The 144179-nt window shown below is 38.9% G+C and overlaps 2 protein-coding genes across 3 annotated transcripts; both read left to right on the plus strand.

Moving 5' to 3' along the window:
• Positions 1-29458: 29458 nt before the first annotated feature.
• Positions 29459-60691, plus strand: YAF2 (YY1 associated factor 2). Its single transcript, XM_058804813.1, has 4 exons — positions 29459-29704; positions 29841-29966; positions 49101-49253; positions 51826-60691. The coding sequence occupies exons 1-4, from the start codon at positions 29679-29681 to the stop codon at positions 52061-52063; spliced, it is 543 nt and encodes a 180-aa protein (XP_058660796.1). The 5' UTR covers positions 29459-29678; the 3' UTR covers positions 52064-60691.
• Positions 60692-69248: 8557 nt separating this feature from the next.
• Positions 69249-97882, plus strand: GXYLT1 (glucoside xylosyltransferase 1). 2 transcript variants are annotated; one of them, XM_058805420.1, is made up of 8 exons: positions 69249-69451; positions 77028-77120; positions 85731-85905; positions 86837-86962; positions 87766-88017; positions 93303-93426; positions 93742-93914; positions 95987-97882. In XM_058805420.1, the coding sequence occupies exons 1-8, from the start codon at positions 69249-69251 to the stop codon at positions 96146-96148; spliced, it is 1308 nt and encodes a 435-aa protein (XP_058661403.1). In that variant the 3' UTR covers positions 96149-97882. The 2 variants fall into 2 exon arrangements, with proteins under 2 accessions (XP_058661403.1, XP_058661404.1); XM_058805421.1 differs by lacking the exon at positions 77028-77120.
• Positions 97883-144179: the final 46297 nt, after the last annotated feature.

Raw genomic sequence — 144179 nt, forward strand, 5'->3', positions numbered from 1 at the left:
GAGGGTGCAATTAGTGTGCAAAGCTCAAGCAAGCAGTAGTGCTTTTGTCAGTTTGGTATCATAAAGCAGAAACAGCTGTTGGTGGCTCTGGGCCAGACAGGTGAGATTGGGTAGCCTTGTTATCAAAAGAGAGAAGAATAGAAAATGCCTCGTAGAACAGTTTCCTGTTATTGTTAGACAAACCGCAGAGTTTTCTTCTGAGAGGTTTATGTTCAAGCTGTATGTTGGTTTGGGGCTATTTTTTATACTTGGAGGCCCTACCTTAGGCTTGCAATCTGAATTCTGGTTTTAGAGTATAAATAATATGTCCCTGATTGTAGAGAAATTTATGCTAAGTGGGAGAGTTTTGGGGTTTTTTTAAATAATGTCAAAATCTCATGTCTCTCTGCAAATATCTACTTACTAGATTTTGTCTTTTGTATTTTCAAAACAGCTTGAAAATTGTCCAAATATGTTCTGGGTCATAGGATCTCTCATCTATTGAAATGGCTAACACAGTAGTGTCTACAAAATCACTAGGAGATGCCTTTTATCTGTCCTTGGGGAGGAAGGGATATGGAAGTGGGATAAGGATGATTAGCTTAATTGATTATAAATGGTATTACTCATACTGTGCCTGTGCAGCACTTGTTAAAACCACTGCAGCTGTGAGACACAGGAGTAATTTTAGTCCATGTTTAGTAGGCTCCCACTATGTTTCTGGCACATTCAGGTTACTACTCTCAGTAGAGCAATAGAAAGGACTGTAAATATCAAGTACTAAATGTACCTAAATAGGTGATCTCTGGAAGAAATTGTAAACAATTATTAAACAGAAGCCAATTTATCTTTGGCTTCTGGGTCATTGTGTTTTCTGGGATAGCCCTTCTTTAATATGCAGAGATGACTGACTGTAGCATAGGAAGGTGAGCTGTGCAGGCTGTTTAAAATTTTAAAATATAGCTTTTCTAAGCTATTTAATAAGTGGTACTATGAATGTTTCTATTTTATTTTGTATCTGCAGTGTCAATGTGATTATATATTCCATCACTCTTCTGCTATTGCTCTTCTATAAAAATATTTCAATAATATTCTTCCAAATGTACTATCTTAAAATAACTGGCATTTGATAACTGATTGCTTTTTAGTATAGATTACAAAACCATTTTTTAGGTGTCCTTAAAATGCTCATCCTCAGCAGCTTTATTTATCTTACAGATCTTAACAGGGTGAGGGTTGTTTCCTGTAGCTGTTGAAGGCAATTAAAAAAAATTACTACACTGCTCCTTCTTTACAGAAAAACGTGTAAAGTGGAGGATTTAATCACTTTTAACGTAGATGACCTTATTTCTGGTATCTGTGCTGGTATCTGTAAAACATATCCTAGAAGGAATAAGCTGAGGAAATAGTCCTTGTAAAGAAAGCAACATTTTTTAGGTTGAAGAATTGTACAGGTTTGAGAAACAGCATTCCATCACTGTCAGGCTAACCCTGACCCTGCTGTGCATTCAAACAGAGGAAATGTGTGCTTATGCATGCATTTAATGGATGTGACAGGTAATGCAGCAAGTAAAGAGTTGCAGAAATTGTGGCAGTAGAATGTGATAAAAGTGTGTGAAACATTTAACCAACCCAGTTAGGGAATGTGGGTCACAGTGGCTTGAAGAAATACCACAGTTACTAATATGAGAAGTTTCCTGTCTGATGAATAGGATGCTTCAGAGAATCAAAAGCAACTCTGAGGTTTTAAATTCATGAAAGGCAGTGGCTATGAACCTACATCAAGATGAGCGGATCCATTAAAATTCAGTTTTATCAATATCCAGTTAAAGAGAATTAGAAGGCATCCAAATTTGGATACTGCATCAAGCTCAGTGCAGTGCAGCAAAAACTGTCACTTGGTTGCAGGAGTAAAAATGCATTATTTTAACTACTTGTGTGGAGGCAGAGGATGTAGATGTGGTCTGTTCAAAGAACAGATGTGGCTTTGGAAGAAGGAGGGTCCCAAAATAGAACCAAAAGGCATATTAAAGACTCTGTGGGTATACTGTGAAGTTCCAAAGCACTAAATTGTATTTGTAGAGTGGGCTAGAACTGCTTGTACCATGTTTGCTTAATTGAAGAATTGGTGGTTTATATTTGAAAATTATCAACCTTTTGGTAGTACAAGTTTATACTGATGTTCAAATGCTCAAGTAAGGAAGAGAAAATAAAGGAGGATACAGTTCTACAAAAGACCTCACTTGAGATGTATTTGATGTGTGAATTTGATTAGGTGGCAAAGAGCCATCTGCCCACGAAGCCTAGAGCCATGAGGGTGCATATAAAATGAAACGACTGAGCAGCATATGGCAGTTAGGAGAGATGAGAACATGCAGTACTTGGATGTGCTGCTTTTGAGTTCATGAACCATGTATCTGGAATGAATGATTGTAGTCCTTGAAATTATGTTCTTTCCAAGAAAGTTTTTGAAAATTTGTCAGCTAGGTTTATTTTCATCTGCTGCAGCATAACACTCTAAAGAGTTTTTTTACTGTAGGAGGCTTTCACAGGAAAAGCTTAACTGAGGAAACTTGGTTAATTAAAATCTGGAACACAGTTCTGTTCAAGGGTGGATTCTCTGCGAGTTCCAAGCCTGGGGCATCCCAGAGAATGCAGGGCCCCAGGGCCTTGTTCATATCTAATTTAGCTGAAGCTGCTGGAGAATGTCCAGAGTTCTCCTCATTCACTGCAAAATTTAGGTCAAGCCCATGATTAAGTACTTGAGTTCAGGGTAAAGTAGCCCTTGAAAAACTTTCACCTTTTTTTACTCTGGTGTTATTTGTGCCAGGATGGTGGATTTTGTACTGTATTGCACACCTTTGAAATGGCAAACTGGTTGACAGGATGGTACTCAGCTCTCTTGATCTGACTGTGGTAGGAGCACTGCACACAGATTACTTTGCACCTTTAATAAAGGGGCAAGGCATAATTATTATAACAGCATTGTCTGGATGTAATTTCACTGCTTCCAGGGGCTGGGAGCCAGTGGAGAAGGGAAGAAGGCAGGCAGGGCAAAGAATGAGTAAGCAAAATATCTGTCCAGAATAAGTGTGTATCAATGTTATGCTAAACATTTTCAGGTTTCCTTCTACATATTCTCCTCTTCACTGTACATTAGTTCAGAGTTTATGTGGATTTAATTTACAGGGTTGCCTGGACTATGTACATGTAATACGTCTAACTGCACAGACTTCATTTCAGTCACATAGAAGTATGACATGGATTATATTAACGCAAATGAGGTTCACTGCATCTTCATGTTGTCTTCATGCTTTAACTGGCTTTTCTTGGGGCACAATTGTACCTGTCTGTTAGAAGAACTATTTTTTGTACACTTTCTACATAGGTAGATTCTGACATGAGAAACTTGAATGTAAACAGCACAGTGGATTTGTGGATATTAAGAGAATCTGTTCTGGGTAGGAAAGGATGGAGAGCTTCAGATGTGAGACAAAAACAAATACGGGAAATGGCAGGTGAGACTGAGCATTTTGGTATCATAGAGTTCAGCATCAGAATAAGGGACAAAAGGGAGCAAAACAGGTTGATGAAAAAAACACACACAGGAGCACATATGCCTGTAGCATTAATTCCCCTCCATTTAAAGAAGGCTTTTATAGGAAGTGAGTGATTCTGCATATTGCAGTGAAGGTTTGTTTTTCACATTCAATTCTGCACTCACTTATCTGGTTTTTCTCAGGTGCTAGACTTCACAGCAAGATGGTTAACATGGATGCAACTCAGCATTTTTTTGAAAAATAAGGTAACAAATGACTTCTCAGTCTATCCTTTGTTACCAGTTATTGCTCAAGAGGGCTTCAGCCAATAACTAACTTAAAAGATCTAATGATGTATCTGAAAGCTGGTGTCTCTTAAACTCCCTTCACTGATGTCCTGTCCCTCCTTCCCCCATGGGACTGTACTGTTCAGAGCTTTCTCCAGTTTTTCAAGCTGTTGGGGTGGCAAAGTCCTCCTGTCTGTCTTCACTTCACCAGTGATATGATTTATGTTGAGGGTTCTTTCCCTTTTTCATAACTTGCTATTGGTTCTTCTGCCAATAATGAACACTTCCTGCTTAGATTTCTGACTCTCAGATGTATAGGTTTCCATTCTGTGCATTTTTTTGTGTGATATCCAGTCTGCAGACCAGCTTCAGGATGTCTCATTGTAACTATACCTTACCTGCAAGATGCTTTTTTTAAAAAACAACCTTGCTTTCCAGCTATGCTCTTCATTTAGTTATTCTGTGCAATTACTTTTCCACTTGTATTGTCATTGACTAAATTTAGTGTTTAAATAATGGCCTAGGTTTCCAGCTGAAGGAGACTTTACTTGGTCATGTTTTTCCTTCAGTAAGCTGCTAGTATTGTGGGTTGTTCTGTTATCTTCTGTCTTACTTAGCTCATCTATTTTTAATTAATCAAAAAATATAAAATGTTTCAAAATGGAAACAACCCTAGCAAGCTCAAGTGAACAACTAATAAAATGTTCATCTTATGTTTTGCTCTAAAATTACTTGGATTAATAATGAATAAGGAATTTAATTCCAAAATCGGTTGACTGGGAACTTTACTGACATATCTGTTTCTCTCTGTTCCTGCAATGTATTTGGTATAGTTCCTTCACATAATATGAATGAGTTAAATTAAATTCACTAAGATTATAAAAATATACGTGGTCATTATTAATGAATTGTAGCAAAGCCAGCAATGAATTGGACAGGCTAATGTTTGCTGCCATGTTTGTTGACAGATATACCATACTTGGGCTTCAGCTGATGAGAGAGGCCAAGAAACTACGTTTCAAATGTCTAGACATATTCCTTTGGAGAGTACTCAAGTATAAGTTTCACACATGTCTCCAGTCTAAGTGATAAATGTATTATTCATTCATAAGTAGTTTTAAAATGTGTATTTTGTGCCACAGTATAATGGTAGGCAGTATTCTTTATGTTGCTATCTTAAAAGGCTTTTTAGATGTTCCACTGCTTTTTTCTTTCTTTTTTCCCTCCTCCTTTTCAAGGGTTTCAGAGATCATTGCAGGAATCTGCTGATGTTTAGCAGAAGACATTTAGAATCATATATTCAGTTCTAAAATAGAAAGTACTGTGATGAGGAATCTCTGTAATATTTGTACATGACTTCAAAGATACTGTCTTAAGCTTATGCATTTCATTTATTGTACTGCAATTCACATAGAAACAAAAACAAGCTCAATGGCCCTTTTAGTAAAAACAAGCTAACCAGCAGATGGTAATTCCATATTTGGATTTATATTTCTATAGATCTGTAGTAAGGCTGCTTCCCAAAAGGTTCATATTTCTTACTAGCACTTCTACTGCTGAATAATGGTTTAGGGAAATTGCATTTCAACTTAAATTTCAGTTACAGGAGGGAACTGAGAGACTGGGAGGAGACATAGTAGATTGTTATCATTTACATGGCATTTACATAGTTTGTTAAGAAACAGGAAAGCAAAGAAGTCACCTGGCTGAGGAAAATGCCAGATAACTGGGTCATTCACTAATACTGGTTTCCCGGCCTACTTGTCTCATCCAGAGACAGTAACTCGTGTCACTTAGTAAAATTGTCATTGATATCATTGATTTTCAAATAGAGTCACAGGAAAACTGAAGCAGTGAGAAATGAGAAGTTGGAGCTCATGGGAAGTGGTCAAGAGCAAAACACTTCCTCAAAAAAGCAGTGATAAAGGCATTATTGCCAACTACTTCGAAGTGGAATAAAATTAGGAGTGAGCTAAGAGCCCAATTTAAGAAAACTTCAAAGATGGTTAAAAAAAGAGGGGTGGAACCTTGACGAGCTTGCTAATTAGCACAAGACTACAGATGCAAAATCTAAAGATCAGCCAATCAATCAAGAAACAATGATGTGTGTTGTATAAAGATTGAAGAATAAGGACTATGTTAATAAGGTAAAACTAGGGAGCAAATTGATCCATCCCGTAACAGGTCTTGAGTGCCGCAGTTGGAAAACTGAGGTGTTTCATCCTTGGCAGAAGGGGCCCTCACTGTCAAAGCCAACTGCAATGCTAGTAAAAACCCATGAGAGTGAAAGCTACAGCTGGGGAAGAAAGGGGTAGGGAATGCTTCAGTTGGTTAGATGTTGTTAAAGAGGTTGGGCCTCCATAGAGAACCTAGGCAATTTTAGGAGCTGTCTGCAAGAATTTACATTTACACTCAGATTCTGGTTTCAGAAAGTGGGAGCTGAGGAATTTCAGACCTGTGGTTTAAAAAAGATCTAGGAACAAAATTAGCAAGCAAAGATGTGAGCTGTAAAACAAAGTTAATATAGGCTCAAATCAATCTAATGTCTTTCTGTAGGAGCTTGTCACTCTTACATGAGAAAGAGAGGTGGTAGATGTCATTTATCTTGACTTCAAGATTTGTGCTATTGTGACACAGTAACAATATAAATGCTACTACTGCAACCCAAGTGAAGATTTGGGGGAAAACTGCTTTTAGCACTTTGCAGACAATGTGATGTGATGTACTGAGTGGGGTTCTGCAGAGATCTGTCATGAATGAGATACTGTTTTATAGTCTCTTTAAAACCTTGGATGGTGGAATGGAAAATATGCTTGTGAAAACTTGAGAATAATGAGCATCATAGGACACCAGCTGTCTTGGCTTTTCATCTGATACTACTGAATATTGAATGGGCATAAGAATAGCTCTTCCTTTCCTGATTGCTCCTGAGCTAATCTGTTACCTCCAATGACCTCTGCAAGTACCTTCTTTTAATAAAGGTTTTCCAGATAAAAATGAGACTGAAACTCCTAAATCTGGTTTTACACACCTGACCATTTTTGCCTGTGTGATCTAAGTGTTCAGGAGATTCTGTATCTCTGTCCCAGAGAATGATAGAACTGATGTTTGGTTAATGAACACTGGAACATTTCAGAAAGTGAGCCTTTAAACCTGGGTGAGCTAAGTTGTTTTGGTTTGTGAAGGGGGGCTAGTTGGTTGGGGGGGAATGTTTTGTTTGTCAGGTTTTTTTATCTTCAAAGCTCCTGGCTAGGAAAACAATACTCTCTTTTCCTTGGAGGCAAGTTATAAGTTCTTCAGAGGTCATAATTGTCCTCTGTCTTTCAAGGCTATGTTAAAGCCTGGGGCCATAGACTCTATTTCCCACAACCCCCACAAAGTTCCATTATGCCTGTAGCTGTGATGCTCCTCTAAGTATCAATAACCTGCCATCACTATAAACACCACATTTATAAAACACTTCAGTGTTCTTCCATTGAGGACAGCCCTCTCTTTGCCTGGGTTTATACTCCCTTACAGCAGGCCACTGGTGCTCTGGTGAAATGTTTGGGGAAGATATCTGGTGCCCATGTAGTAAATGCCAAAGCTGAAACCCATACTTTCAGGGCTTGTTTGTGTTCAGCCCCTTCAGTCTGTCAACATGAGGCTTATCAGCATGTGGGGGAAAGAAAAGATGAAAAAAAAAACCCGCTTGAGCACAAATAATGCCAAAACTGGGGGGAAAAAGACTCTTTAAGTATGTTCTGACATTTAAAAACTTCTCTTTAGTTGGAAAGAGTGTTGTGTGGGATCATCATTTAAAGAGGAGGCAACTACAAGCAATTTCCATTAGATACCAAGAGACAGTAAACCTGGGTGAAGTGTTGGACATGTTCATTACATTTCTTATCTAATTGTGTGATGCTATCGAGCGCTGCTCGCTGGCAACCCAGACACTCTCATTATGTACAGAACCATGGTGCTAAATAACAATGTGCTAAGATGAGAAGAGTCAATGCTTTAACTGTTTTGCAGCCCTCCACATGTGTCTGCAGGAAAATAAGATGAAAATTTCCAGGTCCTGCTTTGATAGACCACAGCTTATAATTATAGTCACGTTGCACGGGAACGTGGGCACACTGCTGGCTAGATTAGAGAAAGAGGCAGACAAGAGCGAAGCATCCCTGTTACAGTTTCTCCCTAAGTGTGCTAACTTGCGACTATTTTAGAAATTTGGATGAGAATGTGTTTATGCTTTTTCTCATTTCCTCATTTTTGTAGCTCTGAAAGTACCGGTGGTTATGCTTTGTTTTGCTTCTAGTAAATCCTTCCTTTGATTGTCATTTATTTATTTCCACAGGGATCCTTTTACTGCGCTGTGTCCCTTTTCTCCCTCTGCCTCCTTGCGAGCTCCGCGCCCCTTCAGCGCTGTCTCCACCTCCGTGCCTGGAGGCAGCGCCTGTCATTGTCACCTCTCCTTCCCTAACGCGGGCGGTGACACACAGTTTCCTGCTTAGAAGCAGGCTGCTCACCGCCAGCTTTTATTTATTTAATAGCCCTCTTTGACAACAGTGCTCTATAGCTTATAGTTGAAGAGGCAGGGAGGAAACTCAAAGCGTGAGGGGCAGAGCCGTGGGTCGGCCGCGGGCTCCTGGCCATGGCGCTGGGGCCTGCAGGGCCGCGGGCAAAGCACAGGGCCCGGCTCTGCAACGCCTTGCTCCCCACAGAATATTGTAGCTCTACACCTACACACCACACCACACGGATGGGCTATACAGTCCCTCCATTTTGGTGAGGTGTTCCCAAAAGGGGTGAAGTGCTTGCTGATGGGACTTGTGGGATAAGCCTAGCTGCCCATTTTTCCAGCGTTCAATGATCACTTATAGTTGAGTTCAGTGATACTAGAAATTAAGTAACTGTTTTGGAGTAGAAACTACGCATAGTGAGGCACCTTCGTGGCCAAGATGTTTTCTTGAGAATTAAATCGTTTTGTTACATGTTTAATTTGACCCAGAACATAGTTTAGTTACCCAATAGATTTTACTTAGTTGGGTGTAGGCATGATTGTTGACTCAATGCACAGTTTACTCCTTACAGAGCTACTGAGCTCCTTAGAGAGGTACCAGTTCATTTTAATTTCACAGTAGAACACATTTTCTTTCCCAAATGTTGAACTCAGTTTGGAATCTGCCAGGCCTCCTGCACCTAACAATGCAGATAACAGCAATTACTCACAAAAAGACCAGCTAAAATGCTGCCTCCCATGCAGTATTGCTTCTATCCCTAACCTCCTCAGAGAGAGAGTGAGAAAGATTAAAACATACTGCAATTTCACCCAGGTGTCCTACTCCATACTGATATTACCCAAGACAACAAGAATAAAAGGGGAAAATGCTGAATATGCACTTCTGAGTGATGAATGCCCTGGAGCAACAGAAACACAAGGCAGGTCCCCCAGGAGAGGAGTAGGATTAATGATCTTGATTGTTTTATAATGATCTCTGGTATGCTTTTCCTGTCATAAGGGGGAAAAAAAGTTATTTGCTACAAAAAAAATACTGTACAGCCTACCTCATGCTAAAAGGCAAGGGCATGAAGTATAAATAACTCATGGAGAGAATAAGTACAGAAAGAGTCCTCCATAGTTTCACTCAGGAATGTGTTTGTGACAGTTTAAGAAAAAATGAAAAAAAAAATCTCACCAAAACAAATTTGCATTGAATTTGAAGGAATCCTCACATGAATTTCATTTCACAAGTGCATAGACTGTGTCTCCAGCTGAGAAATGAAAAGTAAACTAAAGTACTCAAAAAGAGTAGGAAGTAGCTTATGCTACATTATAAAAATATATTTTCTTTCAGTAGAAAAATTGTGGTCAACACATTCTTCTCCAGGAATGGTTCATGCTGCTCTTAGTCTTGTACAAAGGTGGGTTGCTACCAAAGACAGCAGCATTTCTGTCTTCATGTCCCTCTCCCATGTTTGTCCCTGTTCTTTTCCCTGCCTCACATCAAGGGATTATGCAACTTCAGGGTGAATCAGCTTCCCTGATCCAACAGAAAATAAATAGGATTTTAGTGGGGTGGTTAGCTTTGGGGTTGCCTAAGAGATCTGAGCTGGAGATCAGTGGGGAGAGTGGGGAAGAAACTGGTGGGTGTGTGGGGGTGGCCTCATTGCTTCCATCAGCTTTAGCTGGAGCAGCATTTTTGACTCCACGCTTAGGCAGCTTCAAAACTGGAAAAGCACACAAGGAGAGTTGTTCTTTATCAATATGCTGCTCTCTATCAATATGCTGCTGGACCAGCAGTAAAGATTTGGGGGAGGAGGAGGTGACAATAAATTTGATGGAAGAGGCAGAATTCTGAAAGGTTTGAATGCGAAAGCATATGGGATATTTGGAGAATGGGAAACCTCCAGCTCAGCTCTTTTAGAAGAACAGAAGGAACCAGGCGCATGCATCTTCCATTATCTAGTGACTGATGAGAGTTTTTAGTGAAAAATTAAAATCTCATTCAGGTTCAACCAAAAATACTGTTTTCTCAGTTGCTTCTGTTTGGATATTTGCTACTGATCACAATCTGGTGCATGATGTGCTATGAAAGGTGGAGGCAGCATAAAATACCATGCTGAATAATTGATCACCACCCCTCCAGGCTATGCCTATGGATGAATGCATGTGCTGGTTAGGATGTCCCTAGTTAATGCTTTTAATTGACAAACACCTGATCTGAATTAAAATAGTATTTTTAAAGATATCTTATTTATGTCAGAAGGTCTTTCTTATTTTACAGTGTTTCTCTTTTGTGTGTGTCTTTCTGATTAAATACAGGCACCTTTTGGCCCTTTAATTGTAGAGACATTTAGAAATTAATTATGTATTTTTTTAAAAGAGTAGTGTAAATCTTGATCACACCAAATCAGTGGAAAACCTCCTGTTCACCTTCCTACTGTACTTTGTCCAGTATCTGTTGCTACCAAGTAGTGATAATTCCCTCATCTTCTTACCAGGAATTAGGGGACAGAAAATTCAATATATCAAGTCCCTGCATCTCATTCACAAAGGCAAAATAAAACAGTAGAGAGGCTAGACAAGAGTGTTGCTGAACTCCATATGTAGCAGAGATTTCCCACTATTAAGTCCGTTCTAGAAATTTCTTGGCCTTTCACAAGAATCACAGTAGGATAAGACATTTTATCTGAAAATAGCTGTGAGTCTTAAACAATTAAAAATTTTAATGCAACTGATATTATGCACATGGTGCCTTCTGAAATTTACTTCAGACTCTGGAAGAAGAGAAAAAAAATCAAAGGAAAATTTTAAAACCAAACAAAGAAAACAACAACAACAACAAACCCTGAAGGAGTTAAGAGAGTTGGAAAAAGGGCAGAATTAATACCAAAAGATGCCATTGAATGTGAGCTCTCCTCTCAGCTTTTTGCATCATCTCAGCTTTCTCAGTGTTGCATCTTCTGGAGTGCAGAAGTGGCACTTAGGCCATTCTCTTACCTGTTCACCTTTGGGACAATAATGGATATTTGAAGGCAGCTGCCTAGATTTTCTCTCCATGTGACTGTTCACATAGTCATGTCCAAGCTTGGTTAGGTTTGTTTAATATTTGCTATGATAAGTTGATGTACTGTTTTCTATATAAATTGTTTAACATGACCTTGAAAGTCTAGAGTTAACATGAATTAGAGAAAGGTCAATTTCATAATTAATAAAGTCAAATTTCATCATTAATTTTTTTTTCTGTCTTTTTCAAGACATTTTTACTTTTCTTTCAGGTAAGGACTTTCTCCAAATATACACGTATGTCCACACATCATGCATGTACTGCAGGTTACCCTCTGCATTACAGGAATATTAATAAGGATATAAGGGCCAAGGTGAAGCTTTTGAATGTTAGAAAGTAGCAAGTTTAGGATCCCCTTGTTAATCTTTTTTCATCTATACGCTGCACTGAAGCAGATGGAGATCCCATGGAGGAACAATACGTGCTGATCCTGCATAATGCACTTTGCACAGGGGACTGAGTCAAGGTCGTGTAGTCACCTGGCATCTCATGATTTTTGGGTGGCTGACTTTGCTGTCCACATAACAGACTTTCTGAGTAGGTTTCTTGCTTCTTAAAAAAAAAAAAAAAAAAAAAAAAAAAAAAAACCCAAAAAACAACAACAAACATTTTAAAGAAGGTACAACCATATATGTGTGTCCCACATTATGGACAGGTGTGTACTTTTCCAGATCCAGCTGTGCTGGGGTGAAGAGTTATTCTCCCTGCAGTTCATAGTCACCCACTCCTTCCCCAGGAAATGTTTGGCTGAGCCTGCTGTCCACCTCCAAAGTTGGAATGAAATCGTTCCATGTTAGATAGGGTGAGCAGGAGGCCTCATTCATCTGCTTCTTTCAGGTTGAAATGGTTAGAGGAAAGTAAGGCTTTCCAGGAGGTTCATAACTCTCTCATCAGACCCTGAGAAATGCTTCCCATGAACGGATTCCTCCTGACAGAGGAGGATAAAATTGTGCCAGTGTGCTGTTTGCAGAGAGGCATTTCCAGAGTGCTCTTCTGCCAACACCGTAGCAGCCCAAACAGAAGGAACAGTGGACATTTTACTCTCTCCCGAAAGCTATATTAGATGCTCTTGTGACAGAGAAAAGGCCTTTTCCTAGAAAATGCAACAAACTTTATATAAATTGTGCATATTCTCAAATAAAGAGAATGATTTTTGAGGGCAAGAAAGAACAAAAACTTAAACCAATCTGAATTCTCTGATTTGATCAAGAGATTGGACCAGAGACCTCTTGAGATCCTTCTAACCTGAATTATCCTGTGATTTTTAATTTTTTTAAGTAAAAAATAATTAGCTATTGCTGGTCACTAATGCTATCAATTGAGTGCAAATAATTAGGGCTTTGGGGAGACTTTGGGGAGTGTTCTCATTAGAGCTGAGACAATAGGATGCCTAGTTGTTCACAGAAGGATGGTTTCCACTCTCTCAGTCTCTCTGGTTCTTCTAACTGCTCACATGATCCCAAAATTTTTGGGATCTGCTGGCTGAGCTGGTAGAAAACTACCTCGTGAGCTGACCTGGCTCATCCATGGATCAGACATTGAAAAAAATGGGAAAAGGTGGGGCCACCCAGCCAAAAAGAAAAACCTCCAAAAGCAGGGCCTTAGCTTCTAGCATTAGCAAGCTGTGAGTACAGTTTTATTCTTTTAAGTTAATGTGGATCCACTGTCTGGGTCAGTTCTCCCATTATCATGTTTAATTATTTAATACAGCATCTGATCCTTTAGGACCCCGTGATGTCAGCTGGTCTCTGTGCCTTTGTCTTGCAGTGTACAGGCTGAGAGCTTAGGTTGTGAGTGCCAGGAATCAAGTCATGTCTCTGTGAAGTACCACTTATGTCTCTGCTATTAAATAAGTGATAAACTACAAAGAGCTTTTCACTTCCCAGTAAGTTGCTTGTTTGGAGACTTTTCTGTCTTTTGATCATAGGTCTGATTCATCCTTTTTGTTGTTGGAACAATTTGAGCTTTTTGCCTGATTTTCAGTGCAACCTCCAATGCTATCCTTTTGCTGAGGTTACCTGTATTTATGTTGCTGACTTGTGTGCAATGAAGCCTAGAAAGAACAGGGCATCTCTCTCCTCCCTGCCTCTGGTTGCAAGCTCCTGCTGTTTCCAATCAAGCAGCTGTGGGCTGAGCTCAGAGCCCACAGCTCTCACAGATCAGAGCAGAGAAAATGAACTCTGCAGCAAACCCTGCAGAGGGTTTACAGTCAGCCTGGCAAGGTGATCCTGCTCCCCATGCCCTGCCCTGTCCCTAAGGCAGCCAATGCATGAGGGGGACAGGAACAGACCACTGGGCAGGGAAAGGGAATGCTCCCTTGGGCAGCAGCCTACAATTAGCTTGCAAAAAGGGCTTGTGAAAGGGCAGGATTAGTTACCCTCTGCTCTTCAGAAGCACTTGCATTAAAATTTTTCTTTGGGTGATTTTGCACATAAAAAATTCTATGAGAAATTTCCTGTGAAGCTGCAGAGCCGGTAAGACACTCTATCATATCTTCTTCATCCAACAAATGTAACAGGAAAGAATAATTACTTTAAAATGTTATTTCCTTTGGCAGAGAACAAAAGCAAGCCAGAGAATATTTTATACTTCATCAGTTAAATATTTACAATAGTAGAGTGAAGTGGTGATTTTCTTTTTAGCTTTCGGCAACCAGTGCAATGATTAGCTACACATGAAGCCAGTGTGAATGAATAACAGTATTTTTAAGAAGCTGTCAGAGGCTTATCTCACAGCTGGCATCTATTAATACAGTGAGTGATTTCTAACATAGATAGACTCCAAATGTAACACTGTCCATTAAGGAAGACTGTGGAGTGCTATAATTATGTCAGAATACTTTGCCTATCAATAAACAAGTCACTCTTAATGTATGTATTCATATCCATTAACACAGGTTTCCAAACAGAGAAGCTGTAAATTTGGGGGGGTTTTGATACAACTTAGTCTATACATCATTTAATATAATCAAAAAAAAACCCAATTTGCCTATTATTTCCACATCAGCAATTTTTGTGGAAACTGACCAGTTTGATGTGACTCTTTTTTCTAGCAAAGTTTTCATGTTAATATGTGCTTTCCCCATGACTCCTTAGGCTTCTCAGAAGTGGAACAGTTATTCCAGACTCAGCAGCAATTAATTCCAAATTATCCTCTAGCTTGTTTTTGCACACCCACAGAAAACAAATTCCCTGCGGTTATTCCCAGAAGACTTGAGATTCCATCTGCTTGCTTTATTTCAGGTGGAAAGGGAAACCCAAAGAAGATAAAACTGACAAGTCTGCACCCATTTAAATCTCTTCAAAATCCAGAGTGAATGCTTGGTTTTAAGCAGTCACTGAAGATTTACAGTGGCAGGCAGACAAGAACTCCGAGAACTCCAGGACTGAGTTAGGAACACATGTAAACAGCCTCAAAACAAGTTTAAAGACTGAACTTGTGCCCACTGTTTATTTCAGTGTAAACACAAAATGCTATCTTGAAATACAGTCTGTGAATCAATTCAGGCAGTAAATTTGGCCCTGTCAGCTACCAAAAGGAGGGTTCTCAGCTGGCTCACTGAGGGAATATAGCAGACTTAAGGTCCAGTGATCAGCTCCTAGGTGAGTGTCAAACCAGGCTGGGTGATTCTGAGAATTTATGTGTTGCAAGGACAGCTACAAAAAATTCAAACAACCTAGTGTGTTACTACTTTTACAGCTGTGCTGATTCTTACACCTCCATTTAATTTTAAACACAAAGAATGACTCTAATCACATCTGCCTGTATAAAATATTTCATGTGCAACAGGAAAAAAGATTCACTTGCTACCTTCTGTATAATATTCTTTGTTTGTTTTTTTTTTAAAGTATCTATCTACTAAAGGAACTTAGAAGCTGGTACTTTTTTTCCAAGAAAACTAAACTGATATACTTTGTACATAAAATATCTTGGATTATGGAAGACTCATGTAATCCCTAAATGTGTAGGAGGTCTGAAACTGAAGTTTCCAGTACTATAGGAGGCTGAGATTACAAACATGTGAAGTAAGCAGTGTTGGCACAGTGCTGGGCTCTCCTTGATATGCCTTTTCTATTCCCACTGTCCCTGGAAGGAACATGAACCTATAACTCTAAACCTAAGGGAGACTTGGGGTTGAAACTGAGGTCCCAGCACCATGGGTGGCTGACATAAGAAAGATGTCCAGAGACCAATGTTAGTGCATTGCTGTGTTCCCCTTGTATGCCTTTTAGAGCCCCAGTGTCCACAGAGCTGTAAACACTGAGTGTCTCTGAACCCAGACCCTACCCCTTGACCCTAATGATGGGTTTTGGTATAGGCTGAGACCCCATGTTCCATGGATGACTGAGTTAAGAAATGTGTAGGAAGTGTCAATGTTGGTGCTGTCCTGTGCTCTCCTTGGCATGCCTTTTCAAGCCTCGGTGCCCCTGTTGTGGTAGGCTTTGTGGTTCTCTGAACCCTTATCCTACCTCTAATCGTGGCTTTTGGTTGAGACTGAGGTCTCAGGTGCCATGGCTGGCCCAGACCAGAAAGATACAGAGAGAGCAATGTTGGTGCAGTTTGTGTTCTCCTTGCCTCGCCTATTTCAGACCTGGAATCCCTGGGACTGTTTTCTTTGCAGTTCTCTGAACCCTACCCTACCCTTTTACCCTAAAGGCAGCTTGGGGTTGAGGCCAGTGTACCAGGTGCTATGAGTGGCCCAGATTAGAAAATGTGGAAGGAGCAGTCTTGGTGCAGTGTCTTGGTATCCCTTTTCAAGCTCCAGTGTCTGTGGAGATGTATGCCTGCTGGTTGCCTAAACCACAACCCTAAAAAACCTAATTGTTTAGGTTAAATCTTGGAGTTTAGGATGAAGGTTCCAAGTTCCATGGCTGGCCCAAGTAAGAATGATTCCTTCCGGAAGAAGGAATATTGCTGTAATGCTGTGTTCTCCTTGGCATGCCTTTTCCAGACTCAATGTCCCTGGAACTATAGGCTCTGGGTCTTTCTGAACCTTCTTCATTGCTAATTAAAAATGAAACATACCACACATTAAAAGTAAAGTTTCACCCAGACCATCTTGTAGAACGTATTGTGTCTCTTGCTTTTAATTCTGTGGCTTTCCCACTGTCCAGGTACAGCTGTGACATGCTCATATGATCACTGATGTTCCTGCTGTTCATCTTTATATGGATAACATTAGCTTTACAATACTTCCCATCTTTGATAACACTGGAAACAGACATTTTAAGGTTGCTTCTGAACTCAGAGATTTTGTATAGCAACACCATTCATCAGCACATCTAAGACTCTGTGATTCAACTGGCCAGAAATAATTCTTCCAAGCTCTTTACTGAGGACTTCATACTGAAATGGCAGCATGCTGTTAGAGATCATCCTAACTATGCCTACTATGACAACCCTTTCTTACAACTTTTGAACATCAGAGAAAGCTTATATAATCTGTAAAATCATCACCACAGGTGAATTTTTTTTCTCCCAGTTCCAGACTTTCAATGTACTATAAGGAACATAAAGTACTGGTGTGATTCTAGTATGTGTCTTCATATAGAGATCTGAGAGAATGATTCAAAACTTCTTTGCTTTGTACATATCAAAGTTCAAGATCCTTTTGTAAGGATTGTGGGATGCATCACCAAGGATGTGTCATAGGCTGCATCACCTATGCTTCAAGTACAGCACTGTTTCTGACAATTTACTGACAAAATGTTTTAACTAATTTTTAACTTAATATAGAAAGCAAAAAACCTAAACCAGTTACTTCAGAAATTTGTCATTTGCCAGTCTTTTATCCCACATCTCTGCTAGAATCATACAACCATTAGGGTTGGAAAAGACGTCCAAGATCATCAAGTCCAACCACCACCTAGCACCAAAACAAATAGACCACCAACCCATGTCCTCAAGAGCTGTATCCATATGGGTTTTTTGAAAATTTTTAGGATAAGGATCCTACCAGTTTCCTGAGCAGGCTGCTCCAATGCTTGGCAACAACTTCTATGAAGAAATTTCTCCAAATATCTATTCTAAACCTTCCCCATTACATGGGAGAAGAGGCTGAGCCCCTCCATATCACCACAGCCTCCTTTCAGCTAGCTGTAGAGAGCCATAAGGTTTTCCCTGAGCTTCCTTTTCTTCTGGATAAACACCCCCAGCTCTCACAGCTGCTCCTCATTAGAGCTGAGTTCCAGATTCTTCACCAGCTCCATGGACATGCTCCAGCCCCTCAATGTCCTTGGTCTAGTGAGGGACCCAGAACTGGACACAGTGCTCAAGGGGGGGACTTCACCAGTGCCAGGTACAAGGGGACAATCACTGCCCTGCTCCTGCTGGCCACACTATTCCTCATACAGACCAGGTGCCATTGGCCTTCTTGGCCACCTGGGCACACACTGGCTCATGTTCAGCTGCTGTTGACCAGCACTCCCAGGTCCTTTTCCATTGAGCAGCTTTTCCCCCACTCTTCCCTCAGCTTGCAACACTGCATGAGGTTGTTGTGACCCAAGTGCAGGACCAAGCACTTTGCCTTGTTGAGTCTTATCCAGCTTGCCTTGGTCTGTTGATCCAGCCTGTCCTGATCCCTTGGCAGGGCCTTCTTACCCTCCAGTAGATCAACACTCCCACCAAGTTTTGTGTCATCTGCAAACCAACAGAGAATGCATTTGATTCCTGTGTCCAGATCATCAACGAAGATATTAAACAGGACTGGCCAGTACTGAGCCCTGGGGAACCCCACTGGTGACTGGCCAACAGCTGGGTGTAACTCCACTCACCACCACTCTGGGCCCAGCCATCCAGCCAGTTTTTTTACCCAACCCCTATCCACACATGGGAAGCCAGTTTCTTCAGGAGAATGCAGTGGAAAATGGTGTCAAATGCTTTACTAAAAGTTAAGGTAGACAACATCTGCAGCCCAAGACCTGGCTGCATGTTTTTGTAGAGCTGTGTTTGGGTTGCCACGTCCTTTCTGGTGCATTTTGTTCAATAATCTGAAAACATAGGAGCATTCAAACTTTCCTTAGTGTTAAATCTCCTGAAATATCACATGTAGGCTTCATATGAAGGACATACATTGATGGTATGGTATTAACAACTGCTATGGAAGCTGCTGTAAGCAATAAGCAGGTGCAGATCTATACCTTAGTGTATATATGCATCTCTATATAGATGTATCTATACACCTACACCTGGAGATAACAGTCAAGTGTCATGCTTCCTCACTCACTGATTTGCATGATCAGCTCAGCTGGGCAAAGGCAACTGGGGACACTGGCCTCATCTGTTAATAGCTCTTCCTGACAATACATGTGATTACCATCTGGTCCCCATTGCCACTCTTGTAAGCACGTCTGTGCCTGCCTGCTGGTCAACTGATCATCTGTCTCTTTGACTGGTGTTCACCTAGTAATGCAAAGCAGCTGATCAGTAGACCTAGCCTAACTTCTCAAGGCCCTTTGCCTTGATATGTAGGAGCACAAAGCAGCCAGCGCCCAGTGATGAATCAAAACTTCAAGTGTTTTACAGCTGAGCCTAGATTCTGCATTTATATCTTTGGGTTTTGTGAGATACACCTTTATCATGTCTTACTGGGTTTCCTCACAGGCTTTCTGGTTAAATATTTGCATGTAGAATTCTCAGACAAAAATCAGTGTTAAATTTGAGGCAATATTAAGAACGTGTATCACTAATTTAACTGAAAGTAATCCTGGAAAACATACTAGCTGCAGCTACTCTTATCGAAATCTATGATTTTGATAGCTACTCTTATCAAAATCAGGCTCCAAATTTTCCCAGATTTGGTCATATCTGCAACCAATGAACTGAATATCAGGTCCTCAATGAACACTACCAATTTACAAGTAAATCCATATTCTTGCACTGCAGTCTGTTAGATATTTTATTTTTTTGTGAGTTGATATCTCAAATGTAAAAATGCTTTGAATTGTAAACTGAATAGTCTGTTTTGTTTCTATACTATCCTTTAATTGATGGATTACAAAATTGTTAAGATATACAAATCTACAAACCTCTTAGATTGAATTTGTCTTTTTTATTGGTCTTAATAAAGCAGGCAGTTTGTTGGCAATTAGAAACTGTTTATTTTAACTAAGCTTATATTCAGTCATGCATATCAAGGTAATCTGATGATTGAAGACTTCTGTATGTCCATCCCTTGTCCCAGTCATGCCAACTGAAAAATCCCAGTGCTTTGTCCATTACCAGCATACTAAATTGAACTTCAGCCTATGTCATACTACTCTTTGAAGCTATATCACCCTTTGATTACTACAGTGTCTAAAATAAAAATTGTAAGGATGATACTTACTGTGGAACCCAACCAATTCCATAGCTTCAAAGATTATAGATTATGTAGATTTGGTTTGGAAGATTGGCTTATCAGTAATGTTAGCATTAATGAAAATAATACCCTTCTGCCTTATAATGGGCTTTCTTCCATGTTGAGTCTGCTGTTCTTCTTCCTCATACCAAAGAAAAAGTCTCCAAACATCAAGAATTCGACATTCCAAATTCTATTTAAATAACTTCTTATCAATGCTATTTTGAATGCTTGTTTTTGAAGCATTCCACATTTTCTCTGCCTTGAGTGTTACAGTGCTCTTTATTCTTTAAGACTAGTCCAAAGAGCTCACTCAATATACTTAAGTTCTCTGCTCTGTCAGAATGATATCTCATCCTGGCAAATATGCAGCTGATATTTCATTTAAATTTACACAGCAGAAACCATTATGATTTGAACACCCTTCACTCAGTTCTCACCACACAAACCCACGTTTGTACCCCAGTGCCAATACACAACCTTCTCACAACACTGCTTGAAATTAAGGGATAGTTAGCTTCAGGACATGCCATCAAACTGTAATCCGTCTTAAAGCTACAACTTGAATAAAGCTCAGAGAGATTATGATTCATGCTTTAATTTTATCTGTCAGGTGCTGTTGCGGTGCTATTCTGGCTTGTGTCCCAGGCGGACTCCTAAGAAGACAGAACAAACAGCTCTTAGAATACACACAATTTTTAGACTTTGAAGCTTCACAACTTCTCTTGTACTTGACCTCCTGAAGTTACCAAATGAAGACAAAATCAATCCATTTTTTCCTGACACTTTCTCATGGAACTGCTTCTTTCCTGTGTCTGCTATACAGTTAGTTATCTTCTAGTTACACAGAGACAGTCTTACCTGGAGTTACCTACAGTATGAATTGCTCACATAAAGGTGTGATGGTTAACCCAAGCACAGTATCTACTGCATTCTACTGCACACACGTGGCTGAAGAGTTTCAGATACATGTCTCTCTTCTTAACCATGCAATAGCTTTTTTACAACAAATAAATCCAATTATAGGATTTTTTTTTCTTTCAAACAATTCCACTACATCTAAAATGCCTGAACTTGTTTAAAATCTTCTTACATGTGCAGCTAACAAATATTCTGTTGTTAATAGATGAGCTGGTATCTCACATTATTAATTACTTTTTCTACTTAAGTACTTTCTCAAGGATAAGGGAAGTGCCTTTACTATATATTCTACTGATATGATAAAAAGGACATTCAACTCCTCATTCTTAACAGTATTTATCAAGGCTTATAAGAAAATGGTAGTTGCTATATAGATTTGGTGAGAACAAATTTGGACATTGGAGTTGTCTGGAATACTACAGAATTTGCAATTAATTAAAAATAGAAGATTCTACATAGTCTTTTCATAAATCCAATCTTCAGGAAAGAGCAGTTCTTCTCTGAAATATATAATTTAATAGATTATGCATGAAGAATTTATTCTGGAAGAGAAGGCTATGAATGCCCTTATTTATTTTGCAAGTGGTAATGAACAAACTGAGACAGAGATCTGGTTGGTATGTTTGAAAATATAAATCAGAAACTGTCACTCAAAGCTGACTTAAACTTGTGCTAACACTGCCTTGATCTCAGGGTTTCTTTGAAGATTTCTTTGTAGGGCTGTAAAAGAGCATTCTGAGGGTTAGTCAAGTGTGTGCAACAGCTACAGAAGATGATAACTCTGATGCAGAATTAATCATCAAATATGAGGGTTTGTAAGGGACCCATCAGGATGATTGAGTCCAACTCCTGGCCCAGCACAGGACACCCCAAGAATCACACTAGGTGTCTGAGAATGTTCCCAAACACTTCTTGCACTCTGTCAGGCTGGTGCTGTGACCACGTCCCTGGGGAACCTGTTCCAGTGCATGACCACCCTCTGGGTGAGAAACCTTTTCCTGATGTCCAACCTAAACCTCCCCTGATTCAGCCATTCCCTGGGGTTCTGTCACTGGTCATGAGAATGAAGAGATCGGTGCCTGCCCCTCCTCTTCCTCTCATGAGGAAGCTGTAATTGCAGTGAGGTCTCCCCTCAGTCTCCTCTTCTCCAGGCTGAATCACTCAGCCACTCCACAAAAGGCTTCCCCTCAAGCCCCTTTGCCATCTTTGTTGCCCTCCTTTGGACACTCTCAGATAGCTTTATATTTTTCTCACATTGTGACATGCAAAACTGCCCCCAGAACTCAAGGTGAGGCCTCCCCAGTACAGAGCAGAGTGGGATAATCCCCTCCTTTGTCCTGACTGGTGGTGCTGCATCTCAGAACATTGTTGGCCCTCCTGGCTGCCAGGGTCCACTGTTGACTCATACTCAACTTGTAACAAAATTTGTCATTTTTCAAACTCCATTTTGTGTAATTATGTGACTTTGGTTTTTTTTTTTTTTTTTTTTTAATCATAGCCAGAGGGCAGCAGTGTAGTTTGGGTGCACAGCTTTTGCATAAATGATGTGCCTTTGCATCATTAGTCATGCAACCTCAGAGTTATTTGCTGGCCTGACAGCCCTCATCAAACCCCGTGGAGCAGGGGTTTGTGAAGAAGTCATCTCATCTCAATATTCCACTTCCAGTGATGGTGATCTGTGATGATCATCTTGATAATTGCAGTATTTTTTTCCATGGCATTTTTAAATGTTTGAGTCATCTTAAAAATAGCAGCACTGCAAGGTTCAATAGTCTTTTATTTTGATAAGTTTTTCTTGAATTCTGAACAATAGGAGAATCTTCTATTTGAGCAGTTAGCTAACAGGAGGAATCAACACTGATCCGTGTCAACTGACAGGTTCCTCTGGGAGATTTCTGCATCTTTCAGCCCTGGATCACCTGTCAGTGCAGTAGGCTCGCTGTAAACAGTGCTCTAAACCTACAGGAAAAGCCTGAGGACACACTCCACATTAATTAAAGAACTTAATTTTTCTTTCTTTCTCTCACTAATATACTCATTTTGAAATTAATATTTCAAAGTTATTTTGAAAAGGAAGCTCTGTAAAACACTTTTATGCAATATTGAGTCTACACAGTCCAGCCCTGCACATGGCAACAGTACAAATCCAAGCAAAAGGATGGGAAGAGAGGCCAAAGGATAGGAAGAGGGACAAAGGAGTAGTAAGATACAGTGCATGGTTAATTAGGGATATTGGCATTGTAATAACCTTAGCACAGTGGCAAGGAAATTGTCTTCTCCTCAGGGAAAAGGCTTCTCCACCTGGCCTTGATTTTTAAGGCCACACAGATATCTTCTATTGGCTGGATCTGATCCCTGTTCTTTTTTATTGTTTTCCTTTTTTTTTTTTTTTTTATTCTGTATTTTGTATTCAATGTAATTAAAAGTTGGAGAAAAAAACAACAAAAAATGGAAATGTAACACTGGAGCTGGAGGGGTATAGATTATGTCACAAAGGGGATAAACTTTGGCAAACTGAGACCAAGCAAATAATTCCAAGCCAAAAAAGAAAAGTGAGATCTCTTACTAGCACTCCTGCATATTGCTCCTGATGACATTCATCATTATCTCCTTACCTAGAATAATATGGTAATTGGGAAAAAAGGGACTCATGAGGTTTCTCATGGAGATCTCTTACCTCAGAATATTTCATAATGAAAATGTAGTGAGCTGATATGGAATACCTTTCAAGAACAATTTGCAATTCTTTTGAATGTTTAAGTACCCATGTCTCTTTGTTTGTATGTGTGTATACATAATTATTAGCAGTGAAATATGCTTTTTATTACACACAGAAAAGGTATTCTTCTCAAGGACTAATCATCTTTGTGTGTTTTTTTTCTGACAGAAGGTTGGTTTATTCATTCATTACTTCAATTGCTTCTGAAAAAATCAGTACATCTGCAATATCTTTTCTTCCTACTGATCCCACAATGCAGACACATTCACCCTTTCCCTCTTATTAGTCAAAGATAAGGCCTATAAGTCAAATTCTGATCTCAGGGTAAATCTGACGGAATTCATAAAAGAGATTTACAGTGAGAAAGATTGAACAGCACATTTGATCCAAAGGAAGTTTATGGCACTTGTGAATCCAGCCATTGCAGTAAGTGTTTGTCTATTATCTTGAAACAATGTTGGAGCACTGAACTAAGCATGGAACTTGCTTAGAGGCTTTAGTTCCAGTATTTCATTTTTTTCTCTGACAGCCTTTAAAAAATGCTATGTAGGACCAAGAAGCTATGTGACTTTCAGCCATATTCCCTAATCAGATTCAGAATGCTTTAAATATTGCTGTAAACTGTGAAATCTCCTTTGGGCTGCTGTTCTTCCTTTAGCACTAATTCTGTGGGAAGCCTGCCACCTGTGTGACACAAAAATAGGAAAGTCAACCTCCTGTCAAATTTTTACACTTTAGAAGGACTTCTAAAAGGGAGAGCATCAGTGAAACTGAAAATAAAGCAAGAGAAGAGTGAGGCATGACAGAAAAGGAACCTGAAGGATGGAGCAGGCAGAATTAGTAATACAGAAGACCAGGTAGAAGGACAAATCTCAGACATAAAGACAAAGAGGAAAAGAAAACAGGAAAGAGAATGAAGGAATACATAAAGAGGAGGAGAAAAAACACAACCAGGAAGATGACAAATAGCAGAAAAGGAATGAGGGAGCAGATTAAGAGGGATCAAGGCACGTGATGAAATCAAGGAGCAGACATGAGCAGATAGCATTGAGAGTGGGATTTTTTCTCTCCTGTAGCCCCAAGGGAGCTTGGCTTGCTAATTGAGCTATCTGTGTGTTCACCCCTGTAACCAGCTAGATCTTATGCTGATGTCAGCAAGAAGTGGCAGCAGAGATTTTTTCTGTTTAAAGGAGCCTCAGCAATACATACCTCCTCAGGAAACTGGCTTTGCCCAAATAAATCCCCCCTTGGCAAGGGTGTACCCGACACTATCTCAGTTCACTTTGATGGGAGCAGATAGGGAAAGATTCAGCCGCTAATTTAAATAGTTGATAAGGGCAGCTTCACTTGCTATTCTTTAACCCTGGAGATCCAAATTCACAGATGCTAGTGAGCCTTGTCTCCCTCTGCTTCCTTTATAGATGGTTCAGAGCAAAATTTGGCTTTGCCACTGTGAATGATTTGCCCTGGAGGACCCATTCTTTTACCATTTGCTGGGTTGAAAATTTCCGCTGGTTCCTCAAGTCCAGACAAAGGGTGTGAACACCTTTCCAGTGTCTGAAGCAATCACCTGGCATGTCTTCAATTTAGCATTCACAGGCAGTTTTAGCAAATCCCTTCTGTATAAAGTATGATAGAATTAAGCAACAGCGTTATTTATTAATGATCTGACCTATCCAAAATAAAGTTTCTTCAGTCTAAAATACTGCCATATGTGCCACCAAATTCCAGCAAAAGGACCAGAAATATTTAGTGAATGTTGAGAATGTTCTTTCATTCTCACCAGTGATCCTTCACATCTTGGATTACCTCAGGGAGGGAGGGGCTAAATGGAAAAAGTAGGGAAACTTCTACTATAAGAGTTTTCTGTGATAAAGCAGAGGATTTAAAGAAACTATAAAGCTGAACAACTTTAAAACTAACAACAAAATCTGAAAGGATAAAGGCTGGGCCCAAACTAGGATGGTGAATGACAAGTAGGCAGTTACTGAAATAATTACTTGATATTACCAAGTACCTGAAAGTTAGTGGTTTGATAATTTTATTCCAGTTCACAGAGGACAAACATAAAAAAGAAACCATTGTGATCAGATTTTTATTGATCTTACACATGCAGCTACTGCTGCTGTGCTGTAACCTGCAAGAATTCTGGGTACAATCCTCTGTTTTATGAATTTGGAGCCAAATTTGCATGAGCATACAGTCAAATTATGACCCTAGAAAGACTCCTGGACTTAATTACCACCATGTCACTCAAGGTTCATAACAGCATGTCCCTGCTGATGTCAGGGCCACTCTGTGTGAAACCTGAAGTATATGCTGATGAATCAACTCTCATAAGTGCTACAGTTCCCTAAAGAATATACAATATATTTACCTCAGACTTGTACATGCAAGGAAGTGAAAACTCTTTTAAAACAGCTTTTAGGCTCTCTGATGTTATGAAGTATTCTAGGCGTGGTCCCTCTCTGTTCTGGCCTTTTCTAAAGCAGAATTTCACTCTCCTGCCTTCACACAATAGTTAGAGGAGCATGAGTACTCAGTGAGCTGCTCCCGAGGCTGAGCAAATATAGGCTGGAGGGGCAGTGCTTGCTGTCACCAATCTTATGGTCTTTATTATAGAGTCTGCAAGCAGCTTTCACTTTTCACTATCTCTGATTTTGAATTTTTCCCCACCCCAGTATTACATAGAAACCCAGCCATGATTCAGGTCTTATTATATGTAATATGTCAAAAAAAAAACCCTTGCCAGTCAAATTGCCATTAATTGATTCAATTGTATTAATTTTATTGTACCAGTGCAACCCAAAAAAACCAGATACATCATGCTGGAATAACATGCATTTATTCTAGTACAATTTTATACTTATGTAATATTCCTTTTCATAATAGGGATAAAAATGTGGTTTATCTACAACATAATGATAATCATCTTTATGGAGAGTTTTTTAAGCTCAAGCAGTGACAAAGTGATTACTTAATTGCTCAAGATGCTGATAATGCAGCAACTGGCATAGGTTTGGTGTGCACAGTGATGGTTCAAGTATTGACTAAATGGCAAGTCTTTGTATGGATTTACACAGCACCAGCTTGTTCTTAATAACCTTTTATGTGAACACCTTTTTTTGGGAATAACTGTAATTTTCTCTGCAGTAAGAATTTTCACACAATAGATGCTTAAAAATTGCTACCATGCTCTTTCACATCCTCTTTATTATGAATAAACTTTTACCAGAGAAGTCATGAATGCCAGAACATTTATACCATACATTGAAATGTGTAACTTTCACAAAGCTATCAGCATATATAATTTTCAATATCATAATCATAGTATGAGCATTTCCTTTGTACAATGCTACAAAAAAATGCCAATCTTAAGATAATAAGAGACCAAACACTAGCTAGAAAGTGATGCCTGATGTAAAACGATACAATTATATTGCCCATACTTTCTGTCTCAAATATGAGTCTACTTTAGCTCAGCTGAATTAAAATGGAGGCAAATAATTGCTCTGGAACAACTGTACTAGACAAAGTCAAAATTTAAGAGTATGCAGAATGATGGTTCATTAATCCCTTTTCTTTCCCAGAAACATTTTTTAAAAGAGTGCTAATACTGATGCCATCATTTGTCATTCAAGCTTTCTAGATCTTGTGCCATACAAATATTTAGCAAAGACAGATGAGTTTTCTGGCTTCACATGAATACCACAAAATATCTGAGTATGGAATTCTTGACTTTTTCAGTTTATCAAAGTGCCTCTGGATCTCTTCAGTATCTGACTATTACATACACCTCTTACATGTGCTTTCCAGCATTGCTGCTAAATAATGCCTTCCATCACTGTTTCAGTTGCAGAGATGACATGGGATGGCTTGAGGCTTTCAGTGGTCTCCTCTGGTGTTCTTATTTGAGGACAGAACAAGGATGCAAGGAAAATAGTCTTTCTTTCCTTTTCAGGATTACTGAAGCATAAGATTTGCACTTGCACAGACCCATGGCCTCTCTGAGTTGCACCATGACCCATACACCTGAACTTTTGAATGTACCATCCAAACCCCATTTCAGCTCCCAAAATAAGGGCTAGTTAGAGCTCAGGGGAAAGAGGCCCAATGCTGTTGAGAAAACATGATAATTTTTAGGCATGGTCATTTGGGTGATGACCTTGAAGCAGAAGGTCTGGAATGCAACAGCCAGAAAGATTACTCTTCTGTTAGGGATAACATTTATGGCTGGTGGTTGCATTTCATCCTCCTGATTAGAAATGGTCCTCTCCAAGAATGGTTCCTGAGGGATTACAACATATCTCAGTGCTTTGTAACCATCAGTGGAAGTTCTGTTTCCCACAATCAGTAAGGAGAAAGTAGGCTGTAACAGAGGAAAGGTCAAGAGAAAGCAGTAGTTTCAAAAGAATTACTTTCCAAAAGTGGAGAAATAATGTTTGTTTCTACAGTAGAAAGAGCATGCACACTCTTTCTCATCTTCATATGACTGCAAAATCCAGAAAAGGGCACAAGGAGACAGATTTCTCCACTGCTTCCCATCAAGAGATTTCTACATAATGTCAGGTTCAAGCACAGGTGGGACACCTCATATAATTCTGTAATTTTAAACAGCCACTTCTGAACTACTGGTGCAAAGCACTCTTTATAGCCAATGGAAAGAAATAGTCTCCGTAACTGAGAGAATTGTCTTCCTGTCTTAGCATCAGATCAATCACCTTCAGCATGAGCTTGTTTCTCCTACTGAGAGCTGGGTCTGGTCTCCTAGTCCATGTAGATGTCTAACTCAGTGCAAATGAGCCCAGGCCGGCTGTCTGTGTGTGGCATGCCTCACCCTCAGATGTGCAATCCATACATTTTATTTATAATTTACAGAAGACTGCATGGGAAGCATAAAGAGATAAGGAAGAAAGAAATTGCAATAGAGAAAGACAGGGAAAGGTGAGGAAAATACAGAAAGAGAACCATAAGGTGATGAAAATGGCAATAGTGGAAGCTGAATGTGAATGCAGAAGGAATTCAGGATAAAAGGCCAGACACAAGTAAATCCTACACAGGTTTCCAATTGCTGACACACAGCATTCCTAGAGAGACAGAAAAAACTGTGAGTCTTGTAAAAGTGTTAGTTCTTTTGTATAAATGCTACATCCCAATTAAGGGGTCTTTAATTGCTTCCCTAATATGTCAAGTCCTTTACCTACATTTTCCCTCTCTATCCCAGTATTTCTAGCTGAAATTTGTCTTGACAACTTTGCCTTCAGAAAGTTTCTCTGTTGTCCACTTGCTTAATTTTCAAGCACGTCTATGTTTTCACACACTTCAGTAAAACTCCCCTTGGGCATATTTTGTTCTCGAAATCTCATGATTTCTTGGCAATACGTCAGTAATAGCTTTGGCCACTGAGATGCTGACCGGTATAATTTCATTGTCTGCTTGCATTCTGCTCTCTACCTGTGTCTAACTGCTGTCTTTGTTATGTTCTTAGGACATGTGCTCTTTGTTCTGTTTGCACAGCATCCTGCAAAATGGCATCCTCGTCTGTGAGTGGGCTCTGGTGCACCCTGATAATAGAGGTGATAAACACCCGTGTCCTGTCTGAGGTTGCTGTGATGCACGAGAACCACGCTGTACTTGCAAGCTTTTAAGTGCAAAAGTAGCACCGCGCACACAGGGACAAGGCAACACCTGGTTTTGTATTGGTACCCATGGCGACCTCCCTTGGCCTCAGGCCAACGTGATGCTTTAGAGCAACACTTCTAAGCAGAAGTTCGTATTCAGTTTATTCCCGTTTGTTTCTTACTGTAAATCACGACCCGGAGCAATCTCTGTGGGAAGAAGCACAAGACAATCTAGAGGCTAACGCGAGCAACCTTGGGCGATAACAAGGGCGGCTTTAAGGGAAGAGCCTGCAGGCCGGCCGCAGCCGCTCACGCCGCCGCTCTCCCCGGGCCGCCCAGCGCCGCCTCCCCGCCGGGGCCGCCCCCCGGCGCCGGTACCGCCCCCGCTCCGCCCGCCGCCCCCAGCAGCCCCCGCGTTGCCCCGGCCCCGCCGCCGCTCGCAGCGCCCGAGCCGCCGGCGGAGCGAAGGTGCCGCCGTGCGCGGCCCGCCGGGCGCCGCGGCCTGCGGGCGCCGCTGGTTGGCGGCGGCGGGACACGTGAGCGGGGAGGCGGCGGCGGCGGCAGCAGCAGCAGCGGGAGTTTCCCCGACAGCTGGAGGTTGCGGCGGCGGCTCCTCCTCCCCGGGTCTCCGCTAGAGGCCAGAGACCCCCCGCGCTCCTCCTTATTGACAAACGCACAAAGGGCCGCGCCGGGGCCGGGCCGGGACGCGTCTGGAGCCGGCATGGGAGACAAGAAGAGCCCGACCAGGTAGGGGCAGCGGCGGCGCTTTCTCGTTCCCCCGGGCCCTCCGGGGGCGCGGGGCCGGCGGTGGCGGCGGGGGCGCCCCGGGGGCGGCGGGCGCGTCGCGGCCGGTGCTGCCCCTGGCGCGCGTGTGTCTCCGCAGGCCGAAGCGGCAGCCGAAACCCTCCTCGGACGAGGGGTACTGGGACTGCAGCGTCTGCACCTTCCGCAACAGCGCCGAGGCCTTCAAGTGCTTGATGTGCGACGTGAGAAAGGGCACCTCCACACGGTGGGTCGCCGGCGGAGGGGGAGCGGGGGCGGCGGGGGAGCGGCTGCGCGGCCGTGACAGGAATTGGGGCCGGGGAGCCGCGGTGCATCCCCGGGGCGGGAGGGAGAGCGGCGTGACAGGAATCGGGTCTCGTTTATCAGGGGTGGGGGCGGGAACACGCAGCCTCCCCCGGCCGGGGCTCCTCGGTGAACCTGACCCAGCGCTGCGCCGGCGTGTGTGTAGAAACAGAAATAATAAATACCAGGAAGGGCATAATTGCCTGCACAACGTAACCCTGGAGAGCTTGTACCCTCTCACGAAAAAGAACTGTGCCCTAGGGTGTGCCTGCTAAGACACTCACCCTTTAAATTATTTTAAAATTTATTTAAAATTCTTTTTCTATGAGTTAAACTTTGCCTCATACATAACCCCTTTGTTTGATTATTATTGGCAGTATTAGTATTATTTTAATTCGATTTTCATCACAGAGCATCACCATGGAGGTTTCTGAGGGCAATAGGGGGTGGATTATAACCCTTCAGTGTTTAGGGAGAAATTGTTAGCTGAATTGTGCTCTATGGAATTGTCTCCCTGTGTAACCATGACTTGCCAGGAGGACCTTTTCTCTATACACCAGTCACAAAGCTGGCGGTGGATTAGCTGGTTCCTGTGCCTGCCGGTGGCCTGAACATGTGTGCTTGGGGAATGGAGGCTTTTTACAAACCTGAGTGCACTTGTAGCCATACATGCTAATGGAAGAGAAGGTTGCTCAGGAATCCTTTCTTACCATTACCATGCCTATGGGTTAATCCCGTCAGCAAGAGAAGTTTAAATGGCAATCAAGTTGCAATCCTATCAAAAGCCACAATTACATTGTAGATATTGGTCAAAGCAGTGCTGAGTATGACTTGCAATAAATGTTACATGTTTGAAACTGTAAGTGCAGGGTTGGGTCCAATTACTTGACAAAAATGATTATTCTTTATTTCAGGAGCTAGTTTCCCTGACTTCTGAAAAACAGAATAAATATTGGAAGGACTTCTCATAACTTCAGTTGTGAACATTAGTTGAATGCTGTGGTTTGTTTTTTAACAAAGGAAATCAGTAAGGTAAATGTGACAAGAGGGAATTGCATCTGTCACATATATTATGGTTTCCAGTTATAACAATGGCATTATATTTATATCACAGAGAGATGTCTACAGATCAGTATTGTTCAGCAAAATAAAACTGATGAATTAATGCAATGACTTTAAAAACATAATGAAAGAAGCCTCTTTAACATCCAGTCAGTTTGATAAGAAAAGTCCGTTTAAAATTATGTTTTATTGCTTTGGAAACTCGGCTGGATAAAAGCATCGAAACTTAACAAACAAACAAAAAATGTAGCTCCTGAGAAACAAATATTTTCATTGTCTTCTAGTTTCCCTACTTGAATATTTCCTCTTTTAAATAATTTTGCAACAAAGTGTCTTTTTTCTTTCTTTGGTTTCCACTTTCTCCCTGACAGTGACCTGGTATGCAAGCTGTAGTTGATAGGTTGATTTTTTTTTTTTTCTCTACTTAAACTCTGTAACAATGTGTCCCTGAGAAGGTTCATGGGACTCTTTTTTTTCCCCCTAAGGTTTAGATGAGTTGCATCTTCATATGACTGCAAAATCCAGGTTTTACACATGACATGAGGTAGATAAAAGTTGAAGTTTTAGGCCAGGCAGCTTTTGTCTGCAGTTCTGATATATGATTTGAGCCAGTAAGTAGACCTTTGTGTCCATGAAGGGAATCATTAGGGTGCCAGAGAAACACAAAAGGCCAGCTGGGTGTTTGTTGTGTTTTTTTTTTTTTTTCCTAAGGATCTGGAGTCCAAGTGACCAAATTATTACCTTGGTAAAGTATTTGTTGCCTATAGGACAAAATGGTTTTCATCAACATGGGGCAGGATAACAATGGTACCGTGTTTTAATGGCACTGAGAATACATTATTTATTTATTTTAGTCTTCCATTTTGAAGCTTGATGTTAGATTAAAGTGGTGCATCAGCATGGTTGTTGCTGTGCAATGGTTCTTACTTAAAAGTTTTAACTTTTTTAAGGATTAGAGCTTTGTCTATAAGACATTGTAAAATGCTACTTTTTTTTTTTTTTAATTTAGAGCAATCTCTTTTCTTGTGTTGAAATGTGTAATACTTGATTCTGCATGTTAAACTTCATTTAGTGTGACCAGAATTGCAGGTGGAAAAACAGGCAATTAGATTGAAGCTAAGTGGCTTTGAAGGCCACTGGAAATTAGGTGCAAAGTTGATTAAAACTTTTTTTTTAATACTTATTATGCACATTTACCTTTACAGAAGTATTTTCAGGTATAGGTAGGGTTTGTAGGTGTTTTCACTGTTAAATAATTTCTTCTCTCTGAAAGAGTTATCTTTAGTGCCAGAGGCTAGAAGTGGATTATGTTCTTTAGTAATTGATAGAATTGTTAGGACTAGTGCAAATGTTTACAATTTCCTTATTATATTTTATTTCTAGACTGAATTTTCAAAGCAGATTAGATCATGGAGTTAAATTTACTTTTTGTCTATGGCAGTATTGCATTGAATGGTTAGACTGGGCTGTCCTTGGAGAGGGATGTCCCAAGGGAATTCCTGGATGCCGCAGGAAGCGGTGTGACTGTTCCCACCTGGTACTAAAGGAATGGTGCTGGTTAGATGTGCCCCAAGTCAGATGGAAACCTAAGATCCTATCTGCTAGATGGATATCCCTCTACCTTCTACTCTACAGCTCTTGCCAGGCATTAGTTTGGTCCTGCCACTGAGGATCTAAACTCTCCACATACACATGGCTTTAGCATTTACTTTCTAACCTAAATTGTTCTGGTTTGTTGCTTGGGTACTGAGAAATTACTGCGTTCCTCTTGATGGGAGAGGAACTGAGGATAGTAATTTTCTACATGTGACCTTTAAGACATTTTGAAATCTTTCTAGATGAAAGATGTTATATAAGTGTAAGGAACATAGGACTGTAATAAGTACTCCTTTCTTGAACAAATCTCCTGCTGAAGTTCATTAGAAGCACAAGTAAGGAGTATTGAATAGAACCCTAATGTACTGTATTATAGAGGGAGCTAGTAGTGACTGCTATATTTAGATTGCCTAATAGTTTCCATTGTAAAGAAACTGCATGACCTTTTTGAGAAGATTTGTTGTTTGCAAAAGCCATTGTAGTTTGGCAAGAGGAAAAGTCTTTAGGCTAAATAAGTCGTTTGATTTCCTTGCCCCATGAAATTAAGTTTTGCTGAGACTAAATCACTTGAAAATCTTCATTCCCTCTCTGTCACTCATGCTGTACGGAAAAGTCTGTGCTAGAGCACTAAAAAAGCCCAGACTGGAACTGTGTAAAAGCAACAGAGGCAATGATGGTATGCTGAGAACACAGAATTATATGGCTCCTGGGGAGGTTATAATGGGGTTGCTGGATTTGGGTTGGCTCTCACAGTTACTGCTTTGTCAAAAGACAGTTGCCTCCACTGGCAAGCTACCATTTCTTGTTCTGTTCTCATGGCACTGTCTGAATCAGGAGTGTACCAATACTGGTTGACCTTCAAGAACTGGGCTGGATCCTTGGACAGACCTTATGGCAGCAAGTATTTGCTCCCAGTTTGTCTGTCTTTCAGAGATGTTTGGATTTTGCTTTCCTTGCCAGCTAACACCATTAGTCACTGTAATTTAGATGTGTTGTAAAGCTGAAGATTAAGAGTTTGTGTTGCTGGGAAGAAGTATACAGGAGGATTGCCATTCCCTCTAAAGGAGTGCATGTTTCCTGCTCGCTGCTGCCTTCTAGGAGGCTGCATTACTGTCCTGTTGTCACCTCTCTGCTTCAACTTCCTCAGAAGTGTTATTAAAGCTCTTGTTATTCAGTTAGCAATAGCATCCAGATTTAAAATTACCTGTCACTTTGCTTTCCTTCATGTGTTTTTTATGCATGTGGTGTGATCTCTAGTTGCAGGATCCTATTGTTTTTTCCATGCTGTTACAAACCACTTCTCCTTTCAGTGTGAATGATGAGTGTCCAGGGCAGTGTAGCGAGAGCTACAGGAGGAACTGCAAATACTGGCTTTTTAAACTTTGAAGTGTTTGTAATGATATTCTACTGTGTAAACAAAGCAAAAAAAGGATGCGGGGACATGCGATCAATTTCTCCTTTTCTGACTAGATAACATTCTCTGATTCTTAAATTACAGAAAGGGGTCACAAGTGTGGCTTTAAGGATAAAGGATGTTTTTACTAATAGTGAAAACTCTCTTGGCTAGTAGTAGGGGAAGATTTGTTTATACAAACATACAAACATATTTTATGATTGTTGTGTTTTTATTTTCTAGAACCACTTTCATTACTTGCTTTGAATTAAAACAAACCAACTTAATCTTGTCAATGAATCTGAATCTTAGCGCCTGCTGTTCAAGCTCTTTTTCTTTTGTTTGACTGGGGAAAAGGGAGTGTAAGGAGATGAGACAGGTACAAATGACTTCTGTGAAGTGTTGTGGGGTTTTCCTTTTTTTTTTTAAATTTGGGTTTAGGGTGGTTTTGTAAGAGGTTCCTATTTGTTACACATGTTGAGTGAGCTCTTATATGTAATATCATTCATAAAATAGTCCCTGAAATTTGTAGCCAGAGTGAGAAGGTCTTGTTTAGTAAGGATGAATTTTTGTGGATTTGGGATCTATACCTCTTAATGTCCTTTACTGTTAAAGTAGAGATAATATATAACCAGCCAAATGGGGGCATGGCTTCTGTGTCCTATGATCTATTGATCATCATCACTGAATCATTCCTTTTCTCACAGCCTAAGGTATGAAAAGCCAAATTTAAATCCCACCAGAAACCTAAGAGTGTGAGATATAAGGAACTGGGATAGAATCTTTCTATATTTCCTTGGTATTTGGTCAATGTTCCTTGACTGTGCCTGAGAGTTTGGCCCTCTAATGTATTTTATCATGTCTGATGATCTCCTAAATATGAGATACAGGTCTCTGCTTGGCACTGCCGTGAGTTTGTTTTGTGCTTTGAGACTCATAAATAAAATGTTTAATTTTTTAACTTGGATATCAAGGTCATTTTTCTTCAGAAAACATGTGCAATGTGTTTAGTCATGTACCATCTGGATGTTTATAAGCACAAATCAGTTACATTTAATCAAATCTGGTATTTGTATTTCTGTTGAAGTGCAGTACGGCTGAGGACAGAGAGTTGGTACTTCTCTGGTATATCTGGTTTAACGTGTCTGTTTCACAACAGCTTGTTAAGGACGCTCCTGCCTTCCAGAAGCAGCCTCTGTGTGTGCACATGCGCCTGCGTGTCGGGGGGAAGGTTGGGAAGGAGGAAAAGAGGAAGAGCTGCCTGTCATGCTGATTTCACAAATACATGACTGAATCAAGCTCAACAGACTCAAGGGCTGTTCATTGCTTGTGGTAGTTTAGAGAAGGAAGTATTTGTAGGAATGAAATGAGTGGAAAATTCATACAGAGCTTGGTAAAATATGGGTTGTGTATTGCAAGTTTTATGGTTTAGTGTTAATATTAAATTATGAAGAGAAGCAAGAATAAATAGTTCTCTTTTGCTCTGTCGATAGCCGTTGAGTAATCCAGTCATTCTGGACTTCCAGTTTTCTTTTTAAAGAGAGTTTTTTAAACTAACCTTTGAAATTGTTTAGGAATTTATTTTCCCTGAAAAATATAGTGAAACTTAAGAATTCTGCACATATCATTTTCAATGTTGTTATAAAACAATGAATTAATTTTTATTGATTGGGTGGCTCTGTTAGATGCTCCTCGTAGGTGGAGCTTGTATGGGCAATGGAAAATGCAGCCCATTTTGGTTGGGCAGCCAACCAAAAGAAAATCAAGTCTGTATTTTAGAAAGGAGTAGGGAGAGTGTTGTTGACTTTTTTTTGAGATTAAATCTTTGTAGTTTTGAACCTGACAGATATTTTGATTTGTTGCTCTAAGAAGCTCATAAAAATTGTAATCTACTTGATTCACTACAGTCTGGTATCCTTTTGTATCTTGTTACTTAAGTAGGGCTTTTTTTCATGTCGTTGTGGGGCCTGCTGTGCTTTGTGCAGTCTTTTTTGGAATTCATAATTTTTAGTTTGAGTCACCTTCATGCAGGATTATCTTGTCAGATAGTTCTCACCACCTCTCAGCTTGATTCTTGTTCTTTTCCTTATTCTTTTTCCAAATTATAATTAAAAATATTAAATAGTATCACTGTAGAACCTCACTTTAAATGCTACCCCATAGATACATGTAAATATATCTACAGCTGGTTGTTGGGAACTATTAAGCAAGCAGACTCAGATTTTGAACTACATTCTGCACAACTTTGTCCTCATCATAATTTAGCTTAAGTGGGGGAATATATTTTTACTATGTTTCAAGTCAAGACTGGCAATGAGTGTTTCTTTTCTCCTACTCACCAGGGCTACTAGTCCATTAAAGAAAGAAACTACACTGCCAAGCCATTTGGCTTCATTCTTTATGCTCCCAATTCTTAAATAATTTCTTTCTAGTATCTTTCTGAAATTGAATTAGATTGAAATTTTTATTTGCCCATTGTAGGATTTTTTTCCCCCCTTTTTTTTCTTCTGCGGTACTTGATGACTTCTTTCACCTTTCCTATATTCTCTCAACATCTTTTTTCTGAGGGTGAATTTCATTAGAGGCTGTTGACTGCCATGACTGCCATAACTAACATTCAGTGGTCTGTTTCTTTTATTCTAGCTTGAACTCATACTCCCTTGTTTAATTTGGTTATATGGAATTAAACTTTTGTATGGGTACTGAAGCAAAGAAGTCTTTATGCCATCTGGTATTTGCTTTCTTTCCATGATTAAGTACTTTCCTTTGGGGCAAAAGTAGTGTGTGTTTAGATATATGTCGCTTTGCTTGCTGGTTTTTGTTTTGGTTTTTTGGGGTTTTTTTGTTGGAAATGTCATCTTTGTTTTTAGTGCCACCAGGTTTATTTTATGCGTGTTTTATAGGGAAAATGGTCTGTCCTGGACTAAAAGCTACTAGAATTTGAATAAACACCTAAAATAAGATTAGGTAAGTTAAAAGAGAAGATTAGCTGGCAAAACGAAAGCTCTTGTATCACTTGTAAAGTGATGAGAATTTGCATTTTCTGCCCCTAACATTTTATCCAATTTTTCCTTGATTGCTGTGACAGCCCACTCTGCCTGTTCCTGTTTAAAACTTGATAGAAATATCTGTACTTTTCATCTTGAAAGTCAGGTTAGAATGAACAGTATGCTTTGCAGAACATCCTCAGAGTATCAAATGATGTCTTTTCTTGGCTTATACCGTCAGCTACAAGATACTTTTGAAGTAGGCGAGTTAGAACAAAATACTGAGTGTTCAATTTTTATACTTTGACACAGTGGCTTATCCTGGTTTAAGTAGGACAGAGATCCTGAGGATTGTCTGTTCTCTGAAGTGCATTCCACTGGTATGTAGTATGCTGATGTAGAGCAGGCTTGAACTTGGAGAGTTCAGCTGCAGAATGTTGTTGGGAGGCTTTTGGCTGGCAAACTTTCCATCAAAAGTCAGATTGATGGCTAGAAGATATGACCTTGATGTCTACAACAAGTTTTTTCTTGTTTTCTTAGGAATTGAGGAGTGGGGAGGAAACAAGCAATTGAAAATTTTCCTATTCTGACTTACTGAAGATTTGGAACCTATCTTTAAACTTTTCCAAAATGCTTGACTATACTTTCACTGTACCATATAGCTCATATGACAGTGCCTAGTAGAAAAAAAATTGTGTGAATGAGTAGGGGTTTGAAAATTCACTATGGAAATAGAGTTTCCAACTCTAAAAGCTGAAAAAAGTTGGTTTGGCACATGCTGTGAAAGAAAAGTTATTTGTTATAGCTATCATTGAAATCTGTGGTTAGGTTTATGCACTAGAAATTCTGTAATTGAATAAGAAGAATAAAAGAGAATGTGACAACTCATTCTGTGGCATCTTTTTAGATTAATATTAATCCTATTCATGAAGAACATTATGGAGACTTAATTTTTTTAGGGAAAGCGTGTAGCCTTTTCCTCTACTTAAGGAGGGGTGGAGGAAATTTACCTCTTCTAAATCTACTTCAAAAAATCTTTGTGGAGCTGGCTCTGAGTGGAAGAAGTTTCTAGATTGCTGCCAGCTTCTGGGAAGATGACCCTTGCAGTGCAGAACAAATACAATAGGTCAGAAGCAAACTCCTTCCAGTTTGATGACAAAACTAACTGTACCAAGGATTGGCCCTCTCCAGTGCAGCAATGACTATGCTGCTGCATCAGTGTGAACCTCATATTTTGCATGTCTTTTTGCATAGGTAAGAGGTTTCACAGTTTCTGCAGAAAAGGGACAGAGGAGCAGCATGAAGGAACCAATCCTTTGTGGGATCAGCATTTGGAAGAGGTCACTTCCCCATGTATCCCAAGGATCTAGGGGTTTAGGAGACTGTAACCACTTCTTTTTCTGTAGGCTCCCAAATACTGCCTCCTCAGAGGATATTGTTAGAGGACACTGAGCTTCCTGACCCCTGCTCATATGTAACTCATTGTCACCTAGGAAATGTAAATTAGTTGATACCAATGTTTCTCTAACAGGGTATTTTCAGTGTTGCTGCCACACTGAGCATTGGTGCACTACAGCTTGTGGCATATGGGGAAGAATGCTAACAACAATGTGCAAGAGGTTGGAGCCTTTTAACTGGCTGTTGGAGAAGTAACATTTGATGGCGGCTTTGAAAACTATCCATGAAGATGAACTTTGTCTTTCTAAAGGTCCTGACACAGATACTTCTTAGAGCAGGCTGTTGTGCACTGTACCAGTTGCTTCAGGAGACTTGCTGGCCTCATCTGTTAAATGTCATCTGGAAAATAGGGCATTCCCTTTAAGGGAATGATTAAACAGGGACACTGCCTCAAGGGGTAGTTTTCTGCACATTTTTACAGTGACTGATAAAACCATATGGGTCATGTGAGTCTATTCTAATTGAATCAGCTTCTCTTGAAAGATGGAATTGCTAGAAATGCACTGAATGGATGAATTCCAAGTAAATGATTCATACTGTAAAACAGCTAGGAATATGAAAGCACAAATCAGAGCTGTCTGAAAGTTAGAATTCAAATATACATAGGATGTGTAGAAATTGCATTGCTACTCTGCTATATGCAGATGGATCTGTATCATGTTTTTTCCTACAGACCACTGGCTCCATTGTTTGCACTGTCATAATTATTCACTTGCATTATTTGCAGAGGCAGTGAAATGGCCTGTTAACACTCTAGCATATGACAGAAGTAATGGTAATGAGGAAAAATAATTTTGGATAGCAAAGTGCATTTAATCATGAACTGCTTCAATGCAGCAATAAAGACTAGTTTCTCACAAGATGGCTTTGTGTGGTGATTAGTGAGGCCATATTCATGTGACACAGCAGGCTAAATGTAGTTTAATCTGATAGTTTTTATTCTATGAATAGCTTAATAGAGTACTGATGACTAAAGGACAGTGAGCTGATCTGTGTCAGAACCCAAACACTGCTGTTCCTGGTAGTGATTTAATTTAATTGCTAGCAACTTGTACTTGCATTACAAGAACTTGGCAGTAGGAAATATTTTTTACTTTTCACAGGACTTAAACTGTTAGAAATCAGGAGTGGCATCACAACATGAGCTGCTTGCTTCTGTGTAGAACACAGGTTGCAAGATCCAACTGGCCACAGCATTTGCAATACTACACATTGTCCCTGATGATTTCCTGTTTGCTTTAAATAATATCAATGAGCTGCTTAATAGTCACTGATGTGAGCCTTTTTTATTAGGAGGCAAGTTGTGGCTTACTGGAACTTGATCTCAAAAGCCAGCAATAGTAATGGAACAAAGGTTTGTGCTGGATTTATAGTGAAGTTGAAAAAGCAACTTCCTTTGTTATGGAATAGTTTTGCAGAACCTGAAAGCTCTTGTACAAGGTGCTGCAGAAAGAGATTGTAGACTAGATATGATAGTCAATAACAAGTTACATGTAATTTTAAAAAGCAAATTTTTGCTTTTGTGTCAATTTTTTTTGCTTGTGTCAAATCTAGAAGAAAAATTTAAGTTAGTTGAAAAATTGCCTGATAGAAGAAAATAGAGTCTGAAATGCTGTAGCTGCTAGTCTGCAGATATATGGAAGGATATATTAAAAGCTGTTGTACATTTTGTGTGTACATATGCTTAAAAATTTTCTAATTATTTGGGAATTAGTGTTTTACATTTGACAAAAATAGTCCCTCTACTATTGAAGTTTAAAAAATATTGCATGCTTTTAAGTGTTTACTGTCAAACTAACACTGGAAAATTTCATTGTCCTGAAGCACAAAGAAGGATCAGTAAAAAAGGTAGGGAGTTGTTTGCTTGGTTTCTGTGCCAGGCTGCATATACTTACACCTTAATGGTACAGATATGAGCATAAACTGGAATGAATGGCCTAAAATGTAACAGTTAAACTTTTACCTTCTTACTTGGAAGTTTAATAAGACTCTGCCACTCTCTAAATGTCAAATTGGTTGTTGATTGCCAGCATTTTTACTTTAGGACAACCACTGAAGTGCCTGAATACATGTATGCATGTCTTGATTGTAGTTATTTTTTTTCTGTATTATAAAGAATTCAGGTAACAATTTCTTGACTCCTAGGAAATTCTTTTGCATTTTAAGCCTTGCTAAGATTATGATGCAAAATTTAATTTGGTCCTGTTTGTTTTACTTAATACTGACAATACCGTTTCAATGTCTATACAAATGTAGGCCTCAGCCTTCCAACATTTTTTGTGAATTCCTAGTATTGAAAAGAAGAGCAGTCTGTTTGAAGTGAAGCTCTTCAGAGGCAAAGGTTAGCTCAAAGCAGGGAAGAGTCAGATAGCTGTGTATATGCTTAATTTTTAGGTGAATGTTTAGGTGAAGTTGCTTATGTTTTTGTCCTTGAAACCAGTTACATTGGGAGGGAAAAGACATAGAAGAGACATAGATACAAAAATCACTAGTGTTAGTGTACCTGTTTTGCAGAAAGACTTTTTCACTCTGATAAAGAGTGAAGACATGCCTGAGGAATTGGAAATGTTAATTGCTTGCTTGACACAGTAACTTCTTATGAGGGTGGGAGAAGGGAGGTAACCCTGAAAAAACCATGGCTAATGGGTGGGAGGAAAGTTTATTGACTTCTTAGTAAGGTTTACTTCAGGGTAGCATGTGACTTGGTGCAGAAACTGAATTTGAAGTATCTTTCTTTTATTCTGGAGCCATCTAGACATTCTGCCATCTGAATCTACAGCATTGATCCATCATGGCAAGTCACATTCCAAAGGTGCTGGTTGCAAACTGTTCTGTGATATGCTGAGTGAAACACTGTCTGAGCTCTATTACAAAGTTAGAGTTAAATCTTTGTATAATTAATGTCTTTTTGAAAATGCACAGGAAGCTTCATACTCTAAAATTGCTGCAATATTCAACCATAGATGTGCCCTGTAAAAGTTACTGAAATAAATACTGTAAGAATTGCTCAAAACATTCATAGCTATGTGAAGGTATTCTAATATGTTACTGCAGTATTCATACCTTAGAAAATCTTCTACTTAAAACCACTTCTTCACATCCTTCAATTTGTTTAAAAAGCTGCTTACTGTACAATCATGCCTTTTTCTGTTTGTCTCCCTTTATATGTCTGCTTGCTTTCAAGATTAGGAACAACCTTTTACTTTTAAATTAATTGCTCTAGTTACTGTGTTAAGAGATATTTGAGAATGTGGCCCTTAGAGAAATGAGGACGTGCTGGAGGAGTTTTTAGCACAGACCAGCTAGAATATGATGAGGAAGTAGAAAGTATGTGAAGATAAGCTTTTCTTGACATTCCAGTAATGACTGGAAAAATGGAGATTAGAGTATTACTGTGGATATCAGATTTCTATTAGCCTCTTGAGACATTAATATTTAGGATAGATGTGAGTGGAAAATGATCTTCAAATAAATGATAAGATATTTAAAGTCTGTACATTTGTATTGCAAGATGACCCAGTGTAGTAATGAAAGAACAGAGTAGAATTTGAATGATCAACTTTGTTCTCAACAAGATTTTAATGCCCTTAACTGTATTCTGTTTAGACTTTAACAAGACGTGTATGAAACAAACATCAGAAAATCAGGATTTTTATCAGGGTTTGGAACGTTTACAAGGCATTTCTGAAATCATTGCTAGATGAGGAGTAGCAAAAGCTGGTGGAGGAAGAATACAAGTATAAGAATCATGCTGAAATTCCATTTAAAAAAAAATATTAGCTGAGTCAGCTCAGTTAGAAACAAAGGAGCAGATAGAAAGGAGAAAGACAAATCTGCAGGGCATCTCTTGTATTTACAGAAGGCTGCTTTTAAGCAATTGTCCTTCATAAGTAGTAAATGAAGAGGAAGGTGGGATTCAGGAGCACTTTAGTGGTTAGGAGCTGACTGACTTTCTCTGGAGCCCAGTGAGTAGTTCTAGGTATTTTCCTACAATCTGGTTGACCTTGTTCTTTTATGCTTTGCACAAAGGTACTGAATTGGGAATGCCTGATTGATTTTAGAGTTTCTACTACATTAGAACTATGACAAGTGTTCTAGGTTTAGTCCAAAATGCATCAACATACCCTGTCTACAATGCAGTTTTTGGAATGATCTCCAAGACTTTCCCAAGGAGGCACCATAGAAAAAGTCATATGTGGAAATCTAAAGCCAAAAGCATTTCTTTTTTGTACTGATTCTATTAGTTAGCAGTCAGCTTCATGAGTTTGACCAAAGATGGCATATATAAATAGATTATTTACTACTTGTGAGACCTCTTGACTGTAGCAATTTTGCTAATTCCTGTAAAATTCAGGGTGCTAATTGACTAGACTCCAGGTTTCCAAAGAATGAGTCCTGTCATGCCATGCTGGTGGGAGAGAAGGACACTGATGTTCAGAAACATGCTGAATTCACTGCCTAAGCCCTGTGCAGTGAGGGCCTAAAAGCAGCAAGAAGTTGAGGAAAAGATGTGGGAACTTGCATTTGCTTGGAAACATTTATTTTGTCCTTCTGAATCTCCTGAAAGGGAAGAAAACTTTAAATATAAAGATTTTTCATTTTTGAGGAAATGAGTCTATGACCAAGGGTAAGATGAAATCAGTCAGGTTTCTGTTCCAGATATTTCTAACTTCTCGAGGAATAAATCTGCTGTCTTGAACAAAAAGTCCATGTCTCCTAGCAGGGAAGATAAGTGTAGATAAATGGTACTGCTTAAGGATTAGGAGTGTCTTTGAATAAAACCTCTTTAAGTCTCTGAAGCCAGATTTTGTTTGGTGGTAGGGTTTTTTTCTAAGTGGAGAAAAGGATGACAGTCATTTGCAAAGTTGGAATTTTGAAATGTGTGTGATACCACATAGAGATTCTACATTTATAAATGTGGAAACTTATGAAGAAATATCACAGGCTTTGTTTTTCTTGGGAGCTTTTCTTTTTCTGGGAGGGAAAACATGGTAGGAGATAAGATACCGCTGATCAGTCTTAAACTGTTCTGATGAATAGACAATTCCAGGTATATAGTAGTTATCCCTTCTGTTTGATAGTATCATCATGATCATAGACGTCTTTTCCAACCTAAACAATTCTTTGATTCCATGATGTTACCTCTCTCATTGAGCCCTGCTGTCATCCAGAAGGTAACTGATTAGTATTTGGAAGAGAAATTTGAGTCCATGAATCCAGAATAAATCCATACCATCTTGGGCAGCTCGGACATAACATCCTTCTGTAGGAACAGTGTTTCACAGACAATTTCTTCCTAATTTTTAAGATGGGACAAGTTTAATAGGAAACCAGGAAGTAAGAGGAATTGAAATTGTATCAGATTTTTGATAGCTAAGTAAAACTGGACTAGGTTATTCCCTAGTTATTGGAGGAAAAGTTTGGCAAGTAATTTGACCAGAGCTCAGTAGCAGACTTAAAACAGCACATGAGGCCTGATATTAAGTTTTTAGATAAATTGTGTGTGTCTCTAGCTTTAGAAAACAGATAATTTGCCATTTGAGACAGAATAAGCCTCTGGCAAGAGCTATTGGCCTGAATTGAAGCCAGGGGGTGGCTGGACTTGAGGAAAAGGAAGGAAAGCATCACATTAAAATGGAAGCTCTTCCATTTTAAGCAGAATTGAAGGATCCAGGTTTTCTGTTGGAGAACATCTTTCATCTTGATTGAATGCTGAGGTGACGGCATTTCCTTAATCTAGACCCATTGTGTTTCAATTGGGAAATTGTAATTTTAATATTTCTGCAGTAGTAAAATATACAAAACAGAAGATAGAACTTCAGGAAAGAGTGTGCCTTTGAGTAAGCTGCCCGCTCTTCAGGATGTCTGAAGCCTCTATACTGCATATTATAGATGACAATACACTTCCCTCAACAGGTTGGAAAAAGCACTGGGATTTAATTATAGCATCTAGATTTCTGTATAGAAAAGTATGGGTTATGTGCACCACTTCAAGTCCAGGGTGGCTCCCCCTAAATCAAAGCGAATGTGTTGGCTGCTCTGTTGGACTGTTGGTGTCTCTGTGCTCTCTGCAGCTTCACTTGCTTGGCAGGACTCTGCTACTTGGCAGTCTTATTTGGCTGGCTCTGGCCATTCAGGATTTATGGCACCAAATGGACAAATCAACTCCTGACTTTACATGCAGGGCTACCTCATGCTAACACAGAATTCTCTTGAGATGTAGGTAGACTTGGGGATGGTTCATGGGAAAATTATCACAGTTGGCACCATCATGCTCCTTGTTTCCAGACTGGCAGATGAGCCCTAATGCTGATTGACAGATAAGTAGTTCAGGTCTGTCAGAATTGGAGCTTATACTCTGAGTAGTGCAGAAGACATTAGGTGCTTTGTGGACTTGTAATTGCTGCAGAAGCAGAATTGTGCAAATGTAGTTGTGCTCTATATAAATTAAATTCAGCTGAACACCAAGATACTTCAGCATTAAGCCAGTTTGGTTGTCTGCATGTTTGATGCACAACTCTGGCAACTGAGAGTTTATTGTACTTCTGGTGTCTGTGTTGGTCATCAATATTGTATAGATATTTTTTGTTTACTTTGGTTCTCAAAATGGATCTGCTTTGCTGTGATGAGACCAAGTTATTCACCGTATCAAATTAGTCAAAATACTGTTAACACAGGCTATCGGTGAATAGTCGGTGAGGGAAGTCAAGGAAGCATTTACTGCTGTGAGATGTCCAAATTTTTTTATATGCATGAAGGTATTGTGTTGAGCTCTGAGTAATGGAAATTACTCAGGGCAACAGTTCCAGATATCATGTGGTCTTCTTGAGAATTTTTAATCTCTAGGCATGTAAATTTCTGTGCTACAAAGTTTTTTTTTAAAGAATGTCAGCAATGAAAACCAGTTCATCCTTTGCAGTATTAAATATTTTACAGTGTCAGTACTGAATGAGTTTCTGCATGCCAATGCTAGAGCAAAGACAAGTTTCTGCAGCCTCTATAAATATGCTTTCTCAACCAGCAGCTAGATCAAACCTGGTAAGATAAAATGTAGTTACATCCTGCAACAAGAAGACTAGAGTTAAAATTATGATATCCTTGTTTTTGAGCATTTATGGGAATTTAAGGGAAGACAAAAACTTTATCCTCGTATGTTTGTCTTAATGACTGTTGGCTGTTAAAGGACGAAAAATGTTAGTTTTCCTAATTTTTTAAAGGAGACTATGAAGAGCCTGTCAAGTAGGATCTTGATAAAAAACAGCATTGGAATTAGATAATTAAAAAAGTGTAATGGATGAGATTGGGATAGAAGTGTAGGTAGAAGTATGGCTGATGTCAACTTAGAAGCAAGATAACACTGTCTAAAAAGGAAAACTAGGTAGAGAAGGGGACTGCAATATTCAGAGATGTGATGTTTAGAGATCTCTTGGAGCTCAGTAAATCAGTTGGCTACAGTGCTTAAACCATGAAGTTCACCTCTGGAAAGAATTGTAGCGCTTATCTTCTGTAATAGTGTATGCCTTTCTTAATGTCCTCCTTTGAATGACTAAAGTGGAATTACTAGGCAAAAATACAAAGCTTTTAGGGGCTGGCTAAATAATAGGTATTGTTTTTATGAATATTTCTCCTTGTAGTTCTGGATTGTTCAGTTGTGGTGGTCCAATAGTTGTCCAGTGATAGAAGCAAAAATACTTGTAATCTTAATGCAGAAGATTATAGAGCTTCTTTCTAAACACCAGTTAGCTCAGGTGCTCTTGAATATTCCTTAAGAGCAAATGACCATTAATACAAACAAAAGGCCATGTTAACATCAGATCTACTTAATCTGTAGCAGCATATTGCAAGGAGTATTTAACTGGCTTCAAAAATTACTAATTTAAAATGTTGTATTTTGGCAAATCATCAAAATCAATTTCCCGTTACAGGGATAGTTTCTCTTACTTTTATCTTCTCTAAAATCGCCTTTTCTCTATGAATTTATTCATGCTTGAGTGACATGATTCAGCTACCACTAAGCAGGAACAATTCTAACAGGTTCAAGCTTCATGAATGTAGTAACGTTATCTCCTGACACCTGCATGGCTTGTGAAGTGCTTGGTTACAGTTCATTAGCTGCTTTTGAGTACCTGGGGAAAAATTGAGCACTTGAAAGGCATTCCTAGTGTCGAGAGATGAATTACTTTTTTTTCTCAATGTTTTTAATATAGCAACCTTGAATGCCTCATTTAATAAATCAGAACTTGAGAAAGCAGATAATAAAATTTAGAACAGAGATGTAACTGATAGCTGTAGAAAAAATTGACAACAAAGATATGACTCTTTAATGGAAAGTGTCTCCTGTCACAGCAAAGCCACATATAACTTCTTGATTAATTTTTAGTGCATCTTCCAAAATATGATTTCTCTGTATTTTTTTTTTTTGCCTTTACTGACTTCTGCTCCTTGTTGCAAAGATTTTTTTTTCAGTCCCACTCATTTTATGGTATTAGGAAAAAAGTTCTAAGACTAGGACTTAGAACTAAGCTTAATTTCCTATCTGTACTCTAACAGAAATTATCTAGTTTGCCCTCAGGAACTGAAATGGTTATAAATTCAGATCTTATTTGCTAAGATTGTTTTTTCCCCTCTACCCCTAACAAGTTTCTGTAATCATGGTGTTGCCCACACTCCTGGGAAACAATTCCTTGTGTGTCGAGTTCACTAGTGTCTTAGTTCCTAAGTAACATGTCTGATCATTCTCTCAGGTCACTGTGTAGTAATGATGGGATTGTCACTTGACTGTCATGACAAACTGTATCCCTACCTCCTGGAGCAATCTTCAATTCAAGACAGATCATCAGTTTTCTGTATATATCACAACTGTCTTCCACCTGAAATTATAAGCTTGTGCATCAATTACACCTTGGTGGTTTTGCTCTGTTATGAAATACTGTGAAAAAAGGTTGAAAAAATTCTGAGGCAAGTTTTCTTAAAAATATCTTATGTACTATGTTAGGCTGCACATTTGTAGTCTATTGAGCCCATTTGAGTTTTTCACTGTGGGCTCACTACAGTGTTCTTTGCAAGGTTCTAGTGCTATAAGCTGGGGAGTTTTCACTAGAGGGATTTGTTCCTGTTCTTCCTCCTTCCATGAGTCAATGGAGGCTCAGTTCATGAGTGAGTAAGGGGTAGTCTAGTTTTTATCCCAAAGTTCTGTTGTGTTGACAATTTATGAATTTATTTAATTCATTAAGAAATTACTGTGAAGATTCATGAAATCTCAGCTGATTAATATTAACTCTCTTTCCTACACTTTGAGTTCCTGTAATTTGGTTTTCAGTCTGTAACTTGAACTATTGCATCATTACTGAAAATGTAACTTGTTAATGGGAACTGCCTTGATTTCCTGCACTTATTATTTTTCTCATCTCTTCACCCAAGCAAGAAGTGCCAGTAGTGTGATCCTGTGAGCTGGGATAACTAAGTATGTGTGTGAGCTGATGGCTTCTGTTGCTTTGATAACGGTTTTGTATTTTCAGAGTATCACAGTGCATATAATTTGTGCTTTTTCTATTTTTAAAAGACCTAACATCACAATCCAACTAACAAAACCCAAGAGCTTGGCAGGGTAAGCATTCTTTTGGAGAAGAAATTTACATCTTTGAAGTGTTAATAACAGAAGCTTTTTATATATTGTGACTTGAAATTTCTTAATTCTGAAACTGCAGAACAAGTAAATACGCTTGCAATGTAATGAGTAAAATGTTTCATTTCAAACTAGGGTCATTGAATTCCAATACAAAACAGAATAAAAAATTAATCCACTTCAAAATAATATTTTGGAAAATGTAAAACTAATAAATGGTTGAAATTCTTCTGCCTGCTGTTGCTCTTTTCTCACTGGTTTTTAGTTTGGATCAAAACTCAGAAATGAAACCTGCACTGTGTATACTGACGGAATGTGGTCTTATGTTTCTGTTGCCAGCTTCCAAAGTATATGTGTTCTGACAGCTATAGCCTACATACTAATTAGCAGTGTATTTTTTTCCAGTGAACAACATGATAAAAAATATACACAACAGGATTTATTATTGCCTCCAATAAATTTGTTTGAGCTGAAAACACTTGAATTTTATTCTATAAGCCAACAATGGCTTTAGCTCTGATACCTCAAAGGTCAGCTTTTTCCCTTTTGTGGTAAGGATTGTCTGCTTCTGTATTGGAGTAGACTCAAACCAGCCCATTCCAACATTTGAAGGTGCTGGGAGTGGGTGGTAATGTAATTTCTGGAAGAATTGTCTTTTGGAGCTCACTCAGAACTCTCTGTCTGGATATGACAGCTGCAAGAAGAGGGCTCATTGCAAATATTGTCTCTAAATACTGTAAAATAAAAGAATCTCACTTGTTGATAATGCAAGTAAGTGAAACAAAAGGCTATACTGGCTTTAAATTTTATATGCTGTCTTAATGAAGTATTAGCAGCAAGATATGTTTAAACACTATTTCTTCTTACAGTGATGGTTAATGTTAATAACTGAAGTGTAGACAGTTTGAGACTTGAAAAGTCTAAGCATTATGCATGTCTGTATATATGTGCACACAGGAAACCTCGGCCTGTCTCTCAGCTGGTTGCACAACAGGTTCCTCAGCAATTTGTGCCCCCTACACAATCAAAGAAAGAGAAAAAAGACAAAGTAGAAAAGGAAAAAAGTGAAAAGGAAACAACAAGCAAAAAGAACAGTCATAAGAAAACCAGGTAAAAAATTTAGAAACTTTTGCAGTATTCATAAAATGTCATTTACAAACAAAAATAAGAAAGTGTTCTTTGATTTTACTGGTTTCTAAGTGCTGTGGCAAACAGCTAGGTTATATATTGGTGTGAAGTTTTTTGGTTTAGCCTGTCTATAAAATACGAAGAAGACCTGCAGTGTGTACTTGTGGCCAGAAGATGGAGATCAGCTGAACAGAGAAAGAAAGACTGACTTTTTAAGGGTTATTTAGTGTATTGTTTTAAGAGTTTATAGAAGTGTTTTGCATACCATACAAAACTGTTGATAGGCAAATTGATGATATTAATATCTGTAAAAAAGAGAGGATGGGAGTGATTAGTTTTCATGCAAAATAGTAGTGGGAGAAGAGAGAACCAGTACCAGACTACAGATGAGTAGGGAAAATAACTTAGTTATTGATAGCTTTGTAGAACCCTTCAGCTTTGAAGGGCTGGACTAGGGTATAAATTAATGTGACAGGATAAGGTATGTCAATTACCTAGTGATAGAACTCTCTATGCCACATCTGGGATGCTGAAGGACTCTTACAAGTGAAAAACATGAAATATTGCAGTACAGACAAGCAATTGTAAAAGCCTTGATCTTGCTGTAAGGAAGGAGGGTGCAAACTGCTAAACAAAAGCAGCAGGTTTAACCCCTAATTCATCATAATCTAAGCATAAAGTTATTGTGGCAAGAATGCTGTGTCAAAAAAGCTGAAAAGTCTATAAGACATGTAGTCTAAGCAAATGTGGGAGGAACTATTGATTTTTTTTGGAAGCACTCCAAAATAGCCCAGCCAAGAAATATCCTTTGGGATTAGTTATGCAGGGAAGTAGCAGATGCTTCTGTTGTGCCTGAAATAGGATCATTAGGATCAGAACAAGGGAGAGACTGAGAGTCAGTAGAGAGCAGTCATTAGGAAAGTCATGGTTAGGATTAAGGACACTGAGGTGTTATTTCCTTTCATTTTTCTTTTTTAAATACTCAAATCTACAAGCTTACCTCATGCAGCTGAAGTACTTCAATTATGAAGCATTTGATGTTAGCATAGTGAGCTTTAGTTAAGCCAATTGTAAATTGAAATATTGAGTAAATTGCAATAATGCAGTAAAAATGCAAAAAGTGGGACAGGGAAAGATGAACGAAATTTGAAAAAGACCTAAAATAAAATCTGGGGCCGAAATACCAGAATGATCTTGCATTAAGAATTGATTTTTTTTTTTTTTAATTCTTCAAACAGTTAATTTTTTCCAAGAATTGTTTTACTAGGTACAATAGTAAGTTAAGAATGCCTGATTAGTTTAGGCAGATTTCTTCAGTATTTTTTAAAAAAAGGATATCCTTTTCTTTTTGCCTTAAAATGTATATATTATTGCTGGAAACAACTACAAAAATCTTCATGCATACTCAGTATAATTAATAATCTCCAGGTACACAGCACTTGCACAAGTTGGTAATTCTGAACTTTTCTCTCTATTCCCATGATGCACATCAGCAGATTTTCAATTTTTTCTGAGTAACTTCAGTCATACTGCTTCAGCCTCAGGGGAGCATGATGTCAAAGCCTATCTTAGTTGTAGTGGAGAAAAGACATGCATTGTTTCAGCTGATGTGAATGGGAACAAATTCTACTTCAAACAAAGTTGATGATAGGGTAGAGGTTAGAGCTGTGCTGTTATCACACCTGCAAACATGTGGTATCATTATTTTATTGCAGCTTGAGCCAATGGTAGCTGTGGAGTCAGTTAAATGCACAGATTGTGCTGTTCATAGCTGCTTGTGTGAATTCAGCTGTCTGGTATCAGTTTCTCATGGAGATCATGGGAAAGGACTAAATTGAAAGTATTTTGTGCATGTCACCAGCAAAAATATGATGTCAAAACAGAAGTCAAATTATTCTTTAGTTCTTTTTGTTGTGAAAAATTAAACAATTGAAAGATTGAATGAAGATACTTAGTCTGTCAACACTATGTATCATTCATCTCTGCATAATTTAAAACAGAGACTATACCAGGAATAACAGTTACACTGTGAACACAAAGTCCAGTTCAAATAGTACACTGGTGGTCCTAGTGAGGTTTTGAAATGAGGTAACACCTGCTGCAAGTTAACACTGCCTGTGCTGTTGAATTCAAAAGACAGACACCAACATCTTCATTACTGAACATAATTTTCTACTTAGAAAATTGTTGCTTCAGGCTGCTGCAGGGATGGATGTTTCCCTGGATCAAATTTATATCTTTGCATAGTCACAATAAAGAAAGAATTGGGTTTTATAAGTAAAAACCTTCACATATTGCTGCATAGTGACTTTATTAAAAATGTCAACTTCTAAATAGTTTTACGAGATGGTAATGTGTTATATTCAACTATTTCAATGTAAAACATACTAAGAAACACTCCACTGTTAATACTTATGGTACTTTGTTTTCCTACATATTATGTGTTGCAAAAAGATATATACACATTTGTTCTCCTGAGCTCCTAAAAAGTAAGAGGGAGACAAGATAATAAGATGGTGTGTGTGCTTTTAATATGATTGTTTCCTTTATTTAGGCCAAGGTTGAAAAATGTGGATCGAAGTAGCGCTCAGCATTTGGAAGTTACCGTTGGAGATCTGACAGTCATTATTACAGACTTTAAGGAGAAAACTAAGTCACCACCTGCTTCCAGTGCTGCTTCTGCAGATCAACACAGTCAGAGTGGTTCTAGCTCTGACAACACAGAGAGGGGAATGTCCAGGTCATCTTCACCCAGAGGAGAAGCGTCGTCACTGAACGGGGAATCTCATTAAGGTTTATTTCCTCCAGTTTCATTAGTCTCTTCAAAACATGCAAATACGTAAGTTCTGTCACCACATTTTCATGACAGATTAGTCATGCATAATTGATATGTTGACTAGAACATAATGCAGTTTAAAAAAAAGAAAGAAAAAAAGTGCAGTGATAGTAACAGCATGAAGCTGAGTCAGGGGAGGTTTAGGTTAGATACCACGAAAGGTTTCTCACCCAGAGGGTGTTTGGGCACTGGAACAGGCTCCCCAGGGAAATGGTCACAGCACCAGCCTGACAGAGCTCAAGAAGAGTTTGGACAACGCTCTCAGGCACAGGGTGTGACTCTTGGGGCTGTCTTGTGCAGGGCCAGAATTTGGACTTGATGATCCTTTTTGGTCCCTTCCAACTCAGCTTATTTTGTGATTCTATAGTAAATTAAATGCTATCAACAAATGCTTATGAAGCATCTTCAGACCAACTTTTTAATCTACATGTGTAAGGGTGCCATGAAAATGTGGTTTGAATGTTCATTATGCAGTGTTGTCGGTATGTCCATTTTCACTTTTAGTTTAGTGAATTCTAACACAACTCTTGGAATCTCTACTATTGGCATGTACTGAATTTAAATTTTTATAACATAGTTCAAGCTGCCTAAATATGTATTATTTGAGAATTGTGAAACATAGTCATATGTATGCAAGTCAAAGATCAACTTAATCAATTATTGCTGCAACAGAATTTTCATAATAATTATCTTGTTAAAAACACCTGCTGGTACTTGGTGTGGTTAAATAGGAAAAATGTTATTAAAGAAAACATTTGTATGGATTTTTGCCAATGTTTGACACATTTTACTAGATTACTGTTACTGAATTATGTTGATGGTTTTACCAATATTTTTTGACACTTAAAACACTTATTGTAATGTTTACAAGCAAAATAGAAAACACATTCTAAGCATTGATTAGTTAACCTTGCAATTCAGGTAAAGTACTGCATTGTCGCTGTACACTGGTATTTTGTGTTGTGTAACAAATACTGAACCTCAGATGGTGATGCATTTGGCAAAAACTATTTGGAAATATGAAAGTTTGGAAAAGCTTTAAAAAGAACAGATCTGCAGTTCTCATTTCTGCTTAGTGCTGTTTCCTTGCCCCAGATTTTTCTAGTGTCACATAGTCACTTATCATTTCAGTACAGGAATATCAGATGTTGCACAAGAATAAGGAAATAATAATTCTATTATTTTTTTGTTCCTGAATCAATTTCTTTAGTATTGAATTGGCCTGTTAGAATATATTATGTCATAAATCATTGGAAAAAGACTCAGTATCCTACTTTATGGCATAAGCTGTCAACATTCACGCACTTAGCAATATACTGATAAAGAGCAAAACTATTTACAATACCACCTGGTATTATGTAAAATTACCAATAAAATATTTTTGTGAATACAGATTTTGCATTTTTGTTTACAACCAATAAGTGTTTTGATACATACATACATACAATTCATGTATAGATTTTAAATTATATAATCTGGTTCAGTACAAAAGTTCATTTAGCTCCTTTTAGTGAGGTAGGGCACTTACACTCCCGTGAGCCTTTTCTTTTTCATTCAAAGTAAAAATTTTTAAGCCTATGTGAAAGTTGGATGGACCTTCTTGGTAGTGAATCCAGCCCCAAATTATTACCTACATATGATATGTCTTCTTAACGGCTTAAAATAATGGATTTTTGTAGCCCCTGACAATTGTGATGTTTGGTGGTTTATTGTAGTAATGTATTTTTCTGTTTTTAATGCAGTACTTCTACAGGCACAATGGTACTGTTCTATTTTGTAAGATGCTAGTTGTGAAATACAGTTAGTTGCATAAAATGAGAGTCTGATGTGATATCTGAGAACATACATACCTCATTCCTTGGTGTTGCTGTTTAAACTTTTTAGACATCAAATGTTAATTATAGGCTGTTTCAGATGGTTAACTACTGACCTGTTTATTATGTATTCTGCTTTATCTTACTAAAAATAGGATGTCTGTTCATTGCTGTTACCTGGCCAAATTTAGTATCTGTAAAACATGCTTTTTAAGGTTCTTAAATGTTTTTGGGGCCGGGCTAGTGTTCAGAATAGCATACACTAGTTTTTAAAAGAAAAAATACATGCTTTGCAACTTTATTTTTTTATATTTTATTTTTAGATGGGACTATTTGCAGAATATACTGATGTAATGGATTACAAAAGAGCTGAAACTGTTTAAGCAGTTTAAGGATAGTAAATTGCATTGCAAGAAGTTTTATGAAATGTGTTTCTAATTTGAAATGTAATGAATTCTAACACATTTCAGAATTCCTTGCAAAGAAATAGTAATCTATTACCAGTATTTCACTAAATGGGAAATGTATTTTTATTTAAGTTTATGTGAATAAACCACCCAGCACTGCCAACAAAAGGACTCTTATCTTCAGAATTAAGTAGCTATTTGGTTTGAAGGGAGGGATGGAGTGGATTTTACTATGATTCAACTGCCTCTAGAGAATAATCTCAACAATGTGTTACAAGTATGGTTATCAAAAATAATGCAAAAAGTCTCAGTGTTCATTATGGAACAAGATACTGAAGAGCAATTTCTACAACAGGTGCTGCAGAAGTCAACTAGGTTCTTAAAAGCTGTGGTGGTTTTAACTGAACAATTAGGTTGCCAGAGTTTTATCGCAATGATGCTTGTTTTAGCATTAAGCAAAGTTGAGTTTTTGCCTGTTGGTGATTAAAAGAATGTGACAATACTGACAGCAGAGTAGACAAATTCTAAGCAAAATACTGCATTTGAGTCTGTTCATAATATAATTTAAATGAACTTCACTTTCATAATTTCTAAATAATTTTGACTTGTAGTAATTCTAAATCCTTTTTTCTAACTGTAAATATATTTAAAAGCATCTTTACTCCATTTATAAAAAGTGAAAATTTAATGTTGTAATGTGTTCTGATTAGGTATTTTTCTCTGTGATTGCTCTCTGCATAAGAACTGTTATTTGTTAAATCTATATATGCATCAGTCTTCAACAGCCATACATCCTGGGATGTTCATGAAATGGTGGCCCCACAAGGACAAGTGTGATAGTGTTCCATGTAAATGAGTTCTTTTATGTGCTGATTGATTGTCTGGTTTCAGAAAGGAAAAGGGAAGAGAAATGGGGGAAAATAAGTATAAATAGTTCATTGATAAAGTGTACAGTAATTCAGTCTCTTATCTTCCTAACTTTGCTATTAATTATCGGTGGTATAAAAAAAAGAACAAATATATAGTTGACTGAACTCTTTTTTTCATGAATTTAAATCTACGTATTGGAGATAAAAATTCTTCTACTCAGTAGCAGGTTGAATTATACCATATGAAATATTGATTCCAACAAAGGAGGTAGTAATAAATAAATTACATTTCAAAATTTAATATTCTTACTATTAAGAGTCAATAATTAAGAATATGACTGAAGTTTTAACCTATTATGTGTTTATCTAGATATTTATGTTTTGGGGCATAGATTGTAAAATCTCAAAAATAGTTTGATTTTATAATTTGTGCACTTTACTTTTTTTTTAATATTATGAATAACACATTTTAAGTAGCCATGTGAGACAGTACTTTCTATAATTTGTTCAATTGGTTCACTGTAGTGTTTAGGCAGGTCTTCTAAACTTCAGATGTTGCATCTTAAATTCTTTACTTTTTTCCTCTCCTGTCTCAGAAGCCTGACAGTTTCCTGTGTTTTGCTGATTGATTTTACTTTGTTAACAGGATTGATTTGCCACTAAGCTGTCTATTGTGTACTTTTTATCCAGGGTTCTTTAACTGTATCTGTTTGGGGTTTTTTTTTCTGTAACATGCCTTTATTTGGCTCTTCTCCCTCCTAGGGAGTCTGGGTTTAATTCATTCAAAATCAGAAACTGTAGGGAAATAGAAAGGCATTTACATTTAATTTTTCCAAAGGCAACAGCAGGTGCTATACTTATAGTAAATTTAGCCTGTGCTTACTCAGGAATAAGATAAAAAAGATAAAAGTTAATGCTGGTTTTGGCTAGTGGACCAGTCAGTTAAATATGGCATTTTGAAAATGCATACTTCTATCTGAATGTTAAGATTTAGGTGTGCTGGAAACACAGCTTGAGCTTTCAGAGGTTTTCTTAACCTGAAATTATGCCCCAGCTTATGTCAGAGTAGTCTCAGTTTGGAAGGTTATAACTTCAAACTAGCAAAAACTATACAAAAACTGTAAAATCAGTAAAACTGTAGAAGCTCAGATGGTTTTCTTTTGTGCTGTTAAAGTTTTAAAACAAGGAGAAACTGTTAAAAGAGACTTAAGAGACTTGTCTAAGACCACAATCATATTGAGCTTAGCTTGACATCTAAAGAACCTGTGTTTTAACAAGAATTAATTGGATTTAACCACTAATTAAACTTGGAAAATTACTTCACAAGTTAATTACAAATCAGTGCTCTGTAGAATGTCTAGAATGGAGTGAATGGTACAACAGCAATGGAAAACTGCATGCTTGCTGGAAAATACTATTATCCACCAGCAAGTCATGTTTACATGACTTTCCTAAGACATTATGCCAAAAGATTGTGGTACGTCTGTGAACAAGGCTTAAACTTAGTGATTACTATTAAGAATGATTACAAGAGATTGCTGTCCTATTTGGGGTTTTGTAAAAGACAAAATTGCAACCTTATCTAATCGCTCTTTGCCCCATATGCTTAAAAAGAAAATTACCACCAAAAATATTGTTCAGTAACAATAGTCTAAAAAGTAGTTCTAAAATTTTAATTATTTTCTAGAAAGTATGGCAGATCTTGGCAGATGGAGGACTATTTAAGCAGGACTATGTTTTCAGGATCTAGGCCACCTGGAAAAGTGTAGTCTTTGATTACACTGTTTCCTGTCATGGTTTGACCCCAGCTGGCAACTAGGTACCTCACAGCCCTGTGCATTCTGCCTCTGTGCACTGAGGGAGGGAATTCAAAGACTGAATCAGGAAACTCATGGGTTGGGATAAGGACCCAATTTAACAGGTAAAGCAAAAGCTGCACATGTAAGCAAAGCAAAACATTCACCACTTCCCAAGGGCAGGCAGGTGTTCAGCCATCCCCAGGAAAGCAGAGCTCCATCACAGGTAATGGTGACTGGAGCAGACAAACAGCATCCCTCCAAACATTCTCCTCTCCCTTCTCCTTCCCTTGGCTCTGTGTGCTGAGCACAGCCCCACGTGGTCTGGGGCATCCCTGTGTCAGCTGGGTTGAGGTGTCCCCTTACAATTCCTTGTGCACCCCCTGTCTCCTCACTGGTGTGACAGTAGAAGCAGAAAAGGCCTTGACTCTGTGTAACCTCTGCTCAGCAACAGCTGAACTACCTCTGTGTTATCAACAGTGTTTCCAGCACAAATCTAAAACACAGCCCCATGCCAGCTACTGTGAAGAAAATTAACTATCCTAGCCAAAACCAGGACATCTGTGTATAAATCCTCATCTTGTCAAAGCAAAGTGAACATGCTTCCTCAGGCTTTTAATACATGTAGCTGTAGACCAATGGAGCTCTAATTTACAGTGGAGTTACTGAGAAGATAGCTGAGGAAAGGAGACTATTAATGTATTTTTTTTGATAACTTGCTAACCACATGCATGTAATTTTCATCTTCTGTATGAAGAAGCAAAAGGATGCAGAAAAATGAAGGAAATGTGACCAAGGCTAATGAAATGTGGCTCATTACCTCTTCCCAAGATCATTAGATTCTACAAACTGCAAATTTTGTTTGGTTCAAAGACAGTCCCAGGTATTTGTCACTAAACAAGGATGGAGTTGTTTAATCACTTTGCATCTGTTAAGACAAGTGAGGGGTAAGGCCAGTTCTACTTTCTGAATACCCACTTGTGAACACAGAGATCTAATTTGCCATTTATATGCATCTAATATATAGCTGTCATCCATGAATAATCTATTTCAAGCTGATTCTTCTTTGCACAGGATAAATAAAAATACTTCAATGTCAGGCCCAGTTCCTGATGGCACAGATCTCTGAGCAGGCAAGTCTGGCATCTGACTGATCATCTTTCTGTAGCAGCCTTCAGCTATGAATTAATCTAGGCAAGGGAAATCTCTTCAGGTTACATGTATTATGTATCATTACTCCCACCTCTGAAGGAAGCACATTCTGATTCCTGATACCTTCTTTCTTTTGTTTCTTATAAGCACATTTATAGTGTAAGTGGATGAGTGAGTTTGAAATAATTTATTATGCCTACTTTTTTAAGTGGGGAATTTGACTGCTGTTCCCAATTCTTGAACTATATTTTGGTTTCTTTAAGATCAGCATAGTCATACAGAATAATGGTGTGTGGGAGCTTAGAGGTCAGTATCAATTTTGTCACTGTTGCCTTTGTTTCTATATAATTGACCACCTGAAGAGAGTCTTGCTGAGCAAACTTAGTTACACTGATTCTGTACCATTCAAGCACTCTGTCTGAGGTACCTGGCATTCTATGATGCCAATTATCTGCATTTCTGCAAATGGTATTATTCTGTGCTGGGAGGCTTCCAAATGTGGCAAAATAAGCAAAATTCTTTCCAGCTGATGGAGGCAAATGTTGTCAAGTAAAATGCTTTTAGTCCCCACTGGAGAAGGAGATCTGAGGAGCACGCACAGATACTGAGTGCTTTCTCTGCTTTCCTACAGAAATTCCAAGTAGGAAGCTTCTGTTTCTAAAATGTCAACACCTTCAAAAACCCTCAGTCCAACAAAAAAAAACCCACAAAAACAGAGTAATAAGGAGGGGGGAAAGAAGAACAAAGAAAATGTATTTTCAGAATAATCCCTAGAAGAGCTATATAATGGCTTCTTTGTCTTTTTTGTGTGTTTAGTGTTCCTTTCTCTGTGTAGTGTATTGGAAGTAGGCAGCACACACTTCTTAGAGGTGTGTCTTGCTTTATAATTCTTGATGGCTGGTGGTTGAATGACATTTGGCCTGAAGATGTAGGGTTTTGTGAATTAAGTAGTAAATACCATGAATATTTCACTCTTGCATACAAGTTATTTGTTGAAAGGGTGGAAGCTTAGATGAAAGAGTTAGGAACAAAATTAATTCCTCTCATACAATTAGCTACTACACAAGTTTAAAGGGTCTAATTCCTGGACTGCTAAAAAAAAGGATAGCTTTATGTTGCAAGGGTGATAAGAACCTAGACTAGAATGGATGTGGCTTCTGAAGAGTTTTGTGGCCAGTAATTCATATGGCTGTTTTCAGTGATTATTCCACACCTTAACCTGTTAATCTTGAAGCATTGTTAGAGCATCCTCACCAACAAATCAAAACTACCAACAGTACTGTCAGATGCTCTTAAAATTTACTAAGTGCCTTACACAGAGCATCACTGAGGCAATGATTCAATTGCAAGAAGTTTGATAAAAGATTTACTCCTCTGGTTGAAGTCACAGGTTGTTGGTTGTGACCAAGGTTATGTTCCTGGTTATACACGTTAGAATCTTACATTTTATTGCTGACATGAGTACCTAATGAAAAACAGTCCAGAAATTTTTAGGCTTTCAATTTGTAAAACACCCATTGTTTGGAGGAGATTTTTTTTCTTCTAGCCAGTTGTGATGGTCTACTGGAATATCCCAGAAGTGAATAAAACTTGTGAGTATTTCTGGATGCTTTCACATTTCTCAGTTTCTCAGTCAAGGACAGTATTATCTTTCTTGGGAAGGGGGTACCTAAGTTGGTTTTGTTCATAGGCATTATGTTTATCCAACTAGTTTTTTAAGGATTTTATTATTAGAAAAAGGGCTTGTTATTTTGAAAACAAAAATCTTACCTGCCAGGTGTCTTCCCCAAAATAAATAAGTGCCTTTTCTGTTCTGACTCTTAGAAGTATTTACTTTGACAAGATTGAATCTGAATGTCCTGGATGAACCAACTATTAAGTACCAAGTGTTACCAATGGCTTGAAATCCTTTCACTGAAACAACAAGAGACAGATTGTATGCCACTTAAATTGTTTTGAGAACTGATGTTATCAGAAGTTTTATAATGCTATGAGTAGTATACTTCTAAGAACAATGTAACTTTTCAGGAACTTGATATTAATAGGAAATAAATATTTATTAGAAGGAGTATATTAAATAAATATTTATTTACCAATTTGAGTAAGAGAAAATGTTACACCATGGGGGCAACAGTCTTGCTGTTAGCAGTCCTGACTACTTAATGGAAAGTAAAACTGAGGCCCTGGACTCGAACTATAAAAAAAAAGGGTAGTATTTGGTGAGAGATTGGAACTGTGAATCTTGTGTCCACATTCTAATAAAGTAATTTTTCCTACCTAAGTTTTTACCAATTCTCAAGCAGAAAAGAAAGCATGAGCAGATATCAGTAAGAGGCCCTCTGGTTTAATTGGTGCTGCTTCCTATCTCTAGTGGATTTTTTTTAAATTTTTTTTTAAACTTTGCTCAGGACTGGTACAGCTGAAAGTATATTTTCCCTTCATTCTTAAGCCTAGACTTTGAATGGAGTTTCTCTGAGACACTTTTGTAGTGAAATCGTATTCCCTACAAACATTGAAGACAAAAATAAACGTCTCTGTGAATGAAAGATCTTGTGTGGTTGTAATTTTTTAATATACACAAATTTAATTTAAAAATTCTAAAGGTACTCTAAGAAAAACATAGCATATTGATCTAATTAAAAGGTCTCTGTAACACTCAGAAAGTACAGTTTGCATCATGAGATGCTACAAATTTTCTGTCTGATAAACTATGTTCAATTCTATCATAGCACTCCTTTAAAGATGACCATACATTAACCCATTGGGATGCTGCCTCCAACTGACCTCTTCCTGACCCCAGTTCAAAGACTATTTTAAACAATTTAAAATTCTGAAAGCTCGGCAGGAAGGCTGAGAAGTGTCTGGAAAGAAAGAAACAGAAGGAATCACAGTGCAACAACTTTTTTTTTTTTTTTTTACTATGATAAATGGTACACAATTAATGATAATGGAATTGTTTAAAAATTTACATCCCTATAGTTATTTCACACTTACGACATATTGTTGGTTTCAGAGGAGCATAAATAGATGTTTTTGATGCGTAGAATAATGACACACATTAAAATGCCTTTCCCAGGAATAAATTAATACTTCTTGCCTGTGAACAATTTGACAAGGAAATATTTTTGATGAAAACTAATGCAAGTGGACTACAATCTTGACTGGCATTGGTGATGCTTAGGGTGTGTTATGATAAAATGGTAAATAAAATGAGATGTTCAGAACCCCTCTCTGAATGTATTATTTATACTGTCTAGGAGAAAGTGCAAGAAGTACAAGTGGGGAATTTGGGGATAAACAGTAGACTTTGGGAATTTGATCTCAAAATGCCAAGAAGCCTCTGCTAATTTATTAGCAGAGATGATTCATGACCACTTTTGGTTATGATGGAAGTTGAGATATTCCTGGGAGTACTGCTTCTGAAGCAAGAAACTATGAAAGCATCAATGCTTGCAAAATAAAGTAACCAATGAGGTAAGAAACTTGAGGAGGCTTTGTTTAAGGCTTCATCTCATTGTATATAAAAACTGTGCTTGCTACTGAAGCAGCTTGTAAAACAGTGGTCTCTGTGGGTTCTCTCAGTTTGTCTTCAGTTCTACAGCTCCCATGTTCAGTTCTCTGAATTGTTTCTTTGCAGCATGAGGCAAAGGTCCTACAAGGCATTCTTGAAAGAAGCTGATTCTCTTGTAAAGACTGTTGGAGTTTCCCATTTGTGTAGCAGGTAACTGAAGTGTTGGCCAGGGGTATAGGAGCTCATCCCTGCTCCAAGGAGGCAGCATGTGAGGCTGGTCCCTCCTTGGGTGCAGAATGCTTTAAATGCCATCCTGTCATTATTGGGCATAGATCCCCAAGTGCAGGCAGCAAGTGTTGGGGAACTGTTGACAGTAACTACCAAATTTGGGACTAGCAGAATACTGACTAAATTGGCATCACATACCAGAATAGGGCTATTGTCACTAATTAAAGGGTCCAATTTAGTCTTACTTACTCATCTATTTTGCAAGAACAGGAGGGATTCAAAAGAGGGGAGAGCAAGTTGTTAAGGCCTTCTATCACCCTTTTATTAATTTCTTTCAGCTATTGACTGGTCGGCAAGACTGCTACACAATTATGGGTCTGAAGATCAAAACAAATTTCTTAAATTCCACACAAATGTTTTGGCAGCCATGGGAGATCACAGCATTCCCCTGCAGATATGGGCCTGGTGCCTGGAGATAGTTTAGGACATTGTCCAATTTCATTTTACCCTTTCTTGTCCTGAAAAAAAAAAGGAGTAAAAACTGAATTTGTAAAGCTACAGATTAAAGATGGGCAAAGGAAGGCTGAGTTATGTGTACATACAATTTTGGGTGTTTCAGGCTCAAAGTTCAGCACTACACAATATCCCAGCTCCTTGCTGGCTCTGCAGCAGAAGGGTCTGAGAGCAATCCAATGGACACCACAGATAAGGCAGTGTGATGGCAGCACAGGGCAGGCTGGCTGCTCACAGCAGGGACTTGTGTGAGCTTCGGGCATCGCCAAGACTGCCACCAAGTGTGAGAGTGCTGGGCACCTCAGGCACTTGTCTGCGATTTGGCTGTTCTATTCAGTGTTAAAAGTAGCAGCCAGTAAAATGGGCGAATATTAGTGTCTTATCTCTTCCTGATAATTGAAGTGCTAAGTGCTTTAAACAACTACCACTTGTGACTGCTTTTGAAGCAGTCATGGTTTTGAATTCATATTTATGAAAATTGAGCAACACTTAGAGTAAAAGATGTAAATATTTTAAAGTAGGATTTTATTTCTCTATCTCTGGCATTGTCTCTACATTGGTGTACATTTAAAATTCTACTTGAAGGGGGAGTAAAACCAGGGTACAGATGAACAAAATATAAAGGGAAATAAATTGGCAAAGTCAGTCAACACTTTACCTGGTTTGACTGACTGACCACTTTCCAAAACACCTCCTTCCTGAATGACCATCTGTTGTCTTTTCCATTCGAAAGAGGAGCTACTGGCTCCAGTGTATCATCTGGCTTGCAGTGCTAAATGGCTCTCAGAGACCTGACAACTCTCCTATACCTCTGTTTCCACTTATAAGGACAGCTGGCAGTTGTCATCTAATTTTTTTTTTTTCATTTTAGCTGTTTGCTAGGTGTAGTTTCACTTTCCAAGACATGTAGCCTTTTTTATTAGAAATAAAATAATAAAATGCATAAAATTTTTACATCAAATATGAAATAAACCCCACCCCTAAAATAAAAGGATGGTTTTTTGTTTATGGTCTGAATATTTCCTGGCCTAATGCATTCATTTTAAAGATCTTAAAAAAACTGAATAGGATAACATACTTAGTGCAAGTAGTATAAATTCACTGTGTGGAATCAGCACTCTTACTGTGAAATGGAAAAGGTAAAAAATACTTTAGATAACTACTTTCAGATTATTTCATATATTTAATCTTAAAAATTGAACTTTCAAGGCATAATGTGAAGTTACCCTGTTGTGCAGGGTTACGGCTAGTAAATATTTGTTCAATTAGAGATAAAAAATATATTCTAAAAATTTAAAAACCCTGATCTGAGTATTGGGACTCAAAACACCTGATGCTGTAGCAAACAACAGCAGGACACAATAAGAACTTTTAAACTTAAATATAGTTATGTGTAAATAAACAAACAAGTAAACACCAGCCCTTCATGCCTTATTTCTATATTTATTGTATATGATACATATTTGCATAAGTAAGTATGTTTGCTTTGACTCTTTGCAAAAGTATTTTAAACACAAATCATAGAATCACAGAATGGTTTGGGTTGGAAGGAACATTAAAGGTCACCTAGTTCCAACCCCCCTGCCATGGGCAGGGACACCCTCTAGACCAGGTTGCTCAAAGCCCTATCCAACCTGGCTTTGAAAACTTCTAGGGATGGGGCATCCACAGCTGCTCTGGGGAACTTGTTCTGGTGTTCCACATCTTCATAGCAAATTTTTTCTTATAATTAACCTAAACCTACCTTCTTTCAGATTAAGGCCATTTCCTCTTTTCTTACCAATTACATATCCTTGTAAGAAGTCCCTTTCCAGCTCTCTTTTTGGCCCCTTTAGGTACTGGGGGGCTGCAGTTAGGTCTCCCCAGAGCCTTCTCTTCTCCCAGCTGAACAAGCCCAGCTCTCTTCACAGGAGAGATCCTCCAGCCCTCAGTCATCTTCACGGCTCTCCTCTGGACTGCCTCAGCTGGTTCATGGCCTTCTTATGTTGGGGACCCCAGAGGTGGGCACAGTACTATGGGTGGGCTCTAATGAGAGTGGAGTAGAGGGGCAGAATCCCTCCCTCACTCTGCTGGCCACGCTGCTTTCATGCAGCTCAGGACCCCTTTGGCTTTCGGGGCTGCGGGCACACATTGCTGGCTCATGTTGAGCTTCTCTGGTTTAGAGACAAGGATATTGCGTGGGATGTTTCAAATGTTTTGCACAAGTGCAGGTATATGGCATTTCTGCACTCCCCTCATCCATCAGCATTCCAAGCCCACTGCACAAGGCCACCAAATTTGTCGGGCACAATTTGCCCTTAGTAAAGCCATATTGGCTGTCACCTGTCTCTCCTTTATTATACCCATGCCAGGTATGGTCTTTGGAAAGTTTTAGATGACGCAAAGAAACTAAAGTCCAACATTGAGAATCCCTTCTGGACTGATGTTCGGGAGCACCAAATGTAGAAATATTTTCAGGAAAAAAAGGACTTGACACAAAAACATTGAAAAAAAGCTAAAAAGAAAATTATCTTTGTGCTCCTAGAAAGTATTCATTCTGCTTTTTTAATGTAGTAAACTATTAAATACTGTGCAAGTCTACATATATAGATGCTTATTGATTTAGAGCACGAAATTTCAACTTTTTTAAGAGGAATGCTACAAATATTTTGACTAATGTTTAATAACTTACAATTGTTCACAAAGGATCTATTAAATAAATTTTGAAGTGTACTATTGATAAATAATTGATTCAAATTAGAAGAAATTAGGAAATTTGCAATCACACCACTTCCTAAACAGTTTACAAGGCAGCTTACTTAATTTTGTGCACTATTGTCCTCGATGTTTTTCCTATTTCTATTGTCTTTGGTGCTATTGTGATTATCAACAATAATTGCAAAATATTTTAAGCTTCTGCTTTAAGTAGGTTGAACACACTACAATGCTAAACAATGAGAGCTAAATAGGAAAGTAATGGGGGAAGGTAATAATATTTTGGTTGTCAATGAAAATTGATTTTGAGAAGTTTTTTAAATATTTTTATACGTTAGGAAGGTGTAGATGCAATAAGAGTGGAAGCAGTTGCACCAAACTAAGTCTTTTTCTTAAAAGTTAATAGGCAGGGAAAAAAGCGATTTCTGGCAGCAAGAGAAGAAGTCTGATGATACCATATGTACAACACATGGCAGCAAAGCAGTTTATTCCTACTTACCCAACCTTGCAATCTATCATAGCCAAGTGCTGACACTGCAGCTTGTATGAAAGGGCACGTGAACATCAAAGGAAGTGTCTTTGCCTTTGAAAAACCCTTAACTGCTCTGCATACAGGGCAGTGTTGACACAAATCTATCAACACAAAATCTTATTGCTTTACCAACTCAATTAATGGTTTAATTTTGTGAAAGAACAAAATCAGGGGGAATGATACAAATGCATCTGATTAGGACTGATTTTTTCTTTTTTAATTTAAGTTGATCTGGTTTATCTCTTTATCTAATGAGTTGTTAGAATGTTGGTTTCCTTTTCTGGCTCACAGTGACTGCTCTGACCCTTATGAACCCACTTGCAGAAATATCAGGTGCTGATTCTTTAAAAAAATTGTCACCTGTAGTTTATTAAGATAGTTTTTTTCTGGATTTGAGCTGTTTTCTGGAGGTAGTAAATAGAATTGAGTACTAAAGATACAAAAGATACATAGTTAAATAACTAAATTCTAGTCAAGAAAAGGATTAAAGATTTAGAATCAATAAAAGCAGATAATCTTGCATCTGATTGTAACTCTTCATGTTTTAAGATAATTAAAGACTAGCAGACCTTGTAGCATAAAATGTTACATATTGTTCATAAACTTTTCATGATAAGTAATAAAGACATATAATTATTAATCTTTAAAGAATTTATAAACTTAATTGGTAATTAAATACCATCTGATATTGGTTTTTTTCTCAGTGATACAATTTAGGTGTAGCATTTCAGTAACTTTTGCTTATTTTCCTTATTCACAAGGCCAAGTTTGTAGTAAGAAGCATTTTATCTTTTATCAGACCAACTTATACTTAGATTAAATGGACAGATTTTGCAGTTTGACAAAAAGCCTTGTGTGTGTATGGTTTTTTTCTCCCCAATACCAACAGAGGGCTTAACAAAGATGCTTTCTTTCTGACCTTGCCTTAGTTATATTCTTAGAACACTGCAGATATATTCTCATTCATTAATTATTCACATATTATTGAACAGCACTGAATGAAGTCCTTTAATTCATACTTAGGTAATGACATGGTTGATAATAATAATAAAAAATTATCCCTCTGTCACCTCTCTTTAGCGCTCCTTATTTATTTTCTCCTCTTAAAAATATAATTTCTTCTTCAGAAGCATGAGACCATGATTACTACCCATCTGCCACATTTATTCTTGGTGCCACTATAACACCCTTCAGACCTCATTTTCCCTGGCTGGAACACTCTTCCATATAAAAGACAAGTGTAACACCTCAGCAGGGAATAAATGGTCTCTGCTTTTAAGCTTGCTGTCAGTAAATACTCCATTATATCTCTCCACTCTGATTCTCATGTCTATGTTACTCACACACTCACTCCCTGCCATATGGACTTGACAGTGTGTGCAAAGGGCTGTGAAGTGGGACAGTGCAAGAATTCGTGACACAGGTCAGCAGGTGCAATGAGAGCCACGGACCCCATTTTGAGCACAAACACAAAATCAGGGAAGCTGAATGGCAGCCTGTGGCAGAAAGCACTAAGAAACACAGAACTGAGGGACAGAAAGTTCAGCTAAGACCTTTGGTGGTGCTTTCAGAGCTAGTTTTTCCTGCAATGCAAGCCAGTAACCTCCTTCCAGAGTTCTTTTGCCTAATCCTCTGCCATTTCACCTACGACTCCCCCTTCACCACCCCGCCATCTTTGGCCCTGATTTCATCCTCTCTAGTTCCTTATTTCCTCTTGAATTCTATGTTTTGTTTTTTTCTCAGCCTCAATTTCCCTGCTTATATCTTTTGATAATCATCCCAATATCTTCACTGCAAACAGAGTTGAGTAGCCCATATTTTCTGAGGGCCACCTTTTCTCCTAATTTCCTTTTTATTTTGAGGAAGAGGTGATGAACAATTTTGGCATTACTTCTCTTCCAACTATCAGAGTTGCCAGCTGGCATCCTGCTTTCCCCTTCTTTCAAGCACAGGCAAGAACAGCAGTAAGCTATGGCTCAGGTTTTGTGGGCATTCACATACAACATTCATCCTTAGACCACAAAAGCTATAACAGAATTATTTTTAATGGTTTATTGGAAATCATGTTGGCATTTTTATTAAAATGCAGGGTCCTCAATGGGGATATTATCACTTGCTTTAAAAAGGATGTTTCCAGTCCATAGAAAAAATGTGAGCCAAATGCACTGTAAAGACAAGTAAGCAGAATTATTCCAAATTTCTATTTTTTAAAAACCAGTTCCAGAAGCTGAGGGAGCAGCACTGAATAATGATTTTAAAATACTTACCTTGGCAATAGTATAGGTTAGTCAAACTGTTAGGCCTTTGCTCAGTGGTCTGGGCTACACAGAGGATGCACTACTGTGTTGGATTCAGCTGAAACCCAACCAATACTCCCCCCATCTAGCAAGATGTACAGCTATTATTTCTTCTGCCACTTCCCAGACCTACATTTTGTTGTCCAGAAGCATGACTCGGTGAGTTAAAATATCTCTATCTTTGCTAGTGACTGCAAACAAATCCTTGAGGCTCAGTTCTCCAAGCTTCTCTGGCCCAGCATCTCCCTTGCCCAGCAGCACCCATCTGCTCCTCTGGCCAGGGTGCCACGCAGCCACCTGTGTGCCAAGGCCAGAGGAGGGAAGGGGCCTGCATCCAAAGTGATTTGCATTCTCAGACTGTGTCCGTACAAGGAGAAAGGACATCTGTGTAACTTCAGCTGGAATGAGTGGGCATATCACAAAATGGGTAAAGGTTGAAAGGGACCACAGTGGGTCATCTGGTCCAGCCTGCCTGGACCAGAGGGTCCTCCTAGAACACAGTGCACAGGATTGTGCTCATATGGTTCTGGAATATCTCCAGCGAGGGAGACTCCACAGCCTCTCTGGAAATCTGTTCCAGTGCTCAGTCACCTGCACAGTAAAGAAATTCTTCTTCATTTTCAAGTGGAACTTCCTTCGTACCAGTTTCTCTCATTGCCTCTTGTTCTACTGCTTGGCACCACCAAAAAGAGTTTGGCTCCACCCTCCCTTTAGATATTTATATGTATAGATATTCTTGTGCAGAAGCAGCTGTGAAGTTTTCACACAGGAAGTTAGTGCAACAGAAACATTGATAGCAAGGAAAGAGTGTCATTTTGAGGGAGCTTTAGCCCTTAATGAAGACGCACACCCTCTAACAGCTTGACATTGTTCTTATATTGAGGCTCTCAAAACTGCACACGGGATTTCTGTCAGCAGAAATTTTAGTGTGGCCAAGGTGAGGCCGCACCACAGCGGAGCAGACCGGGACTGCCACTGTCTCTGCTTTGGATACTTCGTCGCTCGACTTCTCCCAGGGACCAAGGCCTGAATGGGGCCGAGACCAGGCTGAGCACAGGGCCGCGATGAACACGGGGATGCAGCGGGAAAAAGGAGGCGCGCCTTTTTTCACTTTTGGGGCAAATAAACAGTGGGCGTCGCTCCGGCCCCGCCCTGCGGCCCGCCCGGCCCCGCTCTGGGTCCGGTCCCGCCCCTGGCCGCCCCGCTCCAGGCCCGGTCCCGCCCCGCCCCGCTCCGCCCCTCGCACGCCGCGGCCGCTCCCGTCGTGCTCCCGCTGCCGCCGGAGCCGCGGGCCCGCCCGGCAGTGCCGCGCCGCGCCGGGCGGGAGGATGCGGCGCTTGGCGCGGGTGGCGCTGCTGTGCCTGGGCTGCGCCGTCTGCTCGCTGCTCTACGGCCTCAGCCAGCTGGCCCTGTCCCTGGAGCAGGAGCCCGGCGGCGGCGGCGGCCGCGAGAGGCAGGCCCGAGAGCCCGCCACGCCCGGTGCCTGGCGGCAGGCGGGGAGCGCGGGCCGAGGCGCGGCGGGGAGCGGCAGGTACGCGGGGCCGGAGCCGGGCGCGGGCGGCGGTTCCCGGCGCATTCCTGCGGGGAGGGCGGGAGGAGCGCGCCGCTCTCCGTGCCGGCCGCGGGCGGAGCGGGGCCGGGCGGGCGGCGCCGAGGCCTGGCCGCGCTTTCGGGGCAGCGGGCGGGGGTGACTGTGCGCTCCCTCCCGGCCTCCCGCGGGCCGCGTACTGGCGGCTAGGGAAGTCTTAAACAAGCACGGAAAAGTTTCAGGAGTGGCGCTGCCGGCGGCCGAGGCCGCCCCCGTCCGCGTCCCCGCGGCGCTGAGCCCGTCCCTGGCTGCTGCTTAGTGGGACAGGGCGAGTGAAGGGTTGCGTTTCCTTCTTCCAAAAGGATAAAATTTCACGGTGCTCGTTCAGGTCTGAAACTTAGTAACTGTATGACTATCGAACATAACTTCAGTGAAGCCAAACTGTTTGTTATGGGATATCTTAATACAGCCAGTCTCACAGAAAGCAGTGAGTTCAGTTCTGTAATTAAAGGAGTGCATATCCGAGCATCTCACACTCTGCAAAGTTCTGTTGCCCTCTGTCAGCAGAAATTTTAGTGTGGCCAAATGGTGATTGAGACTATGGAATGGGATTTACTAGTTTTCCTTTAGATTATAGTTTCATAATCCTGTTCACCTGTGGCTACCGGAACCCTAAAGCCAGGAAAAGCGAAGTGATGAGAAATCTGTTACTGAAAATGGAGGAAAAATTAGGGCCAGACCATTCTGGGCCAGTCTAGCTTTACATCTGCTCAGATTCCACAGCAGTTTAAAGCAAAGTGAGTTGTTGATTTGGCGATGGTCGCTGCTTCCCGGTGCTGCACAAGCTCTGGCGCCCCCCGGTCCTTGTCCTGCTTGTGCTCCTCTGAGCACACGAGTGAGCTGATCTGGTGTGGTGACCTGCTTGAAAACTACCGAGTTGTTGGCTAACTCAGCGCTAATCATGTGTTGCCTCATCATGTAATTATAAAAGTGTCGGTGCTGTTGTAAAGGACTTACAGAGGATGGCAGGATGACAAACTCTGATTTAATAATCTTGGAATACCATGAAACAGCATTCTGAGTTACTAGGGGTGGAGTCAGCTGAAATGTGAAACCCAGCTATCGACTGGTGTAACTACTTAAAAGAATTTTTCCCCCTTGTTTTTACATTAGTTCAAGTTAATGCAGATTTTAACGTGAAAAAGATGTAAGGATAATTGTGCCTCACTTCTAGTTTGTGAAGAACCACTCACTTCTTGTGAGTGGTTGAAATCTACTAGTTCTAAATAAAAATACAATAAAAAAACATATGTATGATATTTGTGTTACTAAAGAAAACATGCAGTTTAAATGAAGCAAACTTTTGTTGGGTAGAAGATAATAATGTAAATGAATGATTTATACTATTGAAAGCTGAAATGACTTTAAGCTGCATCATACTGCTAGTAAGCAAAAAATGAACCAAGTTTATTTTAAAAGCTGTACTGTTCTAGTATTCATATTAAAAGTGTAGTTTTTAAATTAAATATATGACTGGAGAAGAGCCTCAGCAAGGTGCAAGAAGCTTCTTGCTGCAGTTATATCAGATGAGATATAAATCTCCCCAAATGTGTCGTCAAGTAGAAAAGTTTTACTAACTGACAAAGCTCTTTATTCTAAAGATCTCAAATGCCACAAAGCATTTGCTGTATACAACTGCTGTATACGGTTTTTTGGGGGTGCATCTCCTTGCAAAACCAGTGTGCTTTTTCACCTGTGTGGGAGTTATTTACTTATAAACTGCCGTCAAGCTGAAATCTCAGGATAAACATCTGCTGTTGTAAGTTATTGAAACATGCTGTTTGTGCAAAAAGTGCATGTGAAAAACCTATTTGTGAGTGAGACTCTTAGAAAAGAGAAAAGGCTTTTGTTTAAGGAAAAGCTCTGTCCTGTGGCAGTTAATAAGTGTCCCACTGAATGTTCCTTTAGATGCATTTGTAAATTATTCTTGAGTGTTGAACTGCATTTATTCACTATCATAAGTGATACACACATCTTGCTGAATGTATTGGTGTTTTTCAGTTTTTATACATCAGCTACTTCTCCAGTAGAGACTGACCGAGCACTATGGCCCACATATCAAATGGCCACTTCTGACTGTCTGGTGATCATGTGATATCCTGAAGGGTGCATAACCTTACAGAGTAAATTGCATTTAGATCACCTTCTAGTCCTTGAAGTTTAACATTTTGCATGCATTAATAGTAACTTTCATAAGTGAGTTGCTTCAGCTGTGTTCACTGATGGCTTTAAAATACAGTTCAGCAAAGCAAATCTATCATCTGAAGGCATTTATACACTCAGCAGTGTTTGTCTGTTTTCTTTAGCCAAGAAGTGTTTTCTTTGCCTGAATAGTCCAGTTTGGTATATTCCACAAGGCCAGAAAGAGCTCAATCATGCTCTGGGATAGGAAAGGAAGACATTGAATTTTCTGTTGGTTTTTGGAAACATGCAAACAAGAAAACTTCAAGTATCAAATAAGGCTTTGGAATACTACATCTGGAAGAATTTAGCAATGGTGGAGACATGTTTAAGAAGAAAATAACTTAAAAGGAAGTACCATATTGAAACTAGAATTAAAGGTTGAGGCAGGGTCCTCCAATAAGCATAATAATTCACAGGAATTTATTGGGTAATCAGTTTAGTAAGGAGCTGCTTGTTTCAAACACTACTCTATCCTGAGGAACAAGAGGCCTGGAGACTGAAGGCTTGTATCTTGAGACTTGATATAAACAACTGAAGAACACTTTAAGAATTTAATAGCTGAACATCTTCATAAATGCCTTGGATGCAGGACTGAAAGGGATACTAAGCAAGTTTGCAGATGATACAAAACTGGGAGGAGCTGTTGACTCCCTCAAAGGCAATATTTTGTTTGATTGTACGAGTCTCTTGCTCTCTAACTGTTCTGGCAGAGGGAGAGTTAAGTGGATTCCAGTGCATGGAAAAGGGCAGAAGGTATATCCACAGGCTTAGCAGTGGAGGGTGGTTATAACAGGTAGCTGGATCTTTCCTTGGCCTGTACACAGCTGTTCATCAGTGTCAGAGCTTAACCAGCAGTTTCACCACTTTGCTTCTCAGCCATTCTTATTTTAAGAATATTTTAAGAATTGGTCCAGAACCTGTCAAAGCACTTCAAAATATGAAGTAAACTTAAAAGGATTAAATGTTCAATGATTTGAAGTTGAAACTTCGTTTAAAAACTGCTGAATTTGGCAAGCATTTGGCCAGCAAATATTATTTGCATAGGAATGTTGTGAAGCAATGAAACATTATCAAGATTTTTCCAGTTTTTTTAAAAGTTGAGGTATCAGACATCTAGCATTGCATTGACTATCTCCTATCTAATAAAGCCATTGCTTCTATGACTAAATATGTCATAACAAATTTGTGGCATTGCTGCAAATGTTCAGAAAAGCTCTTGAGGAGAATTAGAAATTCTTAGTGCGTTTTAGAGTTGAATTAAGCATTTATCATCCCAGTTTTTACTCCTGTGTGATTATGAGCAGGAAGGAAATGCATCCTTCCTGTTTTGCTGCACTTGTGGGCTGTGCTGTAGGAGAGACATGAGTCTGTCTGTTGGTTGGTTCATGAAGTTGATAGAACTTAGGTTGTTAATGAAAGGAATTTTGACAGGAACGTAGTCATCAGGGCTGCACCCCTCACCATTTGGACATTCTGCTAAGTTGCTGTGGAGTTACAGTAGTACAAATATGCCACATGGATTGAAAAGTGTTTCTAACAACAATGATCTCCATTAAAAAAAGGAGGTTACCACTGATTGTTGAGGGATTTCTTATGGTTAAAACTTGACTTGCCTGAGCACAGGGCCTCAGTCTTCATGACTGCAATTTATGCACTGCTATGTATTTCACAAACTAATTTGAAATTGTCCTTTCATTCTAAAAAGTTTTCAGGTCACAATAGACACCTTTTCTATGTCTGCAATAATAAAATTTCTGCTACCCAGGGATGTTGAAGCTAGATTAACTGATAAAGGTAGTTAAGAAGTGGCTGGTTGCTTAAGGAAGAGATGCTTTGAATTGGCAAACAGATCACTGAGAATGCTTCTCTATGACACCAGTGAATTTTGCAACTTCATATTTCTTCTTTTTTATATTTTTGACAGTGGTATGTGTTAGGAATTGTCCAGACCAGTAGTGTGATGGAAGCAAGGCTGCTGCATTTCCATGTTCCTGGATATTCAGGCAGTAGCAAAGTGGAGCATTTATTCCAGTGGGATTATAGGCTCTTAGTGCAAACACACATGGCTGGCCACAGAGATCAGCACACAGGAAACAGTGCTTGCACAACCACAAACAAGCATCCTGATCCTGTTCCCTTCTCTGACTGATCAGGGTGAAAGGTTTTAATGAAAAATACATCAATGTATGTAAGGTGGATTCCTCCAGTAACTGGCCTTAGACACCTGGTCCACCCAGGAACAGATTCCTGATCCTCTGGCCTCCACTGCTGCTGACCTGAGCGTGTGAATCCTTGAGGCTTGCAGACCCAATTCAGTTTCTGGTACTCACACCCTCTTGGATGTGCAGACACCTGTACAGGTGAATGTGCTGGACCTTTCCAGGCCTTAGTTTTGTGGCAGCTGCCCACAGGATTGCCTCTTGAAAGGGAGTCTTATGGATAGCTGGTCCTGACCACATTAGTCACTTCTCCAACGCCAGGTGGCCAGCTCAGACTTTCTGGTGCTTCCAGTTGCCATGCCTCAGACCCAGCCTCATCTTATGGCTATGAGAGAGGTTCTTTCAGTAGCTCAGACTTGCTGTTCCCTGCAGTCTGGCTCAGTCTTAGGGCCTGTCTGACACCTGGCTCCCAGCCCTTGCCCTGCTTGCAGGCTGCTCTGGTGGCTGGTGCCATGTGCCCACCCATGCGCGGTGCGCACGTGTCTCCAGTCCCTGGCTCTGCAGGCTCGTGGGCCCTTGGACCTGTGGCCATCTTCTCACCTGCAGCCGCTCTGACCTCTGCATGTGCACGTGGGATGGAGCCATTCCCACACCCAGGAAAACCGAACTCTTCACATGTGACTGGAACCTCTTATCATCTCTCTGTTTTTTGCATTTTCCTTCCTCCCCAGCCCACCTTTGATCCCACAATGCATCCTACACCCTTTCAGGCAGTAACCCCATTAGGCAGTTGGTAAACTGGCCTGGAGAGTCTCTCCTGTTACCTAGGCTGGTGCCTGGATCATCTGCCTGGTTCATGGGCTCTCTCTGCCCTTTGAATTGGGGCTGTGTTGGGATACTCCATGTGCCTTGTTTAGTTTGTTTCACCTTACATAATTTTCTGCTTTCTATTTGTGGGGACTGGCCTTTAATCATGTAACAATAATAGATGTGAGCAAAATATTCCTCCGTAGTACTGAAGGTGACTATTCCTGTCTGACTAGTAACCTCTCTGAGGTAACAATGACTGTACCTGTTTGTAGACAGGTATAATGCAACTCCCTGGCTGTATAAAGCAATTGTTTGTAGTCCAAGCTTTCATCAAATTTCATTTCAAGTAAAAAAATAACTTAATCAGTGGCATTTTAAATGATCTTAATGTGAATGACAAGAAGAAAATGTTGTCCAATTATTCCAGTATCTTAATCCTTTAAATGAAAAACCTTTGGGGAATATGGTAGCATGTGGCCAACTGAGGGAGATTGCTGTTGACAGGACAATGTCTTGAGCTAACATTAGGTAAATTGCATGCATACGTATCCTAGTAACACTTTTGTTTTAAATATGCAGTTTATGAATCAAACCCAAGGCTGATAATCTTGTGCTAAATGGAATGTTTGAAAGGCCTAATGTGTCAGAGAAGTGACAGCCATTACTTCAGGTTTGCCTCTTGCCTTAGTAGTTTGGGTAGGGTAATATTCAAGGCAGCTAAGAAAACTCTTGTTGACAAGTGAAAGAGGAATCGCCTGTAATAATAGCGTATAGTCTTCCAAACCACAAAACTCTTTTGGAGAGATTGTCTATTAATTTATCTTAAAAGTAATGAGAAACAGTTACTTCAAAAAGCTAGTAGTAGAGATCATAAAGATTGTTCTTCACATAAGTTGAAGACCTTATGTGCCTTAGAGTTTTTATAAAACTACAGAAGCCACAAAGAATAATGCAAAGAAGAATCTGTCAGAGGGAACTTGTGGTTTTATACTCTGGTAAAGAGCAGTGCAGATATCCCTGAAATAGAGTTGCAGTCTATATTTCCATTTTTGTACCTGGGTATTTATTTGTGGAGAGCATTCTTAAGTCATGAAATAAAATTAAATTGAAAATTCTTGTGAACACATTTATCTACAGAATACAAGGATTTCCTGTGATCTAGCAAGAACTGCACCATCCCCCACAGCATTTAAACGAGACTTTGTGAAATGCTGTGTTTTGTTTATCAGATCGTTTTTCTCAAGTGTTACAAAAAGCAGAAATTACTAATATTGACATTCTTTGATGCTACATTCGGCTATTATTGTCTGGTATTTGCAAAACATTGGCCTTCACAGGTTTCAGATTATGCTACCCAAGATGGTACTGATTAATTTCAAACTTGCAAAGCCAACTTTCAGTAGAGTTCTGAGCTATAGTCCTTAAATACTGCTGATGAAAATCAGCAGCTTTTGTGTCGGTTTTCTTGCACATGTCTTTCATTCACAGATACTAACTTTCAAAGGAGAATAAACACTACTGCCTTTGTGTCACCAGGTCACAAAGCAGAGAAGGTCATGCAAGAGAGTATCTCTTGCTTTACAATATTCTGCTTACTCATTTCAGATCATAATTCTTGATGTTGATTTTCTCACCAGAGCCTTTGATGTACACACTTTCGTTTCTATTTAAAAATATTTCCTATATTGCTGTTGCATAAAATGTAATGATGAAGTAGTAAACCCTGCTTTTTTTTTAGCTGTTAATGTAGCACTAGTAAATAAATTATTGGTCTTGATTTTAGTATGTAGAAAGAAAATTTGTGAAATGTTGTGATTATTTCTGTATTGCATTAACCAGCTGTTACAAAACAATGGAATTGCTTGGTGCTGCTAAGTCCTGTTTTTTATTAAAAATCCGATTTGCATGTTTGCACTGACTAGAGTAATGGGTGAATAGGGATTGTGTTAAATGGACAGTTTAACCTCAAAAATGAAAAGTTACAGTCGCTCCTCTGCTTTGAGTAACAAAGGTATTGAAAAGGTGAAGTTCTTTCTAGCAATAAGTTGCCATTCACTCCTTACTCATTACCTGTGGGCTTAATTTAAGCCTAGAACATAGCAGGAGCCTCAAAAATCTCAGCCCCTCTGTTTTTCTCATTCTGAAAATACATGAAGAGGAAAGGCTATAGGATGGGACCATTCTGCCTTTCAAAAATTCTGACTGGCTTCTAATACCTTCTCCTTTGTATTCAAGTTGCATTACATGGCCTGTTTTCTGCCATCTAATTAACTGTTCAAGTTATGCTTGAGCTAGGACACTATCCATTTAAGTTTGCCATAAAATCAGTAACATTCATATAGGTTATTTTTGTCTTATTCTGTTAGGTGTAAGAATTTGTCTGTATCTTTCTGGAATTCCTATTGGATGCTGCCCTCTGATGTTTGTGGAATGAACTGCTTTTGGGAAGCTGCTTTTAGGTAGGATGTTGTTAAATAGTACTTTATTGTTTGATTGTAGACAGATGTAGCTGATGTTTTTTGGCTCTTTAGCAAGGTGGCAAAGCTAAATATCTTGATTGCTTCACATGCGTTTCACCTGCTTATATTGTGGTTACCTTTATCTGGGGTTTTTCATGTTACATTATGTTCTGGAATTGTAGACTCAAGTGTAACTACCAAGAGTAGATTTTTTTCAGTTATATTGCTTCGTTAAATAGAAACTTGCTAACATCTGTTAAAAGCCTGTCTGAGTATATTCTGAAAAGTTAATGATAAATTATTTTCCAAAAATAAAATTTGCTGCACATGAATACCCACGATATAACTTGCAATAAAATTGTATGCTTAGTAAGTACATGTGGATTTTTTAAAATTCAAGTTAAATGATATAGAATTCAAGGAGGGTACTTCATTGAAAAGCATTGAAGAGACAGTTTTGAATGTTCTTTAACAAAGTATGTTAAAGAATAGACTGTCTGCCTTAATGCTGCATCTTTAACAATAAGTTTAAATGTTTTGATGTGGTGGCTCAGATGTTTTAGGCTGTCACATTACACAGGTTTCTTGAAAAGAAGTGAGCTACTTGTCAGGTGGTTCTCTGTGACAGTGTTCACAGGGGTCTTAGGATGAGGGAAGAGACGAGGATCTGACTCCATGTTTCAGAAGGCTTGATTTATTATTTTATGATATATATTATATGAAAACTATACTAAAAGAACAGAAGAAAGGATTTCATCAGAAGGCTAGCTAAGAATAGAATAGGAAAGAATTATAACAAAGGCTTGTGGCTCAGACTCTCTGTCCGGGCCATCTCACTGTGATTGGCCATTAATTAGAAACAACCAGCGTGGGCCAATCAAAGATGCACCTGTTGCATTCCACAGCAGCAGATAACCATTGTTTACATTTTGTTCCTGAGGCCTCCCAGCTTCTTAGGAGGAAAAATCCTAAGGAAAGGATTTTTCATAAAAGATGTCTGTGACAGTTCTCTAACCTTCATAGTTCAGTACATAACTGAAGTTGTAAGTCAGTTTTTCTTATATTTAAAATTTTGCTGATCATCCTTTGATATCTTTTATCTTGATATCTTTTGTTGTTAGCATGAAGCTTGAATATTTCTGGGAAAGCAAAGGGGAAGAAAAGCTTAGCTTCACAAGACTTACTGTTTTTTTGAAAATTATTGTGGGAAAGCCTTTAGATCCCTTATTCGTCTCTGCTTGTGTGTTGTCAGTGCTTTTTAAACTCATTGGTAGTCAAGAAATTCCTTAAAGAAGTTACTTAGATTGATTTTTATTCTGTTAGTGAACTTCATCAGCAATTTGGGGCTGCTAAGTTTTTCTCATTGCCATTGGTAGCAATCCGTACTGTGTCAATCCATAGGGATGCACATGTTTTTGTTAGGCAGATGCAGCTATCTGAATAGACAGAAATAAGTTTTTTTTCCTTATAGGTTATGTTGTGGGTGTTTAGCTCTATGAAGTTTAGTCCAGTGGGATAAATGAAATGCTGTTGTGATTGAGGGTGAGGGGGCTTAGCTTATGCTAGGTGGAGGGACAGGATATGATTGTAAGCTTCATTTAATCCTTGGACATCTGGGCCAGTCTTACACTTGTAGTGTTGAGACCAGGGAGGTTCTTGCTGTCTTCTGACCCCACTAAGCCTGTAGAACTCCCTGGATACAAAGTAATGCACAAAAATAGCAGAAAATGTCCTTTCTGGATATTCTGTCAGGCTTCAGGCAGGTGGAACCTTGGAACCAGAAATGGACAAATCCCATGCAGTTTATTTACACATACCTTTAGCTATAACTTGTATGAATCTATTAAGAATTCCATATGTGGCTGTGAGGACAATTCTGTTGAAGTATGCATTGATTATGACTTCACTGGGTGAGTCCACTTTCATGATGAAACATGGTTCATGGTGACCTCTAAGGTTTGCAGAATTTCAGGTTTATACATTTTGAAATTGAAAGAAAAAAAGCATCTTAAATGAGTAAAGGGTGTGTGGTGTTCAGATTAAACATTTTACATTAAGCTGCATTGTTATATCTTAATCCCCATATGCTGTGCTGACTTCAGTGCTTGTTGAATTCCTCAGTGAGATGCTCTAATTTATCCCAAAATTAAAATGTCTCCTTTCCATTTTCCACTAAGTTTTTAGAACACTGGGAACTTTTGGATTTTTAAGTATTTTTGTTGAAAAAAAGCTTGTTATCTCTCTGTTTCTAACTTGTAATTCCATTTAGCTTTTTTTCCTGGATATCAGGAAAATATATCCTGTATATTTTATATATATTATATGTTTACTCTTGAGAGAACTTAGCACACACACTTTTGAAATGCAGCTTTCTACATTATTTCCTTTAAGTAGCTCTAAGTGTATTAAGTGAAAACCAATGTATAGATTTTTTAAGATTCAAGTATATGTGATAGAAATGTTGGAGACATATAGAAGAATCTGGAAAATTTTTGAGAGATGTGTGTATATAGACTTCAGTATGAGTCATGCAATAGTTGAAGAACATTTGAAATTGATGACTTCTGAACAGGGGCTGGTTCTAATAAGGAATAATAAGGATCTTCAGGTTAGTCAGTGTAAGATCAATTGCTTTTGCTGTATGTGGGAAGGATTTTGTAGCTATTTTGCACCCACATTTTTTCACCATCAATCTGATTATTAACTTTATTCTGGCACAGAGTATTTGTTAGCTTTCACCTTGACAGAGGAAGCATGAGATTGCTTTTGCGTACAGTGGTATAGATTTTATCAAAATTTTAAAAATGCTGATAGAGATAACATGAGGCTCAGATTTTGCATGGTCTAGATGATGCTTTTCTTATCTAGTACACCTTTCAAGGTGCTCAGTATTGTCTAGCTGGTATGGCTGCTTGTTTCCTAATGGGACTGACTAGGAAGAAGTTCTTAGGGGTCGTTACTATGGCTGTCTGACCAGGCTGATTTCAGTTGTTGGATGTTGCAACTAAGCGGGTTTTAACTTGTGTTGCTTGCTAAAGTGGAAAGTTTCACTAAGTTTTTGGGTATATTGAGCTTCATGTGGTGTGACTATATTGAAATTAATTCAGATAGTGCTGAAAAAAGGAATTTCCCTAAATTAGCAGGCTCATAGGAGAATGGGGATTCTATTTTTATAGTGAATTAAAAATTACTCATATATTGTAGCTTCAGACCTAATCTACTAATTGAGTTGGCATTGAGTAGATTACATTTGGACATCATATGCTGTGGTATCATTAGTGTACTTTTACAAAATAAGCTCTTGATTATGACATGTTTTACCTGCAGTACTGTAGTAGAACGTTAAGCTAAGTAAAAACAAGAATTTTCATCACTTTCAAATCCAGATAATGTCTGTAGTTACCTTGATCCTACTTGTAATAAGTGTGGGAGTGTTTAACAGCAGGATTTGAATCAGTGTAGCTTTGCTGCCTTCTTACTCTGTCTATTTGCTTTGTTTTTCTGGTGACTAAAGGCTGCCAGGTTAGGCTTCTTAGTGGTTGATTGATTTAGATCAAACAGGGCATTAAAAGGAAAAAGGATGCAATAAGCCATCTGTATTGTACTTACATATCTACCATTTGATTCTCTGAGGTATATTGTAGTGTCAGCTTTGAAATAATACAGTTTGATTATGTGAAAATACTTTCCCTGCACAGTTTAATGAATATAATTAGTGTTTTTTATGCTAATGCTGAAAACCACTTCTATTACACCAAATTAGATGGAACTGTATACAGGCTATTCCTGTGGTTTTGGTACCCTCTCACCTGTGCTTTCCATGTATTATGTGAGAGTAGGAGAACTTTACCTTATATAAATAAAGGTGACCTCTACTGCAATTCCTTGTGTCAATTCTAAAGGACAGAGCTAAGCTTTTTGTGGAGCTGGTGGGTATTTTAGTGCAAACAAAATTTGTGTTGGTTTTTTTTCCCCAGGAAATGCAGCTGGGATGCTGTGAAGGTTCTAGAAAAGTATAACTTGTCAAAACATACCTCTGTAGCCTACTATAAAATTACAGCTTCGTAGCTGTAATTGACCCAGAAATGCTACTTTAATATACAATGTGTCATAGTAAACATCTTTAAATATAAGGCAGTGTCTTGACAGACAGGCTCTGGAAAACCTTGTTACAGCAGATTCACTGAGGATATCCTATGTTCTTCTCTCAGAGGTTGTTAACAGCAGAATTAATCAGTATAGAATGAAGGACATGGCACAGAAATACTTCAGGGCAAAGCTTGTACCTGGCCTTTTGCTGCTGCTGAGTAGCATGTTTTAACATACATGTTTTTTACTCACATTGGCAAAAGTGGATTGTTTTAAATGTGTTTCCTAAACTCATGGAAGTATGTGCAGAGGTTTGTCTCTAGTCTTTTGTTTATTTTTACTGTCCCTACCCCTCATGTGTAATTAGTATACTCACAAAAATTAAATTCTCTTATTTCTTCCTAAAGACTCAAATGCTGTCATGGCATCCTACGCAGTATCTTTTACTACATTACAGCTACCTTCTTTCTCTTCTATTTTAATTACCAGAGGTTTTTTTTTTTTTCCCTGCAGGACTGCAGGAGTGAGGACTGCCACAGTATTGGATTTTTTTTTTAGAAATTAGATCTTTCAAGTTTTCTTTGTTAGTCTATCCAACATCCTTACTATAATACAGTTTGTATTTCACTCTATTGTTGCTTTTTTCCAGCTTTTCCACTAGGTTCTCCCACATCAAAAGATGGAGCTATTATTAATTAGAAATGTACATATTAAAAAAAAAAAATTTTTTTGTTTTTCTGCTTCTCAAGAAGTTTTTTGAAAGTATCTCCTCACTTTTGAAAGCATCTTAACCCTTTCAGAACCTGTATTTGACTTTCACTAAAGGTTCATACCAGAGCTGTGATTCCTGATACCAAACCTGTTTAACTTCAGACAAGTTACTATTCTTGTAGAATAAATTTTATTTCGCTCATTGTCAACTCAGCAACTGAACTGCTAAAAAAAAATGTATTGCGAAAAGATCTTGCATCACTTGGTCATGACAGATACCAGACCAGTTATCTAAATGAGCACAGTTTTCCTTTCCCTGGCTTCTGGGGAGGCAGCTGCAGTGGAAGAAAGACGGGGAGAAGGGTTACAGAGGTGGGAAAAGAAGGGAACAGTTGAAGGCAGAAAATCTAGGAAAAAATCAGTGGAAAAACTGAAGCCATGTAGATATAATATTGAAGAAGGAAGTGAAAAAAATAATGAAAAACATAATTGGCTTTGTGGGTGGAACACATTCACATTGAAGGTGAGGCTGCAGAGCTCAAGCTGATAAGCTCTGCTGAACAATTTACACTTCACACTGCCTCTCACATGAGGAAGAGGAAAGAAATGAAAGGTGCTGGCAGCTGAGGGTTTCAGTAAATAGTGTTCCTGGGTGAAGGTGGGGATAGGACTTCTCCCTGGGAGTGAACAGAGGTGTGTATGAAAGGGAGAGGAGCAGCACCGAGGCCTGCTTGCTAAAAGGGAGGCTGTGGTTCCCAGTGGTCTGTTTGCAGGGAAGTCAAATGCAGCTTATAATCACTAAAGGATGTCTTTTCATGGAGTCTGGAGTAAGGACCACACTTCTGAAGTCTCTTACCTTCTGCTTTAATACATTTCTGAGATCTAATATATCTCATTCCCTTTGTAGTGTGTAGTCCACAGAGGGAATGGTGGCCTGTTATTTCCAATGGCTTCTTGCTCCATCTGCTTCAGAATAAAGCTTTATGTTGTGAATTTATGCATCTGAGTCTTGCTGTTTCCCATTTGGTATAAGCTGAAATTCAGTTTTTGTTAGCTCTTTCTCATTTTTCTTTTTGCATTTAAAGAAATAATTTTTAAGCACAGATTTAAAAATATTGAACTCAATAAGTCTGAAAGTTACAGAAGAGGTTGTGTGAGCAGAGTGACTGTAACAGCATTATAACATAATCAGTTTTTTGTTGTGTGGCTTAAAAATGTTCTTTTATTCACAGAGGTTGCTAGATGTAGAAATAATAAACTATAGTCTTTGAATCTTTGTGCATTTTAGAGTTTCTTCAGCACAATTTTTGTCATACTTTATTCATGGAAAGCTGTGTGTTACATGTGGTTCAGGAGCTTGGCTTTCAGCTATGCAGTTTGTGTAGGTTTTGCCCTTATTTATCACATGACCTTGTAATATCACTGTAGGCTCTCATGACTTCAGGGCTTAATTATTGTAATTCCCTTTTCAGTGGATTAGTGATGAGGCTAATCTGCTGCTTGCAGCTTCTTCACACTGTGGCAGTGTACTTATTTTTGGGTTTCAACTACCCTCATCATATTCAGCTTGCATTGTATGTTTTACATTACTACTTACTACATGGTGTAATGTTTAAATTAGCTTTATGTATAAAGGTCTGAATAGGCATGTCTTGATTATATTTCAAGATTCTTTTTTTGTGTGTCTTAACCTAAACTAATTTTCAGATTTTTCTTCAAGATTTATAAAAGGTTTCAATCTGCAGATTAAATAATCTGAATATAGATGTCTGCATATTGGTGTCTACGTCACTTAGGTCTTAAACAGTGACTAAAATTGAAAGGTCATAGAGGATGATCCAGGTGACCAGACATTTAGCTGCTGAGATGTGAGTGGTTGCTGTTAATCAGGAAGCACTTGGATATCCTAGACATCTTTTTAGGAGTAGTAGACACAAAATGATCTTTGAAATACTCAGTCTTTTTGGCATCTGGAGATCAAGTGGGATATTTTAGAACTTACTAAATGGCACTATACCTATGTTGAAAGCTGATTCAAGCATTAGGTGTTCACTTTGAAATAAGGTGGATTATTCTCTATACTCCATAACCTGCTCATCTCTGTTGGCTTTAATGAGGCTTCAGACACAGTTGAGGTTAGCATCTTCATTTAGGTGTCCTATTTTGGATCTAAATCTGACCTATGAGGTCTTTCATCCATGAGATTTTTAATAATGCTCCAGACCTTGACTTAAGACTGGCTGCATAATCTAATTAAATTTTTTTGGGAAAAAAAAAAAAAAAACAACAAGTTTTTTTTATTTCCAGGGCAATAAATTCTTTCAAAACTTACAATATTTTTTAAGTGCAGTAATTATTTATGGCATTCAAATTCAGTAGTGTTACAGTGATAACTTTGCTTATATTTTACCTTGTGGAAGTAAAAATAATGTGTGTAGCTTTTCTGTGCCTTAAAGAAAAGAGGCATATTTGAATATTATCAATTGTAAATTTAAAGGAAAACTTGTATGTGTTTACATGGTTGCATAAATTGAGCGGAGATTATATGCTAAGAATCACATCTGGTAATTTCTCTTTTGAAGTGTCTCCAACAAGTTTCTAAGAATGGGTGATTTATCTGGCATTTCTCTATTGTTAGTAGTTTGGTAAAGTCTTTTCTAACTTCAGAATTGGTTTTGTGTTCATAATTTGGCATTAAACTTGTAATTTAAACCTTCAGATACTTTTGGTTCTATTAGCCCCTTCCTCCCATGGTCTCTGCAAACAGCTCAAGTGCATAATATTGTTTTCCACTTGGGCTTTGAGTTAATGTGTGTTTAAAAGCTTTGAAAGCTTTTCTGAAAGCTTTTCTTTCTAAATCTGTGAAATCCAGGAGATTTTTGGTATACCCACTTTGTTTGCCACCAAGCTACTGGTATTTGCCTGATGACAATTTTAGCCTATTGTACTGAAGTATTGAAATAACTTTAGAATGTGCCCTGTGTGATACATTCCAGGCACATCTCACGATAACTGTTGCACAGGTGTCTTCAGGAATAAAAGATTTCCCAGTCCCCACTCCTTGCAGTGATTTAGCCTCAAGGCCATGGGCAGTGTGTGTGCTCAGTGTACCTGAGGGGTTTCCATGAGCACTGGGAGCCCCAGGGCATCCCCCAAGGCCATGTGAGCTGTTCGTTTCCCCCTCATCCAGCCCACGTTGTACTCCTGCAAGACAGAAGGACAGGAGAAAGCTTTCTGTGTGTGTGAAGCGCTGAAGGGTGTGTTTGACAAAAAAGGACTTACTGGAACAGAAAATGGACAAAACCTAGATCAGTCAAAAATGTTCTTAACAGAACTTCTTGGAAATAGATGTTATCTCACTTTTGTTGTTGAGTTCAACTCTGCTGTAATTGTCATTATTTTCCTATGTCTGTATTTAGTGCAGGAAGGGGGGAAAAAACCCAAGTATAGACTTAATCTACTGTCAGCCTTTGACATTTTAATGTAACTTCATGTAGTCTTTCTTTTAGCATAGCTCTTTTAATGAATTTCCTTGCTAGTAATGAATAGTAAGATTGTAAACAATAAATGTTTGTATATAGATCTTCTGGACCTTTTTTTTTCCCTTGTAGGCTCAGGTGGTGGGAGTGATTATGAGAATGGTTCAGGTTAAATGTAAGCATACATATGAGCATGTTCTGTGGGGTTATACTTTGCTGGTTTAATGGTGGTAAAGGGTATTTTGTTAATTACTTACTGCAGTAAATAGTAGAGTTTTTCTTTAAGCCTGTGCTAGAAATAATGTCAAATGAAAAAATATTTTTGTATCAGATATGATTATACGAAAACACATCCTTCTGAGAAAATGCATCTAGCAGTGGTGGCCTGTGGTGAAAGACTGGAGGAGACTGTTACTATGTTGAGATCAGCCATTATTTTCAGCATCAAACCTCTCCATTTTCATATTTTTGCTGAGGACCAGTTGCATGAGAGTTTCAAAGACATAGTAAGTATTCAAAAATGTATTCAATCAAATTGTAGCACAATTTATAGCACAATATACAGCAATTTTACGTTTGATAGAGTGGCAGAAATGCGGGAGTCTAAGGCATTTGTAGTGTTGAATGGGGATCTTTGAAATTTTTTCATGTGTAAGAATGCCAACTGCTGATACCAGAGTTTCTCCTAGAGACAGACCAAAACTTTCTCATCTGTCATCTTGAATCTGTTAGAATACAAGCCCAATGTTCTGATCACAAACCAGTTACCTTGTATGAGCTTATTTAGAGTTGGCTTTACAAGAAAAAATTATAGATGTCTTTTTTTTGTCTCTGTGCTTACAGGATGCGTCAGTCTTTTATTGTTTAGAGAAATGGAAACACCTGTTTTTGAGTGTGGTAGATATGATTATGCCTAATTTTAGTAAATTTCAGTTAATTAAAATTACATTATGACTGGAGTAGCACTTGTAGAAGCTGATGAAGCTATAACTGTGGAGGGTTTTACTATTTTTGTGCTTAAAATGTCATATCAACTGTGACTTTAGTATGTTTCACATGCTAATTTATATACACTGTTATGTAAACAGTAGCTGTTGCAAAAATAGAGTAAGATTAAATTTGGAAATACTTCATTGATATTTGTTCCATGGTAAGTAGTTAAGAGAGGAAGAGTGTTAATTAATATACTTACTTTTATAAATAGTAATTTATTTTGCTTCCTCTTCCTTTTGCATGGGATCTGATGTGATGTGTTTTCTTCACAGTGGCTTGTAGGTGCCACTTTTTGTTCAAGTCTTTTGATTAGCTGACAAATTCTTGGATTTCTGTTGTAGAAAAGAGGCATTGTACTTGTGTTCAAGTATCAATTTGACTAGTGATTTGATTTTTTTTGTTATAGAATTGAAGTAATTTTTGTGATTTCTTATTTTCACATAGCTTGAAGAATTCCCCTATGAAGGAAAAGTTAATTACACAATATATCCAATAACATTTCCATCTGAGAGTGCAGCAGAATGGAAGAAATTGTTTAAACCATGTGCTTCACAAAGACTATTTTTGCCAGTAAGTTACTTTGTAGTAGGACAGTCCAGAAGTCTGTTTATGAAGCATCAATGTCCTTGTTAATCTGATTTCTGTTTGGTTTTAAATGAAGAACTACCACTACTCCTAAAAGTTACTGTTTTGACATCCAAAAAAGTCCTCTGAATTTAACATTGTTCTGTGGCACTAGTCCCCTATGGCATAAAAGTCCTTTTCTCACTTGATGCATTATGGCACAGTATCCTCAGACAGAGGTGTAGGTCATGTCATCATCTCAGAGGTGAGATGGATTTATCACACCTCATCTCCTCATTCCATTTGAAAGTCTCCTGTATGCACAGGTCTGAGAAGTCCTAGGGGAAGGGAGACAAGAAATGGGCTCTTGCTGCCAGTGTTTTGTGCATGTGCTCATCTAAGACACTTCAGAGGACGTGCTTCAGGCTGGGGGGATGGAGCCGTGGCAGCTGTCTCCCAAAGGAGGGCTCGTAACACTTGTTCGATCGGCTGCGTGGGCAGGGGGGAGCAGGAGCCAGAGGGGAGCTCCTGTTAGGGTACACCTGGCCTCCACCTACTCCTAAGGAGCCTTGACATATAAAATGTACAATGAGTACCTTTGCAATGCTGTTCTATGTGAAAATTATTTCCCTCTACAGAAATTCTTTAAAATGTGAGAAAAAGGAATGATACAAATTTATTGACTGCAAGCTGTCAGTGTAAAGTGAATTTATTTGCATATGACAAAAATTTGTTTAACTTTTTTGTGTTTTATTAAGAGAAGTTCACTAAAACTTAAAATTTTGGTTTTAAATTTCTTTCCCTCACAGTTAATCCTCAAAAATGTGGATTCACTACTGTATGTTGATACTGACATCTTGTTTTTGAGGCCTGTTGATGATATTTGGTCTTTTCTGGGAAAATTCAACTCCACACAAATTGCTGCAATGGCACCAGAACATGAAGAGCCTCGTATTGGGTGGTATAATCGATTTGCTAGACATCCCTATTATGGAGTAACTGGAATTAATTCTGGAGTCATGCTAATGAATATGACACGTATCAGAAGAAAATATTTCAAGGTATGTGTGTTGCTACAATTGCATTTTTGGTGAATTTCCATCTTTTAATTCTATTTCTGTTTCATATTCATATGTATTTTTCAAAATGTTTTTTCTGTAATTTTAATAATGCTCTGAAAGTACACTGTGTTTAAAATAGTATCTATTTTTTAAATATCATTCACTGTAAGACTTGAATTTCAAGTGTGCTTGATTGATTTATTTTTTCATAGTTCTGAGAGATCCTTTGACTTGATACAGTTTGCTGTAAATTACTTTTGCCAATACATATGCCCACATTATTTCTTCACTACAGGCATCCCAGAAAAGCAGTTATTGTAAATTTGTAAAATGTGTATGGTTGTATGACCAGGAGGTGGTGCTAAAACATTTAGTAAGTTGTTGAAAAGAAGATTTCCAAATTTTGATCATTTACATTGTAGCCAGGTGATTATCACCTTAAGTATCTTTATGTTTGCTTTGAAGTCCTAGTTTTTGTAGACAAAGAAGTTTTTAATGAAAGCAGCTGCTACTACATGCATGGAAGCAATGCACACAGCAGTAGAAATGGCCATTGCTTCTCAGACTTGAAGTTTTTTCTTACATACTTGAAGCACAAGTACAAAAGCAGTGTTGTGTGATTATGCTTGGGGGAAAGTACATCTCTGTTTAAGAGAAGTTTGATTAGGGAAAAATAATCATGCAGTCAAAAACTTCTGGAAGAAGCATCCATAAGAGGAGCAATATAAATTTGCAGAAGACATTAATTCTCCCCAATTTCCAGTGTGATAAGCAGCTTTCATCCTAGCATTTTTGCTATGTATTTTTCTTGAAAAAAAAATCAGAGAATTTAAGAGAAAAGGAGAATGGATTATCTCAGTTGTAGTTAAAAGTAGAGTTATAGTAGCTGTAGTACATGGCTGCAGTTTCTCCAAGAAAACTTATTGGAGAAGAAGTTTATATCTTAAGCTCTGGCAGTGCATTTCTGTATAGTGATTTATTTTCAGTGTGGTAAACACTAAGATAAAGTTGGTATTTTATTCACTCTGTGCCAGAATTCTGGTTTGGCTTCTCAGTACAACTTAGTGTATCTGAGTCTACACACAGTGGGCCTGAGAGTGTACGACTTTTGCTTGTGACTGATAGCAAAGGAATGACTATTCTCAAACCTTTGGAAAAGAAGTAGACCAAATTGAGGGGTAGGGACTGTCCTAATACCCCTTGCCAGTGACACTGCAGATGCTTTTGGACCTCACAGGTAACCAGTTCCATGTTGTGTCCCATTAACTGTTACAGTGAAAGACTGTAGAACTAGAAAATGCTTCCCTGTGTTATGGGAAGGTGTGAATTTGTTTATATTCTTTCAGGAGGCTCAACAAATCCTTCAAGGAGTTCTGGGAGTTTATTTATCTTTTTAAAAATACCCATAGACCTTTTTGCATGCTACTGTAGAGCTAGAGCATTTATCTAAAGTGAAAGTTTTGGACCAGGATATTCCTCCAGTGCTATGGATTTAAAACTGTGGGTTTTTTGTCTATTGTAGCCCAAATTACAAGCTGAGCTCCTTGAGGCCTTTAAGCATCTTTCTTCTGTTGTCACATTGATTTTTAAGAGTCAGGAGGATCCAGAAGATGGATAAATAAAAAATAGAACCAGAGACTTTAGCCACTGGTTATAATGTTCATCTGGGTAGCAATAACCTGTAGTTCCATGTACTGCTCCAGGATTAAGTAATCTTTTATCCACTTACCTTTTTAAGTCTCCTCAGTCTTCTCAGGAGTGTCAGGCCATTTCAGACAAGCATCCCAGCTCCTGGGCTGCCTAATTGATGTTGTTCCTTCTGGTCCTATCTTATTTGTCTTGTGTGTGGAGTTTCTGTAGGGCACAAATGCATACACTAAATGCACACGTGTGTATGCTTGTGTACAACTAGAAGTGCATGCACAGATGTGTTACTGAATATTGTACTGCATTGTAGTGCTCATTATACTGCATAACTGCACATGACATTAGAATTCATGATGAAGCGTCTGATGGTTAGTGTCTACATGTTGTCTCTGCTAAGCAGCAGTTAGAAAATGGGAATGTAAAGCAGTCAAGACTGTTTAGGATATTGAAGAGGTAATAGTACGTGATTCTTTTTGTATTTGTATATGTATAGATGTATACAAATCTCTTTTTTTTTAAAAGAGATATAGCAAATGCTACAGGTACGGTGCTTTTAAGCAAAAAGACCAGTGAGGCAATGTGAATAGAGAGGAATTACTTCAATCACATTTATTGAGAAGGTTATTGATGCTTGAGATGCAGGCACTCAAGGAAGGGAACAAGCTCTTAGAAAATCAAACCCCAAATAAATTAACTTCAGATAGAGTGTGCAAAGGTTCACGGGTATGCTTTAGGAAAAAAACAAAGTTCAGAGAGCTTCTGTGACCTAAACCAGTACAAATTTTTTTTTTTTTTTATCATTCCTTATTGCTTAGGGCTGTAGTTTCAAGAAATTGGTGAGCCTGCAAAATACCAAATTGCTTCTAAAAGGAAGGTTCCTGTCTCTTAGCAGCTTCTTTTCCCTACTTTTCTTATTTGCTTGGTTGTAGGTATTGGTTTTCAGTCCTTTCTGTGATTCAATTCCATTTGCTAACAGTAGAAAAAAAGAAATCCTTCTGCTGGGTTATTGAAGTATATCAGCTTACATAAACATGCAGTAAGTGTCAGCACTACATTTTTAGTGTAAGAACAGGGTAGAATCATGTAAACAGAAGGCAAAGGGCTGGCTCTCCCTTGGCATTAAGGAAGTTTAAATTGGTCAGCTGTTTGTGGGACACAGCTGCAGTTTGTTTAGATACTGCTGTGTGATTTGAATACCTTTCCTCAGCTTTATATTTTCTTAGAATTTAAAAAAAGTAAAGGCTAAATGTGACAGCTTTTTTAAGTCTGACTTCAGCCTTTGCCACGCAGAAGTTTTTTGGTACAGAAATGAGTAATGACCAAGCTAAACAAACAAACAAAAAACTGACCCAAAATGTCAGAAAATACTTTGATGTTCCTCCATATTTTTTCTTCTTGCACATTTTCTTCTGCTCAAATAAACTAGAATTTGAGAGTTCTTAAGAACCTGGCTGTATCAGTGTGGTGTCATCACAGAAATGCCTACTATCATTTGGGAATTTTTTTCTCAAATTGCTAGCATTCACATGTTGTGGAATACTGAAGAGAAGGCTTATATTCTGGACATTTTAAAATTAATGTAATATTTTTTCTTTGAGTTTTTTTACTTGAGTAACTTCCAAAAAGTAGTTCTATCAGAATCCTACTTCTCAGGCTGTTTCACCTTACAATGGAATATTTTAAAGAAGGGAAACAAGTAATTATTCAAGTAGTTTCCCTTGCTCCTACACTGGTGTCATTATATATCACTGCTATTTTATTAATATATAGCTCTTTTCTATTTATGCAAAGGTTATGGAAATATTACAGTTTCCAGTTCTTAAATCTGACAGCACTATTTGTCAAGTAGTATTGCTTCTAGATATCTGGCTATGTGATGCATGTTCTTACCTGCTTTGCATCTTCTTGGGATATCCTCTGGATTTCTCTGCTGTTAAAACTCTGCAAGTGGAAAGAAAATTCTATTAAATAATTACTTAAACAATTTAAATTTCTATTTCTATGTGTTGCTCTAAAACTGAATTTGTCATTGTATATTCTTGTACCATGATTTGCCTGGTATGAATGAGGTAATTTAATTCTGTTTTTATTTCTTAGCATTTTGTCTAAACTTAAATTTAGGTCAGTATTCTGGGAATTGCAAATTTCAGGTGAGGGAGTAATCTTTACTGACTGTGATTCAATCCTATTTATTTGCTTTTTTGGAAGGGTTTAGCTTAGTAATAAAGCCTGTGTTTTATTTAATTTAATCAATTTGCATTGAATCTAATGATAATTCTTACTAGCAAAGAATTTTCTTGTGCATTTCTTATGCCTGCGCTCATTGAATACTTGCAGGCAATCATAATCATAAATTTTTTAGGAGAGGAGAGACTGTAATATTCTGTTTGGCTTCTTGCATAATATAAGGTATAGATCTTTTTTTGTATTAATTCTTGTCTGAAATTTTGTAGTATTTCTTGGTTTAGTCTTCAGTTCTGAAAGCCCTTCATATTTGATGGCAGAAATGATCTGAGGGGAGAGTAAAAGCTGAACTGCAATTTTATGCACTTTCTACTTTGTCAGTGTCAAGCACAGAGAAAGAAGTCTTTGATACTGTAAATCTCAAACTGATATTTTGCTCCTGTCTCTTAAAATGATATTCCTGTATGCAAATCTGAAACTGTACTGGAGTTCTAATATAATTTTTCTTTTGGCAACTTGCTTAAAAAGCAGCAAGGGTACAATGCTTGTTCAGGAATTTTCTCTCTATGGGACTTACTGCTATTCCATCCACACTCTCGAAACTGTGAAGTACAGAGTACAAAGTGAGCAGCCTTGTTCCTTTTCTAGTAAAGCTTAAATAAGCTGTAAAGATAAGAGATTAGCTTTAGAATATGTAACCATTTAAACTGCAGATTTTAATCCCTTTGTTAACGTGGAATTCAGTGTAGGCCAATGTAGTCCAAGTAGCTGCTCCTCAACCAGAACCTTAGAAGAACTCCTTTTCATTTGAAGTGATTCTGCCAAATCAGGAATTCAGGAATTTGGTATCAGCTGTTGTTTTCGCTAGTGAAAAGTTGTCCTGTTGATCAGGAAATTCAAGTTCAGTAACTAAAAAAATAAGTTCAACTTGATGAAAATACTTCTGAAAACCTTTGAAAGATTTCTGTATTTTTGTACACTAGTTTGTAGCCAGTATTTTTTTCTCTGTGTTTGGACCTATTTTATATTGAACCGATTCAAATTTTTGCAGTTAACATTAGAACGTGTGTATATTATAATTCTGTGAAAAAGAGAGAAATTGCATGATGTGTGGATATGTAAATACTCCCCGTCTACTCGCTGCATGACTTAAACACAGTTTTGGTGTTAGATCCTACTGCTGTGTAAAAAATCCCTTGCTATTCTTCGAATTCTTGATTTGAGATGTTAGAGGAAAATTTTTCAGTAAGTTGATCATTGAGAAATAAAGCATATTGCAAAAGTCTGTAAGGAATTTCCTTAGAGAGGCTTGTTGGTTTAAAAGGAAGAAATTATCTATACATTTGAGATTTGTACCTTTGCAGTGCAAGCTACTGTGATTCTGTAAGGTATTTCCTTCCCTATGGGTTTAACTGTCCTGAATGTGTGTGGTTTTGCTTTGTTCTGTTTAATAGAATGACATGACACCAGTCCGGTTACAATGGGGAGAAATTCTGATGCCACTACTGAAGAAATACAAGCTGAACATAACATGGGGTGATCAGGATCTATTGAACATTATGTTTTTTCACAATCCAGGTAAATCCACGTTGATTTTCAGCCTAACACTGTGAAGTTATCTTTTCTACGGAAAAAAAATCTCCAGGAAAAAAATCCAGGAAAATATTCAATAAGCAGGCTTTTGGGTAAAAGCCTTCAAGGGATTATTCACTTACTTAGTTCTCTGAAAGCATTTGAGACAGTGCTGGAGCTTGCTACATGTAATTAAACTGTTAGATTTCAAAACAACTGTACAGAAATTTATAAAGCTGTCCTAAATAAATAAAGAAAATATTGGTTTATTTCCTGAAACAATTTTGATGCTTAACCCAGAGCTCTCATTTCTCCACACAGAAAGTCTTTATGTTTTTCCTTGCCAATGGAATTACCGGCCTGACCACTGTATCTATGGAAGCAATTGTAAGGCAGCTGAAGAAGAAGGTATATTTATTCTTCATGGAAATAGAGGTGTTTACCATGATGATAAACAACCAACTTTTAGGGCTGTCTATGAAGCAATAAAAAATGTAAGTGATTTTTGCCTTGTACTTGGTATTCTTTCATGTATGTTTATCTATAGTAGTAAATGCATTTTGTAGGCATGTTGATATTCACCTTGATTGCAACAAAGTAATTTTTTCACTTTTAAGGAACATCAAGTGTTTTACCATTTTTTTCTCTTTTATTGTTTGGATGGAGTTCCAGTAAATTTCTGTTTTGATTAACATCTTTTGATACAGAGTGTAGACTGTATCTAGGTTAGGATTTGAGAACCATGCCTGTAGTTGTCAGTGTTTATTTAAAAGGCTTTATTCTCATTTATTTAATAAATCATCTGGTGCATTGTTTCTGTGAGCTTTTGGACATCTTGGAATATCTGAATAATAGGAAGGGGCTGGCAGTGATCACTGAAATCCAGGTACCTGGCCCTGCACAGGACCATCCCTGAGAGTCACACCGTACACCTGAGAGCACTGTCTGAAGACTTCTTGTGCTGTGCCAGGCTTCATGCTGTCACCATTTCTCTGGGGAGCCTCTTCCAGTGCCCAGCCACCCTCTTCTGGAACCTTTTCTGAAAATCCAACCTGAACATCCCCTGACAAAACTTGGGGCCATTCCCTCGGGTCCTGTCTCACACTGGTCACCAGAGAGCAGAGATCGGTGTCTGCCCCTCCTCTTCCCCTAAGAAGGAGATTGTAACTGCAGTGGAGTCTCCCATCAGTCTCCTCCAGGCTGAGCAGACCCTCGGCCACTCCTCACATGCTTTCCCCTGAGGCCCTTCACCATCTCTGGTCCTCCTTTGGACACTTATAGCTTTGTATGCGTACATTGTGACCAAAACTGCACACACTGCTTACTCAAGGTGAGGCCACACCAGTGCAGCGTAGAGAAGGACAATCTTTATCTCCAGGCTGAACGAGCCATCACCAAAAACTTCATTTTTTTTGGAGATTTTAAAGTGCAGAAAAAAATCCCTTCTTCCCAAAGTTTGTATATATTTACTGCAACACTTTAATACCTAATTGTATCTAGATTTGGATTGTAAAAAAATTTTTTTATATGCTATGTTTTGACCTTTTCCAGGAATTCAGTGTATTAATATGTTGCTGTTCCTTTAAATACTAAGCACAATGACTTCTTTTCATGCTGCAAATAAATAATCTAATGAACCATTTATCACTACATCAGTATACTCACTGAAGAGCTGTAAAACTTAGCACTGATGCACATTTTAATGCAGCAGGCTACTGTGTGTGTATAACCTACAAAAATCAAGAGTATATTTTAATGTTGCTTTATTACACATTGTCATATAGGTATAAAAATGAAGAAAAGTACTTTTGGGGGTCTGAGAATACATTGCAGTGAAAATGATTGTATTTCCATAAAAATATTATTTCTTTGTTTCCTTTGAGCATTGTCTAAAATAGAAGAAATAATTATTTCCTTTTATTTATGATCCCATTTCATATGTGGATGCATCAGAGAAAGTATGTAAACCACTACTGATTCAATGGTAATAAGATGAACAAAATTATGTTACTTCAAAGTGCTGTTTTAACTTAGCATTTGTTTATAAAAAGCATTGCAGTGTTGACCTAATGACAACTTTATTTCATGCTTATGTTAAACATAATATGTGTTTGACCATCATTCAATTTAATGAAACGTCAGTACCACTTTTTATACTGCTGTTTCATTATAATTTGATAAGACTTGTATTACTTAAAGGTTATATGTCATTTGAGAAAGTTACCATACAACAAAAAAAAAAATCCAGAAATCATTTTAGAGTTGTAAATTTTTAATTGGGTAAGGTAATTTTAAAAATTTCCTCCTTGCTTGTCTGAATACATTCATTTGCCTAGCATTAAAAAAATCTTTTTTCTTAGGTTTATTGAAAGCATGAGAGTATACTTTTGTAATTTAGAGTTGTTTTTAAATTATTGCATTCAGAAACACTCGTGAGTTCTTGAAAGCATTTGATAAACCTATAGACAGCAAATGTGATGCTGAAAATAATTTTTATAAAACTCTAATACCTCTGAGTAATGACAATCTTCCATATTAACCTTAAATTTTCTTAACCTCTTTACAGTATTCATTTGGAGATGACCTGGTTCATTCGCTGCTGCAGCCCCTAGAGCGGGAGCTGCAGAAAACCACGCACACATACTGTGGAAGAGTATACAAAGTATTCATAAAGCAGCTAACAAAAAGTGTAAGGGACTTGTATGCCAGAAGATCAAAGGGAAGGTGATTCTTGACTCCTAGCTTTTACATCAAGAGACTGAATTAACTTAGCTGGTCAAAAGGTGCAAGAATTCTATTACAGCTTGAATGGGATCTTAATGTGCCCAGAAAAAAGTTTACTAGCATAGATAAAAATGAAGAAAATATTCATGTAATGAAGAACAAGAACTTTTTTCTGCAACAGTGACTTTCTGGTTTTTTGAAGTTTAATTAGTGCTAATGTTTGTCTCATATCTGATGATTTGGGTATTACTGGCTCCGATGGTCAGTAATTTTAGTCTGCATAATTCAGTTATCTAATGATGAATGAACAAGGAAGAAATGAAGATGACTCTGTTTGGGAGTGTACCTCATATATTGTCTAAAATTCTATTAAACTGTGAATGTAGCAATAACTGAGTCAGCAGCACTAACCTCACTTTAAAGGTGTGAGCCTTTATGTAAACAAAGTTGTTTACAAGTGCAGAAAATATTCTCTTGTCAAAGAAATGTGTTGTAATCATTGACAATCTGTATGTGCCTTTATATGTTCATCTCTTACATGTTGAAGTACTGTTTTGACAATCTTGTTTCGTTTCTCTCAGATGTAAACTGCACACTATAAATATGATTTTCTGAGAAATTAAGGACTAGTATGTGATACTAGTTTTCTCTGTAGTAAATACGGAGACTTTATATTAAAAAGAATTTGTTTCAACATTATAGAGCCATTAGCACCAAAAGGTAGAGCAGAACTGAGGGGGTTTTAAGTAAAAATCCAGTTTGAAGTTGCTTGTCTTACAATACTTTAAAAAATTTCATGGTTTTGCAGCTTTATTGGGCATTTTCGAAGTAGAAAAAAAGCCCAGTAGTGGAAAGCTGTTGCTGTTGTATTTCCATACTAGGAATTATTACCTGATGATTGTTATAGAGTATGTAGTACCTAAAAGTGAAGAGCTGTAGTAAGAGTTCTGATGTTTCATCAGACTCTGTAGTAGATGGGGTTTTTTAGAGAATATATCCTGTTATAATATTTTTTTAATAAATGGCTTTAAAATAGTTTTGGGGCAGACCCTCAACTACATGAATGCATTACTGTGGATAGGGTGATAGTGATTTGCAACAGGAAAGGATTAGATTTCCTCCAATTATCTTAGTGAAAAAATAAAACCTTCTGTTTAAGTAATAAAAACTTTTTCTCCTGAGAAAACCATGAAGAAAAGGGCTGAATTCTAGTGTTACAGTTAAATATTTAAACTTGCATGGTATGAAATGTATTTGTAAAGTATATATGAACTTAGATAACCTGTCTAAGTGAGATGAAGTCTTCATAAAGTGAGCTTTTGGATTCCAGGACAGTTCCTGTGTGTTGAACATGGAGGATCCACTCACTGACTTGCACCTTCATCCCAACCCCATTTTAGAAGCTTAATTTTTGTAGCTGTTTCCTTGTCAAAGATAGGCTGGCTCTGACTTCCAGATCCATGTGAGCTGGACAAATGCTTTAGCAGTACAAGAACACACTCCACTGTCAGCAGAGTTTGTATCCTGCTTCTAATTTCCCTGCAGGCTCAGGGCATAAATTTGTGGGATGGAATCTAGGAAGCAGTCTGCCTCTTGTGTACATCTCTTCTTGCTGTGTAACCTTTTGAAGCCTGAAAATGTAGAAATCTCTGTGAAGGTGAATACTGTAACTGACTGATTTTACAATATGCACTGCATTATTTTTTTACATAAATACTGATTTTTGTATCAATTTGTCTTCAGCTTTTCTTTTTACTTGTACTCTATGTTTGTATTTAAAAAAATATTTTGACTTTTTGTGTTTGTCTTTGCAGAAACTTTCAATTTTGAATTTATTTTAAGTGTGTTGAAGACATGTCAAGATACTCTTAAAACCTAATAGACCATTTAAGAAAAAAAGGGGAATGTGGAGCTTAGCAGCAATATTTCCACTTAAATTTCAAATTTTATGGCAGAGTAGAACAAAAAGAATTAATATTGATGCTTATTGTAGCACCAAAATTCTTACTTTGTGCTTATAACTAGAAATGTTTACTTACCATATTACAAATGGCAGAATGATCTTGTGCCATAGGTTTTGACTAATTTTTTTAATAGAAATGAAAAACAGCTCGTCTCAGTTCAGCTCCATGAACACTTTAGAAAAGTTTTAAAAAATGCAAAAAGCTTCCATTAAGTAATTCTGCAGAGTATTTGTCTGTTTCAAGCACATTTTTAGTTCTCTAATCCTTGTTATTTTCAATTTAGGAAAACAACCTACTTTTACAAACAAAACCCCAAATCTGGCTTCTAAGGGAAACATTTAGAGACACTAAAAAGACTGGGAATCCAGATAATGTGATAGAAACCAGTTATGCTCCCAGACATTTGGATACCTGATTTTAAGTTTAGATGCTTAGAAGTGTAGAGCTTACATCCAGCTTGGGAATCCTTGTCTCTCTAGTTTTACAAACATTGTTTTTTCTACAAACATAGTGAGTACTAACAAATTACAGACCTTTAGGAATCCAATTTTTTATGATTTATTTGTTATAAAGTTATTATAAAGTGTAAAGTTTAATAGAAAAATATGATCATCAGGAAATATACATTCAGTTTAACTGAAGATAAATCTGTCTTTCTCATGCTTGATTAGTCTCTATGTCATGGTACCATTATTGTCTCTTCCAAAGGGATCACAGTCTCCTGGCAAAGAGATCTGTGTGAAGATGTTAATATCTTATTTGGATGAACTTCTGTCACTCATTGTAGACAATATGAAAAGCAAGCTGTCCCTTCATGGGACTGAAACACCCTTGCGTGTGGTGCTTGTGCCACTGCCAGTTACTAAGGTGCATAAGCTTTATGAAAATGTCTGTCCAGTTATTTGTAGTTTTGCTGAAATTTAGACTGTGGTGACCTTTAATGCCAGTTGAATTGGTTTTGGAAAGCTTTTGGTTTAAGCTTAGAATGATAAAGAAAGCAGATTGGGGGGGGGGGGCAAATATTTTTTATTATTCTTATTTTAAACATATTTCAAAAGAGAATGGAGTTGCCTTGTGCTGGTTTTGACCTAAATTTGGTCAAGCTGTAAACTTCTGGCAAAATGCTGATTGGAAAACTGAGCTGTCATTGTATTTCTTGATTTGTACCAGATTTCTCTCCATACCAGACATACTCCAACCATTCAGGCTTTCCACACTTCCATCTGTACATTTTACATAATAGGATGACTAAGGAGCCAGCTCTCTTCCTTTTCCTCCTCCCAAATTATACTTCTGTCTACACAGCATGGAAAAGAAAGTAGCTACAATCTAGTGGTGGGAGTAGGATATGGTCTGGGTCTGCTTGGAAGGTTTAGAAGCACAACATGCAAGAGGTATAGCTGGAGGTGTAATGTGTTAGCTGTATGTGCATTCTTGGGCTCTTTTTTGGAGTGGAGATACAATGAATTACTGCTTCTTATTAACGCACATTTATGGCTGTCATGGTGTTTGTGGCAGATTAAATGGGGTGAAACTGAGCACTAACTTCAGCTTATCTGTAGGAAAACACTAGACTTCTGGTTTCTTCTGCGTGGTTTATAAAGGTGTCTCCAAATGTGTAGACATATGTAGAACTTCCACTCCTTAGAAAGCTTAACTTATTTTTCATTGTCTGTTTTCTGGTTCAAAATGAATGATTTTCAACTAGCAAACAGGTTTAACAATATTCATTTACTGGCAGTGTGATTTATTTTTTTTCTTGACTAAGTGGAATATTCATGTGTAATTAAAATGAATGTATAGGCTTTTTGTCAAGATTTTTAAAGTAAAGTATCAATTTTTTGAGTAGTTACTATTTTAACTCTCTTTCATGGTAGCTAATGTGATTATGATAGTTACTGTGGCTTTCCTGCCCACTTTCCTGTTTTGTGAATGGATAACAGTTGAAACAGCTCCAGTGATTTTTTGTGTTAAAATAAGTTGCAGAGAACTATAATGTGAATGTGTGACTTCTATTAGCAGAAAGTGGATTCTTCTGTAGCAGGGACAATAGAAGTAGGAAGTAGTGGGAAGGTACTTCTCATCACCATGGATCTTGTGAAAGATCTTGTATCTGTCTTATGGCCTTTTTGCTGTCAGTCTGAGCATTATTCTGTGCACAGGAACTTAGAAGTGATTTTACTGTTTTCTTTCTAATCTCTTTGAATATCTTCTGTTTCTTTTTTGGAAGTTCAGTTTTGTCCAGCTGCATTTTTCTGTACATTTGAGAAGAATAACTGAAATTCCTACAGAGTTTTGCACAAATAACAGCCAAGTTATTTGCTCAAGTTGTCCAAATGGGCAAAGCATGAACCCAGTGAGTAAAAAATAACTAAACATGAGTTTAGATACGCACCCTAGGTTCCCTTGGGAAAACAAAACATGTTTGATCTTTCTAACACTACAGAGAAACATTTGACAGCTTGCTTTCTGTATTCAACTGCCAAATCTTAAATAATGCAGGATAATTTCCTATAGAAATGCAGGTTGCCTCACAGTTGCACTGTAGTCCTAGTAGAGTATTCAAAACTATTACTCAGGTTTCAAAACAGAAGATGTTTACAGAGGTAATAGTGAATTTTCCAGTTCAGGAAGTGAGGAGGAAATCTCATTTTAAAGTAGTTCTCAAAATCTCTCTCTTGTAACCATTTAGTGGATCTATACAAGAACAGCTTGTCCTGCAAAGTTGTCATGAAATTTAAGATATGTTTGTCTCCTGTGCCTTTTCAAGCCTTCATGGGCCTATTAAAATTTTAAGTTTCTTGAAGGGATATTGAGTAATTGGAAATTCTTGTGTTAAAATTCAGTTGTGTCTCTTCAGTTTTGTGGTTGCTTTATGCACAGCTGCAGTCAATTCTTGAGAGAGTCCTCATTTAAACTTATGAATGTGCATCTTCCTGTATATTTGCTTGCATATTTCTGCAGGGCTTCTTTATGCTCCCTTCTGCCTTTTCCCTGCACTGCTTTTAAAAGATAATCACTAAGCTCTTCTTTCATTTGAATGCTCATAAAATTGCAGGAGGTAGTATTACAGGTCTCTTTGCAGAAACCTGTAATTAAAGGAGGACCTGTATCCCTGCTGTGGTTGGGTTTTATTTTTTCTTTTTCTTCAGACTGCTATTTGATGATGTTCAGGTAGGAGGAAGTTTGCAGTGATCAGTAAAGTCATTATGGTCCTTGAGTGATCATCTGGTAGTTTCTTCCCTGAATATCTGTTCTCTTAGGGTAGATGAGTGGCTGGTGCCTGCCTACTCCATCCATATGATTGCAAGTTTCTTTAATCAAAGCAATGACCATCAGTTCTGTTAGATCTGGATTTTAAATGCTTCTCCTATATCTGGGTGCCACCTTAGTTGCACAACCCAAGGACCCCGTCTATTTCCACTTACAGATTGTACAATCACAGAATGGTTTGGGTTGGAAGGGACCTTAAAGCTCATCTAGTTCCAACCCCTTCTCCTGGCCAGGGACACCTCCCACTAGACCAACTTGTTCAAAGCCCCATCCAACCTGCCATGAACATTTCCAGTGATGGGGCATTTACAACTGCTCTGGGCAACCTGTTCCAGCATCTCACCACCTTCACAGTAAAGAATTCTTTCCCTGATACCTAATCTAAACCTTCCCTCTTCCAGTTTAAAGCCATTCCCTAATCCTGTCACTAAAGCCTTTGTAAAAAGTCCCTGTCCAGCTCTCCTGTAGGCCCCCTTCAGGTACCAGAAGGCTGCTCTGAGGTGTCCATCTTTTATTTAATTTCCTTGTTTTAGTTTCTGTGGAGGGATAGAATGTAAGAAAATAAAGATAGTGCAGAAGGCAGTCTCACCCCTGAGGAGCTGCAGCTGCATCAATCACCAAAGATTAGGAACAGGCCTGCCCTTAACAGGCCACAGCTGTGTCCAGTAAGAATATGAGTGCTACAAAAGAGTGGGATAGCTGGGTAGGGAGAGAGATGCGGTTTGTTGGCTGTGCTCTGAGGAAGAAGGAGTCAGTGCTGTGAGGAGATGCCCATGAGAAATTACCGAGAATGTATGGGAACTTTACATTAAGATGGCAACAAGTTTCCAGGTAATCCATAGGAATAAAATAGAGAGATAACAAGGAATGCATAATTTTTCACAACAGGAACTAGATAATTACAGATTTCTGAGATACAGTTAACAATTTTGAAATAGTTCTCTAGCCTTGAATCTAATTTCTGATTTGGTGGATGTAAGGGTTAGTGTCCTTTGTTCATCAAATGATTTGACTTTTCGCTGTGTCAGCCCCTTATGTAGAGGGATGGGCAGATAATTCTTAACAGACTGATTCCTTGTTTATGGTGAATTTCAAGGAAAAGAACTGTAACTTGTCACCGTAGATCCTTAGTATCACCCTATCTAAACTCTCTGAAACTAGGAATAACTTCCTCCTTGCTGCTGTATTGTTGTACTGGTTTTATTTGTTTCTTAATGGTCATGCTAAAAGGGGAGGAGAAATAATGCAGTTATTTGTATCTCCTTGTTAGTTCCTGGCCTGTTGTTTTTGAATTCCACATGACTCCTGAAAACCAACAACCAAACCTAATTTCAGAGTCTGGGTCAAAGCCAGAGATTTGCACTTTAACACCCTCATTTAGGAACTTGGGTCACGGGCCATACTCGTAGATTAGATGTCAGGACAGTTTCCTTATTCTGTTTTACCAAAGCAAATCTACAAAAGCAGGATTTCTCAAATCTGATACAGTTTGTTGCTGTTCTAAGAATGCCAAACTTCAAAAATACAGGCATGTTATATTCTGAAAGCATATTAGAAGCCTTTAAGCATATAACCCTAGAGTCTGTAAGTGTTATGACTACTTTTCAAGGTACCTGTTGAACTAATATTCTCACTCAAATTCCCCTTCCCTCTTTTCCACAGATAATTTATTGATTTGTCTTCTTAGAGCAAAGCAAACATTTGAGATTTTGCTTTAATAAATGTTCACCTGAAACCAAGCTGAATTTTGCAAGGGGAGAAAAGAGAGTGTGAAGTTTGTTTCCTAGAGGTTGTTTCTGCACTTCAGACCTCTCTAAGGCCACAGAGTGCAAACTTGGGGCTTACCTGTGGCTTTCTCACCACTCGGAGAAGTGCTGCTAGATTGTGCTGTCTTTAATTTTCTTATTACTGGCATAGAACACTGATAGCTAAAAATGCTTTTTGTGCCTTCCTAAGTGGCCTTTCTACTTTCTACAGCTTGTATTAAATTATTAAACTGAGATGAGCAATTTATTATCATTTTCTACTACCTTCATATTCTGGGAGGTCACTTTCCCTCCTGTTTTTCCTTTGGGTCATTTAATATCATGCCCTCATTTTCAGAATTATAATCTGGGTACAACAGATCCATATCTTCCTCTATGTCTTATGAATGTTAATGTTCTGCCAGTCATTTCTGTACACATTTTACTAGAGTAATTCACATTCAATCAGTCTGTAATATTTATAAGAATAGCTTTGGAATACAAAAGTAGATGTAGAAGTTATCCTAAAATGTGAATCTTTGTGGTTGAATTAATGAGTATTTAGAGCATGATTTTTAGGCTTCCAAGAAAATTAAAGCTATATAATCCTTTTCAACTAATGATTTAAGACTAGGAAATCAAATTTAGTTAAAGCTAATGTTTTAGCCTTATTATGCTGACCTGACCTATTGTGTCTCACTGGGCAGCTGGTGTCTAAGAAATTCTGCTTCCCTATTGGATTTCACGAAACTTCAGAATTCTATGTTTTACTTCATTCTTTTGTTTTACATTTTTATGCCATGAATATTCAAGGTGAATTTGGATTGCAGATCTAAGCCCAAGAAATAAAAACCCCCAGTTTTGCTACCCAAAGTGTGTTATGTATGTTTTTCTTTTGATTTGATATTATTCGTCAGTCTTGTGGGCACAATTGGTGTATTGGGGGTTTACTCCCTCTCGTCTTTTCTGCTTGTTCTTCCTGGTTTGTCTCCTTTCTTCACTACCCCTGCAGTCTACTTGCTGCTTGTCTTCTCCAGGAGTTGGTGTCCCTGTACCTCTCTGATCTTTCTGGATCTCCCTGGCAGTTGGATGTGTTCTGCCACCAGGATGCAGAACTGTGCTTTCAGAACTGTTTGCTGTGCCGAGGTGACTGTACCCGTTCACGCCTGGAGCAGGGGTGCTGCTTTGTCCACAGTGCTACTGCATGAGCACCGTGTCTGGTGCACACAGCTACTGCATGAGCACCGTGTCTGGGCACCTAAGCCTGTTCTTGATCCAGTGTAGTGCAGAAGCAGTGCTGTGTGTTTCTTCATTGGAACTTGGGGAATAAACTGAGTTTCCCTTTCAGCTTTGTATTGACTATTATAAAATTGTAACCATATTTATTTTGCTGTAGAGATAAAGGCTTTTTACCAGAGGTGTGCTTTCAGGAAGAAAGCTTGGCTGTTGGGGCCATTAGGATTGAGAGGAGGTGATCTGAGCCATTCTGCTTGCCTGGGGCAGGCAGGCTCAGCTGGGCTTCTGAGAGCAGCTGAGCTCCTGGCTGCCAGGGCACCTGGTGTCAGAGCAGGGCTTGGTCTGTGCCCTGCTCCTGTACGTGCTGCGTGACCTCCAAGGAAGAAGCAATCTTCAATCAACTCTTCTTTCTGTGAAGGTACAAGGAAAAGAAATTGATTTATGACTTCAAAAGGCCCAAACAAAATTTTAGAGGGATTGCTGAATGCGATAGAGTGTGCAGGGTATAAAATGTTTCTGGCTGAAAAATTAACAGCTGCAAATAGCCCATTGAAGCACACAGGATTTTGAGAAGTACCTTCTTCACTAGTCCATAAAAACAATGAATAAACTGAGCAAAAGTTAGTGATGGTAGGATACTGCTTAAAAAACTAAATCAATATCTTATTTTTGCAGTAATCCTATTTTGCCTATTTTGATTAATCTTTGCCCAGAAGGATAGGGTGTAATTAATGAAAATTGATTTAACTTGAAGAATAAAGCATTAACAATTTTCTATTGTAAGAAAAATGAAGCAGCTAGCAAATTTGCAGGTTTTTTTATGTGATAGACCTCAAGAAGTCTCTAATTGCTTATTATTATTTCAATTAGACTCACTTTATTAGTGCACATTTGTCAAATAATACATCAAGAATTTTTATTTATTTGCACAAAATAAACTTAAGTATTTTTATAAATTTTAGAGTCCAAGTGCAATTAATACCTTTTTGCAAATACATATGTTTTGAGAACACCACATCCTACACCATAACTTTATAACTCTTAGATGTGAAAGTGCTTGTTCTCCACATAGAATAGTATTGTGTCTCTGAAAAGGTGTAATTTTTAGAGGAGCACGTTTATGTGTTGCCTTGTGCATACCAGCACTCTTCATTTTCATCTAAATTATGACTCTCTGATGATGCAAATTTATTTTTTTGTATCAGTAAAGCAAGTATCCATTACTCTAAACAGCACTGGAAAATGCAGAGAGTTTTGTCATGACACCCACTTGCACCCTGGCAGGCAGTAGAGGAAACAAACTGAACTGAGTTTCCTAAACAGAACCAATTAGCAATACTGTGCCTGACTGAATTCACTGGCTCAGAATATCCCATAAGCACAAAGGAAATACAATAATACACACCCTTCAACAAGAAGGATAAATACAGACCTTCTGACCTCTTCAGAAATCCTCCCCTAATTAGTTTTAGTCCTGAAAGTAGATGTGTCAGAAGCTCCTTGAAGTCCATTAAGCATTTTGCTATTGATTTAGTATGAAAGTGTTCAGATACCCTAGCAATGGATGGCAGCATAAAGCACTGATAAATCAATTAATAAAGTTTGGCCATGGGGGGAGGATGATGGTTCATCTAGTCTCATCAGTCATAAATCACAGGCCATCAAATTTCTCCCTGCTACAGCTGTAATGAACCCAGTAATTTATTTGACCAAGGGATAACTTGTGTCCAGCTAGCCCATGCCTTTCTGAGAAATGTCCAGTCCTGGTTTGTGTGCATGAAGAAAGAAGATGCTTCCCTTTGGCTGATTGTTGCAATGGTTCATTGCTCTCACAGTGATCTGTGTTCCTCAAGTCTCATTTGAATTTTTTCTGGTTTTAGGTTTCAGCCATGGATTCTTTTTATGCATCTCCCCACTGGGGTAAAGAGGTTCTTAATATGCTGCAGTTTCTCCTTGTGGTGATTCTTAAACATAGCAATCAAATCACTTCTCAGTTTCATTTTGGAGAAGTCAAACAAATTGAGTTCATGAACTTTTACTCAAGCACATCTCAGGTTTTGTGGCTCTTTTTAATATCTTCATTAATTTTCCAGAAGCCTCCTTAAAATATGGGCACAGCATAAAATATAGTATACAGGATTTCAGTATAGTTAAGGATTTGGTAATTTTAATACATAGGTAAAATTTTCCTAGTACTTTCTAAATTTGTACATTGGGTGCTCATGTCAGCACACTTTCCATTCCTGAGCTTGGATCTTCATTCCTTGCTGTGGGGGCATTTGTCTTTGTTGGAGTGAGCTCAGCCTAATGCTGTTTCATCAGTAATGCAGATTCAGCTGTGGAATTGCTGCTGTTATCACTGTTTATCATCTTACCAGGTGTTGTCATCTGCAAACTTCATCAGCTGTGATTTTATATTTCCTTCCAAATTACCAGTGAAAGCTTTTAATAATGTTGTCCTTCATAACTTCACTGGAAGCAGCTCTTTGATAAAGATTTTCTATCAAAGATTTGTTGAGAGTGGCCAGTTAATCTTGCAGGTTTTTTGTGTTTTTGGTTTTTGTCTGCATAATTTCAGCTTTGTGCAACAACAGAATTTATTCAGGAATAAATATCATACTTGTTTGACAAGCTTTATTTTCCTGGAAAGCACATTGATTACTTCTGATTGTAGTATTTTGTTTTAATTTCTTTCCAGATAACTGTGTTGCAACTTCTATACTATTTTTTTTGTGTGTGTGTGAGACAATAGTCTCATAGCAGTCTTAACTAAAATTACTCAGTATTTTTAAATAATTTTAAAATTATTTGGATTGTTTTGTGGAGTTTTCTGGGAATTCTAAGATTTGTTGAACCTATTAACAGCAGTATTCTTCCAGAAATTCCTTCATGATTTCCTACTGTCAATTGTCTAGATCTGCTGAATTTGAAATGTTTATACTTGGTCAATACAGGCTTAACTTTCTTCTGGTTTGCTAATGGGCACTAAAGTATTTCAACACAGACATGTGATGCAAACATATTTTATTTCTGAATTCAGAAGACTTACTTAATGCCTTCACATTATCAACAACATTAATTAGTAATGAACACTGTTTTAATTTCTTTTGTTCTTAATTTATTCCCAAAAGTACAGCATAATATCCCGCTTAATTGGGAAGGTGGCGGGAAGAAGTGTTGTTTTTCAAATTAATTCATTGGTAAGCACAAATACCAATCATTTTAGAGCTGGTGTCTTGGAGATGTGTTGGAGTGATGTCTTGCTAAGAAAAAGGAGATATCCTAGTCATTTATTTGCTTTGGGATCATGCTACAAGGTTCAGAGAGGCTGTGACACAGTATTGACTCAAACAAAAAATCAATACCCTTATTCCTATCTTTCTTTCTCTCTCCCTTTCTTTGTTTTGTGCACAAAGTTGCCTGTACATGTATAGTACAGAGACACAGGGAAGAACATTCCTTACCTCACCTTCCAGATTTTTTAATATCAGACTGAACATAGGAATGGAAAAGTAATGAACGATGGTTGTTGCATTCACTTTTCACGGATGTGAAACAGCTGGTAAACTGAATAAGAGTACACTTTAGAGCATTAGCAGCAGAACCCAAATACAGAGTAGTTTCTAGATCTCCTAGAAACATCTTAGAATCACAGAAGGATTGAGGTTGGAAGGGACCTTCAACCCCACTGCCTAGGCAGGGCTACATAGAGCTGTTTGCCTAGGACAGTGTCCAGTTGGCTTCTGAATATCTCCAAGAAATCCACAACCTGCAAGAGCAACCTTTGCCAGAGCTTGGTCACCCTCACAGTAAAAAAAAAAAAAGTTTCCTGATGTTCAGAGGGAACCTTCTGCATGTCAGTTTATGCTTGTTGTTAAAATTACTGAAAGTCAAACTCCTCAGGGAATGTACACAATGCCCGTTGTCTGAAGAGAATTCTGTAGCTTGATTCATCTCATCCTAAGGTAGACATATAATGTAAATCAAAGAAATTTTACTCTAAAAGCAGGTTTTTTTTTCCTGCTGATAGAGATTAGGAAATGAGCTTAGAATCAAGTGCCAAAATGCAGGTTCCTAATGTGAGCTAAGGTGCATCCCAGCCAAAGCTGGGATCCATTTACGGTTTATTTCTTGCTATTCCAAGTATTTGTGAATATGTTCAGGAAAGAATTTTTCTTCCTAAAACATTTTTGAAGTTATTTAAATGCTAATTATTGCTCTGTGGTTAAAGAGAAATCAGTGATACGTGTTCCGCTTCCTGGCAGGATAATATCCTGCATTAGGGTTCCTCATGCAAATACAAATGTAATTTTTTTTCCCCCTAGCTACTACATCTGAAAAATTCACTCTGTGTTACTCTTGTTAATTACTCTTGTTAGTAACCTCTAAGGTGATCTAACAATGATCAGTGAAGTTCAGATTGGGTGTTAGAAAAAGTTTCTTCATGGAGAGGGTGGTCAGTCACTGGAACAGGCTCCCAGAGAGGTGGTCACAGCCCAAGACTGCCAGAGCTCAGGGAACATTTGGACAATGCTCTTGTCCTTTTGGTTTAGTTAGTCCTGTGAGGAGGAGAGACTTGAGCACAATGATCCTTATGGGTCTTTTATGGCTTGAGATATTCAGTGATTCTAGAGAAGATTAGCTTCAGGTCAACTGACTGTTGCAGCATCTACACTTTACATCTGTAGACTATTGCTGATCTGAGAGTTTTGGCTGATATGGGAATTATGGTAATCTCCGTCTCTGCTCCTCAGTCAGCGTTTCTAATTCCGGCTGCTGGTTCATTTCCCAAAGTCCTTTTGATCACAAAAGAAGGCCTTTGTGTAGGTAATGCATAATTAAAATCAAAAATACTGAACTTCAGAGACTGATAGAAGACCCTTATGCCTTTCATTTCTGGGAAGTAATCCATCTCTGCCAACAAAGCCAATTAGGAAGCTTCCAGAAGTTACTGTCTTTTCATTTGTGCTCTGTGTGCGCTCATAAGTACTGGCTAGACAGCAGCTTGAACAAGTCTCAGGCAAATACTCATATTGGAGATCTGGATTAATTTTCAGCATTTTCAGCATGCAAACCATATTCACCATATTCCCACCTACTGTGATACAGGGTTGAGTAGACATAGAAGGCCCAGTAACTAAATTTCTGGGCAAAGGTAACTGCTGAGGTAGTTCCAGGGAGCTACGAGCCTTCAGCCTGACCTCGATGCCAGGGAAGGGCATGGAAAAGAGCATCTTGAGAGCTGCCATGCAACATGTACAGGACAACCAGGGAATCAGGGCCAGCCATCAGTGGTTAAGGAAAGAAGGTCCTGCTTGAGCAACCTGAGCACATTTTGTGACAAGGCAATCCACTTGGTGGGGGAAGACTGTGGATGTAATTTCCCTGGACTTCAGTAAAACCTTTGAAACTGCCTCCTGTGGTGTTCTCCTGAAGAAACTGGCTTACCATGGCTTGGACAGCTGCAGTCTTCACTGGGTTAAAACTGGCTGGATGGCCAGGCCCAGAGAGTGGTGGTGAATGGAGTTACATCCAGTTGGCAACTGGCACCAGTGGGGTTCTCCAGGGCTCATTACTGGGGCCAGTTCTGTTTAATATCTTCAGTGATTTGGACAAGAGGATTAGTTGCACCCTCAGTAAGTTTTCAGATTACACCAATTTGGGAGGGAATGCTGTTCTGCAGAGGGATCTGGACAGGCTGGATCAATGGGCTGAATTTGACAGTATTGAAGTTCAGTAAGGCCAGGGCTCCATGGGCACATGGGGCACATGGGTCACACAATGCTAAAGATTGAGGGAAGAGTGGCTGGAAAAGGACTGGGGGTACTGGTCAACAGCTGACTGAACATAAGCCAGCTGTGCCCAGGTGTCCAAGAAGGCCAATGGCACCTGGCCTGTATCAGGAGCAGTGTGGCCAGCAGGAGCAGGGCAGGGTTTGTCCTCCTGTACTCAGCACTGGTGAGGCTGCACCTTCAGTGCCGTGTCCAGCTCCCCCTGAGAAGGAAGGAGCAGCAGAGACATATGAGGAACTGACTGCAGCCCCCATTCCTCATGCCCCTGTGCAGGGGCAGATGAAAGGGAGAATTGACCTTTAGCCTGGGAAGAAGGGAGGGTTTGGGGGAAGGTGCTTTTTAAGATTTGGTTTTATTTCTCACTGCCCTACTCTGATTTGATTGGTAAGGAATTAATTTTCCCTAGATTGAGGCTGTTTTGCCTGTGATAGTAACTGAGTCAGTGATCTCTCCCTGTCCTTATCCTGACCTACAAGCCTTATGTGCTATTTTCTCTCCTGTGTCCAGCTGAGGAGGGGAGTGATGTGGCTTTTGGTGAGTACCTGCTGTCCAGCCAGGGTCATTATACCACACAAGGTTTAGTGACAATAGCTCTTCCTCACTATTTCCAGCCGTGAGTTTTATAAGGAGATTTTGGGAGTGGTTTATGAGTGGATTAAATACTTTGATACTGTCAGGCATTTTCCCTGGGGCTGGATCCACTGAATTCAGAGCTTCCCCTGCCCCATGCCCACGGCTCTCTGTGGCAGCCCCACACACCCAGCACACCTTGTGCCCCTCTCCTCTCCCCATGAATGTGGGGTGAAGCTGCAGCATCCCCCAGCTCACCTGGCTCTGATGACTGCCCAGTGTGGCTGCACTCAAGCTGCAGTGAGGCAGGCTGTCAGCTCCAGCCCTGGACTGGGGGTTGGTGTGAAACCCCTGCAAATAAATCATGGCAGTGGGTACTGAGGCTCTGGCTCCTGGCAACCTCAGGAAGAGGCAGGAATGCCCATCAGATTCCTTCTCATGGTCCTGTTTATCTGGTCCATCATATGCTGTTTCTTTTTCATCTGGAGATTGCAATAAAACACCAAGGGTTTGTTTGTATTTTTTTTTTTTTTGCCTCTGGAAGATGTAGCATTTACTGCAACAGTCGTTATCAATGCCTATTTGGTCTCTCACTGCTGGTCTGTTGAGTGTCAAACCAGCTTGCTTTTTAACAGTTTTTACATTGGTATCTTGTTGCTCTGAATAGCAGGATTAATTTGCTTTGCATTTCAATAATGAAGTAGCTGAATGTCACCTTTAGTATTGTACTTAAAAGTAACTAATCTTTTGATACCCTAGGGCTTTGAATCAAGGGTTTTAAATCAATATTTTAGCTTTAAAGTTACTGGTTTTCTTCACCCTGCAATCTATGGACTGAAAATTGGTGGGGTACATTTGGGAATTGTAGAGAACATGGGATAGGCAAAGAATTAGGCGTTGTGTTCTTTTGGGAAATGCATGAAATTAAGAAAATTAAGTAGCACTCTTCTCAATAAAACCTCTAGTGTTATCATTGTTTTCATGCCGTTTTGTTCCTAAATATCTCTTGGGCACTAATTGAAAAGGAAACAGAATTTTATTTTTCAGGAGGCAGTGAAATCTCAAACAGCAATTAAAACAAAGAATGGTTTGGCAGTCTGTAATGTAATTGGTTCTGTGGACAGGAAGAGCTCACAAACTGCTTTGCATTTCCTTCACATTCGGTCTTAGTTTTAAGAGACCATTACTGCTTACAGTCATCTTAGGAGCCCTAGATTCAGCAGAATCTCAGGGGACAGGGAGCAACTTTAATAGCATCAGATGTATATTTATCTCAAGCTTTTTAGTTTGCTTTCTAAATCTGTTATATTAGGAGTATTACTGCAAGTTGTGTTCTTTGAACTTCTTCATATGTATATTTTTGAGAGAAGTTACTAGGTGCAAAACTGAGTTTTCTAAGAAAAAACCATTAAATTAAACATAAAATTAGTTTCAGTTTTCTTGTGTGTGAATTCAAAAGTTTCCTGTGGTCTGGAGTAAAACAGAAAGAACATGGCTGTGTTTTTGATGCCCAAAGCCTTGTTTTGTTAAAGAAGGTTTTCATGATGGGTTGGTTTTTTTTTTGGAAAGAGATGCTGTAGACCTTCAGCTGGTCACTCACTCCAGTAAAGTGATGTCAGAAAAATGAAAAAACACATGTAATTCATTAGCTATGAGAAATAGGATGTTTCTAAATCTCTTTAGCCTCTATAACTGCAGAATAAACTGGATGATACAGTTTTGATTTTGTTACTTCAGCAGATGAGAAAAAATAGTTCACCAGATGTTTTCATCCCAGACTAGTGTGAAGGATCACAGTACTGTATTTCTCCGAGGAAGGAGAATGACTTTTCCTGTATTCTCTCTTGGACTTCCTGAACCCTGTGTAAGTGCCCAGTGAAGGGGGAGAGACAGAGGAGTGCTGAAATTTATATATTGGGATCTCACTTTTGGGGTGAAATCTGCCTACTTTTGGTGGTGTTCTTTTAGTCTAGTTGTTTTCACTAGTCACTGACAGCTTAACTGTTAAAGTAAAATCCAGTTGGTAGTCTCCCCTTGACTGTTACTCTTTTTAATTTCCTCTCTGGATTTATTCCCTTGTTCCCCTGACTGATGGGGGCTGCTGGCTGGGCCACTTCCACAGCAGGCTGCTCTATTGGGACTTGTGGTGCTGCCCTGCCAGCATCCACAGCTCGCTCCCCCTGCCTCACACCTCACCCTACACCTGTGCGTCCCCGTGAGGTCTGTCCATCTCCAGAGTCACCATCCCATCCTTAGGGACACCCTGGTGGGAATGTTTCCACTGTTTGCTCAGCCCACAGTGTGAGAGGCTGTGATGGAGGCTGCAAACCCACCTGTCTGCTCCCCTCTGCTTCTCATTTGTTTCAACCTCTCCGCATGATGATGACTCATCCGCCATCAGCCTAATTCACCAGTTCATGGCAAGAGACAGCTCTTTACTGCTTTTTACAATCTCAGCTGCTGGGCATCAATTCTGAGATAAACCAACCATCATGTAAATGGTATCTTGACACAGCAGCAGCCCACAAAGTCCAAATGAAATGCAATGACAAAAGCAGCTCTGTCCAAATTAGGATGATGATGGCAGCTCCATCCAGTTAAGGATTCCCTACAGACCAGACCGTGACTACCCTTTCATTCTGGGGTCTTATCCAGGTGCTTTTGTAAGCTGGACCAAACCATGGACTGTGGATCTCTGCAGGCTATTAATAGAGCTGTCTGACTTGGTAATGATTGATAAGAAGTAAGTTATGCAAGGAACTCTAATTTCTTATTTACACAGACCTGTAGAAGGGCAGTGACAGTGGCAAAGTACAGCTTTTCCTTTAAGAGAAAGAGTCAGAAATGGCTTGTGTTTCTTCTGGCTTGTTGATACAATAAAATATCCTTACACATCATGGACATGATTCAGGGCTCAGGGGAAACAATCAAAACATTTCTACTGCTCTTAAAAGTAGGGAAGGGTTGAATCAACCTTTTTTCTAATAGGTTCCACTGAAACCATGCTAAATGAATGACAGGGCTGAAGTGAGCAGGACATTTCCAGACTTTTCCAGCAGGTCACACAGATGTTTGGTCCCTCTGCTTCCAGGTTTGCATTCATTGGCATCTATCACCTTAAAAGGTGCTTAGAAAGTCCTATTCATTCTAGCTCCTCTTGTGAAGCTATAATAAATATGTAACCCCTCTCTATTTATATCACATTGTTAGGCTGGTGTTGGTTTGGGGATTTCTTGTGAAGGTTTTGTGCAACTCTCACTTTGTTGCCTTTCTTTGGACATGTGCCAGTACCTCAATATTCTTCTTGTAATGAGCAGCCCAAAATTAAATACAGGATTGGAGGTGTGGCCTCACCAGTGCTGAGTACAGAGGAGCAATCACTGCCCTGCTCCTGCTGGCCATATTATTGCTGATACAGGCCGGGTGCCATTTGCCTTCTTGGCCACCTGAGCACACACTGGATCATGTTCAGCTGCTGTTGAGCCACACCCCAGGTCCTTTTCTGGTGAGCAGTTTTCAGGCACTCTTCCCCCAGCCTGTAGTGCTGCCTGGGGTTGTTGTGACCCAGGGGCAGGACCTGGCACTTGGCCTTGTTGAACCACATACAATTGGCCTTGGTCTATTGATCCAGCCTGACCAGATCCCTCTGCAGGGCCTTCCTTCCTTGCAGCACATCAACGCTTCCACCCTGCTTGGTGTCACATGCAAACTCACTGAGGGTGCACTTGATCCCCTTGTCCAGATCATCAATAGAGATACTGAACTGAAGGACTCCCCCAGTTCCCTGGATCCTCCTTGTGGCCCCTCTTGTAGATGGGCATCACATTTGCAAACTTTCTGTCACCTGGGACTCCCACATCAGCCATGACTCCTGATACATGATGGAAAGTGACTTGGTGGGCAATTCCACCGGCTCCCTCAGCACCCTTGGGTGGGTCCCATCTGGTGCCACAGACCTGTGTGTGCCCAAGGGGGTTAGCATCTGCTACAATATTTCTTTTCTGTTCACAGGACAGAAATCAACCACTTTTCATCACTCCTGTGCTGATTAATGGTTCATATTGGTTGTGCTGAAGACAGGTTACCCTCAGGCTTGCTGGGCATTTCAGGAGTCACTGGCACCACTTTTCCTAACTCTCACATCCTCTGCAGCCTGTGATGTGCATGCCTAAGCTTGATCTTCTTTTTGAGATTCCCCCAAAGAACTTTGGCAAATAAGGGCCCCTTAAAAGCCTCATCTTCAAATGGCTACTGACCATGAGCACGATTTGCACAGAGATGTGGGCCCTGAGCATATTAATTTTCCTGTTGCTGAGGTGTAGGCACACTAACACAACTTCTGAGTGGTTTATCATAGCAGTGTTTTAGCCTGAGCTAGCGGGTCTGCCAGATGCCATGTCAATATAGTAGCACATAGACATAGACTGTCAAATTCTGTACTTTTAAAAACCACAGCCATGCTAGTCCCTCCAAAGAAACAAAACTCCTTGCTTTGCTTTCTCCTTGTAGCTTTTCACAACTTACTGTGAACCTGGATCTTCATATGTCTCTCTAATTTTGGACTCTCTCCATCCAAAGCTCATGGTCATGCATTGTTGGATGACAATGACCTTCCATATATCCTAACTATTTGCAAAACTTAAGGTAAAGATGGTTTTCTTGCAGCTTTTGTTCTGAAACATTTGCAGGGCTGTGCAGCAGGTGGTGCTCTGTTTCCCTTTCTGCTAGAGGCTGTTGTCGTTCACTAAACTTTTCAAACTGAAATTAATAATGTTTTCTGTACTGGCTGAGAAATTGGAGCCACATATTTTCAGGGATGGTTTACTTAGCCATGCACTGGTTTTGTTTAAAGGAGCAAGAGAGCATAAAGTCTGTTTGTGGGTTAATTTACAACACTAATCTATCTTCCCACTGCAGTTAGAGCAGAGAAGTGACTTACATTTATTAAGGTATTCTTTTCATGTTTGCAAAACCAGTACTTGTTTTAAATGGGTAATTATTCACTAAAATGAATGAATCACAAAGGAAAGTACAGGTTGAATTTAAACATTGAATCACTAAAACTATCAGAATCTCTAAATCCAGCAAGGAATTTCACAACTTAATTAACCAAAATGTTTATCCAGGTACCTGAAGTTGGACGAAATAAAAATGTGTTCTTTGTTTTTATGCTGAATAGTTGATTTCCTGCTCTTTCAGCACAGTAAATTCTGTTTTCTGGCACTTGGCACAGTCGGCCCAGGCTTTCAGGGGCTTGTTTCACAAGTGATGGCTCTTAGATGACTAGAAGTGGTGTGGAAAGTCAAATCCTTTTTGAGGATTTGGAGAGATACAGCTCCATAAGCTTTGAAATATTGCAGACTGCAGTAATACCATAGTAATCTTCAACAGCATTAACAGCTTAAACAGACAAGCCTATATAAATTGGTTTAAAATCAATCAGGTAGAGAACTTCACTAAAATTAATAACTCTATGGGCTGTACTGTGAATGATCAGATTTTGCAAATTAGAAAGTAAAAGCATGATGCAAGGCTCATGGAAATCAAAGGAAATACTTCCATTAGCATTTCTGTGCTGACATTATCCCCTTACCTGGATTTCTGCAACAAAGACACCAAGAATACTGAAGCACAATAGGTAACTTGCTCATAGGGACAATTTTGCTTTGCTATCATTTTATGATACTACCTATTTCACTGTGTGACTATGTACTTGATAAATAATGTGTTGCTCTTTGTGTGGTGTCAGAGCTGGGAACAGCAGCCACTCACCTGAGCCAACAGCAGCTCTGTGCAAACATGGACTGGAGGGACAGTGCCTGACCTCACTGCCCCGCATTTTGCCATTGGAGGCTGCCTTGTGAACAGCCTATCAATAAGACATCTTTCTCTGAACTTCTGTGATTCTATATATAGTATTTCACACAGGGATCTCTACATTTATATTTCAATCAGAAAGAACAGCCTTACAAATTTATTATTTGTCTTCTTCATTCAGAATCTTGGAGTTGGTCCACCTATGAAAAGATAAACAAAATTCCATTTCTGTTGGTTGATATCTACTTGTTAGCAAAGTATATATCTCTTAAATAGATCCAAAGTGTCTGTTTCTCATAGAAGATTTATTTTATTTTATTAGGACCATTTATTTTCTAAAAATAAATTTATGAGTTTTTGTCTTTTAAGATGTGAGGAAGGGTGGTACGAACATCATCAATGGGAAATGAATCAAAATCCATATCTGTCTTTTCAAGAAAATAAAAAAAAAATTGATTTTTTTTTTCTGACTTGGAGAGCATTTTTTCCAAGCTGTTACCTAAGAAATGTGTCTTCAGATGGATGCAAAGTGAACTATTAAATATAAGTGTGGTTTGTCCCTGACTTAGAGATATGAGGAACAAGACATACAGAGGAAAAATAAAAAGAGGACATAAATTTCTTCTCCATTTTAACATGGTTCCATGTAGACTTATAATTATCAGGTGATGTGTTACAGCAGTGTATAATTTCCACATGGGGAGCCAGGACAGCTGACTTAGACAACTCAGATTAAGGTAAAATCAATCTGGACTGGCAACAGATGGAACATGGGGAAAGAAACGTGGCATTTCAGAGTGCAGGAGGTGGCAGAAATTAATCAGGCATTGAGTTCATTGCATAGGGCTTATGACTGGGACCAAAGGGGCCTGGATTTTCCCTGAAGCTTGGCCTTCATTGAAACCAGCTGAAATGCAGTAAAAGTGGCATATCTCATATACAACCTGTACCATGGCCTTCAAAAGAAGTGCTAAATGGATAGATTGCCTCTGTCACCCACAAAGGAAATCTTGTGGACAATGAGAAAGGAAATCTGATTCCCTCTGAGGCCCTTTGAATTCAATGCCAATATGTTTTAATCCAGCAGAAAATGGTGATAACTATATTCTTCCTTCCTCAGTTGATTTGATGAAAATTAACTTTCAACATCCACATCTGATCGAATCACAGGCTAAAATTATGTGCAAACATGAAAAAGATTTATTCCATAAATACACCCTTGGTTGTAACTTTCAAATTATGTTAACAGAGTTCACACAGTATTAGTCAAATCCCTATCATTAAGAAATGGTATTTCATAAGAAAGCTGATAATAGGATACAAAGATCCTAAAATTATTAGATGATGACTTGCTAATGGGAATTCCTTTTTGTCATAACCAATGATTTTCAGTTTACTCTAAGATATCTCTCTCTGATGGGAGATTGGTAGTATAATAAAAATCTGGAAATTGTGTAAAGAAAAGAAAATAAAGATTGAATAATAGATTCAATGATTTTGTGGAACCAGGATGATTCAATTTTAAAGACATTGTTGGGGAAAATAAGGTAATTCTAAGGCAGAGCCTGTGCCACTGCACAATGCAGATCTGTCAAAGCCCACCTCCTACTCTTTTCTCCTGCGGGCGTGCAGTGCCTCCCTTTCAAAGCAGCACTCAAATCCAAAGAAGGCTCTGTACAGGAAGCTTTCTGTCCCCTCTGGAGCAAGAGCTCGGGCTGGCAGTCTGACCACACTTCAGGCAATGGCAAAGGTCCACAGAAAGGTCTCTTACAATTGATGAGAAAACTTTATTACAGTTATTAAACTTTATTAGTATTACAATTTTTTTTCCAGGGATTGAAGGATCATTTTCCACCGAGTCTAATTATTTGAGCTGACCAATATATCAGCATACCTCTCTCATCAACATTTTAATTTTGGCTTTGTAATTATAGGTCAGAATTTCTGGGTCTTGCCTTTCTTTGTTTTGGGTATACAACATTAACTAAATATCAAGAGGTCAGGTTTCACTGACAGTTTTTGTGTGTATTTGTGCACTGGTAGCATAACACAATGTTTGTGAGGACAAAAGAAATGCACCTTTGGATTGCCACAGGAATGCTCCCCTCTCTGATGTCCCAGCAGCACCAACTGGGGCTCAAGCTATGGGTTAGGGAAGGGCTTTCCTTTGCAGCCTGCACACACAAACAGCATTGGTACCTCTGCCTTCCTCAGTGGGACTCACCTGCCCTCCTTTCATTAATTTGCTCTAATGGAGGAGAAGGAATGTCATCTAAATGATTTCGGCTCCTGGCTGAAAACCTGTATGATTCCTGAAAGAAAAACACCGCAGTCACTGAATGTCAAAGCAGTGATTAAAAAGCAAAAAGCTGACATGCTGACATGGATACCACTGTAATAGGGTATGTCTCAGTGGGAACCCACTGCCACCATCAGCTTTTCACGGTTTTTGTATTGCTAATATGAGACGAAATGCACCGCTAGGAATACTGTTGCATATCAGACTATCTTATTTCATAAATTATTGCTATATTACCCTTTAAATGTCCCAGTGAGCATAGCAGCATCAAAATATGATGTAAAAACAATAAAACCAAGCAAAAAGCTATTATTGAAGTGTTAGGTCTGTACAATAGTTTTTTAGTTCCTTTCTCTTTGTTTTTAGCCTGAATAAATTAACAGTTTGCCACAGATAGGGTCATTCAACCACCTCTGTGGTACCCTTGTTTCTGAATGGAACAGGGTGGGTAATTACTACTGGGAATGTGTTGTGACAGGCTTTAAGAGTGGGTAAACTGGAGAATGACTTTTGATATTCAAATTTCCTCTCGTTTCCATATTCTGCTGCTGGCACTTACAAAGGAAGATGTATGATGTGTCTCATCATGCACTTGGAAGGGCTGAGAACTCACACATCTTCTCCCTTCTCAGCTCTCCATCTAGGAGCCAGTTGGAACAAACTTTAGGCAAGAAAGATGAAAAAAAGTATATATGAAAAGTCGTATTTTCTCATTTTCAGGAAATCATGGAGGATAGTTATTCATAAGCCATAACCTCTGTGGGAAGAAGGTTGATCAGTCAGCGGCCTCATAAAACCTGCCTATTCTATTTCATGGGAAGCTCTGCAATTTGAAATAAATTCCTGATCAGAGCAAATATGTCAAAATAAAAATTCTGGATAATTTATTTTTGACTTGTTTCTTATGTAATTTTACTTCATGCTGGGTTATTAAGTCAAATAAGTTTTCAAATATTTAAATATTTGAAAAGAAGTTCATTTTAAAAAAAGTTCTTTCCCAAAAGATTGAATTTGTTCTGTTGCTCCTTATCAGAAAGTATTTCCAAGGGAAATTAGAGTCAGGTACTGTTGAAATAATCAATTAGACCATTCACCAGTCAGCATTTTCCATGGAGAAATACTGTATCATAAGATCTATGAGTGTATCATTCATTCAGAATAATTTCAATAAAAACAGGAAGGGTAAGATTTATATGATTTGTCTGAAGGTGAGAAGTTCTATTTAAAACTGTGTCAAAGTTCATTTGGAAGATACTGTCTGATCTTTACAGACAGACCAGAACATAAATAATGTTCTGACAAACAGCATTAATAATGTCTTTGACAGAGATACCATTAATAATCATAGTTTATATGCCTACAGCTCCAAAATAAAAGGTTATCATGGTGCAATAAACCAAAGAAGTACACTCAACTGGTTTATGGCTTCATTAAAGTGGTAAGCTATAATTGCTACCTTGCAATCAGCAAATGCAAATGGTCTATTTGTAGTGCAGTCAGCTTTATTTAATGTGTAACTTTCTCTTCAGAGAAGGGAAGCTTATCATATTTTTCTTGGATTTCAGTACACTGAAAGTTGATTCTTTGGCAATATATTAATAAGCCAGAAATGGAATTGGGATTATGAAGTATCTGATGCCCTTTTTGTACATTTATGGTGTGCCTCAAGCAAGAGCACTGCTTGTAAAATACAAAATGGCTAAAAAGAATGTAGTTGTCATGACAGTATATGTGTGCAGATTGCAAGCCAGAAAACTGTCCCTGATAGTTGGGATATAATTGACCACAGTATATGATAAGCACATTATTGATTGATTAACGTGACCTGGTTGTATTTGAAATGTCAAAGAGGAAAATTGAGTTGTCATTTTATATCATGTTCTTTTTCGAGTAGCAGATAAATACTATAATTAATGACTTTTCACTAAGGTTATCTAAAAAATTTAGGGAATATTAAACATCACATTATTCACAGTCACCATGGGTGAATATATTATTGATGAATATTGATAAATCTTTGCTTATGTGAAACAGGCATCAAAAGAAGTTAATGTACTTTAATATTGCTTTTTAATAAGACATCTTTTCTGATTACAGTTTTTCAATCATTTAACTAGGTGAATTGACTCAATTTACCAAATTACTGTTACAGTTTAGTAAGGCTTTTTTGTCTGTGGCAAACTGGAATATTGAACTTGAAGGTTTAAGTTCCTTCTGTTGAAATCCATTGTGAAGCTCCTGCTGTCTAGAAAAGGATTGAGGGTTGACACATGCCTTGATACCCTTTTCCGCTGTTTGGAAAAGAGCCCTGAATTTTCTCAGGTATTTGAAAACATGTGCTTTTGCAAATGAATTTCCTAAAAGCTTTCTCAACCTTGCAGCAGATCTCAGAGTCCTCCAAGCTATTATGGATAAAACAAAGCCAAAAAGCATCTGAAATATTGTCACTCACCATTTGCCTTAAGTACACCTGTAAAGGGAACTCTGTGTCACTAGGGGACTTTTTGCCAGAAAATGCAAAGTCTACAGCATTTTGAAGAAAAAGAAAAAAAAAAAAAAGAAGAGTCAGAAGTTTAACTGAATTGCTTCAACCTTCATATTTAATTTTGGAAAATTTGGATTTGAGTCATGTCTTTCAGGTCAGGTATTGTTTGGACTCAGAGTAAGATGATAAATTCAGTTGATGTTGATATCTTATGATGTGCTTTGAAGTCCCTGAGTGCCCAAAGTTCTTTCAATGTTTTGACTTCTTTATATCAGTTCAGTTGTGTAAATTCAGGATTCCTGTGTGACTTCAAGTGCCCCCGCCATGGATGTGACACTTGTGACACTTGTGACAGTTGTGACACTTGGTCCCTGGGAGATTTGTACCCTCCAGGATCAGCACCCAAGAGGCAGCTGGGATCCCCCAGGGCTCTCAGGTAGCTCTGGGCACCTGCATTCAGGTACAGAGCTGAGCCCTAATGTGGCTATAGAAAAGTGGGCTTAATCCTGCTTTTCTCATGTGGGTTATTGACTGAAACTGCAGAGATAGAATGGAAGCTTGGCTTGGAATGGAAGCTTCACATGTAAATATGTATTTGTAAGTTCACATGTAAATATGTATTTATAGGCATGCAGATTCTCATGTTTTAATCTGGGGCTGAATTCTAATCTTTGTTATGTGAGCAAACATTTTTCAGACTTATATGAATCACTGGAAGAGTGTTCTGGTTTTTCTGGGATAATTTTAAAAATATTGGGTTTGTTTTCTCTGGCAGTATCCTTGGGAAAGAAGTGGGTTTAATCAGAAGAGTGAGTGCATTAGAGAATAAGCCAAATTTACCACAATACATTTTAAATTTTCTTTGATTATCCATTTTCCAAAGCAAAAAATAGCAGGTAGAGGCTTGCTAAGTTGTTCTCTAATAAACAAAGCCCAATCAGTCTGCCTTCTCAAATCCTTTCAGAATTTTGACCCGGCAGGTCACACTCTATCCTCAGGTCCAGTACTACACAGCCAACATAGTTTTGAGTTGTGCTTCTGGGAGAAACTTCATTTTTCACCTGAGTTAAAATGAGGAAAGACTGAGCAAAACTTCAGCCTGTCTCAACCAGTGCAGCAAGCACGGCCCCTCTGGAGTAGAGGTGCCACTGACAGAAGGGTCAGGTCATCACTTCATCATCATCCCTCAATCATCTGCAACTAAGTCAAAGGGCCTTGCCCCAGGATATTCTCCAAAACAGCTGATTGCATTTTTACTTCTCTGTTTTCTCAGTAGTGGGATGTTTGCATGCAAGCACGCGTGCAGGAGTGGTCAGCAAGGGGAGCACAGGACCCCTTGGGTGGGAAGGAGCATCAGAGGGACACCTCACACAGCCTCCTCCCAGGTGAGCTGGTGAACAGGCTGGTGAGAGCAAACTTCTGCCTCTGAAGTCCACCATCAGGAACCAACCTGCCACAAAGCTCCTTAATCTTCCAAAGAGTTGGGAAACAAAATCATACCTTTCTAAAGGACAACCAGTTGTTTGACACAGTTATATACTCTGGGTAATGTTTTGAGCAAATGTTTAATTACAAAAGGATGGTACCTAAATTGCCATAATTAATCTGAACCTGTGCTAGAGTTCACAGCAGCCAAGACTTTTTACACTGCTGAATCACTCTCATTGAAATACTCAGTCCTTAAATAGCAGGAAAAGCTGCTATTAGAAATCTCTCTAATAGCTTTTATGAAAGCTATGGCTAATTTAGAGCCCAATTAAACCCAGAAATCCAATTATTTCTGAATAACATAATTGCAAAAATGTAACTAGCACTGTAAGTATGCACTAGCTATTATGGAAGATGCTTTAATAAAAGAAAATCAGCTCTGAGCCACTGAAAAGATATGTTCTTATCATAAGGATGATCTGCAAATTTAAAAATTCTTCTATTTCCACTGCTTTGCATTGAGGCTATGTAAACCTTGGTGCTGGGTAACTGCTATTACATGCACTTTATGGGTCCAGTTGGAGAGCAGATAACAGATGCTAGAGCAGAGCCATTTATACAGGTGCTTGAACAACCTCTGTTGAATGAGATAGTAATTATTAATTAGCTGTGGGTGTGTGATTGTGAGTCTGGCCACTACACACACAGAAAGGTTAGAGAAAACAAGGCAGAGCAAGCTCCTGCCACGCTCTGACAGGAAGCTGGGAAGGAGGGTCGCTCCTGGGCTCCCCTGGCTTTGCTGCTGTCCTGCAGGGCAGTGGTGGAGCCCGGCCCTGGGCTGCTCGCCTGGGGCCCGTGGCTGCAGCTGCTGGGCACCCTGGGCACACGTGTCCCAGCCCTGCAGGGCCTGGCAAGGGTGGCACTGTCACACCCTGCTGCTGCTCCCCGAAGCCCTCCAGGCAGGCAGGCAGGCCGGCAGCGCAGAGAGCTGGTGCTTTCTCAGCACTGTGGGAGGCACTGCCTGCAGCTCTGCGCCCTCGGGACAGGCGTGGCTTGCAGGCATGGATGAGTGAGGTCCAGTTATGATGGCTTTGGAAAATACTTCATAAACTCAGGGACAGACTTTTCCTTTGACATTTCCATGGAGGCAAGTGAAGCAGACGTTCACTTCACCTAACCTCTCTACTTGCACTAACTGTACACTTTTTTACCCCCAGAGCAACAGTTCAAATTTCAATTACTATTTAGCAGAAATTTCACTATTAAATCAACTGGTATTTTGCTGGAGTGAATATATTCTAGTTAAAATTTAGTTAAAATTTACTGATTTCATTGCAATCTGTGTTGTGAAAGATAACATGAATAAAGCCCTGACCCTAAAGGAAGGCAGAAGCAGGAGAAAGAATGCCTTGCTGAAGGAGTAAGGATTTTCAAGTTGCTATATATGTTAATCTCTCATCTGCTCAGTCATATGCAAGGAAAATAATATTTCGTTAAATGATTGAGTTCTATTACAGAAATACTTGCTAAAAAAACAAATAACTTCAAATGAGTAGAGGCGCAACAAGGTTATCAGACCAACACTGTACATAAAGCTTTACACACCATACCTCCTAATTTGATGGAGTTCAAGGTCATTCAAGATAAAATAGTTGTTTTAAAGACATGTGAGTCATGAGCATTTAAAAAGCTATCTGAACAGAGCTGACAGAAGGAATTTATTATTTCAATTCTGGAAACACAAGAAAAGAAATGAAATAAACTCTAGCTCCAGAGTATAAGGTAAGAAAAGAAAATGCTCATTTTCCATATAAGCTCCCATCAATTTTACATGCTTAGACACAGTAACTTTGTTTAATACGTGTTGGAAAATAATTGCCTTAAAGGGAATCAGCTATATAAAATGTAAGGCACTAGTTTTACATTTTGATTTTAGAAGGTTAGTAGATGTTTAGTATTGACAAAAATAACTTACTGTGTACTATTCAAGAACAGACCTCCTGGTCCCAATTTGAGACCATTTTGATGCTAGAAAATTACATTTTTGCTAATGATGGTTTTAGCATGAGGGAACCTTTGAAAGCTGCATTTGCAAATATCATTGTTAGATGAAGGATTTCTTCAAAAATTATCAAATCAGTGATCAGGAAAAGATTTCACAAATAGAGTGCATTAGCATTGTTGCCTTGTAAAGTCTGCTAAAGAAACAATTTCAGAGAAATGGAATGATTCTGCTACTGCAAAACATAATGATTTGCGTGGTTGGAGGAACTCAGCCAGAATCCAGTTTGAGTGAATTATAGGTCTTTATAACCAAGTACTTAGTTGAATTTTTTTTTTAATTTGGTTTTGCCATCATGTAAAATTTACATGTTTGAGGTATAATTAGCCAGTCTGATTACAAAAAAAAAAAAAATTTACTATAATTTAAAAATATAAATTAACATAAAATGACAAGCATTAAAAGTTAATATCAACTCAACGTTCATTCTTTTGCATTCAAATGAGTCTTATTAAGTTATTATGTCCATCTAAATATCAGTACAACTTTCAAGTAATACACAATGTGTTTCATAATCTGCCTCTCTCCCTAGCCCTCCATTAGCTGTATTGTTTCTCTACAGTTTGTTACTCTAAGAAACCATTTTAGAATTACATTGTTTAATTTTTTACACAAAGTGCCTAATTTGAGCTTAGAAATACAATTTTGATGCGCCCAAGACCTTTAGTGACCATGTGTTGGCTCTAAATATACTGGTACAGGCAATGGCCTTTTTTGAAATGCACAGAAAGGAGCAATAACTGAATTTTAACAAGCAAATCAACTCAATTGGTTTAGAATTATGATGCTTGGCTTTCTAATGCATATTCAGAGTGGTAGAAAAGAAAGTATGAAATTTAATTGTACCATAAAACTGTCATAAGAAAATATATACTGAATATCAAGCAGGATTACATTTCTTCAGTAGTGATCATCTGTGGAAAACTACTTAAAGAACTGCTGCATCTCTAATGCTGTATTTCTGGTCAGAGAACTGTTCTAAGAGCTACATCACTGAAAAAAGTGACAAAATATGATTCATTTGGTTCATCCTCTAGAGTTTAATGTTTCTGCACAAACTCTGGTACTAATGTCTGTTTGGTACAAAAGGCAGAATAGTGAAAAAAGGTCAAGCATCTCCTATAGTGTTTTCTGGTTTTACATCACTAGCACAAGACCAATAGCAGTCTGGAAGCTACAAAACCAGAGAAGTATTGTCTGATATCTGCAAGGACCCTTTGAAAAATTTGTATTATTTTTTTGCCAGACATCCTACTAATAAAATTTATACTGTCCCTCATTACATGTGAAAACACACCTTATCATAATTTCTATTACACTGCAAGCAATTCATTTTATGCACATACATGAATTCAGCCATTGAAATTGTTGTTTATCTTCACACCTCTTTAAGAAAGTAAAATGAAAGGCTGATGTACACAAAATAGAATCAATGTATACAACATGGCATGAGTACATGTATGTATGCACCAAGACATCCCTGAAAAATGAGATTTCACATTTTAGTAAAGTGTTTTTACATCTGTCAATGGACATGCTGCATGAAATGATCTCAAATGTCTTGGAGTCCAAGGAAACAATCCTGAGCTAACTTGGATGGCCTTTACTGAGTCCTGCCTGCTGCTACTGATTTCTCCAAGCTGAAGATAGAGATGAGCCCATTAGGAAACCAGTAAATTAAATTTACTGATCATACTTTCTGCTATATATATTTAAATGCATAACTAATTAGTGCCATCTACTATGATGATAACTAATGATTCAAAATCATTAAAGAAAAATAATATTAATGATATTGTGCCTTGCCACTGCACCAGGAGTAAGTTTAAAGAAAAGAAGATACTGTTCTTATTTTTTCTCCAGTTATTTTTTTATCAAGCAAGAAACTTGTGGAGTCAGTATTTGTAGCCTACTTGGGTTTTTTTATTTTTCTTTTCTTAAGAGACAGATATCATTCCTGTACTATTTTATGTATGACAGTATTGAGAAGATGTTCTTTACTGCCAGTACCTTAATCTCAAAAGCACAGGACCAGTCTGGAAATCTTCCTGAATAACCTTTTGTTAAGTGATGCATTCTCCTCTTTCCAATATGGAGACTTGGCAGTGGAGAAGTTGTGTTTGTTGTGCCCAGCTCTGCTTCCAGACCCGATTGAAAACAGGAGGTGTGGGGGCGCATAAAAACATTCTCTGTGCTGTGCACAAAGAAGTGAAATCTGAATTGAAGTCTTAGGTCCAGCTGCTGCTGACACAGCAAAGTTTTCATCTGGCAGAGACAAAAATCCATAATGAAAAAGATTATGTGAATCTGCAGGAAGACACTTATGAGGAATTCTGTCACCTGTGTGCGACTGAGAAGTCTTCTTATCACCTGCCAGTGACCTTGTCAACGACCCCTGTGAGCTGTGGAAGATATAGTGACTATCCTGAAAAGCAAAATTGGCTGGCCAATAGAAAAAGAACAATTTAGTCAGTGATGATCTTAACCTCACAGACAGAGATCAGTGTGTTCATAATAAGTGACAACTAGTTGGCACAACTTTCTCCTTGCAGTGATTTGCATTACTTGAACTTGAGGGCTGGCTGTGCCTAATCAAGTGCCTTGGGTCTTTGCCCCCCTGTGGGATGTGTCCAATGGTGAAACTTCTCATACAGTCTTTGCTTTTCAGTGTGCCAGACCAGAGCACAGCCCCCCTGTCAAAGCAATGAAGAATAATACCTAACACTAGGACACAGGGGTGCTTCTACCCTCAGGCCACTGCTTAAAATCCAGCACAGTGTCCAATCCTATTCTGCTCCAAAGACTGTTACCAAGTGACAGGTGTCTGGTAGCCTGGTTTCACTGAGAAAGTTGTATTGGCCTTTTCTAGGGAAAATGTGCTTGCATGGCTGCTGACATGCCCTTCTCACAGCAGAAATAAGGATTACCTGAGGGACTCCAGAGAGTAAATTGCCATTTCAACCCCGAAGCTAGTCCTTCCACAGCATGTTTTGTTGGCAGCACAGGCCTGTGTGCCCTAGTCTTGGTTGTCTTATGTCTTTTTTGAATGACAGTAGGACTCCTTCCATTTTTTCCAACACATACCAAGGAAATGATATCATATCTATGATACCTATGCAATTCACCATTTATATTTCCAATATCCTTTTGTCAATATGCTGTCTCAGGGGTTTTGAGAAGACCTGTGGTCTCCTCCAAGCAGTTGAGAATCTGAGAGAAACAAGAGGCACTGTGAGAGAGCTGAGGAGATCTGGGAGCTGGGGCAAGACCAAAGGGAAATAATCCACTCGTGGTAATCTGTTTTGATCACATGTCCTGTTTCTTACTGTGCACAAGGTTTGGGGTTTTTTCTTCAACATACAGACCATTAGCAAAGCTTCTCTCATCTGACAGATGGAGGCTGAACCAAGGAGACTGGGGGAGAGGATATATGGAAAAAAGGTTGCAATGACATGGTGTGATGTAGTAACATACAGAGCATGTGTGCTAACAGAGGTGTGCGAGAATTTCCTTAGTACCTCCCCAAAGAAGGCAATTCCTGCACACTACTTTCATTCCTTCACTCCCCATGTCTGTGGGAGAGGACATACACAAATACTCATTTTTCTTCCCATGGTTGGAGTTGAATGCCATTTTTTTGAGCAAGTCTTCAGGAGTCTGAGCAGACTCAGGACAATGTGGTGTCCCAGCTTGTTGGCTGGGAAAAGGCTCCCCTCAATCTTCCTTAAGAGCAAGCTGCAGACCATCACCTGCACAACAGAGCTACAGAAACTGCCTTACTTGTTAAAACTATGGTGGTGTGCTTGATTACATTTACATTCATGGTTAATTGCTGGCACTGCTGAACATATGAAAAGATAATTATGACAATGGTGCTGGTTATTTTTAAATGGCTATATGAATATACATTTTTAAAATGACAATGTTAAGCACTTCTTTATAGAATGAAAAATGTATGCCTGCTATTCATTTATTAGTGAAAAATTTGCATCCCCAGTAAAATATTTAGCTCTGACTAAAAGAAGGTTCATTTCTTTTCTAAAGAAAAAGCACAGAATGGAGTGGAAATAATCCCTAAATTTTTGTTGGCAATGTGCTAGAACAGTGAGCAACACAGCTGGGAATGCTGAGGATCCCAAAGATTCCTAGTGCCGACGACCCAGATGTTGTTCATGCCTCTGCTACTCCCATCAGCAGAAGGTAAATGTGTTTGTGTAAGGAAAGGGCAAACAGACCACTGTGTGTATTGAATTTTAAAAAATATATTATTGAAAATATACACTGAGACCTGTTTCAAAGCATACTAGCAGGACGCTGGAAGCTATGTTCTGAGGCTCTCTTAAGCTCCTTACTTCTTAATCTGCTGTCACAAGGATTGCTGACTGTCCTTTCGGGGCAAGGCAAGAGTTAGAAGGCTGAGTGATAGACTCCTGATCTCTCTCTCACAGATACAGACGTTGATCCAAAGGTGAAAGGTGTGTGAGTACCTAGCTTAGGAAAAGAACTTCCTTGTCCAGCAAGAAGAAATGAAGAAATCTGTGAATATGCATGCTTCAAAGAGTGTCATTGAGTATTTGTGACTCTCAGGCAGGCAAATTAGCAAAATAGGGAGATGAACAATGAGAGCGTAGGGTGGGGGAACATCATGCTGGAAGACATGATGGAAAGGATCTCCAGCAGTGTGATCTCTATTTGCAATGCTAATTTCCTACTCTGGAGACTCTGAGCAGCAGTAACTTAAAAAATGTTCTTCAAAAATCTCTTTCTTCTTGTACACTGAACTGACATGGGGCAGGGAAAGTGAAAACCAGTTGCCCTTACATAGTTACTGCCAGCATGCAATGCACTAGCACTATTGTCCAAGAACAAATGCCCTTCAAACCTTCAGTTATTTCTTGGTTTTGAGTAATTCTATGAAAAATTGTATGCTGGAGGAGCTTTTGGCAAATTCCAATTAAATATTTCTCTTTGTGATTTCTTGCTCCAGACAGTCCTATGATGTACTTGGTGAGGCAGCAAGGCCCCAACACTGAAAATGTGGGTTTAATTAGTAACAGTGAACTTCTCCTACATGCTGTCACTAAGATCTCTCTGTGGTGTTTTATTGGTGGTAGGACTGCTTTTATCACCACAAGGATATGTGCAAAGCCCATTGAAGTCAGGGCATATTAACAGGCATGGTGAAGGCAAAATTGACATCCCTTGAAATGGGAACTAGTAAGACACTTCTGAAGCTGTCATTCTGTGTTATTTGCTGAAAGCTGGAACTTCTTCAGCCTAGGTGGCAGTCCAGAGGGAACACATCTTTTTCAAAAAGTTCTTCAAAATTCATTTCTGTATCATGTAATGATAACAACAATAACCTTTCGGAGTGTTCTGGCTAACAACTCACTTGCAGTTTTACTAGTGAAATTCAGTGGCAATTGGATCAGCCTCACAGTGAAGGAAACCTTACAATAGCAGCTAAGGGAAATAAGAAGAATGAACTCTTCTGGTGCCTAAAGACTTTAAATCTTCCAAGCATTTGCTTTATCCTTGTTCTCTTTTGGAGGTGAGTGGAATTCATCCTCATTCCTGGACTGGCAGTAAAGCTCTGCTGCATGGGTGATTGCACGAGGGATTTGGAGATCAGTCAGGATCCAAACCAAGCCTCAGCATCTCAGTCCCTTTCTGCAGTAAGTGCTTCTTTTGTATGAAAAGACAGAAAGCTATACTGTTGAAATAAATGACAAAACTCCTGCTGCCTTCATAGAGGATCATTTTCACTCTAAAAAGTGATGGTATGTTTAGTGCTACTAACCAAAAAGTTTCAGTAGGAATCCTCTAGTAAACGACATGTTGATTTATCCTGGACACAATCTTGAATAAAAACTTATTTCATGATTCAGATTGCAAAGAAAATCAGGTGAGCTTAAAGATCCTGGGAATTTTAAAAGTAAATAAATACATGCCTTAGAGACAGTCATCTTCTGCACTGGAGTTCTTCAGACTCACATAGTTACCTGCTGAGAATGCCCCCCTCACTCAAGAGAACTATAAACTTGCTTATCCTACAGAAATAAGGAATTTACTTCCCAGCAACAGCATGAAGAACTAACACTTTTAAACTAGTGATAAAATTGTGATAGCTGGCAGGTCACAAACCCACAGGTAACTCATTTAGCATGTGCTTTCAGTTGTGTTCCTGGGTGCAGGAAGGGAGTAGGAGCATTGCTTCTCTGCTCCCAGAGCTGAGGCCTGGCTCTGGGGAAGAGGAGGAGGACTGTGGACTGGGATGGTGGGAACCAGGTCCCTCACGAGGAGCAGGTCCTGGAACAAGGTACCTGGACAAGCAGGATGTGCACAAGAGATCCTGAAGGACAAGGATGGCTGTGAGTAAGTGTAAGCCAGGACCTGTGGGTATTAGCAGGACAATGGGCTTGTGAGGGTGTGGGGAAGCAGGGCCTGGAAATAGATGGGACCTAAGGCCCTGCTCTGAATATTACAAGATAATGAACACACAGAAGCCAAACTCATCAGTTAAAGCAAGAGAGCTCAGAGATGAAGGCAAAGATATTTAATAAGTGAAAAAACCCAGGCAAAACCACGTGATGCAAAGGCAATAATCACTCATCACCTCCCACCAGCAGACCGATGCCCAGCCAGTCTCTGAGCAACCTCAGCCTTGGAAGCCAAAGCCCCTGCACCTCTTTTTTACTCCAACCCATTACAGCATGACCTCGTATGGCATGGAGCATCCCTTTGGCCACTTGGGGTGAGCTATCACAGCCACATCCCTTCCCAAATTCTTCAGCCTACCTCTGCAGGGTAATGAGAAGGCAGAGCAGGAAAGAGATGGCCTTGATGCTGTGTAAGCACTCCTCAGTAATAGTCTAAACATTGGTGAGTTCTGGGCATTTTTTAGCTACAAATCCAAAGTTTTGCACCATACAGGCTAAGAAGAAAGTTAACTTCCCTTGGGGCAGACCTGTTACAGTATGACATGATGTTTAATTGTATTATGCTGGGAGTGTGAAAAGCCTTACTGAAGCCTTATTAATTCAGGGAAAAAAAAAGAAGAAAAATGATCCCTTCCTTTGTGGAATAAATAGAGGAGACAATACTGTTGTACCCCAGAGCTCAATACTACCTTCAAATCTGGCAAACATTGAGCCAGAGCATCTCAAATGTGGCTGCTCTGTGTCTGAGGGATTTCATGGACTAAATCTGTGCATGGTTACTCTGACACTTTCAGTTCACATCATACTTACTGTATGTACATGAACCATCTGTGTACCACATATGTCATTAATTTGGGAGACCCTGGGGCTGCCAGATTTCTGGCTAGTCAGATGAAGCTACTGTGTGGCTATCCCATAAGTTGCCATATACCTGGAAGTCCAGCAAATGTAACAATCTCTTTCCTTCCTCAAATTCTTCCTACTTAAATTTTCAGAAAATAACCAAATACAGCTGATCTGTACAATATAATCTCATATATGGTACCACACTTGCAAGAACATCTTCTGTTTTACAGTTTACTATTTCAGGGGAAGGGATTTATGACAGACAGGTGAAAAAAAGAGTTGTGCTTTATACATACAAACAGTGTTTACTCCAGTGTTTTTTAGTTGATGTGCCCAGTATTCTCAACAGAAATTTTTGTAGCAGACTTTGGTGAATGTTGAGAGTGCATAATGAAGGCTTGAGTGAACAATACAGTACAAAATAAGAACAGGACAGATTGCTCACTGCAAAGATAAAACTAAGAAAAGGAAACTAATTATGTGCTACGTGTTAAAAACCAGAAAAAATGGCAATAATGTTGTGTATAGCCTTCCAATTTTCTCTTGCGTGCTGCTTTGCAGGTGTTCTATGGTTGTCTTTGTGAGCTTGAGTAACTAGTGAAATCTCTCTTATCAGCTACTGCCTGGACACACCAGAGCACAGTGGCTCTTTTGCACATTTATCTAACTTGGGGGTCAATATGAAAGACCTGTTTCATTCAGTTTTAGCATAAAGAAGAGTGAAAGCACCCAATTGTACAAAAAATTCCCATCACACACTTCACCAGCCCGAGCACATGGGCACTGGGAATTTTCCTTTTCTCTTATGTACTGCTTTTACTGCCTGGGCTCCCTTGTGACTGTCTGAGCAGCTTTGGGAACAGCTGGGAAGCCCTGCAGAGAACTGGTGTGGAGATGCCATGTACTTCCAGCTCCTGTGGGCTGCACTCAGAGTTGTTCCTGCTCAGTGCCAGGGACAAAGCTGCACCAGGAATAGGAATGGATGGACCCCACTATGCCCAGCTTAAGGAATGCCCCCACAAAGGAAAAAAAAGACAAGTTAGGTGTCAGCCAGTAAAACACTACATGACTGTGGTATAAAATTAGCAGTGATATTTAGGGAACACATTGCAGAGTGGAAAGCAGGCTGGAATATATGTTTGATCATGCATAAGACAAAATAGGACAAAAGTATTTTTTCTTTCTTGTTAGAGACACTTAGACAAATATCTTTTCCCCTCTTTAATTTCTTCTGCTCCTAAGAGAAACAATCCACCAAACCCTTGAAAACTTGCTAACAGCTTAGGCTAACAATGACACTGTCAGAGGCAGGGCTTTTTCCAGAAGGCCCTGAGTCCATGCAGTGCAGAGGATAATAGTGAATCAAGGCAAGAAAGAATATACATTTTGCCTGAAAGGGCTGTGGTTCATTTGTTAGTCTGGTCATGCTAGACATCCTGTAATGCAAGTATGATCCTTACTGTCAGCTTCAACACCTTGTCTGCACTCGCTGGTTGATTGATCTGTAAAACTCCTCTTGGCTTCCAGGAGTTGGAAAAAATCATAGAACAAGGTCTTGCAATTGTATCTTGCAGCATGAAACACAGGCAGGAGCAAGGATAAACTGGGGTTGCACAGAAGTATCATAAATCTCTTGTTTTCTAATGTCTACAATTTTTTTTGTTAACATTTTTCTAATGTTTTAACGCCACTAAGGGAATGGAAGAGAAGGGGAGAAATGATAGACTAAGAGTATCCAAAAGTTTGGAAAGGTCATTTAAGAAAATTTTACAAACAGAGTTTAACATCATTGGGAGCAGATTGAGGGCCAACAGTGGACAGCATGATTTTTTTTTTGTGGGTGGAAGTCCATAAACACTGCTCATATAGCAAACCAGTGCTTTACTAGATGTCTGCATCTTTGTTTGTTTGCATGTATTTTTCATACTGCTCATGAAAGTTCCATTTGAAACCACTTTTCAGAAGGATTAAATTTTGTGCCCATGGATTACTACTGCTTCATACCCAGTGAGACGGTGTTATTGATTCATAAAATGAGGCTTTTGATTTGATTGAATGTGAATGTGTGTTGATTAATGTTTACACACTCCTCTGAGGTGCATGGTGCTGTGCAGAGTGTAGAGATTACAAGATCCCTGCCCTGGGATGCTCACAAAACAGACAAAACAATGAATTACATTGGCTAAGAAGAGTCACAGTGGGGGTGAAAGAGGAAAGGAAACAACAGAAAGCAAAAAAAGGGAATTTGTTTCATGCAATACTCATTATTTACAAAGCATGACCATCAGGTAATTTGATTCCATTTAGCTTTTATTTTGGATTTGTTTTTCACTTTGTTTTATTAGGTTTAATGATCAGGCATGGGTGAGATAGCATATAACACTAGAGCTGAGATTAATGATGAAAGGCCAAGAGAAAGCTGTGGCTCTTGAGGAGGGATTTCAGAAAGAAAAGCATTTGGTTTTGCACTCATTAGAAGCAGGCAGGCTCAGGCACAGAAGAGTTTCACACTTGCGTGAAACTTTAAATTAACCACATGTGTAAGTCTTTGTGGGAATAGGGGACTAATTGGGTAGATTAGAATACAATTAACTGTGAAGTCTGGCTAGCACTAACTGACACTGTTCAAAGAGTGGAAAAGCTGATAAAATCCTGCCTGGTTAAAAAAATAGCTATGAAGACATCTGAGGAGGGAAGGGGACCCTTTGCCATTACAGGATGAGTGCCAGCAACAGAAGTACAGATGAACTTGGTGCTCTCTACTGTTGCTGTAGCCTTTCTCAGCTACACTGATTTTTATTCTAACATCCGTTTCAATTATCCCATGTCAACTAAGCCCACTGCTGACCTATAGAAACCTTCAGCATCCTCAGTCTTCACAAACAGGAAGATACTGTGCTGCCCCAGAGCTGGCAGGGTTGGGATGGCTCATAACCACCTCCTCCAGAATCTAGCACCGCTTCATCACAATGTCTCCTGAAAAGTACTAAATCCTTTTAACTACTACTTTAGGACATGATCACAGTTATCCAAGTGTTAAAACTTTGTGGGTATATTTCCTGAGCATTCAGACATCTAATAAAATATAGATAAAAAAGTCCTGCCAGAACTTTCTGAGAGACACCAGGTAGTTTATTTGATTCATACATAAAATTTAGTAATACATTAAAAAGGAGTCTCTCTCCAAGGTACTCATATTCCACCTGTCAAAGATGCAAAAACCATTCTTCATAGTTTTGAATTGTCTCAAATTTTATGAATTCTTAAATGAAAGGCTGACTTTCCTAAGGTCATCCAAGAGATAATATGATTTATAAATACAGTTTATATGCCTGGTATCTGCAGAAACCTGGACTTCATGCTGTTAAGTCTTAAATAATTTGCAAAACACTTGAGAAAAGTGTTTAAATATTTTATCTTTTGGAAAGATAGTATGGAAGAGCTGGACCCTGTATTTGAATCTGTTCGACCTGCAGTGCTCAAGTGCCCTTCACAATGCAGTGTCTGAAGGCCCTTGTGTCTAAATGGGATCCCTGACTGAAGGAGGGTGTTGGGTTTGCTTAGCCAGGTTTTGATGTGTGTGTGGGCTGTGGGGTGGCTTCTGTGAGAAGCTGCCAGAATTTTCCCCATGCCAGAGAGAGCCAATGGCAGTCAGCTCCAAATGGATCCCCTGCTGACCAGGACTGGGCCCACCAGCCATGGTGGTAGTGCCACTGGGATAACAGAGTTAGGACGGGGAGAAAGTTCCTGCACAAGAGTAGCTGCCCCCAAAGAGAGTACCGAGAGTATTTCGCAGAAACAACTGTGCAGGCACCAGGGTCAGTGGAGAAGGAGGGGGAGGAGATGCTCCAGGGGTCAGAGCAGAGATTCCCCTGCAGGGCAAGGAGAAGACCACGGTGAGTCAGGCTGTCCTTCTGCAGCCCATGGAGGGCCATAGCAGAGCTGTGATCCACCTGCAGCCCTGGGGGGCCCCACACAGAGCAGGTGGGTGCCCAGCAGAGGCTGTGACCCCATGGGAAGCCCACACAGGAGCAGGCTCCTGGCAGGACCTCTGGCTATGTGAGAGAGGAGCTCATGCTGAAGCAGGTTTTCTGGCAGGATTTGTGATCCAGTGGGGGACCCATGCTGGAGCAGCCTGTTCCTGGAGGACTGCACTCCATAGAAGGGATCCACAATGGAGTAATTAATGAAGAGCTGCAGACTGTAGGAAGGATTCATGTTGGAAAAGTTTGTGGAAGGCTGTCTCCTGTGGGAGGGACCCCATTCTGAAGCAGGGAGTGTGAGGAGTTAAGGAGCAGCAGAGACAATGTGTGATGAACTGATCCCAGCCCTCATTCCCTGTCTCCTTAGGCCATTGAGGAGAGAAGGGAGAGCATTTGGGACTGAAGATGACCCCAAGAAGGGATTGGTATGGGGGAGATATTTTAAGATTTGGTTTTATTTCTCATTATTCTACTCTGATTTGATGGGCAATAAATTGAATTGATTTCCCAAAGTTAATGTGATGCCAGTTGCTGAGTGATCCCTCCATTTCCTTATCCTGACCCACAAACCTTTCATTCTGTTTTCTCGCCCTGGTCCAGTTGAGGAAGGCAGTGATAAAGCACTTTTGGCAGGCACTTTGCACCCAGCCAGTGTCAGCCCATTGCAAGGAGGAAGGCAAATGTTGCAGTGCCTCCAATGGTGGCAGTGATTGAACTGAGAAATTTATCAGTTCAACACTGGTGAAAGTTTAGATGCTTGGAGTTGAGAAAGAATAACCTATAACCTACTTTGAGCACTGTATGTTAATGGCAGTTTAGGTATTATTTCCAAGAGAACAAAAATAAAGTAGTGCATATAAATGTCTGACCAATACAACTTTTCTGCTTCTTATAGATAAATAATTAACCCTGATGTCTTTTTTGGTTTTCTTCCTAAATATTGCATTCAGCAGCATACATGACCTTACAGATGGTCATATACACAAGTGTGTTCTCAGGTATGATCAAAGACAACCATCTTCCATTCTTATATCCCGAGTCAAGGTCAGGACTGTCATGCGTCTGAAGAGAGGACTATATGCTCCTGCACAGAACTGAGATCATGTTCAAAACAATAGTTATGACACGTTTTATAAAGCACAAAAATTGTATCACCTGAGATACAGGATCAAAATTACTTCTGTTGTCTCCTCTACCCTCACTGGAAAACTGACCAATCCATGAAACATTTCAAAATTAATCACTCCAGTTTTACTGTGGGTGTTGGAAAAGTTATTTGAAAAAATATTTCCAACAGAGTTTCTATTGTTTATGAAGATTTTTCAAAGAGAGTTAAAAATTTGGCTTTGTTAAACTCTCCATTGGACAACAAAATCTTTTGTAGAAGTGGAGCCCTGAGTGTTCTGTATTAATGGTGCTTCATGCTGACCTTATTGCATGCTGTCAATAAAGGGTCAATTTCAAGAACTTCTTTGCCCTGTCAAGGACTTACCCCTCTAAGAAATGTGAGTGAAACCAGGGTGCTTCCTGCCTCAATACAGGCTGAGCAGTAAAGACGAGAGCTCCATGATCTAGTCCTGAAGACTCGTTAAAAAACAGAGAGGAAGCAAAGCTTTCTTCTGTGTTATCTGAATTTTATGATAATGTGCTTGTTTTGCACACCATCTCTGATGGTTAAAAATCACTTAAGAAGAGTCACCTCTGATTTTTATGTACAAGATATAAAGAAGTGTGGCAATATGATTATGTTTGTATAACATAATATAAACACGTTCATGAAGGCAATATCCGTAAATGTGAGCTGCTGTTGAAGTGAATGCTCTTATTTTAGTATATTTCTGTTGCTGTGTGTTTTCTATTTCCTTACTCCCATTTGAGCCTGCCAATCTTCATCCCCTATGCTTTCCAAATTAAAGTAACTTCTTCTTTTTGCCAGGATCTTTATTAATTACTTATCATTAGGCTGCCTGGTATTATATTGCTTTAAAAACACTCATGCAAAAGATTAATCTGATATGACTTTGAATTATACTAATGGTGACAAAAGGCCTGACTATATTGTGTATGCTCTAGAATATAAATCCCTATGTGCAAATATTTCACCACTGGATTCAGCTTGAGTAACTTATATACAGCCTGGGTGCATTCTCATTTTAAGCACAGCTTTTCCATTACTGTCAACAAAGGACAAGATGTTTACAGTTGAAGTGAGTAAATTTTTTGTCCCTCAATTTTTCACTCATTTAAAATATGCTGAAATTATTTTTAAATACACCTTTTCACAATAGGTATTAAAGAAATCCCCAAACTCTGACAGTCTTAAATAGGACTTTTTTTCTTTTTGCTGATATAAACATCAGTTCTTAATGTGGATTCAAGCATTTGACTAATTTAAAATTTATTTTTAAACTGCTGTGAAGTTATATTTGCAAACAGCTGCTAAGCATGGCCCTGTAGCTACCTTTAGCAATGTTTTATTATCTTGACTAAGCTTGTAATGGTGATTCTCTGCTCTACCACTGACATCTTAATGGCTGCCTCACCAATACTGATGCTGTAGGAAGTATGTGGGACTGACTTTTACATCTCTAATGATATGGTAATGTGAATCATTACACTGTCAGTGGTGGTTTATTGGCATTATGGTTTAAGATTATGAGGGTATTACAATGCCAGTGCAAACAAATACTGCTGCTTTTAAAGTAAGCACATGAAAGACAGAAAAGTGTTAAAATAGTTGTAATATTAAATTCACAATAGCAAGATAGTGTTTGCTTAAGGCAGCCCCTACCCTAAATTCATGTGTTATCTGCATAATTCAGCAATACATACTGTGCAGTCATCTCCTGGTGATTCCACAGCATCAGGCAGAAATAACAAATGACCCAGGGTAAATATGTTTGCCCATTTTGAGCATTATGGAATTCACCCTAATTTTAGACCCTATCAACTGGAAGATTAGAGCCTGCAGTCAGAAACTGTCTGATATGTGGAAGAATACCTCTGAATTGCCAAAGCCAACAGTGTATAAAATAGATTTGTTGTTGTTGTTTTGTTCCTGACTTTTCAGTTCCAAAAGGAGGCAAGTTAGAAGAAATAAGAAACAGCAGATATCAGATAGCACTGTCTGATAAGAACATTTATAGATCTAAACATCAGATCTATGAACACAAACTCTGTAAGACTGCAAACTGATCTGAAATTCACAGGTTGGGGTTTCCAGAGGAGGGTTTTGAAATGCATTTGACAAAAGTCTGTTCCCATGGAATGCCTATTTGCATGCTCCATCAAGTTTTCTTATCTAAACTCTTCTCACAAAATAAAATTTAAAAGTACAATTTTCTATAGACTTGATAGTAAGTACTTTATTAACACTTTGCAGGATATTTGTAGTAGGCATAGTAAAGAACTGCTAAGAAAGGACAAAAAAATCAGTTTTACATAGATTTTGTGTTATGAAGGACATGGTAATTTCTATCTGATAAGAATAAGCAGTTTTATCTACATAAGTAATACTGTGGTGCAACAGGAATAAATCTATAAAGCAAATCAGTTGGTGCTGTGGATCCAACACCCCAGCCCCATTCTTCACATTTTGGGGATTTGCTGCAGATTAGTTTGTGTCTGGCTCTTCTGGTCTCAAGGACTCAGCAGTGGTTATGATGGGAGAGGGTTCATGTACCTCTTGATTGCATCCTCTGGGTTAGTTTTATCTGAAATGAATCCAGTTCATGCCTGTACAGCTCTGCACACAAACACTTCTAAATTGGTGCAGTCAGGAGGTTCACTTCATGGATCTGTTACTGATCTGTGCTAAACACTAACAGGGATCTCAGAATCACAGAATATTCTGAGCTGGAAGGGCCCCACAAGAATGATCAAGTCCACCTCTCCAGTGAATGGCCCATACAGGATCAAACCACAGCCTTGTTGTCATTGACATGCTCTGACAAACTGAGCTAATGCCAGAGGATGTGCATCAAGGGAATCCTGTGCTCCTGATCCAGTCCTACCAATGTCAATTTCTTGTGTAGCTCTGATGATTCTTTTTCTCAGTGTCCTCCTATCTCTGGTGAAATACAGGGAGTGTGGAAAATGAGAGCTGATGAAACTCTCTCAGCCTTGAATTTGAGGACAGGATCACTTCTGCAGGGTGTTCCAAGTGCAACAGGCAGAAGGCAGCAGAAGGCAGCAATTGTGTGTGTAATGATGTATAGACCAAGGGGTAGAGGATACAGACAAACATCTGATATTGATCCTAATCCCCTCTGATTGTTGACCTTACAGAGCTCTGAATAATCCTGCTGTAGAAGTGGTCATTGCATCTTAAAAATAACTGAGGTGTTTATTATTTCCCCTTCTTTCACTCAGAGGTGATACCAGAAATCCACTCCTCTCACAGTTAGAGGCCTTTTAATTTCTGCATGTTTGTTTAGGTAAGTGTATACCCATTTAGTCCTGGGTCAGCCTTGTGTCTGTGGAAAAAGACACTGGTCTAAATCCACCAGGACGAATTTTCCTTACTGGAGCTTGACCTTGCTGGAAAGACTGGTATATCCTCAGATCCTTCTGGGGTCTTTTTATTGCCACAATATACTGTCACTTCACAGTCACTCATGCACTCACCTAGTATATCCAAATTTATCTATTTTCTCTTATTTCTAATAGGGGTGATCCCAGCTTTTAACAGAAACTTTTCCTGTAATATAATATCTTTGCAGGCATGACCTTTCTTGTCTTTTATTAAATTCTCTGCATTACTTAAGTCTTCAAGGTTACACAGCCCCTATATGACACTCCACCCTGGATCTTCTCTGCAAAGAATGCCTTGGCAAATTTTAGCCGTGTACCTTTTTTTTTCCCCTGTATCTTTTTCACGCATAAGAATCCTTCTAGCCCAGGGTTTAATTTTTCCATTACAAACAGGATCATCTCTCCTTCTGCTAGTAAGCTATGCAATGTGGAAATCTCATATTAACGTCCATCTTTTACTCTTTAATAAATAATTCCTCATTTGACATTGAAGCTTATAATTTCTAAATACTCTATGAATAGCTCAGTTTAATCTGTCTCAAAAATAACAGACAATATCTAAGAGTTTAACTTGTAAACTTCTAAGCAGATTATATTAACAAGTTGAGCTACTTTCAGTCAAGCAAAATGCTCCAGAAAAACATGAGACCTGTGCATAAATCCCCAGTTCTAGTCATGTATCTGCTAGGAAACACATAGTCTTCCTCTTAATCAAGACAACATGGACATTTTACCACTGAAGTGTTTTGGGCACTCAGAAAGTCTGAAGAATCTGGAGGCCCCCAAAACCAGAAGCAATTTGTGGGCAATCTGGTCTGAGGTTGAAGGAGATGATGAAGAAGTTTTTGCATTATTCACCTGTGTTGTCAGGATCATTTCAGGTTCTGCTTTTCTTCTAAAGTAGATATCTGATTTCCAATTTTTGGTTTATAATATCAAAGGTATTTCCACATGACTTACTACAATGAAAGTAACAATAGCCCCAACAAGAAACCTCCCCAAAGAATTAATAACTTTACTGTTGTTCTAAGCTCACTGTTCATATATTAAAGGTGGAACCGTTCTTTCAAGATCCAGAGTAAACATCTGGCAAATAACTGCAGAATTTCAAGAGTTCTCTACAGCCTGAAGGACACAACAGTTCAGCAGCTGCTTGTTGATCACTGTTAATGCACTCAGCAGTTGGTTATTTGCAGGTAATTTTCTTTAGGAATAGTTTGCCACCATTGAAAAGGTTTCATTAGTGAAGAACCAACAGTAGAGCTCAGGCTTTGCCCAAAGGTGACTTAACTGTATTGACTGAGCTGGTGGCTTGGCTGATATCTGAGGATGGCAGCTTCAAGATTGCTTTGCAGGTCTCTGCTTTTGTCTTTGCATATTTAAAAAGGAGTTTAATTCTAGGTGGAAATCTGTGAGATGGCACTGAATAGTTAATTTTCATTGTTAAAGCCTAGATGAACTATGATTGGAAAGTAATCCTTGACACTGGAGATATGGAAAAAGTCTGTGAACAGACATCGTTTGGACATCATGATTTTCCTTTTGTCTCTTCTAGTGGTTCTCAACTCCTTAAAAGTGCAGACTGACTAGATGTGTGAACCTCTGTAGACATTTCTCATATACAGCCCCTTCTATAATAAGTAAAGTTTAGCTTTTCTTAATCACCTTTTGCAAACTCTTCAGAAGCTGGGCACAAACTCCTATGGGTCTCTCAATCACTGGCTGAGCTGTGTTTGGTAATGAAGGTATTTTATGTTAAGGGATCCTGTTTTCAGCTTGGAAGGTAATTAATCCCATTAAAAGGCTGGATACTTATGTGGCATATATAATAATGAGGATTGCAGTAGGAAAGGGAGACTGGTTGTGTTACTGTTCTGGAAGCAGGAAAAAATTGAACATGGAAAAAATTGGACCTCTGAAGCCAGTGAAACTGGACTGGGACCTGCTGTGGGAGGATGGCAGAAATGCTGTTCCAGGTACCATGCATCCAAGAAAGGAAAGCTCAGGACAAGAGCAAAGTATGAAAAGTAAGATTATAGTTATTGGGAGGAATCAGACTAAAAGAGGAATGTGGAGAGGAGCATAAGGAGATAGTGTGTCCTTTTTCAGATACGTGAGAATCCAAGGGTCTTCTTGTCAAGAGGTAGAAAACATACCTATAACAAAGCTTTGTACTATTTGATTAACAGTTATATAATTTTTAACAATTCATTTGTGAAAAGATTTATACAGCAAACCTCCAGGTAGGATCTATGGAAACAACAGAGGCAGGTGCCAGCAAAAGGGAAAAGAGAGGTTCAGAGGCTAAAGTAGGAAACCTACAGAGTGGCATAATACGCCTGGTATGTAGATACATATGTATAGCTCATCAGGTCTTTCTCTTTGCCTCTGTCTCAGCAAGGAGCAGCTAGTTATCTCACCCACTGACCTGTGTCTGTCAGCAGGCTGCTTGGCACAGGCAGCCAGGAAAACTAAATCTTCACTGCAATGGGAGAAGTGGGAATGCTGTGAGGGACTGTGTGACACAGTCAGATAAAATGCACAAGTAGAGTAAGAACCTGTCTGCAATGCCTAGAAAAATCGTCACCATTTTCTTCAGTCATTGTATCCAGCTGAGAGCAAACAGCCCAAGCTCTGTCAGCTCAGCTGGGGGAAGTGTTCAGCAGAAATTGCAGCATAAAGTGCATGGGACGTGGAGGAGGGCACCACCAGCTCTAATGTGCCATGTGCGTCTGGTGTGCCACAACACTGGCCTCCTACTCATTTCTCAGAGAAACAAACTGAGCTTGGGAGCTTACAGTGTCCCTTCAAAACCCCAAGTTGTCCCTAGCACACAAACACAGGTTTGCAGAATCACTTGCACCTGGAAGCATTGCTCTGCAAACCCATTGACATGATATCACAGCCAGCTTTAGGAGAAAATTATTTTTCCCTGAAAGACCCAGCTAGCATATCTATTTTTACAGAGTGAGTCAAAGAAGGAGACAGTAATTTTCAGACCTCTACTGACTCCGAGCAGGTCAGACTGACAAAGGCCAAGCTACTTCCAGGGATCCACAACCCTCACCAACAGGATCTAGGCTGGGGAACCATCAGGTCATTTCGCATACCAGGAGGCCACAGTAAAGTCATTGCACACCAACAATTTTCAATACCTAATATATTTGATTATATGTCAACTACTGAACTTAAGTTTAAGTGCTTTTGCACTCCTCAAGGTGACCCTTGTTCTTATTGCTCTGGTGGACATTGTATGCATAACCGTACTCTCACATGGATAGGCATGCACAAGTGAATCAAGAGCTAATAGTGCAGGATCAGCACCACACTTCATCCAGTAGATGAAGCAATCCTCCATCTGGGACAGTTATCCTCCTCTGCCAGACCCTAACTCAACCCAAGGAGAGATGCAGAGGTCAGGCTGTGATGGTACACTATTTACTTGGGCATACTGATTAAAGAGGGAGCTGAGAATTTTCAATGTAAATCTTTCAAAGCCTTCCAGAGGGTAGGGTGCCTAATTCTATATAATTCTAATGAGGAGTGACTTTCCAAATCCCTC

Source organism: Ammospiza caudacuta, chromosome 5, assembly GCF_027887145.1.
Source record: "Ammospiza caudacuta isolate bAmmCau1 chromosome 5, bAmmCau1.pri, whole genome shotgun sequence".
Lineage (NCBI taxonomy): Eukaryota > Metazoa > Chordata > Aves > Passeriformes > Passerellidae > Ammospiza > Ammospiza caudacuta.

What these genes read in the sequence shown, in the direction of transcription:
- GXYLT1 (XM_058805420.1), top strand. Translation starts at nt 69,249, where the DNA reads ATGCGGCGCTTGGCGCGGGTGGCGCTGCTGTGCCTGGGCTGCGCCGTC. An exon ending in TTTTGGGAAGCTGCTTTTAG is followed by an intron (nt 77,121 to 85,730) that starts GTAGGATGTTGT and finishes TTTTTGTATCAG; the next exon opens with ATATGATTATACGAAAACAC. An exon ending in TATGTTTTTTCACAATCCAG is followed by an intron (nt 93,427 to 93,741) that starts GTAAATCCACGT and finishes TTCTCCACACAG; the next exon opens with AAAGTCTTTATGTTTTTCCT.
- YAF2 (XM_058804813.1), top strand. Translation starts at nt 29,679, where the DNA reads ATGGGAGACAAGAAGAGCCCGACCAG. An exon ending in AGAAAGGGCACCTCCACACG is followed by an intron (nt 29,967 to 49,100) that starts GTGGGTCGCCGG and finishes ATGTGCACACAG; the next exon opens with GAAACCTCGGCCTGTCTCTC. An exon ending in AACAGTCATAAGAAAACCAG is followed by an intron (nt 49,254 to 51,825) that starts GTAAAAAATTTA and finishes TCCTTTATTTAG; the next exon opens with GCCAAGGTTGAAAAATGTGG.